Source organism: Catharus ustulatus, chromosome 17, assembly GCF_009819885.2.
Source record: "Catharus ustulatus isolate bCatUst1 chromosome 17, bCatUst1.pri.v2, whole genome shotgun sequence".
Classification (NCBI taxonomy): Eukaryota; Metazoa; Chordata; class Aves; order Passeriformes; family Turdidae; genus Catharus; species Catharus ustulatus.
In genome coordinates, this window is record NC_046237.1 from 6,909,339 (window position 1) to 7,047,728 (window position 138,390).

General features: G+C 51.4%; 5 protein-coding genes and 1 non-coding gene across 20 annotated transcripts; 3 read left to right on the forward strand and 3 right to left on the reverse strand.

Moving 5' to 3' along the window:
* The first annotated feature begins 2,500 nt into the window (after nt 1–2,500).
* ZNF512B (zinc finger protein 512B) lies at nt 2,501–29,534 on the forward strand. 5 transcript variants are annotated; one of them, XM_033074822.2, is made up of 17 exons: nt 2,501–2,581; nt 6,621–6,743; nt 7,754–7,833; nt 8,611–8,739; nt 9,085–9,257; nt 9,422–9,675; nt 10,460–10,531; nt 12,115–12,249; nt 13,552–13,676; nt 16,127–16,219; nt 17,042–17,140; nt 17,844–18,131; nt 18,695–18,886; nt 25,163–25,264; nt 26,258–26,320; nt 28,257–28,355; nt 28,721–29,534. In XM_033074822.2, the coding sequence occupies exons 2-17, from the start codon at nt 6,623–6,625 to the stop codon at nt 29,012–29,014; spliced, it is 2,319 nt and encodes a 772-aa protein (XP_032930713.1). In that variant the 5' UTR covers nt 2,501–2,581; nt 6,621–6,622; the 3' UTR covers nt 29,015–29,534. The 5 variants fall into 5 exon arrangements, with proteins under 5 accessions (XP_032930713.1, XP_032930716.1, XP_042635732.1 ...); XM_033074825.2 differs by having other exon boundaries at nt 17,844–18,014; XM_033074823.2 differs by lacking the exon at nt 2,501–2,581 and adding an exon at nt 2,716–2,826.
* Nucleotides 29,535–33,535: 4,001 nt separating this feature from the next.
* UCKL1 (uridine-cytidine kinase 1 like 1) lies at nt 33,536–55,728 on the forward strand. Of its 2 annotated transcripts, none has more exons than XM_033074831.1 (15): nt 33,536–33,632; nt 41,252–41,445; nt 41,950–42,056; nt 42,393–42,563; nt 42,795–42,866; nt 44,261–44,450; nt 45,291–45,352; nt 46,639–46,655; nt 52,719–52,817; nt 53,163–53,256; nt 53,548–53,610; nt 53,931–54,053; nt 54,385–54,492; nt 54,664–54,820; nt 55,358–55,728. In XM_033074831.1, the coding sequence occupies exons 1-15, from the start codon at nt 33,583–33,585 to the stop codon at nt 55,432–55,434; spliced, it is 1,584 nt and encodes a 527-aa protein (XP_032930722.1). In that variant the 5' UTR covers nt 33,536–33,582; the 3' UTR covers nt 55,435–55,728. The 2 variants fall into 2 exon arrangements, with proteins under 2 accessions (XP_032930722.1, XP_032930723.1); XM_033074832.1 differs by having other exon boundaries at nt 41,255–41,445.
* Nucleotides 55,729–64,695: 8,967 nt separating this feature from the next.
* LOC117004161 (corticoliberin-like) lies at nt 64,696–65,799 on the forward strand. Its single transcript, XM_033074704.1, has 2 exons — nt 64,696–64,759; nt 65,195–65,799. Exon 2 carries the CDS (start codon nt 65,219–65,221, stop codon nt 65,609–65,611), a length of 393 nt encoding a protein of 130 aa, XP_032930595.1. The 5' UTR covers nt 64,696–64,759; nt 65,195–65,218; the 3' UTR covers nt 65,612–65,799.
* Nucleotides 65,800–67,370: 1,571 nt separating this feature from the next.
* On the reverse strand, nt 67,371–97,266 carry DNAJC5 (DnaJ heat shock protein family (Hsp40) member C5). The gene is made up of 6 exons (XM_033074703.1): nt 97,249–97,266; nt 83,446–83,513; nt 78,486–78,619; nt 76,058–76,271; nt 74,843–75,014; nt 67,371–74,138 (listed from the first exon to the last, which is right to left on the reverse strand). Exons 3-6 carry the CDS (start codon nt 78,590–78,592, stop codon nt 74,035–74,037), a joined length of 597 nt encoding a protein of 198 aa, XP_032930594.1. The 5' UTR covers nt 78,593–78,619; nt 83,446–83,513; nt 97,249–97,266; the 3' UTR covers nt 67,371–74,034.
* Nucleotides 97,267–97,611: 345 nt separating this feature from the next.
* Nucleotides 97,612–97,683, reverse strand: TRNAE-CUC. The gene has a single exon. It is a non-coding gene; the product is annotated as a tRNA-Glu (tRNA).
* A 2,181-nt stretch (nt 97,684–99,864) lies between these two features.
* TPD52L2 (TPD52 like 2) lies at nt 99,865–115,537 on the reverse strand. 10 transcript variants are annotated; one of them, XM_033074750.2, is made up of 11 exons: nt 115,460–115,537; nt 114,934–115,073; nt 113,716–113,864; nt 112,872–112,931; nt 111,356–111,415; nt 107,329–107,430; nt 103,515–103,541; nt 103,099–103,140; nt 101,821–101,869; nt 101,691–101,739; nt 101,448–101,611 (listed from the first exon to the last, which is right to left on the reverse strand). In XM_033074750.2, the coding sequence occupies exons 1-10, from the start codon at nt 115,476–115,478 to the stop codon at nt 101,704–101,706; spliced, it is 684 nt and encodes a 227-aa protein (XP_032930641.1). In that variant the 5' UTR covers nt 115,479–115,537; the 3' UTR covers nt 101,448–101,611; nt 101,691–101,703. The 10 variants fall into 10 exon arrangements, with proteins under 10 accessions (XP_032930638.1, XP_032930639.1, XP_032930640.1 ...); XM_033074747.1 differs by lacking the exon at nt 101,691–101,739 and having other exon boundaries at nt 99,865–101,611; XM_033074748.1 differs by lacking the exon at nt 101,691–101,739 and having other exon boundaries at nt 99,865–101,611; nt 114,934–115,046; nt 115,460–115,529.
* Nucleotides 115,538–138,390: the final 22,853 nt, after the last annotated feature.

Sequence of the window (138,390 nt, forward strand, 5' to 3'; positions counted from 1 at the left end):
AGCACACATTTTTTTTCTAATAGACTTAAGGGTCAGAAGGGTGCTGCTGCAGCCCATGGATCGGACACTGGCACAGGTTGTTCAGAGAAGCTTTGGCTGCCTCATCCCTGGAAGTATTCAAGGTCAGGTTGGAGGGGGCTTGGAGCAGCCTGGTGTGGTGGAAGGTGTGTAATTTTGATTCTAAAATGTGCTTTTAAGTTACTTTTTAAAGTGTAAATGCCCCATCAGCCAGTCCCATTCTGGGCAAGGTGCATTGTCCTGCCTCCAGATCCCAACATCCCAAGAGGATCTGCATCCAGAAAACCACATTATCTCCTGCCTTTCCTTAAAGGGTGGTTTTTACATTTGTGGAGTTTTAAACTCTTGTCCAGGTGTCTTTACAAGGCAGAGCTGACCCTTGTCAGGGATACTCAAATTGCTGCTGGGTTGGGGTGGAGGTTGCTGTGTTGGCTGCATCTTGGCAGGCACAGGGCAGGTCCAGGGAGATCAGCTCAGCACCAGCACGAGAGACTGGAGAAGCAATGTCAGGACTGCATGTAGGGTGGCAGCACCTCACTGATGCAGGCTGTGTAATTGCTTTTTCCCTCATCTCCTCTTCCTGGGGTCTGTATCAATTTAATTTACATGCTCAATGGCCTGGATTGCTTCATCCCTGCAGCCAAGCACCTTCCCAGCATTTACAGTTGCAGTGTGTGCCTGGGTGTTGCTCCTTGGCCTCCTCCTGCATTGAGAGGTGGGAATGGTGGGGACAGTGGGAACAGTGACCAGGGGGCAGAGCACTGAGGAATCACCACATGGCTCTCTCCACAGCACTGTGCTGGTTTGCAAAGATGAGCTCTCATGCACAACACACCTCTGCAACAAAGCCATGGTGCAAGAGATGTGATGGTTTCCTGTGAACACATGGAAGAGGCAGCATCACTGCCCCTGTTGCTCTTCCTCCTCCTCCTGCCTTTCCCAACACAGCTCTGCCTGTCAAACAAAGCACTCCTCAGCATCTGCTTAACATTTGCTGCTCTTTTCAAGTCCATTCCTTGCTCCCTTCTGTTCAGTAGAACCTGAAAACAACAGTGGGTGCCTTTATATTGCATAATTTCTGAGGTTTGTACCTTACCCAGCCCGTAGCTGCTTGCTCTCCCTAACCCAGCATGGCCAAGCTCCCCTATGTCCCCTCTCCCCCATCCCATTCCTGGAGATGGAAAACTGTGCTCTGTGGAAGCAGAAAATGGACATGGTGGCACTTTTGCACACGTGGAGCAGCCGTCAGGAGAAGAGCTGGGCACCGTTTACAGCGAGGAGGGGACTTCGAAGGCGCTGCCTGGTCTCGGCGAGCACGTGGAGCTGCCCGATAGCCACCCCCAGGCAGCCGAGCTCTCCCGGGACGCTGGGAAGCGAGGTCGCCTCGGTTATGCCTCATTTTATACAAAGAAGGTGGGTTGTGCCTGTCCCTCCCACCCTGCTGAGCACCCTCCGCTCCACCGATAATCATACCTAGCAATTACACCGAGCTTTCCCCGCTCTCTGCAGACGTTAATTAAGCTCTTTTCCCCACGATGGAGACAAAGAGGGGAAAACCGCGGGGAAACTCCCAGCTTGGGTTGGGCTTTTGTGTTTTTGCACAACTGTGCCACAGGGCCTCCCAGTTCCCGGCCAGCTCCGCAGGAGCCACACACCGGTAATGGCACGCAGGGTGGACCTGATAGCAATGCTTGTTATGGGTTCTGCTCTCAGCTGGCAAAATTAATGTGATTTCTCCCCATTTCTGGGCTGCTGCTGGATCCTGGTGTGGCTGTGCATTCCCACAGCCGGTAACCAAGGCTGGCTCTGCCCTGCTGCACCTTCCCGAGTGCCTCCAGCTCTGCAGGTGTGACATGCCAAGCCTGGGAACTGGGAAAGTGGCCCAAGGACATTGCAACAGGCTCGCACCCAGCATCATTCTCAGGGGCTGGGGTGGCTTTACAAGAGGGCCTGGGGCACCCTGCATTTAGATGGATTGATGGTTGGGGAGGGCATCCTACCTGCAACTTTGTGGGCAGGATGATGAACACAACACCCTGGAGAGAACAGTGACATACAGGACATACAGGACATACCTTGGAAGGTAGCATGATGGGCAAGACACCCTGGAGGAAAGGATAACGGGCAGGGCACCTTGCCGGGCAGAATGACAAGCAGGTCATCCTGTCTGCATCTTGGAGGACAGGGCAAGGGGAAAGGTGACCTGCCAACAACCTGGAGGGCGGGACAACAGGGAGGACACCTTAGAGGGGAAGATGACAGGCAGGACACTCAGCGCCCACACCCTGGAGGGCAGGACGCCGGGCAGGACAGCACCCCGGAGGGTGTGACTGCGGCCAAACACCCCGGAGGAGCGGACGGCAGCTCGGCCCCCTGCCCGCATCCCGCGGGGGCAGCGCAGCCCTGCCCGCACCGGGGTCCGGCCGCACCTGCCCAGGACAGCCTGGTCTGGGGGCGCTGCCCCGTCCCGCCCTCCCGGGGCGGCGCCCCCGCCCGTCCTCCCGGTGCCGATCCCGGTGCCGGTCCCGGAGCCAGGCGAGGCCGGCGCGGCCCGGTGGCGGCGGTGAGGGGCGCGGGGCGGGCCGGGCCGGGCCGGGCGGGGCGGGGAGCGCGCATGAGCCGCGGCGGCGGCGGCGGCGGCAGCGGCGGCGAGGGGCGGGCGGGAGCGCGGCAGCGGAGCGCGGCGCCGCCGCGGGTGTGGGCGCGCCGGGAGCCCCGCACGGCGGCCCGGGGGTGGCGGGCGGCACCGCCTGGCCGGCCGGGGGGTGCCGGCCCTGCGCGCCCCGCACCGCGGCCCGGCCCGCCGAGGTAAGCACCGAGCGGCCCCCGGCCCGCCCGGCCCCGCGGCGGGGACCCCCGCGCCCCGCTCCGCTCCGCTCCGCTCCGCCCGCCGCCGCGTCGCCATTTTGCCGCTCGCTCTTCCCCTCCCGGAGCGCGGCCGGGCCGGGCCGGGCCCTCCGTCCCCTCCCTGCCGGGCCCGGCCCGCGGGGCAGCCCCGGCCGCCTGGCGGGGATGGCGCGCGGGCCCGGGGGGTGACAGGCCCGGGCGGCGCTGCCCGCGGGGTGACAGCGGGGAGGGGCGCTCAGGGGACTCGGGTGGCACGGCCGGGCCGGGAGGTGACAGGACAGAGGTGCCCGTGCCCGGGAGGTGACAGCGGGACCGGGCAGGGCAGAGCTCCCCGGTCCGGGCGGTGACAGCAGCACCGGGCAGAGCTCCCCGCACCCATTGACCCCCGGGAGAGGGGACACCCCGGTCCCCGCGGCTCGGTGTTTGTCATTGTCTGCCAGGCATGTGCGGGCGCTTTTCCCTTCCTGTCAGTGCCCGGGGACGGAGAGGGGAGGGACGGGATAACGCGCCTCGAACAGAAACTTTACACCCTCAAAAGCCTCGTCTGTGCCTGGTCAGAGCCATGTGCGGCAGGAGCGGTGGGTGCGTGCCTCGGGTGAGGTTCTCCCTCCTGGAGGGCGTCGATGGCTGTCACCGGGTTTGGGTGACAGCAGCGGGATGTGCCGTGTCCCTCCGGAGCTGCCCGGCCACCAGCCGTGCCCAGGGAGGCAGCGCTTGCAGGGCTTCACCTGCCACGTGCTTCCCTCCTGGGGAAACCTCCAGCGATTCTTCGAGAGGAAGCTTCTCCCTCCACTTCCTTGTCTTTATTCCCTGGAAGTTTTTCCCAGCATCTCCGGTTCTGGCAGGAGTTCATGGGAGGGAGCACAGCGGCAGGGATGGCAGTGCCCTTTGGCATCCATCATCTGTGCTGGTCTCATTGCATCTCTGCTGGGACAAAGCCTGTGCTGGGACAAGCAGCTCCCTTGGTTTTTGGCTTTCCATACCTCTGGAGCTGTTGGTAAATTATTGATGAGAGGTGGAACAGATTGACAGGTGACCAGGCAGTTGTCGTGCAGCAAAGTCCATCCATAGTGATGGGACTGGGATGGGAATCCTGGCAGGAGAACTTGGGGCCATGATCTGCTGGTGACTTTCCTCTGGTAACTGCAAGGAAACTGTCGCAGCCATCCCTGGCTATGTACATACTCCTTCAAACCTGATCCATATTAATGGACAGGCATTTCTACATGGAATTATCTCCCCTTTCCCATTCTATACCACAAAGGGCTGCCAGTGGCTTGGGAACAGTGCCTTTCGTTCCCAAATGTCACCTCCCCCTTCCCACAGCCATGGGTTTCCTTTTTACTCTTGTTCCCAGCAGTGCCAGCTTGGCCTTCACTCATCACGTTTTGGTGCCTGCATTCACAGGAGCTTCTTTTTTCCTGGAGCTGAACCAGGATGTTTCCAAAATGTTGCCACTAAGTTCTGAAAGAGCTGACGACCTCATAAGGTGCTACCAGGCCCAACCTTCCCACCACAGATCCCACCCAGCTCATGGCCAGAACTGGGGGATACCTTCTATTCCCATTGCCAGTTGCAGAAGAGTTTTCAGTAAAACCTTAAGGAAAGTGTAGAAGAGCAGAGGCTGTTGCCTGCTTTCAGTGTGTGTTACTCAGAAATGAGTGAGAAGTTTGAACATTACAAAAAAAACCCACAATGGGCTGATTTTTGCTCTGTGTCTTCAAGACAATTCCTCTGTGATCCCTGGGGTTATATCAGTGGGAGCAGATTTTGGCTCTTGCTGACTGGTTTATGAGATTTTTATTTTTCATTTGGTTAAAAAATTAGGGGGGAAATGCAAAGGAGTATTTGGTGTGGAAAAACAGAAGATTCAGACCCTCTTAAGCTGGGTAGAGAGGATTCCTTTGAGGGGACAGATGTGTTAAGGGGGTGAGAGGTGCTGCTGGAGCAGGGCTGAGCTGGGCACTTTGGATGTTTTGGAAAATGAGAGTTGGGGTGATGCTCAGTGGTAAGCAGAGTCATGAGGTGCAGAGGTGAGCACCAGAGATGTCAACAAGGTCTGCCCTGGCTGTCACCCTTTGAGTGTCACCTGGAGCTGGCCAGCAAGGCAGGCAAGAAGGTTCTGTGCTCCATCCACTGTTGTGTTTTTGTACTAGCCCTAGCTGGATAAAGGTGTCAGTTGTGTGGGTTTTCCCTCGGTTTTCACCCCATTGTAACACAGAAATCTTGTCTTCAGCTTTCACTTCACTGTTTTTCCGTGAGTGGTTTTTTTTCCCCTTTTTTCTTTGAGCAGCTTGAGTGAGGATTGCTCAGAGGTGCAGGAGGCAGCATGAGAAGGAAGGGGACTGGCACATTTGTCCTTGGAGGACTGGGGACAGTAGCAGTGCCCACACTGGTGGGAGGTGGATTTGGGAAGGGATCACAGGGATCCCTCTCTGTTCCTGCTCCAGGAAGGAGCTGCTGTCAGGCAGGCTACAAACTCCTACCCAGCTCTCCCACCAAAAGAGCCCAAATTAGTTGAATCAGCGATCCCTGTGTTCAGCACCAAATGCCACAGAACCAGTTTCCAAGGCTGGAATTTCTCACTTGATCCGATTAACCTTTGTGTCCATGCAAACAACCACATATGTGTCACCATGCTGGAAGCTTTTTCCAGTTCTCAGAGCATGTGGGCTGCATCCCACATGGAAAGTCCCTGATCCTACATGGAAAGTCCCTGGGGACACCTCAGAAAGAACTGCTGGACCCTCCTGTCCCACATGTTGGTGGCATGGCTGGCAGTCTGGCCATACAGGAGATGCTGCTCCATCCCTCTGGGCATGAGGACAGACAGGATGAGTGTGGATGCTTTGGGAATCAGCTCCTTTGAGTTAAATGATGCTAAACGTGGGAGGAATTGCATGTGACGAGTCAAATCCATGTTTTAAAAAAAACGTGAGCGAGCATCAGCATCCCACCCCAGGCAAGGTCTCAAGGTCATGGTGGTCCAAGGAATCTCTTCCCAAGGGCCTGATGCTCTCATTGTGGAGGCATGGAGGATTTCTTTTCCCCAAATCCATATATGGCATTTCCCAGAGCAACCCCCATCCTCAGATGTGCTTGTGCTGTCAGGAGGGGAAGAAGGAACTTGAGGCTGGAGGCAGAGCCAGTCATGCCGTGGGCTTCCTCTTGGCACTGCTGAATGGACGGGTGTCCTACTGCCCACTTCCATCAGGAGTGAGAGTGGGCCTTGTGCGATAATTCCTGACGTTCATTATTTATAGAGAAGCCAAATTGAATTATTAATACGAAAAATTCAGATAACATTAACAATTCTCAGTTTATAACAGTTTCCCATTAATAAGGAAAATTGGAAATTTATCATTACATCTGTTCATTAAAACTTACTTTTTTTTTTTTTTTTTGCTTTTGGTGTCTTAAATGAAAGCGGAGAAATAAACGAAGAGGAAAAGCCATTTATTCACTACTTCTCTGGGCAAAGTCAGCCCATAATTTTTAATAAAGTCTTTGCCATTGTATGTGAAGGGGAAGCCAGGCTGTAATGAAAGCAGCTTTCCAGCCATGTCTGTGGCGTTCCTCAACTGTAGAACAAATACTCGGAAGCACGTCCCGTTTCTTCTCTTTGTGGGAATCTTGAAGCTGCGTGATGGTTTTCTCATTTCCCTCCCTCCCTCCCCAGCAGCTCTCCTTGCTTTCACCATGTGTTGTTCCCAGCTCCGAGGAGTGAATTTTAACGCCTCCCCTGCTTCTTCCAGAGATGGCGGATTCCTATACCTGTAAAGGTGGAAGGAAAACTGCAGGCTCTAACAAACCCACTGCCAGCAAAGAAAGCAGGACGGAGACGAGGATAAACCCGCCAGCAGAGCTGCCCAAGCTGGGTAAGGAACTGATTTGTCCTTTCAGTGGAGGTGGATGGGGTGGAGGGGATGAGCCCAGTGGCAGGAGTTGGGGGATGGCTGCCAGAGCAAGCGGCCTGGCTCTTGATGTGTGTCTGCTCCTCACTTTGAGTCAGCAGTGAGGGTTGTGCTGGCCGAGAAGCCCCAGCCCTGGGAGCTGCAGAGAGCTGATCCCTGGGAGAGGAGGGGAGGGGTGAAGATGATCTCTCCCTTTGGAGAGGCATGTGGCTGGCTTAACGAGATGGGTGTCTTGCCGCCTATTTATCGTGTTGGTAGCTAAGTGTTACATCAAAGGATGGAAAGGCTTAAATGAGTTCAGGCCATCTGCTGCCTCCCGTGTCGAGGCCCCTGGGATGGAGGCTTGCGAGCGTACGAGCCCTGGGGGACCCTCACACTAAGGGCTGTCACGCTGATGGATGGCTGATTTCTCTATCCAGGAATCTCCAGGCCCAAGGAGATTTTTCCTGCTGTCTGTTTATGCTGGGCAGATCCCCTCTATGAGAGAGGCTCCCACTGCCTTTACCTTGCTAAGGGCAGCTCTGGATGCCGAGAGGTGCCTGCACCCGAGGAGAGGATTGGACCCCACTGATGTAGATCAGATAGGGCTTCCAAAATCAGTGGCTTTGTGGGGAAGTGCGTGTGCCCTAAATGTTTCCCAGATGCCCCTGTTACCTTGAGGGGATTGAAGCCATAATTGCTAACAGAGGAGGATAACTTATTGCTAAAGGGAATGAACTCCAGCTGTTCACAATATGAACACGCCTGTGTTCAGGAGAATGTTTTTCCCTGTGCCACATCTTATCAACACTTCATTTGCAGGGGAGCTGGCATTGTCTTCCAGAGGGACATCCCCATCCTTGCTAGGACAGAGGATGGCCAGCCTAGAGCTGAGGGCACCAGGCAGGCAGCAGGAAGCTGGGGCTGGGCAGCAGAATTACTGGGACAGTGGCTCCTCCAGCACGGCTGGTGATGTGTGCTGTGTCTATTTGCAGGAAATGCAACCAGTGACAAAACTGAAGGCAGGAAGAAAGGAAGACCCAAGGCTGAGAACCAGGCACTGAAAGACATCCCTGTAAGACCCCCCACACTCCAGTCCCTGAGCCTTCCCTGCTTTGCTCCATCTGACATGTCCTGCATTGTGCACTCCAGCCAGCCCCATTCCAGGATTAAACCTGCCTTCCTTATGGTTTAATTTTCAGAGCAGCCTTGTCTTGGACTGAGCAAGATCTTGGTCCCTCAACCTCTACATGCAGGCATCCAGCATCTTCCAAAACCCTGGTTAAGGAGCTGTACCCCTTTCCAGCCTCGCTTTCCCAGGGCCATGTCCAGATGACTGGATCCTGTCACAGCCGTGTCAGGCTTGGCTAATGAGCCAGCAGCAATGGCAAGGGGGTGATTTATTCCCTGCAGAGTTGTGCAGTTTAATTCCTGCCTGGTGGCATGGACAACACATGGAGCCATTTGTCATGAGAGCAGGGGCATAGGGTGATTTACGGACTAGATGAAATGTGGGGTGATTAAATCAGCCGGGTGACTTCGGGCCTGATTTATTCCCCAGCCTGGTAGGGAGTGTGTGTGTGTGTGCTCTGGGAGGCATGGCAAGGTAAAGCCTCAGCAGGAATCATTAGCCTATGGAGCCTGCAGCATCTGTCCCAGCAGCTCTCACTGGAGTGAGCACTGCTACACTGAAACACACCCCTGGGGTCTACTTCATGGCTGTGTGGTGGAAGGGATGGACAGGAACGATCAGAGGTCCCATGTGCCCTCCCAGCTCCCTTGGGATGCACCAGCACACACCCAGGCACAGGGTGCTCTTCACTCAGCTATCTCTTGTTTCTCCGGTTCCCAGCTCCCCCTGATGAACCAGTGGAAGGATGAATTTAAAGCCCACTCCAGGGTGAAATGTCCCAATTCAGGATGCTGGCTGGAGTTCCCCAGCATTTATGGCTTGAAGTACCACTATCAGCGCTGCCAAGGGGTAAGGAGACTGGAGAACTGTCCATCCTTTCCAGTTGCTGGCTCTTCCATTACCATCTACAGGGTAATGCTGCTCTCAGGCCTGAAACATGAGGAAGGACATGAGGTTGAAATGGGAAAATTTGGCAGAGATGGGCCAGGAGCAGTTTGTGAGGTTTGTGTGTGAGAGGGACTGAGCTCTCTGCGGCTCAGTGTGAGGTCTGGCCCAGGGGGATCATGGACTTATGGTAACTGTTTGGAAGGGCAGAAGGATATTACACATGATTTATATTCATGCCTGTGTCAGAAAAAGCCTCTCTTTTGTGATCTAACATCTGTGCTCACCTGCCTCTCCCTGCTCACGCAGGGTGCAATCTCAGAGAAGCTGACATACTCATGCTCATACTGCGAAGCTGCCTTCACCTCCAAAACCCAGCTGGAAAAGCATCGGCTCTGGAATCACTTGGACCGGCCAGTGCCAACCAGCAAAGCAGAAAACAAAGTCCCCAAGGCCATTGGGAAGAGCAGTGGAAAGAAAAGGTACCAGGCTGTGGCTGGGCTGCATGGCAGTGGCATAGGGATGGCTGGGAGAAGGGGAACATGCCTGCTTCCATTCCTACAACCTGGGCTGGTGAAGGGGGAGAGGTGTCAGGACACTTATCTAACAACCCCTCTTTAAACAAGCCCTCTGTGCTTTACCCTAGACCTGCTGAGAGTTCAGCTTGCCCCACCATCCATCCCAAACAGGCAAAGATGGAAAAAGCCGTGGCCCAGGAGCACGCGGAGAATGGCGAGTGCCTGGCGGAGAGCCGGGAGAGCAAGGAGTTCCAGATTGCAGCAGCTGAGGCCATGGCAGCTGCCACCCCCACGGCCAAGTCCTCCAGTGGCAAGGACACCGGGCAGCAGAGGGGCAGCCAGGCCTCGCTGCAGGAGGAGGATCCTGAGAGGATGAAGCACAGTAAGATTAGAGCCCAGGGCTACACTGGTTCAGGAGCCCAGAGAGAGCTGTCCCATGGGAAGGGAATCTTCTGCAGCTGACACTGCTACGAGTGTCTCTCTGAATCCAAGGATAGCCAAGCCTTGTTTCCAGTCTTTAATAAGTTGCCCTGCTCTCCAGTTTCTTGTAGCTTCACTGGGAGTCAAAAGTCAGTTGTCGCTGTGGTAGAAATATTTCTAAGGACCTGTGTGATGATTGGATTTGATGATCTTAAAGATCTTTTCCAACTTCAACAATCCTGTAGTACGATTGGAAATGGGTTGAATTCCTGACAGCACAGCAAGCTGCTGTGTCAGCCTCTCTGTCCTCACTGAGTGTGTCAGTTTAAGCCAGGATGGTTCTGGCAAACCCATTTTTCTGTAGGATTGGGACAGGGTGAGGAGCCTCTATCTGTCCGTGGCCACTGGTGTAGGGCAGTGGTTGTCTCCATCATGATTTGGGGTTCCACTGCTTGCAGCACCAAAGCAAACTACCACAGCCACATGCGAGAACTGCTTAGCTTTTGCACTAGACAGAGCCACACTTTCACTCATTGAATTAATCCTGAATAACAGATTTATACTGGTTTTGTGGATTGGGAAGCAGCAGTCTGTTGGTGTTTAGTGGGTGGGTGCTTCATTTGATAACCTTTGACCCACTCCTAACATGGAGTGTGTGCCCCCCCCATACCCCAGGACTGATGAATCCCCCTGGCAGTACAGTTATTTGACCAAATCTCTCTCTCTGTTTCTCTCTTTTGAGTCAGGAAGGAAACAGAAAACTCCTAAGAAGTTTACGGGGGAGCAGCCATCCATCTCGGGGACATTTGGACTGAAAGGTAATACAGGACCACTCTGGTCAGCTGTAGGGTTGTACCTTCCCCTGGGGCATTGCAGGGAGGCCCCTTCCCCAAGATCCCTCTCTGTGGTGGAGCCAGACAAAGCTTGAGGATCTCACACTGGAGGATCTGGCACCTCTTACCATGAGAGAGACATAAAAGGAGTGAAAAGCAGTAGCAGAGCTGGGACTGATAACAACCCTGTCTACTCTGTTCTGGAGCCTGGCACTGGGAAATGAGGGGAGAGAGGAAAGGATCCAGGTATGTTCATCTGTAACACAAGAGTAACAAGCTGCTGACACCAGCAAGATATGAGAAACATCATCTCATCACCGTGCCACCATCCCGGGGTGTCGCAGCGTTTCCAGCGGCGTCGGAAGGAATTGTGCTGCGTAGAAGGGCTGGTGGTGACGCACCCATCCCTCAGACTCCATCTCCAGGGCTGGTCGCCCACATTGAGGAGAATGAATCCAAGGCAGAGGAGATGTGTTGCTGGGATGTTTGCTGAGAGGAGGCCCAGGAATTGGCTGCTGCAGCCTGACAAAGCAAGAGCAAGTGGGACTTTGGTCATGCTCCATAAATACACCCAACTGGGCTGGGAAGGAGGGGGAAATCCTGGAGCATCCCTGGAATGAGAGCAACTGGATTCAGGCTGACTATGAGAGAGATAGAAAGAGGATTTCCAGGCACTGCAGGAGGCAGCACCTTCCAGTATGAGGCACTCGAGGGAGAGGCACTAATGGCTTTGAAGGAATTGAACACTGACAAGCAGGCTGGATGTGGTCTCTGTGATTTCCTTTGGTCTGGCTCCTGAGTAGTCTGGGCTTATCTTTCCCACAGAGGCACTGCCAGAGACTGAAGTGTCTGCTGTGGGTTCCTGGAGAACAAGGTGTCCCCGTGGCCCAGTGCCTCAGATGGAAAGTGAGGATGGGACAGACGTTTGCCTACACTCCCCAAGTTCCACATGGCAGTCACTTCCCAAAGATGGGGGTGCCCCAGCATGTCATGGGGTGCTGTCTCCATTCAGACCATGGATTTGCAAGAATCACAAGCCCCAGGTTTAGGGGGATGTGGACCCTTCATGGGACAGGTGTGGATCTGACCCTGGTACTCACCTCATTGCCTCCAGCACCTTCTGTGGAAGCACAGGCACGAGGCTGAACTGCACATAGATTTGGGGATTCAGGGGAGTTAAACAGAGTTTCCAGTGCAGGAACATAGCAGGAACATCCCTTTTACACACTGAATTTGCTGTTCCTGTTCCCCCTTTCAGTTTCTTGCAAAACACCCTATTCCTTTCTCAACCTGTCTGCCTGGCTGGAGGAAAGTGATCCTACCTCACTTTGCCATGGAGTTTCTGTAGTTCGTAAACTTGTGTTGGGGGAAATGATGCTGTTTGTAAAGCACCACAAGCTGTTAGAATATTGCTTGTCATAATTATGGACCTGAGCCTATATGTACAGCCTTGCCAGACATGCAGCCAGCTCAGTGTCCCTGGCTTAGAGAGATTTTTTACCTGTTAAATGTGAGTTGCTCTAAAGGCATTGAAACAAGTAGTGAATAAAAATTCTCTTTCTTTGCAGGTCTTGTCAAAGCAGAGGACAAAGCAAAAGCCCATCGAGCCAAGAAGCTGGAGGGAAATGCCAACATGGAGGAGCTGAAAAAGAAACCTCCAGGAGTTGGTGTGAAGAAGGAAACATCTGTGCATCCACCAGCAGGTGAGGCTGGTGGGGGCAAAGCACAGGCAGCAGCCCTGTGTGCAGTGTAGCTGCTTTTCTGTGCACTACCCCAGCCTGTATGGTCCTACCTTCATGCCTCCATTGCCACCTTCATCTGTAGTTCGTGCTTCCCACACCCCTCTTAGCCCAGCAGGTTTCTGGCAGGTTTGTCAGGAGAAGCAGCACAAAATCAGAGGTAGGAGCATACATCTCCTGCCCTTTTGAAATATAACACAGATGTGGGAACAGCCACTGCTGCTAAAATGTTGGTGGCTTCACAACTGACATCCTGAGGGGCGCCTTACTTTCAGTTCACTGCCAGGTCAATGTGATGAAAGTGCTGGGAGTTGAGAGCCAAGTTCCACCTGGCTTCACTCTGACTCAGCATGTGACCTATGTGATGATGGCATTTTTCTAACATCATTCCCATGAATGACACCAGTGCATAACTCTGGGCATAATTACACCTTCCCTCAGCCTCGAGGTGCAGCCTGCACCCAGCACAGGTTGCTTGCTTTCCCTGAGAGCTCTGACAGCAGGAGGAACGCAGGATGTGCAAGATAAACACAGCTGCAGTGCCTTGCACTGCTTTCAAATTCAAATAAACGGCTCTCTGATCTCACAGCCATGCAAGAGCATCCAAATAAACAGATTTGGCGGATTTTATTCAGCCCAGGCTTCCCTTGCTGGAAAGCCAGCGCTGCTCTGCTGAGAACACGGCGTGAACTCTAGGCCTGGGAGCTGCTTTTGGCCCCACATATCTCTTATTTTGGCTTTTTAAAAGGCCAGTCACAGACATTCAAATAAACAGATGCCTGGAAGCCAGCAGTCCCCCAGCTTCCTCTGTGTCTTCTGGGAAGAGGATTGCCAGAGAAGCTTTCCAGGCACACGTCCGGATGGAGCTGAGACTCTCACCTTTGTTTCACTCCCGCTAATTGTTTCTTTTGGCTGGGGGAAGTTATTCCAAGCAGGGCAAGATCAGATGGCTGGGGCCATCATCATCTTTTTATAACTCTCAGTGTGCAGGATGACAGAGTGGTTGGAAAGACCTGGGTGTTTCCCTAGGTCACCACATCTGGTAACTCCACATAAAATGACCCAGTGACCCAGTTTACCTGGGCAGCTGCAAGAGATGGAGCAGGGAGAGCTGCATGGGTCATGTCCAGTTTTGGCTTTGCCTGAGAGAGTGTATATTTTTTTTAACATCAGGAATTTTCCCACTTCACTGCTTTTCAGCTTATCAAATGAAGCAGCTGAGGCAGGTTGGATGTAACACCTCTCTCCTCTCCTCTCCCTCACCAGCAAACCCTGAGGACCAGTGGCAGCGGGAGATCAGTGAGAAGGGGGAAGTTTCCTGTCCAACCTGCAGTATTATAACCAGGAAAACTATTGTGGGACTCAAAAAGCACATGGATGTCTGCCAGAAAGTAAGGCCTTGCTTTATTCAGTCAAACACATGGATTTTGGAGGGGAATGGATATGTACATATGCCTCTCATAAATGTGCAGTGCTGCTCCTAAAACCTTTCTGGACAGTGCTTGATAGAACACTTGTTAGTCATCTTCAGCTTGCTGACTGACTTGCCAGTGCAAGACCCAGAGGGATTTGGACACTAATTTTCAGCAATTCTGAATCCCTTTGTGATCTGGGCCCCTTGCCCCAGTGTCTCAGCAGAGTCAGGTATTTCTGGTAGCTAAACAAATAGTTTTAAGGCTGGAGAGATTGTTGGGGTTGTCTCTAATCTGGCCTCCTCTGGAGCCCTGGCTGTGAGGTTTCACTGTGTGCTGTACCTGGTATCACACCAGATAAACTGGTTGCCTGAGAGCATGTCTCAGGGAGACTCTCATCCTGGATGTGCTCAGGCAGGCTGTCAGGATGCAGGAGTTCAGTAATGGTGCAGTGAAAAATTGTCTCTGTGCCACACCACCATCCATCAGAGCGCAGGATTACGTCTTCATCCGTCACCTGGCGGAGCTGTCGCCACAGAAAGCCAACGTGGGATCGATGCCTCCTGCTTTGAAAATATGTGGCTGGGCTTTGATTCCACATTCATTTTCTCTAAATGCTTCCCCAGCTATTGCCTTGCTGTTTATACAGCAGTGGGAGGCTGCTGTCCCTCCCTAACCCCTTACTACAGCAATGCTGGGCAGAATCCTGCCGCCTCCAATATCCTCCTGGCCTCAGTGGAGTGGGGATCTGGGCCATCATTGGTCATATTTCCTCCACTTTGGAGCATCTCCCAGGCCAGGCTGGCTCTGTGCAGGCTGCACAGCCAGATTACTTGCTGAGCAGGGCTCTGCTAGAGCAGTCTGTGGTGTCTTCCCTGCTGGAAATATGCCAGCCCTATATTCAGCCAAAGATTTGGGGCTCCAGCCCTTGGAGTGGGCTGTCACACTTCCTGAGAGGGAGAGTCCTTGCCAGAGCTGGCTGTGCTGCTCTGGGAGCTGGGGTGTTTCATGGAAACCCAGGCAGGACAATCCCTAAGCTCCAGGTGTGTGACCAGAGGTCCAGCTCTGAGCATTCCATCTCTAAGATGTACCTGTGGCACAACCTTAGTGAGATCCTGCTACTACAGCCACATGGGATCCCTGTCAGAAACCACCCTGAGGCACCTCCTCCTTTTTAATGACTGATACATTCCTTAGCTGGACAATGGGAAAAAGATGTGCAGGCTCCCAAAACTCTTGTAAAAAAATGGAAATTGCTTTCTCTGTTCCATGCTTGTCACTAAGTGGTCTGCACCTGTTTCCTTTGGTTTTGGAAGAGAAATAAGAGATGGAGAGGGTTGCAACATGCTTACACCTGGAGGAGGCAAGGGCAATTATATCCTCCTGGTATCCTAGGTGGGAGGGTTTGTTGGAATGTGGACATGGTGTGTTTTTAAGTGTTGACCAGAGGAGTAAATCCCAAATTAGCTGCTAGTAGCATCTAATGAGTCGAGGAGCTGTTAGCATCCACCTTGTTAGGCTCCAGTGCTTGAGTCTGGGATAGGATTAACTGATGGGAGCACAGGTATCATGAGTCACTCCCAACTGACTGCAGTGAGTCTATTCTTCCTTTTCCCAGAGTTCCATAATGAGGAGAGATTTGCAGATCCATCTTCATTGCCTCTCCAGCTTTTAGTTCAGTCTTGCTTGACCTTCACTACTCTCCCTTCAATCATCTAGCAGGAGAAGCAGGAATGACCATGGCTGGCCAGGCACTGGCTCCCTGTCAAGGCACTGGCTCCCTGTCAGGATACTCTGTCTCTTGGTGCCCAGAGCATGAACCTCCTGAGTCAATAAATTCTGGTCCCTGCCCCAGCAAAAGTCAAGATCTGTTCACCCACTGTGCAAGTGCCCCTTGTACCTTGAGGTGTGCAGTTAATGCATCTCCCTGTGCACTCAGGAGGCTGAGTTGGGTCAAACAGCAGGGCAATGAGAGGCAGAAAATATCCTCCTGTGATTGTGTCCTTAATTTCACAGAGCCCAGGCACCCAGAAATTGCCCTGTACACCAGAATCTGTCTTACTTAACAGGACAGCAGAGCACAGTCCACTGGTATTGGTAGATCAAAGCTTCTTCTCTCTCTAACCCTTTAACAGGAAGAGTAAGACACCAGATCCAGATGTTTTTAGCCAGTGAGGCTTTAAATCTAAATCCAAAATGGAATGTTTTCCAAAAATTGGGGCATGTGGGTTTGATAACAGCATCCAGGACAACAAAGAAAAAGCTCTGAGCTGCAGGCAGGGCCTGGGATGGGAAACAGGGATGCTGTGTGATCTGCTGGGTCCCACCACTGAGTACTGCTGCAGCAACAGCTAACCGTGGGGTTATGGAGCAGCAGCAGCCTTTGGAAGGATATGGCCTGTCTGGTGACTTGCCTTTAATTCCTTCAGCTGCAGGATGCCTTGAAGTGTCAGCACTGCAAAAAGCAGTTCAAGTCCAAAGCTGGGCTGAATTACCACACCATGGCTGAACACGTCAGCAAGGTAAGGGAGCTGGGCTGTGCTCGTCCTGTGCCTCCTTTCTCCATGCAGGTGATGAAGCCATCCATCAAAAGTCCTCTTTCCATGATCTTTGTGAAGGAGGGATCCACCTTTGGAGCATTTCACACACTGCTCAGCCTGGATGGTGGCCTTCCCCCTTCCTGCCAAGGAAAGCATTTCTTCTCAGGCAGTGAGTTAGGCTCATGTTGATCCTGATAAGTAGAGCAGAGGACTGAAAAAAATAAAACAGGGTTTCAGATCCCAGCATGGAGGAAGATCTGGTGAGTATGGTGAGGTGGATTTTGAGTGGCAAAGCTCTGCCTCCAAAATTGTGCCTGCAAATCCGGGACTGATGTGTTCAGCCTTGCACCAATCTCAAAATCTGGTCTTTAGCTCTCCACCGTGCATGGGAGAAGCAGCCACAAAATTTATCATGAATAAATTTTGCAGGCACTAGTTTAGATGCTGTTTTAAAATTCTGGTTTTGTACATCTCTGGGCAAGGCATAACTACATTTCTACATGTCCCGTGCTTACCAGTTGTGACTTGTCTTTTACCTGTACCTTAATCTCCTGCTCTTCAGTCTTTCTGGTGAATCCTCTGTGCAGGAACTGCTCCTGGGTTTCTCATCTGGCCCTTTAGGTGTAATCACAAGAAAGGCACGAGCAGATCCAGTGAAGCAGTGGGAGATCCAGCTCTCCTAGTGAGAGGTTCCCTCCAGCCCAGGGCAGCTCCCTGCAATGCAGGGCTTTACCATCCACTCCTGGCACAGAGGACATGAGTAAATGGTTGACTCTGTCGCTTCTGTTACTTCCTTATTTCCAGCCTGTTCCTGTGGAAACCGCTGGACTTGGTGAACAGGAAGAGCGGGAAAGGCTGAGGAAAGTGCTAAAGCAGATGGGAAAACTGAAATGCCCCAATGAGGTACGAGAACAATTCTTGTTTCTCGTTCTGTGAAAAGGTGGAAGGAGTGAGTCCCATGCAGAAGGGAGCAGGCAAGGAACAAGGCGTCCCTTGGCATGTTCTTGACGTTTCCACCTTAGCTCAGCCCATCCCAATCCGTGTCCCACTGGCTCTGTGCTCTCCAGCAACAGGACAGCCCAGCAGGAGGGTGGGCACAGGGCAGACTGAGGAGCACTGCAGGGCAGGTTCTGCTTCCTGAGCTCAGGAAGGGACACAGCCTGTCCTGGGCACAGCATAAAACCAAACCAAACCACACCAAAAGCTGAGCCGAGCGGGTTGCAGACAAGTCACGAACAGGTAAGGGAGGCATGTGGCAGAGGTTTGTCCCGCGGGTGCTTTGCTCTCCCTGCAGGCAGCGCCTCCCCGGTGCCTTCCCCTCCCGCTGCCTGCTGTGTGTGTGTCTGTCCGTGTGTTGGGGCAGGGAGTGCCAGGGGCAGGAACAGCTCCTCCCATCCCTCCACGGCTGTCTGTTGTGCTGTGCCTGTGCTTGGCTCTTTGGGAACTGTCAAATTCCCCAACACTTTGGAGAGGATGGATTGGCAGAGCTGCTCTTTGGAGTGGGCTCTAAATGTTGCTCCCTGGAGAAATGACACCCCAACCTTTTCAGTGTGGCCACCTGAAGCCCCAGCCCTCCTTAACCCTCCCCTTCTCCCCATCTCCACAGGGTTGTGTGGCCAACTTCTCCAGCCTGATGGGCTACCAGTACCACCAGAAGCGGTGTGGCAAGCAGCTTGCCGAGGCCGACAAGCCCGTGTTCAGCTGCCCACACTGTGGCAAGAAGTACAAATCCAAGGCTGGCCACGACTATCACGTGCGGTCAGAACACACGGCCTCGGTGAGCCCCCCGGACGCCTCCGCAGCCCGAGGAGCGGGGCCATCCCCCCCCGGGGGGGACTGCAGAGCTGCAGAGCCCGTGGGCAGGACAGAGCTGGGCAAGGCCGGGCCGGGCAAGGCAGGTGCAGACGTCGGGCCAGTGTTGTTTTCTCCCCCAAATCACCGTGCACGTGTGTTGTACCATGCAGTGTCGGGGCGGGGAACAGGGTTCACCCTCCTGCACCCCTCCAAAAATGCTGTTTGTGGGAGTGGTCAGCAGCATTCCCTTTCTCCAGTGCCCACAGGGCTGTGCTCCATCCCACCACACATCTCCATGCTCTGCAGGGGAAAAAACCCAGACCTCAGGCTGCTCCCTCACAAGCACCAGCTGCTTGCCAGTGCTGGGGTGGCAGGATCTGTCCCTGGGGAGCATCCCTTTCTGTTTTGTTGATCCCTGCTGACGGTGTGTCCAACACTAACCACTCCCTAACTCTAATAAGTGGATTTATACACGTGGGAGCATGGAGGGACACAGTCTATGGCTGCTGCTGGGCTGGGGTGCTCCCCTTGCTCCCATATTCCAGTGCAGAGGCACAAAGCAAGTCTGGAAACACACAGCCCAAATCCCAGCATCCCCATCCCAGAGCCAGAGAGCTCACTTGTTCTCTTGTCATGCCCTTCCTGACTCTGTCTCTCTTGCAGCCTCCAGAGGAGCCAGAGGTGAAGCCAGAGCCTGGTCCCGTAGAAGATTTTGAGAGGACCCCAAGCGGCCGCATCCGTCGGACGTCAGCCCAAGTCGCCGTCTTCCACCTCCAGGAGATTGCAGAGGATGAGCTGGCCAGGGACTGGACCAAGCGGAGGATGAAGGATGATCTGGTGCCTGAAACAAAGCGGGTGAGCAGCCTCCAGTTCTCCTTTTGGTTTTGAACACAGAGATCCCAGGATTCTAGCCTGGCTCCAGCTGTACACGGAGATTCCAGGATTCCAGCCTGGCTCCAGCTGGTTGAGGGCTCACATGTCTCACTTGCTGTGCCTTAAATTAATTAGCTGTGATGGCAGATTTATTGCTGAAGAGCCCACCCAGCACAGGCTGAGCCGCTGTGGTCTGGAGGCTCCCAGCAGCAGGCAGCTGTGCCCTTTGGAGGAAAAGGTGGTGCACTGGGAAGAGATCAAGGTCTGGCCCCAAGAGTGTTGGGGCAGGAGGTCATTTCTGGTCCATGCTGAGCAGGGAAGTAGAGGCTGGCAGGCAAGAGGAGCATGTGAAGAGAGCAGATCAGAGAGCAGGTTGGATTTGAAACCATCTCTCTTGTGCTGTCAGAGAGCAAAGATGCCCCAGGCAGAATTCCCTCCCTTCCATATCTCTTCCTTAACTTCTGGGAGATGCTTTCCTGGAGGTAGAAGGCCTGCAGCATCCCAGAGCAGCACTGCTGGGAGCAGAGGAAGGCAGAGAGTGGGGACAGGACTGAGCCCCACAAGCTCCAGCAGCAGTGCACTCATGGCCCAGTGCAGTGGGGCTTGCACAAGGCCCCAGTACACTTGAGCTTTTTGTAGGTTTTGGAGTGAGTACACATTAAACCAAATCTCCCTTCTGGCTGTGGGAGGAGGTGATTATTCCTGGGAGTGTACTAAAGCTGAAATTCCCTCCAGATATACTCCTTCTGGACTGTAAAAAGAAGTAAATCATAAATCTTTTCAGTGTGAAGGAGTAAAAAGAGAGGGAATAGGAGTTCATTTCTTTTGCCAGGATTCAATGCAGAGCTCTCCTGCAAGTCTCTGCATGAGGTGCAGCCTGTTTCCTGAGCAGGTGACTCTGCAGTTGGGTGCCAGGCCTGTTCCCTGCTCTGAAGAGTTGGGCATTGAACACTGGGCATTTCAGTGCTCTGAAATTCACCCTGGCAAGATATTGGGCACGTTGCAAAGATGGAAATGAGGATCAGAGGGCATCAGGAGAGTGAATAGTCCCAGCCCAGAGGACTTACCCCAAGCCATGAGAACAGCCCAAGTGTGAGAGCCAGCTTGGAGAAGTGATGGGGGTCACCACAAGAAAAGGAGTGGCAGGAAAACAGAGCTTGCACCAAAATGCCCTCCTGCTCCCTCAGACTGTCCCACGCTGTCCTGGCACCTGTGTGTGCTCAGCAGAAGTGCCACCATGTCCTGCAGAGACCCAGAGAAGCTCAGCCTGGCTCAGCTCTGGTCTGCATGTGGTGGGCAGCTGGAAACCCAGCACAGAGACAAACAGGCAGCTTCTTTACCCCACTTGGCATCCCTTGGAACTGGCACAGAAGGGGATCCAGCTGCAGCACTGCTGTCCACCTTGGGGCAGAGCTGGGCATTTCAGGGCCAGAACTGCTCGCAAATGTTTTATTTCCCCAGTGCTTGGTGTTGCCATTGTTGGTTTTCAGATGACTTCAGCTGGAAAGCATTAACAACTTTAAAAAACCAAGCCCAAAGTAGCTATCTCATTTCAGATACTGTGGGAGAAGAGGTGTTCTGCTCTCTTTTCCCCTCTCCTGTCTCAGCTCTTACATTCTTCCCTTTCCTCTTGGAATTGTACCCTTTAGTCACGACTTTGGGTATTTTCTTTTTGAATTGAGGGAGCAGCCAGGACCCCAGGCCTGGACAAGGGGCATATGCTCAGGCTGACAAAGGCATCGTAAAGGTCTCTGCACTGCTGTAATTGCTCCGTGAAGTGCTGGTGGGGTTTTTTAATGAGACATTTCTTGTGTTCACAGTCTGATTGTTTAAGTTGAACTGAGCCCCATCTCAGTGCTAAAAAGCAAAGAATTGCTGTGAGGCTGGCATAAGCAGTTTTGCATTAAAGATGGGAAAGGGGGGAATCGGATCAGCTCCCACACGGCAAAACAAGGCTCTTGAGTTGGAGGATCAAGAGACCTCAGGCCCTGCATGAAATCCCACATGGATTTTGGAGGAAGTTGGTGTAGTGGGTGAATCCATCCATAGCCGTGCTTGTGCCTGTGAGTCTTGCAGTGACTGTCACGTTCCCTTGACAACACTTTTTAATCTGTTCAGTCTATGACATTTTTTCTTGACGAGTGATGCTGGGAGGAGGTGGGAGGCAGGTTCTGCCCAGGCAGGCTGGTGGGAGCTTGCTGATTTCAGCACGCTCTGAGCTGCTCTGCTCAGCCACGGTTTACATTGCTCACGACTGCTCTGCCTTTACAAGTTGGTTCAGTTCAGGGTGGAGAAAGAAATCTTCTGGCAAGTGCTGAATTTGGCCTCATTTCAGCCCCAAAACATAAGTTCCTGTGGGACAGCCTTGTGGCACATGGGAGGCTCAGAGCAGCTGGCAGCATCCCCATGTCCCTGTGCCACCACCCCACTGAGCACGTGTGGTGGCTGTCCCCAAGGGAGCTGACAGCCCAGAGCCACTGGAGCAGCAGGAAGATAAACACCAGTTCACCTTGACCTGGACACTGGGACTGGTGGGAACTGATGGAATTCCCAGAAGAGCTACCACACCACCACTTCTTCTTCCCCCTGAATCATGCCCAGCCATTGGGAGCGTGCTGCTGGGCCTGCAGATCCTGTACTGGATGTGGAGAGAAGTGGGATCAGCAGATTGCAGCTGCTCTTTCACCTTTTTGGCAAGCCCTAGGGATTTCCAGGATTCCAGAGGGACAGGTGCTTCCCAGCTCTGGTCTGTAGCCAGTGGCAGATGGATATACCCAAACCTGCTGCAGCACAGGACAAACTCCATCCCTGAACTCTCCCGCTCCCCACCATGGTCCCAGCAGTCAGTATGGATTTCAAGGAAACTGATGAAGAAAGTCACCCCTCTCCATCCCTTTTCCAGGCAGCAAAACCTTTTCCCAGGGGAAAGCACAGCTCCTCATCAAGCTGATGGGATACAGGGGTTCTCATCCTGGCAACAGGAACAGCCCCTGCTCTGTGGCCACATGGCAGCTGGTTCCAGCTGGGGAGAGGGTTGCTGGCTTTGGATCCCGTTGGTGGCCTGTGGTGGGATGCATTTGCCTTTCCCCAGGAGGATGGATTCCTTCACACCAAAGCAATGGCATCAGAATAAACGATTGCTGCTCGATCCCAGGCCCTGCGCTGCCTTCAGTCTGCGCTAACCAAATCCAGCATTTCTAAATATACACTGGAGTCTTATTTTCTCGCTCCGATCTTTATTTGCCTCCAGATAAGCTGAAACAGATGGGGTGTTTCACAACAGCCGCTTGCTGGGGATGTCAGATGGGGAAGGGCACACCCCTGCTGCTTTTCTGGGAAAAATCCCCTCTCCAGAAGCTCCATGAAGATGATGCCGACCCTCCTGTGGCCTTTGCTGGGGCTGTCGCCTGCCCGTGAGCAGCCTTGAGGCTACAGGTTCCCAGCTCATGGCAGTGGGCTCTGGGATGTAGTGGGGGATGAGAAACAACCTCTTTGAGCAGAGGGAAGAGGCATCTAAGAGATAGAAGGGCAGAAAATGCTGTGGAAATTCCAGTTTCCAAGTATGACACATTCTTGGTAGAGCTTGAGATGGGGTTCCTTGCTTCAAGGTGTTGTAGGTTGTGATGGGCTCCTGCAGCTGTGCCACACAGCAGGGGATGCAGAGCTCCACTGTGGGATACATGGACACTCCATTTGCCTTCCTGTGACTCGGTCTCAGTGTCAGTAGGGGCAGCCATGGAGTCTGCACATCCCTGTGGAGTCTGGTGCTGTGGAGTGCCAGGGATCTGGAGCAAGGGGCAGCCGTGGGCCAGTCATAAAGCTAAAGGAGAGAAGTCATCTCCAGGCTTGAGGTTTTATACTGGAACCAGGATAAATTCCAGAGCAGAAGAGGCTGGCTTGGGTTTGTCCCCCAAAACAATGGCCCTGCGATGCAAGCAGGAGCCAGGCTGAGCCCTGCAGCCTCATGGCACCGTGGGCCAAACCGGATCCAGCTCCAGCTGCGGGGCCGAGTCCATCCTTCCTCCCCTTGCTCTGCAGAGCTGGCATGGTCTGGCCCTCCTGTGGGACCTGGCTGCTGGCCACCACCCCTGGGTGCATTTTGTCTTCACAGCATCGTCCACAACTTGCACAGGATGAAGGGAGAACTGTGCCTTGTGCTGGGGACCTGAGTGAGGCTTCAGGGGCGCTCTTCGGCTGAGACATCCTGCATGGTTCTCATTTGCTGTGATATATTTTGGGGAAGAGGAGAGCTGTCTAGGGAGCAGAGAGGATTGAAATATGAAAGTTAATTAAATAAAACCGTCAGTCAAAGGAAACAAACCTTCCCAGCCCAGCATCCTTCAACTGTTCAGAAGAGATGGGCTGTAGCCAAAACCAGTTGTACTCGTTTAATGATTTGGCCATGAAAATTTTCACTTACAGGCTGTTTGAGGGAAATAAATGGAAAAGAAAAAAAAAATATAAAATATTCCATGCCTGGGGCTCCCTCTTAATAGAGACATAAAGATGACTTTGACATTCCCAGAACCGCAGCGCCCTGGGAAGACATGGGATTTGCATGTTATTGTGCAGGACTGTTGGAGGAGAGCAGGGAGGGATTTTTCTCTGGAGTGGGAAAACAGAGCAGCAGAGTCCACATCTCTGAACATCCCCCCTCGCCTCCTCCCCGGGGACTCACGGAGGGAGAGGTTGTTGCTGGGGCTGTGTGCGGTTACCGTTAATGTTTGCTCATTCATGGGATTGATTGGGTTTTAATTATGGAGGCTGTTTGGCATCCTGGCTCTCAGTATCAATGGCAAAAAGGGACTCCTGTGTTCTCCCCTGGAGGTGGCATTGCCTTTCCTGGGCTGGGGACCAAGCTCTTGGTAGATGCACCATCCCAGAGCTTCAAAGAGCTCTGCTGGCATCTCCCCCAGCCGCAAAGCACGACAGAATTGCAGCACGCTGGGGCTCGGGGGAGTTTTTCACATCCACATCCGTCCGTACCAGTGCTCGTGGTGCCATTTCGCAAGGCCCTGTGCCCCTGCCCCTCACGTGGAGCCCAGTGCTCCCTGACCCAGCCATGCCCTGCCACGTGCCAAGGGAAACGCTGCAGGGCTACATGGTTCACTTCAATTTGAGTGGAAAGGAGGGGCTGGCATCTGAGCCTTCAACATCCTGAGCTTCCCTTTGCAGGGAGGTTTGGGAACAGCTGGGGGGAGCTGGACAAAGGAAGATTCACAGCTTTATCAGCATGTTCAGGAAAAGTCACAGCTGGAAAAGAAATCCCGCCAGCTTCCTGCTGCTTCCAAACCAGCAGCTCTGGGACCTCAGGGAATGCTTGGCCTGGGTTTGCACCTCTGCAAGCACCTTTTGGCCATGCATCCTCTCCATCCAGCATGGATGCAGGGGTGCAGTTGTGTCCCATGCTCAGAGCATGGCGAGTGGCACATGCTTGGGTACCCACACCTGCACCCTGCCATGTGTGGGCTCACCCAGCACTGCTACCACTTGGAAGGTTTGGGGCTCAGAACTGAAACAACATCCACTGGCTCTAGCAGAGATCAGCAGGCTGGGCTGGGAGTTGTGCTGGTGTGGTTGTGCAGCCCAGTGTCCTCTGCACACCTTGGCACAGTGGCTCGGGGTTAGTTTGGGACCAGCCCTGCAGGTAGGGCCAGGCACAGGGGCTGGGGGGCCGGAGATGCCTGGAGCTGCCCCAGCTGCCTTGGCTTGTGCTGAACGCGCAGAACTGGTTGGGAAGGCCGGCCCGCTATGCTAACCCTCAAAGTCGCTAATAAAGCACTAATTAAAAGCACTTGGAAGGAGCTGCCCTGCCAGAAGGAGAGGCAGAGACACAAGAGCCTTTCATTGTTTAACGGGTTGTGCCCATTCATCCATGGAAGGCAGCCATGGAGGCTCTGGCCCCTCTGCCCAGTGTGCAGGGTTGTTTATTCCCCTGGTTATAAATCACAGCAGAAGAGCTGTGCCAACACCATGCACCGAAAGGGCCAGGCCCAGTCCTGGCCCTGTGGGCATGGACCCAGGAGCAGGAGCCTGTCCTCTCCTGTTTGCCAGGGGCTCCTCACTGGTGGCAGGACAGTGGCCAGAGCCACCTCCCTGCTGTGTGGTTCCCGGGGGGAATGGCATCTCTGGGGGAAGCCTCCCAAGTAGTTTTCAGCTCCGATTCACTTGGGAACAGGGCAAGACTCATGTGAAGAGGCAGGACCATGGACCAGGCTGGGGTGTGCAGCTCTGCTAATCAACTGCTATTGTTCACAGCTCAATTACACCCGACCAGGGCTTCCAAAGCTCAATCCCAGGCTGCTGGAAAACTGGAAGAACGAAGTGAAGGAGAAGGGCCGCATCAACTGTCCTAACAACGTAAGGATTGTCTGTTCTTCCATGGGCTGGCTGATCTCCATCTGCAGGAGGAAGGGGGAGTTTCTGGGGTAGAAACCCACCAAGAATGGTTCTTATTGGGCCCCTGATCACAGTTATGCTCAGGCACTCGTTTCACCTCCTTCCCCTGAGCTTGCTGCTGTGCCTGGTTGAAGCATGTCTCACCTCTGTGGTCCTCCTTGTGTGCTCAAGCCACCAGGTGTGGGGACGGGGCCACCCTTAGACTGACAGTGCAGCATTGCCCAATTTGAGCTCTGGAGGTGCCTTTGGGAACCTTCCAAGATCCTGACAGGTGAAGGTGCACATCCTGCACAGCCTTTTGATGCAGAGAACCTGCTTCTCCCAGAGTTAAGCGAAGATAGATTTAAGCCAAGCTTTTTAAAACCCTGTGACAAACACAAACCTCAGGGCATGGTGCGTGTGCCTCATCTCGCTGTGAGACACAGCCTTGGCCCGAGCTGACAGAGAGGTGAACCCCACCCTGGTGCTGAGCCTGGATTTATCGTCCCAAACAAAGCCTTGCTAATGGGAGTTCTGAAGGAGGCAGTTCCCACAAGGCCAGGGGAGCCGGGCTGGCTAATTAATGTCATACACAGGCACTTGGAAAAGACGTTGCTCAGAAACTGGTCATGCTGCTGCCTGGGTGATTTCTCCTCTCCACTAAGCCTCTGCTGTGGCTCCAAGAACTCCTGTAGCCCAGCGGGACCTCCCAACAGCTCACAAATGTAGGTTTTTCCACGGAGACGTTTAGGGGAGACGATTTTCAGCCCTTACAGAGCGATGTGGCCACATGACTCCCATTAGCACTAATGGGAAACGTGTGACCAGAGCCCTTGGCGCCTCGCAGAGCATTAACCTCACACTGCTCAGCCTGGACCGGTGGCCGTGCTGGCTCAGCAGGCTCCTGGCCACGGCTCAGAGGAGGGCAGGGGATGAGGGGGATCGTGTCTAACCCTGCTTTGTTTTTTCCTGCAGTGCTGTGAAGCCATTTACTCCAGTGTCTCGGGGCTGAAAGCTCACCTGGCCAACTGCAACAAGGTAGGTCCTGCCTTTGCACCTTTTTCTCAGAGGTGGCTTTGGTGTTGGGCTTTCTCTTCCCCCCCGACCTGCTTCTTTGGAAGGAACAAGCCAAGGGACAGTGGCACAGGTTAAAGGATGGTGGCTGCTGGATGTCTGGCTGGCAGTGCTGCTCCAAGTGAGTTGTCACCAGGCAAATGGAGGCAGAGAGGCTCGAGCTGAGCAGATGGGACAGAGGGGATGTAGCTGCTATTCCAGCTGTAGAGAAAAGGTCCCACAACATGGACTTCTCACCCAAGCACAGAGCCCTGACACACAAAGTGTCACAGGGGCACAGCAGTGAGTCTTGATCCTCCTGCCTCATGTCCTCCTGTGCCCAGCTGGTCCCTGCAGACCCCAGATCATTCACAAGCCCTTGGCTAAGCACAGCCAGCATGTCACACAGCCACACATCAGCCACAGCAGCTCAGAGCCAAGGAGCTGGGTGCTGGAAACTGAATGTTTCCTGAGGCAGGTGTGAATCAGGAGTCTTCTTCCATCAGTTTGGGCAGCCCTACAGCCCGTCTGGAAGCCCAGCTGGAGGGATGCTGGTGTGGTGCCTCCTGGGATAAGCTGGGTCTGGAAGAGGCAGCTGGTCCATGCAGAGAACAGTGCCCTCCCACAGGATGGGATGGAGCAGCCCTGAGCTCCAGTGCCCTGCAGCTGCCCCAGGGGAGGGATCAGGAGCTCCGTGTAGGTCCCTCAAATTGGAACCAAGTAAGAGCTGCTAAAGCTTTATACCCTGAAACATTTCCAGCTGCAGCTTCCATTGAATAGAACTTCCAGGAGGCAGCTCCAATACATACCCTGTGGTTATTAAAAACACCAACTCCCGCACTCCTCCAGCGCTAGCTGGAACAGCAGCCCTTAATGAGATCATTTAGAAAATGGGCTGCAGAGATCCGGCAGGAGAAGCTGGATTTATGCAGGATAAAAGAGCAAACACAGAATACTAGGACAGCTCCTTCTCTAAAATAAAATGGAGCTGGTTTCTGTTTGGTTCTGTGCTCAGGAAGCAGCCAGGATCTGCATGAACATTTCCATGAACTACAGAGCTGCACCCTCTAAACCTGGCACAGCTGGGGCCAGGTACTGGGAGTCAGCAATGGGGAATTGCTCTGCAATCCACACTGCCATCAGCAGTTTTCTTCCCCTTAGGGGAGAGAATTTGCTTTGAATGCATGTGCCAACAAATTTGGCATAAATAAATCACAACCCCTCCAGAGCTGGTCTGTGATTCCCACTGTAAAATCCTGCAGAACTGGTTGCAATACATAGAGCCTTAGCAAGAGGAGAGGCTGCTCCCAGGCAGCACCCCATCCTCAGTGGGCATTGATGCACCCGGATGATTTTGCACAAGGATTTCTGAAGCCAGGCCTGTCCACTCCCAAAATGAGAGACCTGTCTAACTCAAGATTTAGAGCTATGGAGAAATTCCCAGGGAGGAAATATATGGCCCAGAGGGGCCCATCCATAACCCCCTCGTCAACAGAGAACACATTATCTCCCACGTGCCGTGACCTGCAGCAGAGCTGGGAGATCTGTCATCCCACCAGGGCGCTGCTGACAGGAATTCAGCAGTCACCCTTGCTCTTTGACAATGTAACAGGAAAATTAGGTGAGTGTTGGACATAAATGTGATGGTGGTTCAGTCCCAGGGGATGACAGATCTGCTGACAGCGAGGCCCCATCACCAGATGTTGGGGACACACAGGCTGCAGCATGAGTGGCGTGGACTGAAACTCAGAAAGAGGATGTGGCTGTGAGCTCCTGGCCCAGCACTGAGGCAGGCAGGGCTCTGGTGGTTCACACATGAGTGTTTATTTTGTGTCACTTTGAGCTCATGGGAGGATCACAGCCAGGGGAGGGTCACCCCTTGGGGCGCTTTGGGCTCTGCAGGAGCTGCTGTGTCTTGCAGGGGGACCACTCAGTGGGCAAGTACCGCTGCCTCCTGTGCCAGAAGGAGTTCAGCTCCGAGAGCGGTGTCAAGTACCACATCATCAAAGCTCACTCCGAGGTAAGGAAGCAGCTGGGCTGGGCTGGGCTGGTCCCTGCTCCAGCACACACATCCTTGGGCTGTCCCTTTCCATCCATCCATCCATCCATCCATCCATCCATCCATCCATCCATCCATCCATCCATCCATCCATCCATGTCTGTTAAGAGCAGAGCTGAGTAACAACTCCCAGTCAGCCTGGGGGATCCTTCCCTGTCCCCCTTGGTGTCCCTGACAGCCCCAGGCTCATTGCAGCAGCTCAGCACTGAGCAGTTTGACCTCAGGGAGGTGATGCCAGTGGGTGAGGGGTGGGCCAGGCTCGGGTTGTGTGTGCCAATGCCTGCCCCCAGGACTGTCACTAACCCCGTGTCACCCCACGGACACAGAACTGGTTCCGAACCTCCTCAGAGGCCAGCCGGAAAAAGAAAAACAGGGAACAGCTTTCTTCCAGCAAAGAGGAGAAAAAGAAAAGCACAAACGGGAAGAAAAGGGGGAGGAAACCCAAGGAGAGGCCTCCGGAAATGTCCCCGAAGGGCAAAGAGAGCGTGGCAGCAAAGACTAATCACAAGAAAACCCTCGAGCACTGGGAAGGCTCCCGGGGCAGCCCCGAGGGGGACGAGCTCGTCCTCAAGCCCCCGAGCCAGCGGAAGGGAGGAGCCAGCAAGATGCCCGAGAAATGAGCAGCTCAGAGACTCGTCTCCGAGGATTCGTTTACAGCCCAGGGTAACAGGGTGGGGGTCTCTCCCAGTTTTATGTCCCTTCCTCCCCATCCCACCTCCCCTTGCCCCACCCTCCTCTCACCCTCTTTTTACAAAAAAAAAAAAGAAAGGAAAAAAGTTTAAAAAAAAAAAAAGAGACAGAAAATACCAATTAACCACTTTAAACAAATCACGGACCTTGTTTCACACTGGAAAACAAACAGGATCAAGGAAGCTGGAACGTTCTCCACCCCCTGCCCGTGTACATACCCCTCGCTGGGGCCCCGCTGCCTCCCCCAGCCCGTGATTCCCCTCCCCTGGTGACGCTTGAGCGAAAGAGAAGTGCAATAGCAGCGGGGTCCCGTGGGCTGGGACCCTCCGGTGCCGGGGTTGGGACCCTCCCCGTGCCGGGGTTGGGACCCTCCCCGCCTGCCCGGCAGCCTCCCCGCTCCAGGGTGATGTTTCCAAAGATGTTTGACCCGGTGGGGCGGAGGGTCCGGAGGGATGTCAGGGGGGGTTGGCAGCGATTTCCCTGCAGCCAGGGGTTGAAGGGGGAAGGTGTTGGGCAGGGGGCGGCTCTGTGGGGCGTCAGCTTGGCAGGGTTTGTCTGCGTGGTGCGAGGCACAGGCAGAGCAGGGGTTGTGACACGCTGGGAGTGTGGGAGGTGTGAGCAGGAGAGGGGGAGCTCCGGGAGTGGTCAGGCTAGAGGGTTTAATGGGAAGTTGTGGGAATGCTGTGGGTAACGTAGAGAGCGACAGTGCAGCCTTGGAAGGGGTGCAGTGAGGGAGCTGTGCCCCGGTGCTTGGGTTGTGTTTGTGCTGTAATGGCAGTGCCAGGGTCAAGGGGAGAAGGCAGCCAAGGAGCTGTTCCCTGGCCTGGGGGCATCCAAGGGTGATTCAGGGTCCCACTGTGCTCCATCCCAAAGGTGCCAGTCACCCAGAAGGGAGGATTGGAGTCTTGGTTTCCCAGCTGTGGCCACAGGAGGTGTGTAACAGAGGCAGCATCAAGAGACAATCACGGGTCCTGCTGTAGGATGAGCCCAGTTGCTGCCCAGACACCTCATTCCCCTTGTCCTTTTGGGCTGGGACCCACCACAGGAGGAGTCTCTGCTTCCAAAGATGCATCTGAGCCCCTGACCACCCTCCTCAGAGTGGCAGGACCCTGTGGTGCCATCCCTGCTTGTGCTGTTCCGTGGAGTTCTTTGCTCCTGTGCTGACACTGTCATCACACCTCGCTCCAGCCCAGGGGGAGCCATCCCAGGACCGGGATGTGCCCATCTCCAGACAAAACCAGGCTACCTCGGTCCTTGGGAAAGGGGCACGTTTCCACTCAGTAACACAACACAAAACCTTAATTTGATTTTTCCCCTATGCAGAGCCAGGAAGAGGCATCCGAGGGAAAGCTTCTGCTTTTGCTTTAATCAATTCAAACCTCAGTCCCCGCTTTCCTTCACTGCTCCTTTTCTCCTGCCAGAGGCTCGGTATCATTCCCTGCTCTGAGCAGTGGCTCAGTCATAATTAACATCCTCCACTGGCAGGTCATTCCAGCCAGGGAGGGGAGGACAGTGGTGGCTGAAGCCAGGATGGCTTCTCAGGAAGCCAGGGCTCCTGCTCTGTCAGTGACTCCAGCACCTGGATTCACCATCTGCATTGCCCAGTGAGCTGGGCACGTGCCTGTGCCTGTGGGAACTGCCTGAGCATTGCTGGCTGTGCTGGGCCTCGAGGCAATTACTGAGAAAGCTTAATTAGTCACTGCAGCTCAGCCTGGTCGCTGCTTGCACTTCATTGGATCTGTGTTTGGATGGTGTCGCTGGGGTAGATCTGCCTCCCTGGGGAAGGGGAGAGCTTTGGGAGCTGTAGCACAGCTTGGAAAGGCTCACAGGCAGCAGCAGGAAGGGGAGCACAGGCAGAGCTGTGGGCCTGGCACTGAAATCTCCATGAGGGTGCAGAGGGAGCCTCTGGATCCCAAAATCATGTCCTGCCATGGTGGGAAGTCCCCAGGAAAGCTCCATGCCGTGGCCTAGGGAAGGAGCAGCCCAGGCTGCTGGCTTGGATGGTCACCGCACAATCCTCACTGCCTCCCCTTGGGCATGGCTTGGGACTCTGTTCTGTTAACATGCAATTAATTGGCTTCTCATTGATTAAATTAACAGGCAGCACTGTGCTCCACAGGGGGGAGCCCTGGGAGCTGCTCAGGCTGGGGTGGACAAAGGGCTGGCTCAGGGGTCATCGTGGGGTCCGATCAAAATCCGCCTCTGCTTCCGTGAGTGTCTGGCAGGAGCAGGGACAGATACAGTGGCCTCACAGAGTGACACCAGCCTGGAGGGAGCCCCAGGGACCATCTGGGGTCTCAGGGCAGGCAGTGGGAGCAGCACTCCAGTGCTGGGGCTGTCCCTGTCACCCTCAGAGCACTCACAGCCCCAGTGAGGGCAGCACCGTGGTCAGGCGGGAATTTGTGTGAAAGTGAAATCTTCAGGGTTTTCCCCCCAAAAAGGTGTTTTCCCCACTAGTCATCACTCAGAGAAGAACATGTTCTCCCTCCACCTTCTCCATGAGACATCCTTTACTCTCCTGCTTGTCCAGGGAAGGTTCCAGGGCAATGCTGGGATTGCCAGCACCTGCCAGTGCCACGACAGGTGAGCAGGCAGGGCCGAGTGACACCGTGGTGGCATTGCTGGCAGCCTGTAGGTTGTGTCCCTTCAGGTGCTCCCGGCAAGGCAGTGCCAGAGGAGAAGCCACCTTGATCCAGAGGAACAGGCAGAGGCTGCAGGACCAGATGAGGGACAAGGTGTCCTGTCCCCTTCCATCCCATCACCCTGGGATTTTGGGAGTTTTGGGGATTTTGTCACCCTGGGCACAGTGACACTGTGGTTCTGCACCTCCACTGTTGGGGAGACCCAACCTCCCATCACCCATGTCCCCAAGGAAAGGGCTAAACCTCCATGGGAGCAGGCATGGACTGCAAGCCTGTGGGAAGACCTCATGGAAAGCTTGGATCGTGGGGAACTGGGAAACCCTCGGCGCCAACACCTCACCCTGGCGAGGTTGGCTGTGTCACACCAGCTCCAGCCACGGTGGATGGAGCTGCCCAGGCCTGGAGCATCTCTCACCCCCAGGAACCCTGGGAGCATTTTGTTCTTTTCTTTCTCTCCTTGTGACACCCATCCCATGGCATATCCGAATGTTTCTCGTCGATGCCAGTTATTAGTGCATAAGTGTATTTTGGGGAAAAAATTAAAACAGAAAAAAATAAAAAGGAAAAAAAATTTTCAATTTATCACTTGTAACCATATATATAAATATATAAATATATATATTAAAAAGTGTTTATTTGCAAAAAATAAAATTGTTTTAACAGTAAACTATCTTATAATAAACTCCCGATTTGTGATGATCTGTTCTTTTGTTAATCATTGACAAATCCTCAGTTGGAGAGTACTGTCCGAGCAGCTCCGAGCAGCTGAGCAGCGCCCAGGCGCTCCCTGTACTGTATGTATGAAACAGCTGTATCGAATAAATGGTTATTGATTTTTTATTAGCACTGTCTCATCAGCGTTATTGGGCAGTTCCGTGGGAGGTTGAACATGGGATCTGGTGGGGATTTGTCCTTCCTTCATGGCAATGGCTGTGAGGACTCCTCCAGCTGCTGGGGACGGAGCATGTGGTCACCAACCCCAAAGCCGGGATGGGGAAGGTGAGGACTGGTGGTGCTTCCTGCACCAGCACTCGGCACTCCTGGTGCCCACAGCCCCAGCCCAGCAGAAATCCCCCTAAAGCTGCTCCAACCCACCCATCCCATCAGCAGATCCAGGTCTCCTGGCCGCAGGAGCCACATCCAGCCCGGGATCTCTCCTCGCTGGGGAGCTCTGCGGGACCGGGGGCCACCCCCGGTTCTCCCAGCGTGGGAATAAATCCTCTTCTGCTCCCTAATGGCTTTTTTGGCAGCGAACCCAAGTCAGGGACAGATTTAGGCTGATCCCGCTGCTGGCTGAGCACGCAGCCTTTCCCCAAACACGGGTGGGGACCCCGGGAGCGGTGCTTGCCTTCCCTTCCTCCCCTACATCCCCCAAACCTGTGGCACCACAAACCCCAGCCCTGGGGCAGCCTGGCCGTGATGGGAGCGCGGTGCCGAGCAAAACCAGACCCCGAACAACCGGGATCCCACGGGGCCGGGGTTCTCCCAGCCCTCCCCAGTGCCCAGAGACATTGTCAGAGCCCGGGCTCCCCCAAATCCCCCCGCTGTAGGGTGCTGGGGGATGCTGTGTCTTGCTCCTTGGGCAGGGATGCCACTGCTCAGCCACCCCATAGAGGTACCCACAGCATCACTCTGAGCCCCGCAGCCCCCACCCGTGCCCACACCGACCCACCTCCCGCACAGCTCTTACCCATCCCCACAGCACCCTCTGTACCCCATGTCCCCCCACCCCGAGCACCCAAACCCCCCAGACCCCACCCTCGCTCCCACCCTCGCTCCGTCCCCTCCCCGCACTACAAGTCCCGGGGATCCCCGCGGCAGCGCCGCCCCCGCCGCTCCCGCCTCTCCCCAGCACCATGGCCGCGGCCCCGGTGCCCGAGGGGGCTCCGGTAGAACCGCACGACAGGTAAGACCCCGCTTTCTTTTCCCCGGGATGGTCCCTCCGGGGCCGGACCGACACGTTGGCGCCCCGGGCCCGCCGGTTCCGGTTCGCCGCCGGCTCCCGGGGGCTGCGGTGCCGGTCCCGTCCCCCACGCTGCCACTTCCGCGAGTGGGGCCTCCCCGAGCCCATCGCTCCGTGAAATCCCTTCGCTTTTCCCACCAGCCGTCTCTTCCCTCCCTTGTTTATCTTCATCCTTTTTTTTCCCTTTCATGTTGTTACCTTTTCCCTTATTTACCTTATTTTATGGTTTTTGCCCTTAATTTCCCAGCAGATAAACCACAACCTCCCATTTTCCAAGCTTGTTTACACATACATCCATCCCATCAAGCTGCAGACAGCCTAAACTTTTCCACTCAACAGAGTGATTGCCCCCAGTCCCCCCCCACAAACACACACTCATGTTTCCCCTCTATTTTCCACCCCCTTTTCCAGCACAATCCTCAGGGGCTGCTCCCAAATTTCTGGGAATTGCATTTGGAGCATCACTGGTGCTCTGAGGATGTGGCAAAGTTTATAGGGATGGAGCATCCCTGCATCCCTGGTTGTAGGGTACCAACCAACCCCAGAGTCAGTGCCAGAGTGTCCCCCTGTTCCCATCCCTCATGTTCCCATCCTGCATGTTCCAGCAGCTAAGCCCATTGCTGGCAGCTGCCTGTGCCCTCCCTGTGGGTCAGCAGTGCATAGCAGGGAGGATGAAGATGAGGATGAGAGGAAGGAGTCTCCCCGAGTTGTGCTGGTCAAATGAGGGATGAGTAACTGGGTTGGGTAACAGAGGCTCTTCCACCGTGGCTCCCACTCAGTATAAATAGCAACAGATAATTGGGTTTGCAGAGGGAAATGTTTGTCCTGTTGTGGTGAGGGAGCAGACACCATTATCGAGCTGGAAGGGAGCGCCTGTGCATGGAGATGCTGGATGAGCTGTCCAGCTCCAGGTGACTCCAGGCAGGACACAGCTTGGTACAAGGCTGGGTGAACTGGGAGTGGCATTCCGTGGGTTCCAGGATGGGCATGGGCATGACATGTGACAGTGGGATGGCAGCCAGGTCCCTCCATTCCTTGTGTGGGTCCCTCCATCCCTTGTTAGACTCATTCATCCCATGTCTGGGTTCCTCCATCCCTCAGGCAGGTTCCTTCATTCCTCAAGCAGGTTCATCCATCCCATGGGCAGGTTCTTTGATCCCTTGGATATGTTCCTCCATTCTTTGGCTGTGTTCCTCCATCCCTTGGGATGGTTTCTTGGACGGGGATGGCCCAGCCAAGAGCTGGCACGCATGGATCCAGCCCAAGAAAGCCCAGCTCTGTGATGGAGGAAGCAGGTTTGACCTCCACATCCTGTGGGTGCTGCTCACAGGATGGAATCTGGGAACAGGACCCTTTCCTGGGAACAGGCACTGGGGGCTTGGTGTGTCTGCAGCTCTTACACCAATCCAGTGACAATTCTTGTGATCAAACAAGGAAAATCCACGTGCAGTCCAGCTTCCATCCTTAAATCCCAGGGGAAACCCACCCAGCAGCTGCCAGCACCAGAAAGAAAAGGGGATCCTGGCCTTCAAGCCTACTTATCTCTTTCTCCATATTTTAGGTCTGCCATTAGAGGAGAGATTTGCTTAAAAATCACCTGGTAAAAAAAGTCCAAAACCCAGGAATTTCAACTTGTGCAAGAGCTCAGAAACTGGGAAGGGGCTTGGGAAGCAGAGGAGATTTGTGCCAGCAGGAAGGCCCAGTGGCAGCTGGGCTTTGGAGCCGGTGTGTCCCACCTGGGAGCAGTGGGAATGCGGGTGGGATGCTGGGAGGCTGGGATTGCTCCTGTCGCCTGGACATTTAACAAAGGCAGGAAAAGTGGCAGCAGGAGCGTGCGATAAGGAACAATATCCCCGGGCGAGGGCTCCTTGCGCCGTGTCCCGCATCCCTTTGCTTTTTGCTTCTTTAACGAGAAGGAACAGAAGTGGCTCCGGAAGAGAATTTTATTTTTAAACTTCTGAGAGAGCTTTTACAGCGAGAGGGGAGTCCAGGCAGAGATCAGGGATGGAAAAGTTCCTTTGATCATCACTCGCTTCCCTGAGTGGGGGCAGCAGCTGCAGCTCGTGCTGGGGACAGGTTACCCCAAAACCCTGCTGTCCCTGTCCCCTGCCTCAGGACCAGCCCCTCACCTCTGGTTCCCATCTTTCAAGATGAGGCTCTGCAGGTCCCATTGGTGAGCAGGAGCAGGAGAAGTTTCCCAACAGCTCTGGGAGGCCGTGTGTTTCCCCTACCTCTGGAATAACCATGATGGCTCAAGGAGGAGGAAGAGCAATGGTCTTTTTCCATTTCTGGCCCCATCTCCCAGAGTGTTGGTGCTAAGCAGGAGGGAGCACCCTCCCTGGAGCCCCTCAGGGTGTGCAGAGGCCAAGCTCCTGTCTCACCATGCTGGGGTGGGCTGGTGTCTGACTTGGTGGCCATGGGACTTTGTCAGGATACTCCGTGTCCCTGGCAGAGCCTGGCTGCCCTCCAGTGTGTCCTGCGCCCCCTCCTCCCTTCTTTGGCAGCCAGAGGCTGTGGGCTGAGGGCTGCTCTGCGCCAGCTTCTGCTCCAGAGCTGGCCTGGACCCCCCTGCCATGGTGCCCAGCATCTCCACCCTGCTGTGCCCTGCCCTTCAGCAGCTGCCTGGCTCCCTGGGCTGCCCGCAGGATGCCCAGGCTCCCTGCCCTCCCTGCAGAGGCTGATGCTGGAGGAGGAGCCGGGGGGGCAGGGGCAGCTGGCAGGGGGTGCTGAGGGAGCGGATGGCCAGGCACAGCAGCCAGCAGGATGTTATTCTTAGCCACTCACAGCCCCGGGGTGTTGGGTTTCACCCACTTGTTTACTCCAGGGCTGAGGGGACGGTGAGGGGCAGCTCTTGGGGAAGCTGAGTGACCAGGGGGGACCCTCTACCAGACCCCCCACTGATGAGAGCCAAGGGAAAGGGGTGTGAGTCCTGGACCAAGAAGCCCCACATGGCCGGCAGGCCCTGGCCCCAAGCCCCAGCTGCTCCACCAGCTGCACGAGGGGTGCTGGCTGGGTACCCCCTGCCCTGGGCTCATCCCCTCCTGCCCCCTGCACCCCCTCCCCAGTGGTGTCGAGAGGTCTGTGGGAACTCACCAGTGCCAGTGGATGTGGATGTGGGGGTCACTTCCCAGGTGTCCTCCCTGCTGAGCCCACACGTCCAGGACAGCCGAGCACCCCCAGTTCTGGGAGCAGAGGAGCTGGGGCTGGTGTTTATTGCCCATGCTGGGGGCGGTGAGGGGAGGTGTCACCTCAACCCCAACCCCCCTCTTTTTCTTTAATCAAGCCAGTGCTATTAATATCAGGTAATGAACGTAATCTGGAGGTTAAGCTATCCTCTTATGCTGCTGACCGCCTCGCAGCTCCCGGGCACAGACACTCCCCCTGCTCTGCTCCCTTTCCTGCCTCCATCTTCCAGCCCCCCGGATCTGCTGGGGCTCTGCCTCACCCCAGCCTTTGGGACCCCTCAGTGCCATTCCAGGGGACACTCTGTGCATGGCTCCGTGCCCCAAGAATCGCCCTGGGAGCCCTGCTGGCGTAGCCCCTCCCTCACCCTGGTAGTGCCAGAGGTTGTGGGACAGGAGCCCAAGTGTGGACAGGGACAGGGGGTGACACCCTCAGTCCAGGATCACCCCTGGATCGGTGGCAGGGGGAGATGAGCAGCCCCCCAGCCTTCTCCAGCGTCCGCATCTCCGGCTGCTGGGCCCTTGGGCCAGATGGCGGGTGAGTCTTGCTTCGGTTTCGGGTGGGATTTGCTGGTTTTCATCTGCTTGTTTGCTGGAGTGAGCTCTCGGTGGCTCCTGTCCCTGTCCCTCAGCCCCAATTCCTGTCTGAAGAGATCAGCTTCCCAAGGGACAGGGCTGCAGCCAGCCGGGCACCTCAGCAGGCTGTGGGGGCTGCTGGGGGGTCCATAGGGCTGGGAGCTCAGTCACTGGGTTGTTTACAGGGCTCAGAGCCCAGGACTTGCTCTCCTGCCTGCTGCCAAGTTCAGGTTTGGGGCTGTGCCATCTTTCCTTGCTGCTGTGGGCGCTTTTGGGACCTGCTGCCTTTGCCCTCCCAGCCCAGCACGGATCCAGGGTGGCTGGGGGTCTCTGAAGGCAGCAGGAGGCAGAGAGCCCGAGCACAGGGCACAGGGATGGCGATGGGAGCACTGTGGGGAAGGACAGGGATGTCCTTTGAGCCTCAGTAAATCCATGCTTGGACTAAACAGGAGCAAAATGCTCCCTTCATTTGTGCTGGCACAACAGCAGAGCTGGAGAGCAGGAGCAGGACTCCCCAGGCTTCCTCTGGGATGCTCCAGCAAGGCACGGGAAAGGCAAAGCATCCCCAAAAACAGGGGACAGCCTGGGGAGAGCAGGGGGCTCCCAAGCCCTCCAGGAAGGCTTGGCAGGAGAGGGGTTGCCAAGCCCAGGTGGTTTCCTTTCCTGTTTGTGTGGCTTTGGCACCCCAGGGGTTTGCTCTGCTGGGGAGGGTCCTTGTGGAAGAAGGGCAGAGCAATGGCATTGACTCCAGCTCTAAACAGAGTCCCATTAATTCTCTGGGGGCTTCACCTGTGGGTACAGGGCATTGCAGGGGCTTCAGCACTGCTGCAGGGAATTTCTGAAAAGGAACAGGGAGGAATGGCAATGGAGATGGCTGAGAACAGCCAATCCTTCAGAGCAAAAAAAAAATCCTTCCTGGCAAAGGCAGCCATGGAAAACATTACAAATCTTGAACTGTAACATTAGGAGAAAAGGCATGACCTTTGAAGAACTCCAGGACAGCCCTGCAGCCCCATTGCCCTGCTTCTCCCAAATAAATCATGGGGAATACAGGTTTGAGAGGTGTGGAATATCATCTGCCTGTAGAGGATACAGGAGTAGGTGAGGCACAGATGAGGTGTAGAGGTACAGGTTTAAATGATACTGGTAGAAATGTGTAGAATTTTGGTGAAAGTCCAGAATTATTTGGATAAGGCAGAACACCAGCTCTTGGGATGGGATTCAGGTGCTGCATCCCAGAGCAGCCCCAGGTGTGCAGGGGGAGGATGGCTCCACTCCTCTCCCAGGGGCGTGTCTGTGCCAACACCCTGGGTGTGCTGCAGAGATAGCAGAGTGAAGTTGGGAGGGCAGGGTGGGGTGGTGGCTGTAATTCTGGGCACTGGTGGAGCTGTTAGAGTCCAAGCCTCTTCCTCCCTGCCAGGAGCTGGGTGATGTTGATGCTGGTTGGAGGCAGTGGGAGCAGAGCTCAGCCTTACTCCCGCTCCAAAAATCGAGTTTTGTCCAGCTTGGAGTCACTTTGGGAACAGTGGCCTGGGTCAGGATCTGCAGGCTGGCACAGCAGATGGGTGCTGTGACACCAAGGAGCAGAACATCCCCACAGGCTCGCCTGTCTCGTGGAGGCTGACGTGCAGTCCCAGAGGAGAAGCAGCTGAGCAGCCCAGGGAGGCTCTGCAGTCACTGTGGTCCCGGGAGAGGGGCTGGGATGCGGATGAAAGGAACCGCTTTCTCCTGTGGTAAACAACGGTGTTTTTGTCACCTCTGCTTTTATCAAGGAGTAGCACTGGGAGTAGCACTGGTGGGTTACAGCTGCTGCAACATCACCACTGGGAGAGGAGACCCAAACATCCCACCTGGGTCTGCTTCTCCTCATAGAAGGAGCTGATTTTTTCACAGGAAGACAACCCAGAAGGTTTCCTGATGGATGCCATCTCCTGAGGTTGCTTTTAAAGAGTCAGTTTGTAGGAGAACAAATTATGAGACATAGGGAATGGGGCTGCAGCCAAGCCTCATCCCTAATGGGATGCAGTTATATAAGACACGTGAGCAGCATTGAAGGAGAATGCTGGTGTGTATTGACCAACCACAAAACAGTAAAAGGGCACACAAGTGTTTTGCATGTGAGAGAAAAGGTATAAAGAGCTAGGAGGAGAGAGGTGGTGCTGGTGGAACTAGCAGGTTGTGCTGTGAGAGGAAGGGGTCTGTGGGTGCTGCCTGTGGGATTGCAACAGAGAAAAGGCAAGAAGGCTTTAATGACCTGCTGGTGTTTGCTACCATCTTTGACTTCATCCTTTTGAGCCCATGGTCAGTCAGGGGAAAGGTAGGAAAGTGTTTAGATAAGGGGGTAACTTTTGTGTCAGTTGAGAGTCCACTGTCTATTCAATTAATGTCCTGTGTAAGAAGCGGGCAACAGCAATAGTTGGGGAGTTTTGGGCTCCTGGTTGAGCCCGAGCCTGGTAGTTCTTGGGACTGTCTGTGTGTGCTGATAAGGTGTTGGTGTTGTGGGGACCTCCATGAGTGCACAGCTTAGGGTGGACATCCGTGGGAGAGTCCTGTCACAGGGGCAGGAGCTGCAGCCTGCCCGTTGTTAGCAGGAGCTCAGCAAAGCCAGGCAAATCCCTGTGTCCTTGCCTGCTCCACAGGGATGTGCCAGAGGTAGGGATGGTGTGCTGTGGGCATCCTGTGTGCCCAGGGGGTTTGTTTGCTGTGTGGGGGTGGAGGTTGCCTTGTCATTTCACACACAGATGGCCCTTCTGAAATTTTGATCTTTATCTAAAATTGTTCTAAAAAGGGCTGGGGGAGGGAAGGGAATTAATCTTCATACCAAAACAGCTTAAAATCAACCCAAAATCTGTAAAGCCCTGCAGTTTAAGCCCTTTCAAGAGCAAGCCATAACAGAGCAGCAGCAAAGCCCTGCTTGCTCAGCTGGGCTGTACCAAACAGTGACGGCTTGGAGCCGGTGGTGCCCAGATCTCTTGGTTTCCCTTCCAGCCTAGTCATGGCTAGGGAGAAGAGCAGCGTGAGCCAGGAGAGCCCTTTGCACTTTTCTCCCAGGGGGCAGACATCACACTTGGGTAGTGGAACAGGAGCAGGCACTACATAAATAATCCTCCCTGTCCTTTGGCTAGCCAGGCAGTGGCTGCAGCTTATCTCCTGGCCAGAGGCCACTTATGGTGCCTTGTTCCTCTCCAGGAGGGAAGATAAGGGAGAGTGTTCAGCAGCTCCAAGGCTTTGGGTGAGCTCAGAGCTCTCTCAGCTCCCAGGACAAAGCTGATGGCTCTGCCCGGCACTGCCTGGCTCTGCTCAATTTGCAGCTTTGCTCCTGGAGGCTTCAGGACAAAAGGGCAGGAGAACTAGAGCTTGGGTGGGAGTGGAGCCCTCAAAGTGGGGAGAGGAAAGGGATTGGGGATCAGGATGGTTGTGCTGTATTCCATGTGTTTGACTTCTGTCCCTTGACATATCAGGGTGGGTTGTTGCCCTCTGTTGCACAGCCCTCGATGCTTTGAGAGCTCACTGGGGGATTTATTTCAGGCAGACACTCCTGAAACAGCAGAACTTTAAGGAAGGATGTTTGCATGATGCCTCTTCCAGGTTCAAATTGGTTCTGTGTGAGAATTCCTCAGTGTTGTGGCCATGGGTCACAGAGATGTGGGTGCTGGTAGTGCTGTGACAGGGCTGTGCTTGGCTGTCCCACTCTGCCATTGCATCCCTCACCTGTACAGCACAGGATCCCCCAAGACCTCGCTCCCGCACACCAGGCACCTGTGTCCACCACTGGTAATTGTGCCCCTTGCTCTCCCCACCCAGCAGCAGCAGTGCTGAATCCCTGGACAGGCTGTATCCCACCGTGGGCTCCACCAAGCCCCCCCGCAAGCGGACCACCAGCCAGTGCAAGTCTGAGCCCCCGCTGCTGCGCACCAGCAAAAGGACAATCTACACGGCAGGCCGGCCCCCCTGGTACAACGAGCACGGGACACAGTCCAAGGAGGCCTTTGTCATAGGTGGGTCACCTCTGTCATGCGTGGGTCACCTCTGCACTGCCCACACAGCATCGGTGCCCCTGCCCCTTGGCTGTCCCAGAGATCTTGGTGGGATTCGTGCCCCAGCAGCTTCTGGGCATGGCTCCAGCCTGGACAGGAGCTGGGGGAGTCCCTGTGGTTAGTCCTGCATTGGCTGGGTGGGCTGAACCCGAGAGTGTGCAGGGAGACCACACTCTGCTTCTTGTTGGCCTGGGCTGTCACGAGTTCCTGGGGATTCAGTCTGGACTGGTTCCCATGCCAGCATTCCCTGTGTTATGTAACCATGTAACTCTGGGTTTCCCGGTGTTTGCTGGGCATGTTGCTGGCAGTTCCAGTACATGCCATTTGACATTTTGCAGGATAATCTCTTGGAGTGCCTGTGACTTCCCTCTTTGGAGGCTCCTCCAGCTTAGTGCAACAGCACAGCACCTGTGCTGGGAAGGGCTGTGCCTGGGGCTGGTGGCTTCATCACCTTTTCTCTGGCAGGCCTGGGAGGAGGCAGTGCCTCTGGGAAGACCACGGTGGCCACCATGATCATTGAAGCTCTTGATGTCCCATGGGTGGTTCTGCTGTCCATGGACTCCTTCTACAAGGTGAGGCTGCACCCTTGTTGTCCTGGCCAGGCTCCTCAATTTGGCATTGTCCCATTCCTGGAAGTGGAATGTTGGACAGGTCCTAGAGCAACCTGTTCTAGTGAAAGGTGTCACTGCCTAGGGCAGGGGGTTGGAATGAGATGAGTTTTAAGGTCCATTCCAACCCAGATCAATCTGGGACTGTGTGGTAACCCCTGCTAAGGAAACATGTAGATTTAGGGACAGCCACGTGGTTTTCCTTTCCAGTGGCTCTTACAGGGCAGGGAAGAGGTGACTGGGCACAGCAGTGGGGAGGGAACTGCCCAGCCACGTGCCCTAAGCTCTGCTCTGTGGCAGGTGCTGACCAAGCAGCAGCAGGAGCAGGCAGCCAGCAATGACTTCAACTTTGACCACCCTGACGCCTTTGACTTTGACCTCATCATCGCCACCCTGAAGAAGCTGAAGCAAGGCAAGAGCGTCAAGATCCCCATCTACGACTTCACCACCCACAGCCGGAAGAAGGAATGGGTATGGGACACTGAGGGGGTGGGACAAGGTGGGGGGATGGTCAAGGCAGGACAGAGGGGGACTGGACCCCTCCAGCCCCTGAGCTTTTCAGTCCCATTGGTGCCAGCACTCTCTGCTCTTTGCCTGGCTCAGGGTGCATTTTTTAGGTGAGCTGTCATAGAGAGATTCCCTGGGACAGGGCAGCTCTGAACAGATGTTCTGTGCCTAACCACATCCATTTTGACTCCACAGAAAACCCTGTATGGTGCCAATGTGATTATCTTCGAAGGCATCATGGCATTTGCAGACAAGGAGCTCCTGAAGGTGAGGAAGGGTTTTGAAGCAGTTCCAGGGTGAGATGGTGGCAGGATGCTCTCTCCTGCAGCAGGGAGGTGACCTTCTCTTCCAGGTTACACCATTTGCTGCAGCACTTCCCTGGGTAGGAGAAATAGGCTTTGCTCTTAGCAGCCAGGGTGGAAGAGGTCAAGTGTTTCAGCAAACACCTCAATCTCAGCCGTTCGTGCCCAGGAAACAGGAGCTGAGTGGTGACCTGGTTCCTGGCAGTGCTGGTGCATAAACACAACTAGAAATAGCCCACCTCCACACTGCATGCTGCAGTTTGCACAGCCAGGGGCAAAGTCTGCTGAACTTCTACTGCACAGAGCCTGGTGTTCCTAGCATGGAATTATCCAGTGCTTCAGGCTCTCTTGGGGATTATTTGGATATGTCATAGAATCACAGAATGGTTTGGGTTGGAAGGGACCTTAATCTCATCATGTTCCATCCTCTGCCAGTTTGCTCCAAGCCCTGTCCAACCTAGCCATGCAGCTTCTCTGGACACCCTGTGCCAGGGCCTCACCGCCCTCACAGGGACAAATTTCCTCTCAATATCCCATCTAACCCTTCCCTCTGGCATTGTGAAGCCACTCCCCCTTGCTCTGCCACTCCAGGCCCTTGTCCAAAGTCCCTGTCCAGTTCTCTTTGAGCTTCTTTGCATACTGGAGGGGCTCTGAGGTCTCCCCAGAACCTTCTGTCTCAGCCTGTCTCCATCCCTCGGAGCATCTTTACAGCCCTGACAAATGCTGCAGCAGGCAGTGAGCCATACACAGACATAGCCAAGCTCAGTCTAAAGAATTTCCTCCCCTGCCAAGCGAGTGCTTGGGTTGCACTTTCCTGGAGCAAGGATGACCTCCAGTGGACAGCTGGGTGAATCCCCCAGGATTCAGCATCCCCACTCCTGCCCCTTGCAATTAAGGACAGAGTCATGAGCTGCCCTGCTGTGCTGGGCTCCTTTCCAGCATGAATTCCTTGCCTGTGGGAGAGGCTTGAAATGAGATGATCTTTAAAGTCTCTTCCAATTCAAACCATCCAAGGATTCTTTGATTAAGAAACCAGTGCTTAGTGTGTGTCACGGACAGTAACTCCTCTTGTCTCCTCCTCGCTCTTGAATAACATCCAGCCAAAGTGTTGGAGCTGGTTAGTGGCAGGGACAGAGTTTGGAGCATGTCTCAGGGGACACAAGAATAAGGTGGCAGCAAGGGCTCAAAGCAGCACCAGCCAGGCAGGTTCCAGGGAGAAGCTCCAGGCAGGCCGGAGCAGAGTCAGGCCCTGTTAAACGGATGCTGGGCTGAGCTCAGCCCTGCTTGGGGCAGCAGAGGAAGCTGGGTTGAGTCCCACACCTGACCAGGTGGGATTTGTCTCCTCCCCTCTCCTTTCAGCTCTTGGATCTGAAGATATTCGTGGACACAGACTCGGACATCCGCTTGGTGCGCCGCCTGCGCCGGGACATCAGCGAGCGTGGCCGCGACATCGAGGGGGTCATCAAGCAGTACAACAAGTTTGTCAAGCCTGCCTTTGACCAGTACATCCAGCCCACCATGAGGCTGGCAGACATCGTTGTTCCCCGAGGTACCTGCCCAGGGCTGTCCTCAGTGGCACCCTGAGACCCCTCAGAGTCCCTGGAGCTCTGGCTTTGTGGTTTTCTGAACTCTCACCCTAGGCAGAGCAGTAGAAGCAGCATGGTGGTTAAACTGGAGCCAAGCATTGAGGTGTGGAGGGAGCTGTGTTGTGGCAGTCCTGAGTTCCCCTTGGCATGCCTTCTGTAGCCTCAGAGTCCCTGGAGCTCTCCCTGGCTGGTGAGGACACAGAGTGGCTGTCCCATGCCAAAACAAAGGTCCTTGCAGCTGAGGGTCTCTGAGCACTGTCCAATTGCATGGGAAAAATCTGTGCTTTTTTCTCAGCCTTACTAGCTCCTGCAGCAGATTTATGAGCTGGAAGTTACTTAGAGATACCCAGTAACAGATTATTGAATAAGGGTTTAAAAGCAGGAATGTCTCCTGCTTTACAAGGAAAGGGCTGTTTGATGGAGCAGTGTGGTTTTGAGCATAGTGGGGAATTTAGGGAAGAAACATGGAAAAAGCCTGTGATGCTGACCAGGATGACTCTTCTTTCCCTGGTATAAAGTAACAGGACAAGAGGAAACCACCTCAAGTTGCACCAGGAGAGGTTCAGATTGAATGTCAGGGGAATTTTCTTCACCAAAAGGGCTGTCAAGCCCTGGCACAGGCTGCCCAGGGCAGGGGTGGAGTCACCATCCCTGGAGAGATTTAAAAGGTGTGTGGATGTGACACTTGGGGACATGGGTTAGTGGTGGGCTTGGCAGTGCTGGGTTAATGGTTGGACTCGATGATCTTAAAGGGGTTTTCCAACCTTTACAATTCTGATTCTTTTGCTTTTGGGTCACTCCAGGGAGTGGAAACACTGTGGCCATCGACCTGATTGTTCAGCATGTCCACAGCCAGCTGGAAGAGGTAAGAGCTGTGTGGTCCTTGGGTGGTGAGGGGGTTCACAGCCTGGCCTGGCAGAGAGCTGTGCTCTGGGTGCCCAGGTGGGAATGCCCTGGCTTCTCCTGTGCTCCAAGTGTGGGAGTTCCAGTGAACTCCCAGCCTCTGCATCAGTCCAGTGAAGGAAACTGCCTTCTGTGCTCTGGTTGGTCCTGGCTCCTCTCTCAGCTGTGGTCCAGCAGCAGCTTCCTTCCCTCCCTGGGACAGCAAGTCATGAGGGGACAAACCAGGCACCCTCCTGTGGTCTGAGGGATGTGTCCCCCTGCCTGCAGCCCTCCCAGGGCCAGCATTGCCCCAAACCCTCCACTGCTCTTGGGCTTCTCCTCTTCCCTCCCATGCAGACACTGCTGCACAGTCTTTCCAGTCAGGAGCCCACTTTTCTACTTCTGTGCTGTGTGCAGCTGCTGGGTTTCAAAACTCAAAGTCTTGCCACGTTCAAGCCCTGATCCAGGCACATGCTCCATCACTTTGCCACCACTGGCTTAGGTCTTCTCTTGTTTGTCCTGGGCCAGTCCTGACCAGTGGTTTGGGACCCTGCAATGAGCTGATGGCATTTTGTGTTGCTGTCTCTGAGCAGCCCAGTCTCCTTCCATCCCACAGTTGTAGTTTTGGTGATGTTTCAGTCGTGGAAATGCTCATAGTGATGTCCTGGGAAGTGCAGAGAGTGTGATGTGGAGACAGAAGCACTGCAAAGTAAAGTGCTTGATTCTTTCAAGTCTCTTTTGGAACTCCCAGGTAGCAGGAGTTGCTCAACCCTGAGATGGGAGCTGGCATGCCTTGGCATCCAGTGTCCCATGCCTGCACAGGAGGAACTGCTCTTGGCAGAGGTGTCTTGGCAGGTTCCTCCTCCTGGAGTACCTGGCTGCCTGAATTCTGAGCACTAAACTCTGGTTGGGAAGGTGGTTTCTAAACCCTTGGTCACAGGAGGAAGGATCTCTGCTAGTGCCAGGCTGAGAAGGGCACTCAGCTCTGAGACAGAGTCCAGGAAAGGGGAATGGCTGTTTCCCCCAGCTCCTGGGATCCAACCAGGGAATATCACAGCAAACCCAGCACCTGCAGTTGCCACTATGAGCCAGGCAAAGGGTTGGCTTGGGGAGGGCTTTCATTGACCTGGGGAGGGGAAGAAGGGCAAAAGGCTGCATGTGAATTCAGGAAAATACTCCTATTTTTCCTTTTTTTTTTTATCTTGAAACGACCCTGGTGTTGACAATGCTTAATACCGGTTGCGTTGTGTCTTTGTGTTGCTGCCGCAGCGTGAACTCAGTGTCAGGTAAGAGCCCTCACTCTGTCCTGTCTGTGCAGCTGAGGCATTTCCAATGCCAACCACTGCTTGGCCTCACCCTGACCCATGGCAGGACTGGCAGCTCGTGTAGCACATGGCCTTGTCACCCTCCCTAGTGACAAAAGGCCACCTTGCCCTTGGCTTTGGATGGCAGGACAGGGTTGCTCCCCAGGGAGGTATTGCCAGCTTGAGCACAGACCCCTGAAGCTGGGACAGGTTTGTACCTGGGGATCCCCAGTCTCTGCAGGAGGGGAGGCTTTGCATCCTGAGATTCTCTTTTATTTATCTTCATCCTCTAAAATGAACGATTTTCAGACCTGCTTTCCGTCCCTGATGATTAAAGATCTTTAATTATTACGTTAGTCAAAACATCTTGAAAAGAGAGAGTGACTTTTTGAATGGGCAGATAGTGATAGGATGAGGGGGAACAGTTTTAGACTAAAGGAGGAGAAATTTAGATTGGGTAAGAGGAAGAAATTCTTCCCTGTGATGAGGCCCTGGGACAGAGAAGCTGTGGCTGTCCCATCCCTGGAAGTGTTCATGGCCAGGTTGGATGGGGCTTGGAGCAAGCTGGGATAGTGGAAGATGTCCCTGCCCACAGCAGGGGGTTGGAATAAGATGTCTTTAAGGTCCCTCCCAGCCCAAACCAGTCTGTGATCTTGAGGGTGGTGAGAACCCCGGACCCCTCGCTGCACGCAGGGATCTGCCTGATGGCACCCAAAGGAGCAAAGCAGCTTCACATGGCCAGAGGTACCAACCTTCCCACAGCTTCTGGAGGATGCAAAACCATTTCTGGAGGACTGGGGAAATCCTACTGCCTAAGTCTAGCAGGATTTCTAATTTCTTGATATATGCCAGTGGATGCTATAACATATGTGTTGATTCACTTAAACTCTTCAGCGTGGGGCCCCAGATGGGACCTCAGCTCTCTTGCTTCCATTAAGAAGCCACCTAGGCTTTCAGGTATTCTTGTGGGGAGCAGAGGGAATGCAGTACTGAAGATGGGTTTCCATTTAGATTTCCATCATTGCATGGAGATACTCAACTCAAGTAACCTTAAGGTTTACGCTTGGCATACAATGAGCTTTTAAAATAACTGAGATGAGCAGGGAAAAGGCTCTGCCTTACTTATTTCTGCCTCAGCCAGTCACTTCCTAGACTAGACAAGTGGATGTTTTATTTTATTTCCCTTTGCTTGTTTAACACCCTGGGGCCTGACATTTCCATACAGACACGTAGGCTTCCCTCTGTGTCTGCAGGTCCAGGTGGGAAAGTGCTCTTTAGTATGAAGAGAAATCTGTTACTTTAAAAATGGCAGGAATAACATTAGAGAAGAGATTAATATGTGTGCAAATATATATGTGCATAAATAGATACTTGTACACACATAAAATTTCCTTTCTCCTTCTTATCAAAGGATTGCTCAGTACAAGTGGTCTTCTGCACTTAGAAATTGGGTCTTTAATATATCCATACAGTATTAGAAGTTTTATGATAATAAGTTTGGAAAAGTAACTCTGACCTCTGGAAACACCTCCGTGATCACCACACCCACAGGTGGTTTTATGTTCTGTTTAAGGCTTCTATTTATGCCTTTGATAAAAAATGTGAAAAAAAATTCCTGCAAAAACCCAAATCTGTTGTCACTGCTGGAGCTCCAGTGCTTTACTGCTGCTGTGGTTTCCCCCAGCCCTGCAGTCTCTGCCAGAGGAGTGGGGTGGATGGGGAGTCACATCGAGTGAGATGTGCCTGGCAAATACGGGCTTTTCATCGTGAACAATTCCCCGTCCTCGTGTCTGGAATGGCTTCATCTAAATGTCACGGTTGTTCTGAAGTCCCTGCTGTTTGGTGGTGGTGGGGGCACAGGGAGGGCTTTGTGCTGGTAGGATAAAACCTGAATGCTCAGATCTGGCCCCAGTCTGAGGTGTCTCTGTGGTCCTTGTACTCAGGGATGCCTCTCCTGGCCAAGTGACTGGCTGGGACAGGCAGGGAGTGCCTTTCCTCACTCAGATGGGGGAATTCTGGGGGTTTAAAGCAAGTGGTGCCTTCCTTGGACATGCAAGGTTTGTTTTCATTCTGGATACATGGGCTCCTGAGGGGAGTGCTTGCCTTCCTAGTTATTCCCTCAGAGCACAGGTTGGACCCAGCATTCTTAGGATATTTCTTGTCCAGCTTCCCCCATGTCTGACTGTGCTCGTGCTGGAGATGTGGCTCCACAGCAGCACTCCCAGGTGGGTATTCCTCCTGGAACCTGGCAGCAGGAGCTGGAGCAGCCAGCTCATGCTGAGGCACAGTGCTCCCAGCCCAGCCTGTTCTCCATCCCTCCTGCCACACTCTCAGCAATCCAGCCCTGCTCCTGGAGCCAGCTCTCTTTGCAGCCAATTCCCCTCGCCAATCAATATTCCCCACCCCCAAAGTCCCGATCAGCTTGGCGTGCCCTTTGCCAATTGTGTCTTTAAATATCAACCCGTGGCGCAGTTTAATAGCCCTTGTTTGAAATGTCAGCCCTGAAAGGCAGCCGTGTACGTGTTTGAAATGCCTTGACTGCATCATCTCCTTTGTAGCTGGATGTCTCTTGTCTGCTTCCTGCTCGATAGCATGTTCCACAAAGAGCCAAGGATGCTCCCTGAAACCTTCCTGGGAGATGGTCACCCCTTTCTCTCTCTCCCTCTCTTTCTTCTTCTTTCCTTTTTTTTCCCCCTTTAAAACCTTTGTTCTCAGGGGGAAAAAATAAGTTTCCAAAATAAGACGTTTTCTTGACGTGCTCATGGCTGCCTGTCTGGATGTTCTGTCACAGTTCTGTCTTGGCAGGGAGGGACAGGAGGCATCACACTCCCTCCTTCCCTCCCAGGATGGGCAGGGGGTGACAGGATGGATGGCTGCTGGAAGGGCTGAGCTCTTCCCTCAGCCTGAAGGCCCTCTCCAGTCATGGTGAGCCCAGGGGAAGGAAAGTCTTCCCTGCAGGTGATGCTCTGCTCAGAGCCAGGTTTCTCTCCATGTTTCCAGTGCCCTTGGCTTTCCATGTTCTCCAAGGCTTGGGCAGATCATCATCATGCAGGAGGGGACACCCATGTGAGCCCTGTGAGTTTGCCTGGGAGCAGGGCAGGTTGGATGGAGGATTTTTAGGTTGGACAGAGGTTTTGGTCTTGAGTGCCTGCACATTCTCTGAGATTGCATTGGAGCCCTAGGTGAGGGCTTGGCATGAGCCCTGGAAGTGTTGAATACCAGGCTGGATGGGGCTTGGACCAACCTAGTCTAGTGGAAGGTGTCCCTGCCCATGGCAGGCAGGGTGGAATGAGCTGATTTTTAAGGTTCCTTCTCATCCAAACCATTCTAGCATTCTATGGTTCTACATCCCTCCAAACTCCAAGAGCCACTGTTGCAGTGTGGCACTGCCTCAGATGGAGGTCCCTGCTGTGGCTCCAGGACCATGAGAGCACACAGTTCTTTTTCCTCATGGAGCCAGTGCTGTGGAGAGCAGTGGTGACATGACTTGGTCACCAAGGGAGGAGTGTTGTGTCTGCACGGTGATGGCCCAGGCACCAGGCAGGTCCAAGAGCCATTGGTAAATTCGGGGATTTTTTCCCCCCTCTGACTAATGACAGTGCTTTCTCCTCTGTTTCATGTCACGTTTGTCCCTCTCCTCTTAAACTCTCGTGTCTCCTGTCTTGTCTCCCCTGAACATCCCTCCCACCGGGTGACCAGAGGAAGCTGCGCTGGGATATGTGAGGAGACAAATGCTTATGGCAGTGTGTTGGTTGTGACACTAACGGCGGGGAGTGGGCGAGGGCTGTGCAGGGTGAGCTGCCTCACTAACCTGGGAGGGGATCTTGGGGCAGACAGCTCATGGGGTCCCGCTTTGCTGGGGCTGTGGGGGCCAGACAGAGGTGGAGGCACTTGAAAGAGAAGCTTTATCCCAAAAATGGGACTTGTTTCCCCAGAAAGCACCATGGAGAGACCCCCAGAACACTGAGTGGCTTCCAAGCAGGGTGCTATCCAGACCTCCCACACTGGAAGGTGTGGAAAACTTGGGGACAGAATGCTGACAGCATTTCTTGGAGGTCTGTTGACTGCTCAGGATGCTGGGGAAGTGTTCCCACTGCTCATGGAGGTTGGAAAACCCTTGGCATCTGTGGCAGGGAGCAGGAGTCAGGTCATACTGTGACAGGAGAGGGGCTGTTAATTCCACTGGCGTAGTGGGATACTGTGACATGTACCTGGCAGTGATGGAGGGGAAAAGTGCCAGTGGCACGCTCAGTCCTGTACTCCTTGGTGAGCTGTGGTGATGGGAGATGATCCAAACAGTTCCTCTGGTTTAGGCAACAGCAGTTTGTCACCTGGGCAAACCCAGCCAAGGCCACATGCAGGTGTGTTGAGGGCCTGTCTCTGCCCCATAAAGCAGGTGAGCTGGCAGCCCTCACGCCAGCACAGCGTCTGCCCAAGGCAGGGCTCATGCCCTCACCACCACATGTGTGGCATCCTGGGGGCTGAGAGGGGTTTAGGCAGGGCTGTGCCCCCAGGATCTGTCCCCAGGCCAGCTTTGGAAGGAGGAGGGAAGAGATGGCTGTGGGGACAGAGCTGTGGGTGCTGCCAGCAGCACAGCCCTGGCACGGGAGCATCTCCTGGGGCTTCTAACCTGCAGGACAGCGACTAACAGAGTGAGCTTGCTTCACTGACAGCAGGGCTGGGGCCTTGAGGGCTGCTCGTGCCAAACCAGCCGTGGGGTCTGCACACAGTGGGCAGGCCCACAAGGGAACCACAGCCCATCTGTGCTCTCTGCATGGCTGCCAGCTGTTCTGGAGCATTCCCTGCGTGGGGTCTCTTGGCTGCTATGCAGGACTGGAGCTGGTAAAGCAAGAAGGAGCCCTTAAGTACCCACAAGTCTTGGGAATGTTTCATTTGGTGTTGGCTCACCAGTCACCGGGAGATGGCTGTGTGGATGGAGGCCTCAAGCTCTGCCCTCCTCCATGCCTATCCATCTTCTTTGTCTTCCTCTCTGCTTGCGTGCCTCTGTGTGCCATTAATCCAGGTTTCTGCTTGATTTGAAATCTTAATCATGCAGTGCTTTCATTTGCTCTCTTTTCTGCCTCCCCAATTTCTGTGTTTTTTGCCGGATGCAGCCGCTGGCACGTGTGTGTTCTGACGTGTGGCTTTCCATTCCCAGCCCTCCTCCCAGACAGAGCTGCTTGTCCATCCTGCCAGCCTTATGGAAGCCAAATGTGACCTTCTTCTCATTTACTGCCACTCTCACAGGGAGAAGTGACTAATGGGGCTCCATTGTGCGCTTCCCCCTGAATGGTGTTCCCTTGATCCCAGAATAGCTCCCAGCCCTATTTGTTATATGGAATGAGTCACACAGAGCCAGTCCTGTTCAGCCATAAAGTCTTGAAGCTGTTCCCAATTTGGAATGGGCCAAGTGGTCTCTAAAATAGTCACATTCCAGATAGGTGCCAGTGCTGCCTGCCTGGCTGTGCAATTCCTGGTGACACCTGGCACTTGCAGGTCACAGACAACCACAACAGCCCCTCCTGACCCCATGAGTCCAACAGATAAGATTCTGGAATAGGGGAAGGTTTTGATTTTATTTTCTACTTTCTTCCCAAACAGTGGAAACCAAGATGGGCCAGCTACCTTCAGAGAAGCTGTGGCTGCCCCATCTCTGGGGGTGTTGAAGACCAGGTTGGATGAGGCTTGGATTAACCTGGTCTAGTGGAAGATGTGCCTGCCCATGGCACAGGGCTGGAACAAGATGATCTTTAAAGTCCTTTCCAACCCAAGCTGTTCTATGAACCTGGGTCAGCTGCCCAGCAGGAAGGGCAGGTCCTTTGGGCTGCAAGTTCTCCCTAACTCCAGTGACCCTGGTCTGTGGGTGCAGGTCCCTTTGCCATGGCAGGGACCAGGCAGGGCTGGCTGCTCACTCAGTTCAGCTGGGTGGTCTCTGTGTGTTTGCAGTGTGAGATGACATCTGGGAGGATGGCTCTGGCCGTGTGCTGTGCTCCAGCCTTTGGGCAGCCTTCCCCCAGACCTTCTGACCCTGTGTTTGGTTTTCAGGGCTGCTCTTGCCTCTGCCCACCAGTGCCACCCCCTTCCTCAGACCCTCAGTGTGCTGAAGAGCACCCCTCAGGTGAGGGGCATGCACACCATCATCAGGTAAAGCCCCTGCTGTGGCTCCTGGGCTGGGGTGGGGCTCAGCTGCTGCTGGGATGGGCTGGCCTGTATTTGGGCTTCCCAGTCTCACTTTTACCTGTCTATATGGCTTGGAAAACACAAGATAGGGCAGATGGGGGCGGCCTCTGCATAGGGGGAGCTGTGCAGTTACTGCTCAGTGATTTTGCCAACAATTTTTCTGCTTTTTACCTTGAAACAGACACCACAGTTTCAGGCTCAGATGGTGCAAACAAGAACCAGGAAGGGGCAGGGACTGCCAGACCTCTGCCAGCATCTCCTGGGACACATTTTGGTCCAGAGCTGACGTTGCCTTTCCCTCCCCTCTAGAAACAAGGAGACCAGCAGAGACGAGTTCATTTTCTACTCCAAAAGGTTGATGCGGTTGCTGATTGAGCACGCACTCTCCCTGCTCCCGTTCCAGGTGGGTTCAAGGCTGTAGATGCTGGGTTTACTTTCCAGTTCCTAACCCTCAACTTCTGGGGAGCCACGACAGTCCTGGTGCTACTCCTCCAGCCTTCCCCATGGCCCAGTCCTTTCAACCCTTGGATTAAAAAGCACCAGGACTCCCCAAGACTATGGAGCAATGCTGTGGCTCTGGGTGACAGCACTTTGTCCAACCTTGGTGTCCAAGGGTCCAGCCCCCTGTGGCTGGCGGATTCCTGTGAGAGCCACTTCAGAGCCCCTGATAACTCTTGTCATGTGTTTTTTGTAGAGTTGCACAGTGCAGACCCCTCAGGGACACGACTACGAAGGGAGGACATACAGTGGGAAGCAAGTAAGTGGAAACCAAAGCACTATGGTGACCTGCCCCGTGGGGGTGCACTGGAGCCCTGCTACCACCAGGCTGGGTTTGGTGCCTGCTGTCATGAGTGTGACACCCTGTACCACCAGGAAAGGCAGGTCGGTGACCAAGGGTGCTATCAGCAATGTCACTGTGCCGCTCATGCCCTCTCGCTGAGGGTGGACTGGGAGTGGTGCAGCCCTCTTGGAAAGAATGTGCTTTTGGGGTGCCTGTTAGAGTCCCCCACTGCTGAGACCCCACGTGGGGTGGTGGCAGCTCCTACACTGTGCAACCCCTCTGGCTGTGTGCTGCAGATCACCGGGGTGTCCATCCTGCGAGCGGGAGAGACCATGGAGCCGGCGCTGCGCGCGGTGTGCAAGGACGTGCGCATCGGCACCATCCTCATCCAGACCAACTGCAACACCGGCGAGCCAGAGGTGAAGCCTGGGGCTGCTGAGGACATCTCTTGGTGTTAACCTGTGTGCAGGGTGGGGGCATGGCTCAGGTGTTTCCTGCCGGCCTTTCAGCAACCCAGGAGTTATTCTGGGCAGGAGTTGAGTGCTTTGAAAGCTGCTCAAGTGGGTTTTGCCAGCAGGCTTGTGCACACAGGAGCTGGTTTGCTGCCGAGTGTTAGTGCTGGCTCTGAGCTGACAGCCGGGGTCCCAGGGACAGAGGAGGCAGGAGAGATCCTCCACTCCTCAAAGAGAAGGGCTTAGATTGCTCTGTTTGCCTGCAGCCTCTAAGCTGCTCTCTCTTCCCTCCACCCAGCTCCACTACCTGCGGCTGCCGAAGGACATCAGTGAGGACCACGTCATCCTGATGGACTGCACGGTCTCCACGGGTGCTGCGGCCATGATGGCAGTGAGGGTGCTGCTGGTACGGATGGATCAGCAGAGGGCTGGCTCTGGAGCAGCCTGCAAAGCACCAGCCACAGCCGTGCTGAGAGGATGTTCCTGGAACTGGCTCCTCTGTGGGCAGGAGGGTGTCAGGGTGCATGGCACAGGCTGGGCTAACTCACCCTGAGCTATCCCTGTGCATTTCCTGTAGGATCATGATGTCCCAGAGGACAAGATCTTCCTGCTCTCCCTGCTCATGGCAGAGATGGGTGTCCACTCGGTCGCCTATGCGTTCCCCCGGGTGAAGATCATCACCACGGCGGTGGACAAGAAGGTGAATGACCTCTTTCGGATAATCCCCGGCATTGGTGAGTGTCTTGGTAGGAATGACTTGTGGTGAGGGGATTTTCAGTGCTTCTGGTGGGGAGAGGACATAAAGCCCTGGTTTTCAGCAGCAGTTTAGGTCTGGCCTTACATTACCCAGAGCCCCAGTGCCCCTCCTGGGTCCTGCTGCCAGGTGGGTGTCAGGATCACTCTGAGGGCTGTGGGGCAGCCATCACCTTGTCAGCAGAGGATCCATCCCACATGCCATGAGCCTCCAGGCAGAGAAGTCAGGCTGGGACACCCCTCTGCCCACCTCCTTCCCTAAACTGCCAGCTTCCATAAGTTCACCCAAAATGAGCTCACTGTGTTCCTCTCCTCACCTCTACTGTGCCAGGAAACACCTTCCACTGAGTGCTAAACCAGCCTACAGGCTGCTCCAGTTTTGCTGCTACTCAAGTTTTCCTGCTGTTCAGGCTGTCAGATAAACCTGCTTTGCTCCTTGCCTGCTGTGATGAGGACAGGCAGGAGGATGAGTCCCAAACTCCCACAGTGCTGCACTCTGACTCTCTCTCTCCCCACAGGGAATTTTGGTGATCGGTACTTTGGGACGGACGCTCCTCCTGACTGGAGTGATGATGAGGATGCTCTTAGCACTTAGCTGGATGTGGAGGTGCCACTGGCACCAGGCAGCTTCAGCACCGCACCTTAACCCCTCTGTCCAGTGCAGATTCCTCCTTCCTCTCACCAAGCATAGATATTTTTTTCAAATCTTCATCGGAGATCTAGGGCATATTTTTTCAGAGAAACATAAATCCTAGTTTGACTTTATGGACAGTTGCGTGTCCCAGCATAGAGCGGAGTTAATTTATTTTAATTTAAATATTTGCCTATATAACTTATTTGAAATATTTTATAAAGGACAATAATAAATTTTTTCTCTGGTTTTCTTGAATGGAGCCATTCTTTGTCACTTCCCATGGGTACCTAGAAGGATTTGTGACCCTTCAAGAGTACAGTGCTGGGAAGGGAGATGCCATGAGCAGTGGTGGAAGGTCAAGAATACCACACCCTCAGTCCAAATGAAGACACAGTGTCAGAGGCAGTTCCTCCTGCCTTTAGGAAAACCAAAGCCATTATAAAGCATCCAAAGGAGCTACACAAGGATGGTGAAGGATCTGGAGGGAAAACCATATGAGGAGCAGCTGAGGTCACTTGATTTGTTCAGCCTGGAGGAAACTGAGGGGAGAAACTGTTGAGGTCTGCAGCTTCCTCCTGAGGGAGGTGGGGTGGGGGCAGGCACTGATCTCTGTGTATGACCAGGGACAGGACCTGAGGGAACAGCTGTGTCATGGGGTGTTTTAGGTTGGATATTAGGAAAAGGTTCTTCCCCCGAGAGGGTGGTTGGGCACTAAAACAAACTCCCCAGAGCCATAATCACAGTCCCAAGGCTGCCAGAGCTCAAGGAGCGTTTGGACAACACTCTCAGGCACATGATGGGATTGTTGGGGTGTCCTGGAGCTGCACTTGATCATTTTGTGTCTCTTCTAACTCACGATTCTATGAGGTTCAGTTTGGATCATATCAGTACCTGTTGTGAGTTCAGCAGCCAAAGTGAAACAGAGCTCACCCCAACCTCAGCTCTTGCTGAATCAGAGCTGCTCGAGCTGTGGTGAGGAGCAGGTCCTATATCTGACCCCCAGGACACAGTGACCAGGGTGACCTGTCACAGAGCAGGGTGACCTCAGTGGAAGGGGAGCTGGCCCCAAGTGAAGGGGTTCAGCCAGAGGAGGCTGTGACCTCCAGGGCTGAACATGGAGCATTTTCCTTTCCTGCAGGATTCAAAGTAGCAACCCAACACCTTTGTGCAGGAGCTAAACATCCCAAGAGGAGCAAACCTACCTCTTGTGTGGGTATACCTGGCCTGGAGCCGGCTCCTGAGGGGTCAGGCAAGGCAAGCAGGTGCTGCTGGCAGGGCAGGATTGGGAGGGGGATGCTCTGCCAAGCCCTCACCAAAATGGAGAGTCACCTGGTGATCACTCAGTGTGGGCTTGGGTGTGACAAAAAAAACCGCCACTGCTCTGCGGCGCATTGTGCAAATTCTCAAATAGATTTAAAAGAAAACACACACCCGAGTTCCTGCCAGCACTTGGTGAAAGAAGGAGCCCTCCACTGAAAGCCAGGCTCAGAGCCAATGCTGACAGTTGATTAGTGTCTGCTAAAAATAGTTCCCTGTGTGGGTGGAAGGAGAGCTGATGAGCACAAATATGGGAGGACAGGCAGGCATGGGGGGTTTAGGCTGGAGCAGAGGTCAGCAGCGGTGGGTCACCGGGTCCATGGCATGGACAGGGACTTCTTCACTAGACCAGGCTGCTCCAAGCCCATCCAACCTGGTCTTGAATGCTCCAGGATGGGATATCCACCTGTCACTTACTCTGGGGGGCAAAACACCTCCTCTCCCCCAGCACTGTTGGTGTCTGACTGCAGGTAACAAGCGACAGGACAAGAGGAAACAATTGTGCCAGGGGAGGTTTAGAATGGATATTAGCGAAAAATTCTTCACTGAAAGGATGCTCGGACATTGCAACAGGCAGCCCAGGGCAGCAGTGGAGTCACCAATTTTCCTCAGCAGATCCCTCTCTTGCCTCAGATCTACACTTTTCCCAATAGAGCCACATTTTCACTTACATCTGCACTGCCCAGTCTGTCTGAATTCGAGGAGGGTTTGGATAAGGCTCTTGTGCACATGGTGTGACTTTGTGTCCTGTGCATGGTCAGGAGTTGGACTCAATGATCCTGATCAGTCCCTTCAGCATGGTCTGTGGGTCAATTCAGCATATTCTATGTTTCTGTGATTAGTTTGCTTCAGCAAACCAGCCCTGTGCCCATGCCAGCAGCTGGCACGGGGCAGCTGCCGCTGTCACTGGCAAACATGGAGCCATCACCTCCCTTCCCACCCTGTGGGCTGCTCCTGCCACTGGAATACATGGAGCCATCCTCTCTCCTCCCCTGCTGTGCCTGCTTGAGGCAGCCATGGCTGGTTCATCCCCAAACGCTGTTTCTGGCGACTTCCGCCCCCTCTGCCGCCATCGCCCTCACGCCACGGCGCCATCTTGGATCGCCCACCCTCCCTGTCGGCCCGCCGCGTTCCTCTCCCTCACACCGCCATCGCCAGCGCTATCAGACCAAATTTAGTTTCAGGGCTACGAGACAGAATTTGTTTTGTTTGTGACAAACTGCTGGTAGCAAACAGCACGTCGGAAACTGCGTGGGCGGCAGGCGGCTCCTGCCCTCCCTCCCTCCCTCCCTCCCTCCGCCTGTGCCTCGCTGCCCCCCCAGCCCGAGGCTCTGAGGCCTTGCTGGCCCATGGGCTGGGTTGGTGGAACACAACAAAAACCACTCTATTCTTGCCAAGATACTGATCTAAAGCTTTCTGAGCAGCCCCGGCCATGAGGCTTCATCACAGCAGAGTGGGGGATGCAGCCGGTCTCTTCACGCCCGCCAGGGTCACGCCATGTTTTCAAGTTGAAAAAAGAGGGGAAAAGTGGTGGGTTTTGAGCATGGCTGAGCCCAGCACTGCACAGATCCTGCCTGGGACAGGCACTGCTCCTGCTCCCACCTGCTGCTGACCAGCCCAGCCGGGCACATCATGACACTCACTAATGCCTCCTTCATAACATGGAGACACCAGAGAAAAGGAGTGGAAAAAAAAAAAAAACCACTTTTTTTTTTCCCTCATTACAAATTGCACTTCCAGGTGTCTCGTTAAATCAGACAAAAAAACCCCAAAGTATTTTATTTATTGCTGTCACAAGGTGCCCGTGGGCTCAGCTGTACCCCCCACTATCCCCAGGGTTCCACCTCTTCTGGCAGTGCCTTCATCCTCCTGCCATCATCACAATCCCAGCCCCCTGTGTGAGACCCCTGCTCTCAGCAGTGCCTGCAGCCCCTCACCATCTTTGGGGTCCCATGGCAGGACCACCAGGGCAGGCTGTGCTTCACCTCCTGGCATCCAGAGTGACCCAAACCCCCACTGATCTGACCCATGGCAGAGCCTCTCGAGCACCATCCCCTCATCACTAAAAATAGATCCGAGCGGTTAAAAAAAAAAAAACCAACAGAAAAAAAAAGCCAACAGAAAAAAGAAGGCGAACAATGTCTGCTTGACCATCAAAGAGCAACCACAGTCATTTCGAGGCAGGAACACCTGAGACAAGGATTTTCGGGTTATGTTTTCTCTTTCTGCAGCAGATGGGTTCGGTTTTCTCTGAAATAGATGAAATGTCTCCTTGCCTGAGGTAATGGCAGTACTGGGGGCTGCCCCTTGTGGGCTTCTTGGGGCTGGAAAGGAGCCAAGGGAACAATGGGTCAGAAGAGAAATTCAATTTCCTTTTGAACTCGTTACCCGCTTGATTGCTATCTGTACAGAAAGACACAGACCTTGTGGGCTGAAACCCATGTGCTGGCCCCAGTACTCATCTGAGAACTTGGCAATTCATTGCAGGAGTGGGCTGTGCTGTCAAGGTCACCTCCCAGACCTGGGTCTGGGTGAGCAGCGTGTCATGGCTCTCCAGACCTTCAAGACCTGGCATGTCCAGCCCATGGGCTCTGCAGGCCACAGTCTTGACCAATTGTTTAAAAGCTGCTGAATTTCCATGTATTATAAACAAGGTGATTTGCCAGGGCTGGCATCAAACACTCTGCTTTGTTACCAGAGGCGTGTTTTCAGAAGTCAGTATCGAAACAGTGGTGAAAAATGGGGCATTTTGAAGCTATTGAACGAGAAGTTCAAGTTGTGCACAGCGATCAGCCGATATATCTGACAGGCCACGCATAAAGGTGTTTAACTGGTGCCACGGAAACTTTTTCAGCAGCACCTTAAATCAAACTCACCTAAGCCATCTGCTGCTTAGAGTGATCCTTGGCCAAGCTCACTCACCACAGAGGCATTTAGAAACATCAAAGATATTTAAAGACTTTATTTGACCTTAGCACCTTTGAACAAGGGCAGGACAAGTGAGAATGGCCCCGAACTGACAGAGGGTAGGGTTAGATTGCACACTGGGAAGAAATTCTTCCTTGTCAGATGGCAAGGCCCTGGCACAGGCTGCCCGGAGAAGCTGTGGCTACCCCATCCCTGGAAGTGTTCGTGGTCAGGGTGGGCAGGGATTAGAGCAACCAGGGATAGTGGAAGGTGTCCCTGCTCATTGCAATGAGTTTTCATTTTACTTTTGTTGAATCACAGAATCCCACAAGGGGCTGGAAGGGACTTTAGAGCTCATCTCGTTCCAGCCGTGGGGTCTTTCCCCTCCAGACCAACAGATGCTGATCCAGATGGGCGTGGACCCTTGGACAGGTTCCACATTTTCATGGCAGGCAGTTTTCCTCCTTTCCCTTTGCCATCCTCTACTTTAAAGCCAAAACAGCACTTCTGCACACACTGAGGATAAATGGAAGATTGAAATAAATTGCTCTCCTCCAGATCTTTCCTCTCTGGGTTATGCATCGCTGGAGGATCTGCTGGCTGAGACAGAGTGAAGGGAGATGCAGACAACCCCACAGGCTCTGGTCAGAGCAGGACAGAGCTTTGTCTTGTGGCTCCATTCAGTTAGGCAGCATTTGGGAAACATTTTTTTGGGTGAGGGGTGGAAAGGAGGATTTTCTTGTTGAGTTGAGGAGCAGGACCTCTCTATCCCCTTAGGGACAGAGATGGGGAACCCAGAGCAGCTGGACCGAGGCTGTAGAAGGGTTTGCAGTTCCCACAGGCAGGGCACCCCTTCTCATCTAACAGCACTTTCTCATTTTCAAAAGAGTTGAGAGAACCACTAAAACACAGAGTCGTGTTGGGGTTTCATTTTTTTGCCTCACTTCTCTCTGCCTCCCTGCCTGTCCAGCGTGTAATGGAAATTTTACCGCAGCCGCTCGGTGAGCAAACAGGAAGCCAGCAGAGAGCGTGGCAGCTCGCTGTGGCCCTGCTCAGCTCTGCTGGGTTACAAGAAAGGCCATAAAAGACGGGGGTGGCAGGGGGAGGAGAGCAGGCCAGAGGGGCCAGGGCTGCCAGCAGTGCAGGAGAGCTGTTCCTGGGTTCACAGGTAAGGCAGGCACTGCCCTGCACCTTCTTTTTCTTCCTTCTGTAAATGATTCCTGACTATTTTTAGAAGTATTTTCCATCGTTCTTCTTGGGGCCAATTGAGAGGATTCTGCCATACTTTATTCTCTGTACCAAACTTACTAAAACCTCACCTCGCTTGGAAAAACTAATTCTAATTGGCTTGTTCCTCTTCTTTTTCATTTTTGCAAACTATTGTACAAACCTTAAAATCCCCCAAAGCTGCTCAAATTTCCAGTGGAGGTACTGGAGAAGGTAAAGCTGAGCAGTGGTTCCACAATTCCCTTGCTCCTGTCGGAAAGATTTTTCTTCCTTTTCTCTGAAGGAAATCGAGAATCCCTCCACTGAATAGTCTTGGCTGTGTGTGGAGTACTCAGAGCTTCATCTGGCTCAGTCCCCACCACACAAGTGTGAGGATGTTTGGATCCAAGCAAAGTAAGAAATCCAGAAAGGGGCTGAAAACATCGCAGATTCCTTTCACTGTGATTTTTGTGACAGCTTTCCAGGCTCGCTCACTTCTTGCATAGAGCTTGGGAAAACCCTTCCCGTCAGTTTCCTACTAAGTTCATTCATTGTGATTAATAAGCTTTTAACATTCATTTTTCCTTCAATTCCCTGAAGGGAGGGTGTAGCCAGGTGGGGTGGTCTCTTCTCCCAGGTAACAAGTGACAGGATGAGAGGAAACAACCCCTGCACCTGGGAAGGGTTTACATTGGATATTAGGGAAAACTTCTTCACCACAAGAGTTGTCCAGCACTGGAACAGGCTGCACAGGGCAGTAGTGGGGTCACCATCCCTGAGGGGATTTAAAAGAAGTGTGGATGTGGCACTTGGGGACACGGTTTAGTGATGGGTTTGGCCACGCTGAGGGAACAATTGGGCTTGGTGATCTCAGGGGGCTTTTCCAACCCAGATGGTTCTGTGATTCCTTGATTCCCTGGAAGCAGGCAGGGAAATGTGAGGAGGTTTGGGTGGGTCCCACAGACAGCCACACCTTAAAAACAGAGCCAAGGGGTTGCTTCTTTGTTATCTCCTCCAAATTCTTCAGAGGTTGGGAGATCTGGGCAAGTACACGGTGTGAGGCACAAGGCACAAGGCAGGGGGTTCGGCAGCTGCCCCAGTGAGGGGCACCTCGAGGACTGTCTAACCTGAGAATGGTGAAACATCAGGGTCAATCTCAGGTTCGTCAGCCCATGAGATGCCTTCTCCAGAGCGGGACAGGCAGCACCAGCCCCCACCAGCCCCCACCAGCCCCATGGCCACCGCCTCCACCAGCACATGGAGAAGCACAGCAGGGAGCAGGGGGGCACCAGAGCTTCGTCTGCACCCTGGCACGGCTCCGTGAGGATGGGGAAGGGCCAAGGTGGGTGTCAGCCCCCAAGGAGCAATGGAAGGAAAGTGCCTGGCAAATCCCACCTGTTCCTCAGGAGAAGCTGCTGGAAGCTCGGCCACATGTTAGTGCTGAAGTTGCCACGGTCGGGATGCAGCAGCTGCCGCGTGTGAGCTGCTGCTCATGTGACAGGAGGCTCCGAGTATCAAAAGCACCTAATTAGGAACCTCTCCGACTCCCATCCGGATCTGCGCCTCTGTGTGCAGTGAGCGCAGCCCAGGGGTGAGTTTGGCATCCCTGAAAGCATCATTAACACATCGCTCCTCGCATTCCTGACTAGAGGAGGAGAGAGTGACAGCCCTAAAAGTGGCGATAATGAATCCCCAGGCAGTACACGGGGCCTGTCAGCACTGGATGTGTCAGTAATTTATAAAGGGAGCAGGAAAAAAAAGGTGTTTTTAATTTTTCAAGTTGAGCTTCCTAAATAAAACACAAGTCCAAGATATACTTGTCGGAATCACTGTCTTTCCTACAATTAAATGACTAATCCTAATGATAAATGGTGCCAAACATTACCCACCACAGTGCAGGCCATGGGGGCAAGGAATGAACCGAGCTGCCCCTCTGTGCCTGCTCCCGGCCATTCCAGTGGCAGCGCAGGAGCAGAAATCTCTGCCCAGAGCGACTGGCTCACTCTTCTGAGACAAGGTGGCCCCTAAAGACCCCTGAGTGATGCTCTGGGCACCAGCCCCTCCTGCTGCATCTCCGCTGCGGCCCCTCCAAGTGCTGATTCTGCAAAGCAGCCTCAGGAGATGGGGTAGAAAGGGGTTTTCAGAGAGCCCAGCCTCACGTGCAGGGGAGCGGCCAAAATTGTTGAGCTGGACCCCTTGGACCCACCAAGGCCTAGCATAACTTCAAGAAGATTTAAAAGTGTGCAGGAGCAGCCAGGCAGCACAGGAGAGGCAGCTCCATTCCCGTGCTAGGCTCCAGTCACTGGTGGAGCTGGTTTCATCTCCTCATGGGATTTTGGGGTGTCATTTGCCCTCAGCCCCCAGCAGGTGTGGGGATGCCCTGGGAGCTACAGACAACTCTCCTGGCAGTGCAGCAGTGCCAGGCTCAGCACAGGTATCAGGGTAGGGGACTGCATGGGGTCAGGCACGGGGGCAGGGAGAAATGCAGGCTCTGGTGGAGCACTGGAAATGACCCAGAATCTCGATTATTCAGTGAAGAAAAGGACTTTTAAAACTCACAAAGCCAGCAGGAGGCAGCTGCTCCCCCTTCCTGCCCACCCAGCACTTGCTCTGCTGCTGCTGGGAGTTATTCTGCACCTAGGGGGGGCTTAGAGACCCCCGGGCTTGCCATCCCCATAGACCTCTTGAGTTCTTTCCAGTGACCCTCAGAACTCTGCAGAGCCCTTATTTTTCATGTGGTTCTTGCCATGGAGGAGGATGAGAGGGGTTCTTGCCATTCATCCCCTAGTTCTACCTAACGTGGGCTGGTTTGCTTTTTCCCCTTCTCTTAAGTTTGTTCTTCAGGAGGGAATTTTAATTTTAGAGACAGCAGTGCTTCTGCAAGGTGAAGGAAGTAATTGCTGAGCTCTGAGGGCCAGGCAATGGAGACTCCAGCAGGGAGGCAGGGAAAGGAAAATGAATCCCTTGCATGCTCCCTTGGATCCCGGGATGCACCCCCAGGTGTGTGTCTGTGCCAGAATCAGGCCGGGAGAAGAACATCTGCCTTTGTGATGTGTCAAATCATGCTCCAGAAGCGCATTTTGCTTCTGCAGGGAAGTCTTCATCTCTGTGATAGCAGGAGAGGGATCGCTGGGAGGAGCCGGCAGGCAGCCGGGGCTGCCTTCACCAAACAACTGCCGAAGGAGCCATCGGGAAAACTTTCCCTGCGACGTGAAACGCTGCAGAGCCCAGGGCCGAGCCCGCACCCGTGTGTGCCCCGCTGTGCCCCCTGCCCTGGGCACACCTGGCCCCGAGACAATCAGGGGGCTCCATGGGGGTGTCTGTCCAGGGCCCAGGTGCCAGGAAACACCACCCGGAACAATGTGGGAGTGTGGGGCTTGGCTGGCGGGTCCTGCTGCACCCCCAGGCGCCCCGTCACACACAGAGGGTCTGTCGGGAGCGCTCACGAACTCACACACACCTCACACCCCGCCCACCTCCCCCTCACCTCTCGAACCCCCAAAACCCAAAACACATACAGAAACACCCCTCAAAACACTTGTGCCCGTTTGTATACACATCCCACACACCCCCCACGACCCCTAAAAACTCCCTCCCGGTCTCACATGCCCATGAACCGCTGTGTCTGCCTCCCGGACTCTCTCCCCTCCACACAGCCCCGTGTTCCCCGGACTGTCACCCCCAGAGTCCCCTCGTCCCCCCGGCTCTCCCCCCGTTCAGCACCGCGGACAGATCCCGGCCCCGCTCCCATCACGTGGCTCCCACCGCCCCTATAAACGCGGGGCGCGGGGCGCGGAGCGGCGCGTCCTGCGGGAGGAGCGGAGCGGAGAGGAGCGGAGAGCAGCGCCGGAGAGCGGTGAGACCCGCACGGGCACCGGGACGGGCACCGGGAACTGCACCGGGAACCCCGGCACAAGGAGGGGATCCCGAGCCCAGGGGCTGGGAGAGGAGGGTCCTATCCTGGGGTGGATGGGGTGTCCCCTCGCAGGGTTCTCGAGGGTCCCGTCCCGGCTGCCGAGGGTGTCTCATGTCCGAGAGGGAGTCCCCCGGGTGCCCCCACCATCCCCAGGATCCCAGCCTGCGGGAGGTCCCGTCCCCAGAAGGGTCCTGTCCCATGGACGGGGGGTGAGATTCCCATCGGCGGGGGTGGAGATCCCGTCCCGTGGGGCTTCATCCCAAGGGAATTTCATCCCTGGGGAGGGGGTCCCCAGGGGGTGAAGCCCCTCGAGTGACCCCTGACCGCAGCGGGGGGGATGTGGGGGTCCGGGGCGGGGGGACACTGCTCTTGCAGGCTTCTGGCCCCGGAGTGGCTGCGATGCGGGTCAGGATGATTTCAGCTGCCTCCGTCCTCGTCCTGCTCTTCCTGCCTTCGGAGACCTGCTCGCCCCTGCAGTGGCCCCGGGGTCCGTCTCGCAGGCTGACCCTGCCCCCCCAGCTCACCTGGGAGCCCTGGATGGGAGCCCCGAGACCTCCGGTCCCCGGCACCGATCCCCTGCCCCAAAGACTGTGCCAGTTCCATGGGGCAGAGCCCACCCCGGCCCCCCGAGCCCGGCGGGCGCTGCAAACCGGCAAGAGGCGAGACGGAAAACCCAACTCGCTGGATCTCACCTTCCACCTCCTGCGCGAGTTCCTGGAAATGTCCCGGGAGGAGAGACTGGCCCAGAAGGCGCTCAGCAATAAGCTCTTGCTGCAGAGTATAGGGAAATGAAGGAGGGCCCTTGGAGGTGGGGGAATGAACGAGACCGACCCCGTAACAAGACACCACGGCAGAGCGGAGAACGGGGGGGATGCCGTGGGCTGCAGCCGTGCCCAGGGAGTCCCCACCTTGCCTGGCAGTGTTCCTGGCGCTGCGTCCCGCGTGTCACTGTTGTGCATTAAAGTCACAGTCGTACCTGCCCTGCTGCTGTGCTCTTATGCTTCCTTGCTGTCATAAACCTGTGGATCCAAACCAGGTCGCCCCAAAAACACCAGAGCAATCCCACATGCTTCCTTGGGTGAAAAACATCTGCGTAAAGAGCTCTGAATGATGCAGGTAGTGCCACCCCGGCTGGAAGCTGCACCCTGAGACCCAACCAGGGCTTCTCCAATATCCCTGTGAATGGCTCCAAAAGCTTCTGCTTCCCAACTTTGCAGCAAGCCTGCACATTTTTGTGTTACTGCTAGGGAATTGGGACAAGGTTTAGTGACATCTGAGCTTGGCAGTTCTTGGAGGAAGTTGAGCATCTGTGTAAAACACTGGCAGCAAAGAGCATTGCAGCCCCCCCAGGGGTCCCCTCCCCAGGCTGTGTCCTCTCTGGGCCATGGAGCCCTCCTCTCCTCAATCCCCCTTCTGCAATAACAGCCCCGAGCTTGGAGCAGCCATTCCCACCCCAACTCTGCACAATCCACTGCCAGGCTTGATGGGACTGAACTGGGTTTGGGAAGGCTCCCAGGTCATAGTGGAAGCAGGAAAATTGTCCCAGGGCCCCGCACTCTGCAGACCAGAGCAGGGGTCAACATCCTTCCCCCAGGCCAGCCTGGCCATCCCAGCCTTGGGTGAGTGACTGGGGTGGGCACAGGGCAGGACAGGACCTCTGGCACCCTGGGGACATCAAAGAGGGGACAGCGAGGGAGCAGAGATTTGTGGGGTTGGGACAGAAATCACAATAAAGATCAGACCATGCCAAGACAGGGGTGTGGGGAAGTGGTGAGGAGCTGAGTTGAGCAGCTTGGTCTCAGCTTTGAACCAATCTGGCCTGAGCCAGCACCTCACTCCTGCTTCTCTGGAGGGGCTGCTCAGCTCCGGCGGCTTTCGGTGCTGCCAGGGCAACATGGGCCATGGGCAGGGACATCTCCCTCTAGATCAGGTCGCTCAAAGCCCTGTTCAACCTGACAACCCCAAGTTAAAACACAATTTTGTGCTCACCTCCATCAAATTCAGAACTCACCTTTGCAAAATGAACAAACCCAGAGTCAGAACAGCCGCTGCTGGCACCTGCAGCAGGGACAGAACCCTGGTCAACACGGGCCTGGGGGCACGACAGATTTGTGCTGCCTTGGATCAGTCTTGTAGCACCTTCAGCATATCTTCCACTCATCTTTGTTCCCTCCACCAGCCACACCAGGAGCAAACCCAGTGTCAATAACCCAAGTTTCTCCAGAAAAGGGTATTCTTACTGTAGAGACAGCTCCTGTTGCCTCCCTCAGCCCAGCATAAAATTCCCACCCCACCAACTCTAACCTGCATTTATACCTCAAACACCTGCCAGAGTCCAGCATCACATCAAGATCTTTGGACTTCAAGGTTCAGAAGCAGCCCAGACCCCACGCTGGGTGCAGGAGAGCAGTTCCTACCCCAGGGACCCTGCACCCAGTGCCCATCCCATGGGTGACCTCCCTCCCCCGCCACTTCCAGCCCCACCTTGTCTCACAGCCCCTCCCTCTCGTGCTGAGTTCCACCATGCAAATAAAGACAGAAAAATCCAATGTGCATTTCTGCATTGAAAACATTTATTTTACAACAGTGGTTTCTGATAACTTAGCAATCTTTATTTTAGTTTATATTCGGACATACAAGACACAAATTACCATGCTAAAACAGAAAATAATTCCTTCTGCCGTCGCCGCGGGTATGTACAGGAGCTCAGTAGTATCGAGTGTTACAATCCACGAGGTTCAGACAGCCACGTCTACTTACAGACAACTCAAAGTATGGTCCTTTAGTAACATAACAAAATAGATATATGTCTATATTATAATTGCTTCTCAGATGCATTTATACTTCGATTGTGGTGGGTTTGGTTTGGGGTTATTTCACTATTTTTTCTTTTTTAAAGATGGGCTCCCCTTATCCCCCACCCCAGCCCGAGTTGAAGTGCAGTGCAAATGCAGGCGCGTCTCTCCCGGCATCCTCAGCTCCCTCTGGCTCTACAGAGGAGCCAGGAAACCAAACCCCACGAGGAATTACACGGTTCAGGGCCTTGCTCACATGCAAAATGAACATAAACGCCTGGGATGGCAGCAGCGACACCAACCAACCCATCCACACCCTGCCCCAGCAAGGCAGGGCACGGTGGGATGAGAGGGAAGGAATGACAGTGATCAGCTCAGCATCCAGCAAGGAAACAGCACGGCTGGAATTGGCAAAGTTGGAGTTCATCAACCGTGATGGTCACAAACAGAACCTCAGCGGTGTCAGCAGCAAAAATCTCCTCGGTATTCCCCCATTTCTGCCGTGGAGCAGGAACCCCTGGTGTGCTGCGTGGCAGGAACAGCCCCTGGCAGGAACGGCCTGAGGAGGAGGAGGGTGGTGACTCTGTCCAGCATGGCTAGAAGGGACACGGTGGGACTCACATGTGCATCAGTCACAACTGTTGTGCCTTCACATGGCTCACTGCCAGCTTCAGGTGTAGGAATTCCAGTAACTCCAAGTCCTTGTGGAACCAGCCTGCAAGAGGAGGGATGGCGCCCGGCCGTGCAAACACCACGCTGCCCGTGTGGGAACTGCCCGAGCAAGGTGTGGGGAGCAGGAGCTGCTGCTCCCACTCCGAGGACCATTTATTTATACAACAGGCTCCTTCACCATGTCCTCACCAGTCCCTCAGCCCCACAGGTCGGGTTTGGGTTTTCCTGCAGCTGAGAGCAAAGAAGCACAATCGTGGCCACACAAAACTCACACCTTCCCCCTGTCTGGCTGAGTTCAGAGCACTACTTGGAGCCAAATCTCGCATTTTTACCACCAAAGAAAAACCCAAGGTGCACACCTGTTGTATAAATATATACATATGTGCATATATACATACATACACACACGTGATGCTGCAGCCCACGCCCTCAGCACGGGGTGGACCTTGCTCTGTGAGCTCACCCAGCCCTGCTCCAGGGAGTCCAATGTGGTGAAAACTAGGGAAAAACCCAAATCCATGTGTTCTATCACAGCTTCAGTGATGAGCACATTAACCACATCTAAACACCCCACGTGGCAGCTGCACAAGTTCCAGTCACTCCAGAGCTGCCCCTCTGCCAGGTCTCCCTTCTCTCCTCCTAAGGAAAGCTGGAGCAGGCAGAGCCCTGTTTCAGCCAAAGGAGCTGGGGCAAGGGACAGCACATGGAATTCAAGTAGATTGTTGAATTTTTGGAAAGGTTTGACAAGCAATCGCTCACAGACTGCAAGAGAACACCCACAGGGCTGGGAGAGGGAGCAGAGAAGACAACGGCACTCGGGAATGAACAGCCAGTTTATATAAGAGCTTCCTCTATACATATACATACATATATATATATATAACCACCAGAAATTCCCAGCATCTATTCTTTGAACATCAAAACAAACTGTGCACATAACATTGGCATAATGAAAGTTCGTCTTCCAGATTTCTGGCATTTGGCTTGTGCAAACATCAGACAGCCAGCTTCCCTCTCGTGGCTTCTCCTCATAAAGGAAGTGTCTCCTTGGAAGAGCACGGGAATTGCAGTCTTGCTGAGTCCCAGGCAGTCCCAGTAAGCCTCCAAAGGCAGCTCGTGGAGGGGACCACGGATCTTGCGGGAGCTGAACACTGACAAATTTCCTGCTACCTGGTGAGCTACTGGCTATGGTTCTTTAGAGAGATTTTAAGCAGCTGTTGGTGCAATGAGACACTACAAACTAGATGATCTCCACTAGAATACAGAGAAGCAGCACCAGATGCTGAAGCATGTGAAGTTTATATCGACCTGACACTGTAAACTGTAACTGGGAAGTTACGGTTCAGCGCTCCAAGATTAACGCATTTAAACACCATTTGGAATTTCTGACACGAGGTGGGGGCTGCAAACTGCCCTGACCACCCTGCCAGAGTGACCTGTTAAACACGATGCCAAGACACAGGTGCACTGGGTACAAAAAACCTGCAGCATAAATTTCCTAAATTATCCAGAACTGGCAAAAAGATCAAAGGGCACCAGAAGAAGGGCACAAAGTAGCTGAGAGTAGGTGCCATTCTCAAGGAGTGTGTGTGGTACAAATGCTCTGGAATTGCCCCTCAGAGTGAACTGGTGTCCCCCCACACCAGTAAACTGCCTCACAGATGGGACAGGAATAGTTTTTCTGTCAGGCTCCTGCCCTGGTTACACCTGTGAGGTGTTTACAGGCTGACAGGAAGGGTTTGGAGAGCTGCACTCCCCCAGCAGGACTGGGTGCTTCTGTGCCATGCCCAAGCCTTCCTTCTCAGTTCTACCCCTCCAAACCTCCAAGAGGATCCCACTTCAAAAACACCAGGAGTGCTAATATCTAAAGCAGTTTTAAAAGATTACAAATCTAAAAAGAAGACTAGAAAGGGAACAGGCTGCAAAATGTCACTGCATGGGACCAGCAAAAACTGACACCCTACGGGATGCCACCGAGGTCTCACATCAATTTATATACAGATAAATATTTAAGAATTTCCTACAAAAATCACTAACAAAATGAGACTGGCATTGAAGGGGTGCAATGCCCCTTCAGTACAGTGCGTTTAGGATGTTCCCATCCCTAGGGAGGATGGGCAGGGCAGATCCAGCAGCTCCTTTTCCAGCAGCTCCATGTGCCAGGAGGGACAGCCAGCACCTGAGCGCTCTCAGCAGCAGCTTTTCCTCCTCTCCTAAGGTAGGAATGGCTCTCCATGCAACAGAGGGATAAATCATATCCTGAACACCAGACACTCCAGATGGGATTCACCCCAAAGGAGCTACAAGTGCAAAGGAAATCAGTGCTGGAGAGTTGGAGGAGCTGGATGGAGGCGGCCGAACAACTGGAATGGAGGCAACTTGTACAAATGATACGACTTTAAAGAAACAAATAAATAAATAAAATCCAAGTATTAATTCTGGAAACACGCTGGACAGAGATGGACAGTGCTCAGGTTTGATTTTGGAGGGAAACATTCTGCACTAAGCCAGGTCAGGCTGCAGCACTGGGATGCTGCAGCTCCCCTCGCCCAAGCTCAGAATTCCCATCTGAGCTTCTCCACCAGATTTTGAACCATTATTCCCAACAGAACTTTGCATTTACTAGGATTCTACTTGGCCATTATGAAGTGCAACTCGTGTTAGAGCCTGGGGTACTCTTGTACCCTTCCAAGAGAGGAAAAGTGGGCATTAATGTACTTATGTGCCATGACACAGTTTTGGCTTTAAAGAAGGAATGTTTAAATCACTTCCTTGCACAGTTGAATGAGAACTTCACTAATACACAATAATCCTAAACTCAGAGATTAGGCAGTAACATGGGCAAACTTGAAACAGCTTTAAAAAACATGAATATTCCTCTAGAATTATGTTTTCCCATCATTCTCTGTAACTGAGATCTCAGAACAGTTTCCCTTGGAGCACCTAACATCACTCTGGCACATAACAGAGTAATTTCCTGCTCACACACCACCCACAGACAGAACCAACAGGAAAGCAGTCTCTCTCCAAACTCATCCCTTGCTAAGCAAAGAACTAAAACTGCAAACTTATCCTGGATGTCATCTTTCCCCACAGATAACTGTTCTGCCTCTGGTCCTCACGTGCTGCCCACATTTCAGTTCCCTTGTCAGGAGCCTGTGGAGCGGCTCCAGGTGTGTCACACACATCCCTGGAGCCACAACTTCCCACCAGCCTCTCTACATCTGTGGAAACAGCCCAGAGAGGTTAAGAAATTAGAGCATTATTCCAAATTAACAGTGACATCCAGCACTGGGGGGCAAAGCTGCTCTGCAACAACCATCTCTGTGTTATCCACCGAGATGAACACAGGGACAGGAAATGGAACAGCTCCCAGGGAACAGCCCCTTCCTCATTCACTGACTTGTTCCAATCAGCCACATTCATTTACAAAGCCAAAAAACATCAGTACTTTTTTTTTTTTTTAAATCAAGAACACAATTTGCAGATACAGGCAATTTTAACCAGTGAATGTGGAGAGGTCAAAGCCTGCACATGCCCCACCATATTCCAGAGTGAAATTCTACACCAAGAACAGGCTTCAGGCAAACAGGGACAGACAAAATGATATTTGGTTTAAGCCTTAAAATGGCTTTTTGTTCCAAGGGGTCAAAGAAATACATTAATTAAATAAGGACCTCAAGCTAAATCATAGACAAATGTCCTCAAGGCCATCCAAGTCTGGAACAGTTAAAAGTATCTTGCACTAAACTGCCACATTTCAGGTCTGTAAGGACTATGGGCAAAGAAGAAATTACTCAAGGACTGTGCTGCTGAAATTGAGTCATTAATTAAAAGTAATACATTTTTTGGGGAATTTTGGGGGTGGATGTGGTACTAAAATCATGCTGATTGCAGCAAGCTCCCATGCAGGCAAACATGTGCTTGTACCAACAGCCACAGCAAGGTCTGGGTGTGCAAACACTCCTCACTGAGCACTGAGACCATGGGGAGAACATGTTCTCCCACCCAGCACATTTAACATGGTTTCATGGCAGATTTCATGTGCTCCAACCTTGTTGCTCATGCAAAGACAGCAGGAAAATATATTCAGAGTAGTTCTTTGGGTCCCTGTCCTTTCCTGGTGGTCCTTGTGCAGACCAGTGGATCTTTACCCTGCTCCAAAGCACCACCTGGAGCTGGTGAGGGAGCAGCAGACACGGGGGGAAGGTGCCAACAGCCCCTCCACAGGAAGAGGGGAAAAACAGATCAGGGGGATGGGGGGACAAGGGACAGTAGAGGCATTGTGATATGAAACAGTAATGATCAAAATGAACGAGGCTGTAATTACCCACTGAAAGTGCCAACTATGTGTTCTCTGGAACTCTTCTAGATCTGACTCTGGATCACCTAAAGCAGGACTATTGACAACACAATACACCAGCAATTCAGCAGCTGCCTAAAATGCCTTTTAAACAGTTTAACCTCAGTAAACCACAGTTTCTAGAACAGAATTGGGGCTTGATTTGGTTTCAAAATAGTACAGGAAACCTTTCAGGGTTTCCACATAGTTGTTCCGAGGAAAAGAGAAACACTGGTGTAAACAAATCTAAATGCAAGACAATGTGCAAATTATACAATATAAACACAAAGAAAGGTGGTTTGTTCTTAGAAATCCATTTAAGTATGCCACAAAGATGTTCATGAAAAAATTAAAGAATTAGTGTATTATAAAACTTTAAAAAAAGACATGTAATACCCCACTTGCCTATTAAAGTTTCAAATTATTAGAACAAATTTTTAAACACCAATTGTTTTTAAACATTTCTGCTGTTGCCTACTGTCTGCATTTTACTCATTTGCTCAGTGACAGCCAGTTAACCAGTTTCACTTTAAGATTCTCATGCATTCAGAAACAAAGCTGCACTATTTGGTCTTTAGCATTACAAGAAAACAACTGAACTCAAATCAATAGAATTGTGCTTGGAGTTGAAATCCCACTGCCACCACCACAGGAGCCCATTCCCAGTTGGTTTTGGTTCCATTGTCACTGGAGATCGCCTCATACACAACGAGCTGTTCAATTTACTGTTCAAAGATTGGCAACTCTCCCTTTTTATTTTTCAAGGTAGATTTATTTAAGCTGAAAACCAGCATTAGAGAGGACTCCAGCTCTGCAGGACTGGCATTATTTTGGTTCTTGGCTTTGTAAACTTGCTTAGATAATAACGCAGGAATAGGAGGAATGAAAGAATTGGTTTGTTGCACCCAAATGAAAATCCTCAACTTCTAAAGGTCTTCGACAGCTCAGCTGTACAGAAGAACAGCGGCTTCTGTGACACTTTCTAAATCTCATTTTTAAGCCAGTACTGCTGCTTAAAATGCAGAATGTCTCCATCGCACTGATATTGTGACAACTCAATACATTACACCACAGACATTTAACATAACTCCATACATGCTATTAAAAAAAAAAATAAAACCAAAACAAAACAGGAGAAAAAAACCAGAAGAAACAAATAAGACCGTAGCTAAACTGCTTTAAATACTGCATGCTACAGCACTTCACGTATCGTCCAGATACGACACTGAAAGGTGACAAAAGGCTGAAGGGATTACAAAATATTTCCGGCAGGTTGGAAAGCTGCCTTCTTACTGTGGCAGAATTATTCCCCCTCCCCGTTCTCTACTTCTAATGTTCATGATTCTAGTGTTGAGTTGGCCATGTATTTTTTTTTTAATCCATTCTAATGACAGTGTTTCCTTAACTTAATTAAATCCATCAGTGTGGTAGCTGGGGTGAGAGTCAGCTGTGAGCTGGGTTGTCTCTGTGGCTGATGCTGGCTGTATCACAATAGGTGCGTCTGAGGCCTCTGAAAAGCGAAGACAAAAGGCTTAGCACACCAAGGAACAAACACAGCACTGTATGTTTTGGTAAGCACAAGTCACATCTCCCTACAACCCTCTGGTAACACCATTTTACACTCCTTTAATTTCCTGATTTTCAGTATGCACACAACAGCACTCCTCTCAACTCTACATGTGGAATGTTTATTACATTTCCTTCTTCCTGCAAAAGCAGCTGATCCACACCCACCATTCAGCAGTGCCCATTAAAAATGTCATCAGAGCATACACAAGGCTCTACAATATTTTAAATGATTGATTTAATCCTACAGAAATAGCTCCACAAACAGTATTAGAGCTACAAGGGTGCAGTGCCAGTTCCTCTACACCTGACACACAATTAATGCTGCCTTGACACCCCCAACCTTTGGGTACAAGAGCCCCTTTCTGCAATCCCACATGGCTGGTCCATATGTTATCCCAGGATGTGGAGGGAACATAATGATGGTCACTGACTGCTCTGAAGCTGATCCCACCAGGTTCAGTGCAGACCCTCGGGGTGTTTTTAGCAACTTTATCTCTGCTGTCGGCACCACCCGTGTAACTTGTGCCACAAACATTCCCTGCTCATCATCCACAACCCAGGACTTGATTTCTCCCCAACCAGCTCAATGAGCATGCCAGCAGGGACTGATGTTCATCCTAGACAGCTCACAGCATTTTCACCTACCCCTTTCATCTGACTGCAACTGTGCCTCCAAGTCCTCTGGAGAGACGTAGAATTCCTGCTCCTCGCCTTCGGGAGGTTTCGGTTTACACTTCCCACAGCAACAATTACAGCAGCAGCACAGACAGCAGCAGCAATAGCAGCCTGTGATGAGCCCACAGAACACAAACAAGGCCTGCAGAGGACAAAAAACACAGAAATAGTCATAACCTGTGTCTTCTGTGCCATGACCACAGAGTTTGTGAGACTTGGATACAAGAATCAGAGAGCAAAACCACAGCAGTGGTTTTGCAGACAGAACTTAGTAGCTACAGCTTTGTACTTTATCACTGAGAAATACTTCAAATTGCATGCAAAAGTGGCTATGGTTCTCCACATTTTACACTGAGATGAATACTGCCAGCCTGGTTTGCTTGAGTAATTTCTACCATTTAAGTTAAGTGGACTATTTTGCTGCATCTGGAAGAAGGTACAGGTCTAATAAGCACATCTGTACTAAAATCCAGGGGTACAACAGGTCAGGACAGGCTGTAACTTGCATAAATAAGCCTGGAAAAGACTGAGCTGTACCAGCTGATGCAAAGGGCATGATGTACCTAGGGCAGGGACTTGGAGCAGCCCAAGGTTGTGGGCATGGCTGAGGATTGATGCTCCCAATATGTGAGCTCCAAGCAAGCCAGGTCTGCCATGTGCTTATCACAGTGATAACAGGCTAAGTTAAAGTCTTCCTATAAGTCACTGTGCAATTGTTTGAAAAAAATAATTTTGCAGATAGCAAACAGCATGGTGATATAATTACTGTCTTCCTTAGGGGAATCAAGAGATGGAGGCAATGCTGGCAAAAGGTAGAAAAATGAACTCATACAATGAAGTGTAAAGAGATTTTCTGTGAGCCCAAGTTCACAGTCAAGACTCATTCTGCAAGATTATTGACCAAATATTACCAGAAATACCCCTCAAATTCTCATCTCTTCTAAATTCACCAGAAGAGTCCCAGCTTCAGTTAGTAACCCAGGTCTTGCTTATTAGACCTGTATCACTGAAGTTCCTAGAAAAACACCTCTGAACTCAAGATGACAACACAGTAAGAGAAGGTTAATTAACCACGTGTCAGAAATTCAGCAATTTCCAAAGGTAAAACCAAGAACACTTATCAAACTGAGCTCTCTAAGACTTTCCAATACCAATCCAAAATAACTCCTGTGCCCTTTTATTTACCTTTGCCCACCAGCTGGACAGCACGAAGTATGTGTTCACATTTTCTTCACCAAACTGCTCTGCTACATAGAGCCCCAGAGACCCATACTTATCGTAAATGTTCCGCTTTGTGGCATCGGTCAATATTGCGTGGGCATTATTGATCTCTTTAAATTTTTCTGCTGCCTCTGGATTATCAGGGTTTTTATCAGGATGATATTTCAATGCCAGTTTCCTGCAGAAAGAAAAAAAGAGAATAAAACCTGGGGTTTGTGTTCCTGTTTTTTGATTTATTTTTTTTCTAATTCCGTAGCCTGCCACTCAAGGGAGACTTTCAAGTTCCAACTGTTTTTCTTCATCTGTGATTCAACTTCCCTGATGATTCTTCCTTAGATGATAATAAAAGGCTACAGCAGTGTCTAGCTTAGTCCACAGGGCTGACTTCAGACTGTTGGATTTGACCCTCGGAAATCCAATGGAAAAAAATAAGAGACATTGAATAAAAATAGGTTTTGCGTTTTTTTATCCTCAGCTCCAGCAATTTCCACCAGTAAGTTTTGCTCCTGCTACAGCAAAGACACACCACAAGTCTAAGGTATAGCACCAAAGAATAAATAAAAGCAAGTTGCCACAGCTGCTTGAAGAGTGTCTGAACTGCTGCTTGTGCAGTGTCTGAACACAAAAATAGAACAGACGATCACTTGTGGTTAATTCACCAATTCCTGTGCAGGAACAAAGTACTTTTCAGTTCAAGCTTTGCTAGAATAGAAAACACTTCTGAGTTTCGAGATATCAGGAAATCACAACGTACCTCCTCTAATCAGGCCAGATCTCTTACAACTAACAAAAAAGATCAGATAAAGCATTGATAAATGTGCTAGTTCTCACATGGCCCAGGCTATTTACAGACCTCAGTAGAAATAACTGGCTAAACATCTCCTTATGAAGAGAAAATACGTGCTCCCAAGTAGAAAAATGACACGGAGCCACATGCTGGCAGTTCTCCTCCACCACAAAAGGTACTTGTCCTCCTACAGAAAATGACCACAAAGTCACGTATATGAGAAAGACAGGAGGAGTCTGCAGACAATTACATGCCAGCTTTGCAGTGGGGAAATGTTTAGACAAACATAAAACAAAGATGTGTGCAAGGACTTGGATGTGCCTGCAAGTATCTCACAGCATTTAAAAACCAGCCTGAGTGTCCCCTTGGGACACTTCACTGTGCATGATGCTGCTCCAGTAAATCATGTCCACAGCTGCCACTTGTGCCCCAGCCTCAGTGAGGGCTGAAATAACCACAGGGAAGTTTTATAAACCTGGAAAGGGTTTAGTCAGGCTGCAAGAATTAAATATTTTTATTTGCCATTTCCTACATAAACCCCACAAGTTCCCAGGCCAGCCAAGGATGTTCAGACTGAACATGATAAAGGAGCAGCAGAGGAAATAAATGAGCTGAAGGTTCAGGTAAGTGTGAAGCAGCTACATTTCACCCCACTACCTCATGGGATTGCTCCTCCAAAGGAAAAACTCACAGTATTTCCCCCAGGAAAGTAAAATTATTTTCCAGTTGCTTGAAGATAAACTATTCAAACTCCCACTCACAGCTTTTAGGAAGATAAAGTTAATTGCTAATTTTTGAGAATCCTGGTTTATTCATAGACTTCACCATGTACTTGCCATCAGTATGTAACTTTGGAAGGGAAAAAGCTTTGGTAAAAGTTAAAGAGTAAAGGAAAACAATTTTGACAATGAGAAAGATGATGCTGACCCCTAGTGTAATCGAAACACATTGCCACTGGTCACAGCAGCAGTTGCCTTTAAGCAGATTTATGGGGAATGTGGAAACATTACAAGACTCTTTTTTTGTAATTCTTATTTGGTCATTCATGTGTCCAAGCCATTTCATGTGTCCAACTATTAAGGAAAGAGATACATTTAAAAAAAATCACCTTTTAAACTAATAACTCCACAAAGAACAAGAAATTTTTAACAGAACTCCAGGAAAAAGTAATCACTGGTGCTCTGTTTTCATCCTTATTTGCATCTTTAATCTCCATCTCCCTCTGCCAGAAGTGGAAATGATGGACAGCAGGGCAGTTCTGCACATCTGGTACCCCTAAGACACAAGGCTACATAACAGGAAGAGTTTAACTCTGAGCACAGCCTTAAAATTCTGCTCAATTTTAAGCAAGGACCTTTTAGAATGACACTGTGCATTTGAGAATTTAACTTGCTAGATATAAGATGGAAAAATTTAAAGCCTAGGCATGTTTTCACACCCCATTTTGCAAGAAGCAACCACGTTTTCACCTGTTTTTCCCACATATTTTTCCTGCAAAAGGTCTAAATAAACCAACTGAGGCTCCCACATAAAATAGAGCATTTGCTGAACACTGAATTAAAGCCATTTTTGCTACTGGGACAGGTGTAAAACTCGAAGCTTTACCTGTAAGACTTTTTGATATCATCTGAAGTGGCATTTTTGTCCAGCCCCAGCACGTGGTACAATGACTCCCCAGAGGTAGAGAGCGAGCGTTGCCTCTGGTCTGCCATCTTGAGCTAACCTGAGAGAACTGGCCCCTGCAAAAAAATAAAGATTAAGAAATGCTTAAGCAAAGGAAATAACAGACCTCTAGAAGCAAATCATCCTCAAAAGAGTCTATACATGAAGATTCAGCTTTTATAAAATCTGCTTTGAAAAGGTTCTTTACGTGCCTGGAAGGTAAAAGTTATAAAATTCAGTGAATTATCAGTGAAAACAACTATTACATTGTTGGCACAATGCCAGCCACCCTAAATCTCCACTGCATGTACTCAACTCCTTTCCAAAAATCCCAATTCAAGAGCTGAGGTGCAGCTATAGCTATGTACTGCATAACACATCTCTCAAGTCCCTTCATCTCCTTTCTTAGTCTTAATATAAAGATAATTTACTTGTGATAATACCTATAAAAACAACACAGCAACAGAGAAATTGATGTTGAGGTTGCCTTTTAGCACCACAGTGGCATAGGAATAACTGACTATTTGTGTTTTTTATTTCAGAAATTACATTAAAAAAAAAGAAACAAAAACCAACCTTCCCCACAAATCCCAAATCCCAGTCCCCCATCTTATCACCAACACCAGGTCAAACAGAATCCTTAGACAAATCCAGTGTGACTAAGCCTGTGGATTCCACAAGGAAAGAGGGAATGTCTGTCCAGAGAGGAGACCTCCTCTCTCATAATTTAAAGTTGTGGATCCAACATTTAACATGCATTCTAGCTAAAATCATGCTGCTTGGAGATGGATTAACCTCCTGCTCCACATCCAAATGTGACAGACCCCAGAAGTGTCCCCTGTGCCATGCCAGGACCAGATCTGGTTCTGCTCTCTCCCACCCTGAGCAGATCAGCTTTGCTGCTCTTTAGCTGCAGAACTGCAGCCAGGATGAGCATCCAAGAAAAGACTATTGGCTATTTTTGGATTATGTCATTACAATTAGCCCACAACAGATTATGCAGCCTTTGAAAAAGATATTTAAAGCACCAGACTTTTCTAATTTAACCCTATGTCTTATATAACAAATTAATAACCTCAGCTTTCACAAGGCTGGTTGACAGCAAGGCCCTCAGCCCTCACCCCCTGCACTGCCTGGGTGGAGCTGTGACCACACCTCTGCTCCTCCCAGCACATGGGAATTGTCACACTCACACAACGGGGACCAAGTGACAAGGATGTGGACAGACACACCACCACTGTCTTGTTCAGCTCAGACCCTGCTGTTGATTCTCTGCCTCACTTGGCCTCTCTGATTTTACATCCATTTAACAATGGGTACCAGGTCCAGTTGTTTTAACTGGAATACACCAGCTCAACCAAACTTTCACCTAACCTCCTACAAGAAGCCTGTGGTAATTCAGTTTAATTTAAAGCTTTCTATAGGAGGTTATAAATTATTAATATTAATAATAAATAGTCTAAATTCTATTCCTCTGGCTAAAAATTCAAACTACACCCCATACCTGGAAGGCGAATGTTTGGGTAGGGAGAGAAAATATTTTATTTTCAAGGACACTGTTCAGCACCAAAAGCTTTCTGCATGGGAGGAAAATTACTGAGTGCTGCAAGACATAACACAAACAACTCACTTATTTGGGCATAATGTGATTTAGGGAAAGGAAAGCCATATTTCAGGAAAGAAACCCTCCACCCAGGCACACAGCAGACACAAGCCTCTGGGCAGCCTTTCCCAAAGGCAGCCTCCCACCCCCTCTGCCCCGAGCTGAGGTCAAAGACTGATGATCCTGACGTGTCTCTGATAATCTACCTAATCACACCAGCCTGCTCCTGCTGCTTCCCAGGCTCCCTGCTCAGCTCCTCCTGCTCTGTGCCCATCATCACCTCCTCCCACCCTCCCAGGAACCTCCCTGCAGCTCCAGCACACCAGTCCCTGCCAGCAGCTCCCTGCCAAGGAGTGTCTGTCACTACTGCTCTTGGACAGGGACCTGAGAAGTCAGGAGGAGGGGGAAAAAAGCATCCTGATTGGAATTTTACATGTTGGTTTAGCCCTTCTGAAGAAGATACTGCTGCAAACAGGAGCTTCCAGGGCATTATGGACATTTTTGCTAAAAGCTGCAGCTCTATTTAAGCATAACAAGCCTCCTGTAACATCAATCCAACGTGGCCTTGGTGACAGATGCTGCACATCACAGCCATACACCATGTTCTGCTTAACAAAATCTGCACTGTTCAATTAGGGCCAATTTGTTTCATAAAGATGAATTCAGTTTGACCCAGGCAGTATCTATCAGTCTGCAGGCACAGGGATACAATTCCACACTGCTGCATCCTTAATTGCTTCCATCTGAACAGTGCTGGGGATCCACAGCTTGTGGTAATGGGATGTTAGCATTTATTTCTCCAAACTGGTATGAAATGGACACATTGGCCTTGGCAGAAGGGTGGAGGACAAGGCAGTGATGGGAATTCATCTGGGAAGCTTTTTACTTAAGGGAACAGAGGAGTATTATTATTAGGAATGCAACCTTTGGCTTTTTCAATATGAAACAGACAGTAAAGGTGCAAGTTATTTCAGTTCAGAGTTTCCTAAACTCAGATGTAATTTCTCCCGCTGTTTTCACACGTGGCTCTAATTCACAATCCTGAAAGCTGCCCTGTATTTTTAAAAACTGTTGTGTTCAGCAGCAACAAGCCATCTGCTCCCTCTTCTAACCAAGCAGGATGCCCTGAAGAGGTTTCTCTGGAGAAAGGTAATCTCCTGGATTAACCAGCAGAGTGTTTAACCATCTGAGTGCCACAATACCCTCACTCAGCTCTACCACCACAGGCAACTGCTTTCAGCACCACCTCACTGAAAAGACTCAGATTAAACCTGGCAGGTAATCTATGGAAGTCAGCCTTAATGTTCTAAATACATCCACGGAAAATTCAACCTTAGAAACACTAATTTGCTTTTCAGCTTCCCAAAAGAATCCCATCGAGTTTCATGAAACTGGTGACACCTTAGCTTCTGCCAGGTCTGCTGACCCTTTTGGAAGTTGTACTTAACTCATTAAAATTGCAAAGTGTTATTACAGCCAAGGGGGAAAAAAAAATCAATAGTTCTCTGCCAGTTTAGGGAATTAAATACTCACAGAACATCCCAAAGAATGTCTGCACTGAAAAGGGTGACAGCAGATCTGGTAGCCAGAAGCAGGGAAGGAGGAATTAAACTCCATTTGATCCGCTGCAAGATGCTGCAAAGAATTTCAGTGGAAGTTGGCAGTGAGGGGGATAAATTTTTCCAAGAAAACATGCTGAGCTGTGTGGCAGAAGGGAGGGTGGAGGTACTGACACTGCTCACACAGACAGCAGGTGCTTGGGACAACACTGAACCACCACTGCTGGATCTAGGAAGGGCCTCCTTGAAATGAAGGGATGGAAGGCTAATTCCATGGACAATACCCACAATGTGTCAGTGTCATTACCCTCTGGATGCAGGTTAACAGCAGTACTTCTCATTTCCCTCCAGGGCTGAAGCACTGAGTATTTATTCAAGAACAAACCTCTGGAAACTGTAACCCTCAACTATCACTTTTCCCATCACCCCCCGTGTAAGTCACACAGGCACTGCTGTCCCTTGAATTTCCTTGCTGGAGGAAAGACTGCTCTGGGAAGGAGTTGTGGCTGTTCAGCTCCACTGATCAAAACCAAAACAGGCACAGGACACCCAACAATGTTAGCTTTAAAGATATTACAACAGCAGGATGCTGGGCCCCAATCTCCAAAATTCTAATTTTCTCAATGCCTGTATACTCAACAGCTTAAGTTCCTAAAAATAAAATAAAATAATAAAATCACTCCCTGAATGCACAGGTGCTGTCCACAGCATTACAGTGAACTGTCCACACAGTGTGGGGAATCTGGTTGGAAACAGCTGCTCCAGGAAGTGAAATCCCACTGTAAAGGAGAAAATCCACCTCCTCCTGACACAGTGAATGATACCCACTAGACACAGGATAATGGGAGGTTATTAACCTTAATGGATATTGTTTGCAAAGGAGTTTGGTTAAAACCAGTGCACAGCATCCTCCCAGTGTTCCAAAATATCAGCAGTAACACAGAGAACGGAGGAACCCCTAAAAGGGAAAATAAGAACCAGAAGGAACGAGCCAGACAGACTCAGAGAAGTGCTGGGAGTGCTGGACAGGAGGAGGTTGCTGCTGTCCCAGCTCAGCCCAACCCTGCACATGTCAGTAACACAAATTATCAGGAATGCTGTCAAGCCCTCTACAATTACAGTTTTAAGAGCATATTAAAAGATGATTAAAGAGTCCAGCTTGGGAATTATATTTTGCCAGTTCTTACAACAATAATATCTAGTTGATACTTCATTATGCAACTTTAGGAAACACTCGAGTATTTTAGGAAAGATTTGGATTCCACAAGGCATTTCTGCTAAGTGATAAAATCTAATGTTGATTAAAGCTACAATTCTAGCTTTGCAAAGACTTCCAGTGCAGAAAATTAACTACAGGTGTTAATCTAAAACTGAATTATTCTATCCCAACCAGTATTTACCAGTAAGAGTCTAAACAAAAACACCAAGCCTGAAAGCACTTCAGGAAATACTGATTTGTCACAGAAAGTAACAAGCACCACTGGCCTCCACATCCTGTCCATCTGTCTCAGAGTCACTTAGAGTTGTCCTCACAATCTGGTATTTTTCAAGGGAGAAAAGAACCAAAACATTTTAAAGGGGAGACAAGAGAAGCATACACAAGATTGTGTTACCACAAAAAATAAGAGGTATTTTACCCTTGGCTTCCTGAGGTAGTAAGAGATTTTTATAGAAAACTTTGTTTCCTAATATTTTACATTTAAATGAGAAGGTACAAGAAATTAAAAAATCCAAAACTCACCTGGTGTCTATTTCGAATATTCCAAGGTAAGTGGTAACAACCTTCACACACTTCTAAAACAGATTCTCCTAAAGACAAAACAAAAGCAAATTAGTTGTTCACCAACTCTGAAGTTGAGGATTCATTGATAAATTGTCATCACAAACACAGAAGTGTTTTATAAATAAATGTAGCACAAGTATGTATTAAGTCCCCACAATGTAAATATTTGTCTTTAGAACTGATAAACTGTCAAAATAAATGACAAATACTTAAAAACACAGAATCAAGGCCTCTGTGGTTTGAACCAGAGCTTCAGTCTCTTTTCCCCAGATTTTATCATGGGAAAGACAAACACCCACCCAGCTGCACAGAAACTCTAATAACCATTATCTGTTTAAGACTTTGGACTTTTTCAACTCAGGCTTTTGTGAATATATGTATTGAGAACACGAGAAGCATGTTTTTCAAGTCTTGGTAATCTGTTGTGCTGTTAGAGACTGTAAAGCAGCTTAGCTAACACAGCAGACCCCAAGCTCTGGCACTGGAGCAGCAGGCACAGCCTGCTCTGGGGAGCACCACCAGCTTCTCTTGCCAGGACAGATTTCCATCAAGGAAACCACAGTGTCATCCAATTCACATTCCCTCATCCTGAAGCAGATCAGGCAAAGGGAAAAACCAGTCTCATTTTGGTGTACAAGGAGGGACAGAACCTGAGGTGACCCAGCAGCACACACTTGGTCTTTCAGCAGTCAAGGCTCCATCACATGGAAATCACAGAGCAAAGGGGCAAGAGCAGCCTAGGAAATGCAACATGGTGCTACGGAAAAAATCACTGCAACAGATTAAAATACCTTTTGATGAAGCAGATACAGGACACATCTAACCACATTACCAATCCAGTCACCTATGCATTAGATGACTGAACAATAAACCTCGTGAGCAGAACTTCAGAGCAGCTTTTACCTGGCAAGTCATTGCTTAATTGTCATACAAACCCTTCTAACAGCTTTCAGAGAACAAGCCCTGAATGCACTTGAGAAATAAACTCCCCATTGAATTTATAATTAGGCCTTTCATGGGCTGGAAGGTTCCAGCATGGCAAACAGAGATGTTGGGAATACACCCAGGGAGCTGCTGGCACTGCTGCCCCACAGCAGTTGCTTGGTGCCATCTGTAAGAAGCTGCTTGATCCAGCAGCACATCCCTAAGTGGGTATGAATGAACCAACCAACAACTGAATAATCAGCTTATTGTTAATGGATCTGTTTAGTTTCTTTGATAGGAACCAACAAAGGACTTTTCCTGAATAATGAAAGGCAGGAAGTTAAACTTTCCCACTCAGAGTCTGTGCAATACTTGAGGGTGGACTAAGTCCCCAAGGAAAAATGTCCAATTTTGTGAAGCTATAGAAGCTCCCAGGTTCTCTGCCCACAGCTTTCTTCATTAAAAAGTAGCCCACAAAAACATTCTTGGAGCATTCATAGAAAGTTGCAGATTGTTAATGGTGCTGGCAACCAGAATTTTGGCTTCCTACCCAAAGACCACCTCTAATTGTGCCACTGATTCAGTTTCAGACAGCAATCCCAGATCCAAATACATTGACAGTCAAACTATGTTCAATTTATGGAAATAGTATGAGTAGAATAGGAGAAAAAAGCAAAGTCCAAATGTAATTTGGGAACAAATGTGTTTTGAAAAAAATGAGCTATCCTGCTAAGGTCAGAATTGGGCATATAATAATGTAAATATCATACAATGATGTGTGGATAGAAGGCTCAAATACAAAATCCTGGCCCAGGCCTCATCCAAACTCCATCAGCAGAAAAGTTAGTATTTTTTACAGCACTTATATATATAATAACCAGCCATGTAGAGACTCAAAATGTACAGTGAAGTGTTGTCTTAATCTGGATGAAAGCAGCAATATTTCCTTCAGTCTCACAGCTATGCCAATACCAAGTTTCATTAAGAGCAGGCAGCCTGATTTACAGCCGAAAATAACCAAACAAGACAAAAATAAATTCCCAAGGAAACTGCTTCTTGTAAAAATCAAAGTACAGGAGAAACCCATTCCAGCTACTTCACATCCTCCTTTCCCCAGTGCACCCTCCCTGCCAGCATTAAGGCAGCCCAGCACCACCCAGGGGTTTGCTCCCTCAGTTTCTGTTGCAACTGGCAATTCCAATTTAGTGACTCAGGAATGTTTTGATCTCCCCATCCAATCTCATTATTCAGCAGGCCAGATCCACTGACCCAGAGCTCTACATAATACCCTGCTTGTAATTACTTGTAAATATTCCCCCTCCTTATTACATGATATTCACAATCCAAACAAAAGCAGATAAGATGAAAGGACAGACGCTGGAAAAGGAACGGGAGCACTCAAAATCCACATCAGTGCATGACAGCCTGTTCAACAACACACATGAGAAAAAAGGAAGTCTGAGGAGAGGAATATATAACTGTTTAAGAAATTCGTATGAAAATTAGAAGAAAAAAAAAATTTAAAAATTATGAAGATAAAAACAAGCAAAGCTACACAAATGCAAACTGAATTCAGCAATGCTTTAAAACTGTGGTAAATTTTATAACACAAAGGAAGAAATTTGCTTGGGGAGGTTGCATGCATTGCAACCATTTTGCTCATAGCAAAACCAGCTCTCCCAGCCTTATGTCCCGTTGTATCTTCCCCTTATACAGGAACCATAAATATGCTCAGCACCCTTTCCTCCTCTAACCAAGAGACAGATACTCCCTTCTCCTTGCAGAAATCAGACATGTTCTCAGCTCTACTGGACAAAAAGAATATGTGTTTCTTGAGAACTCAAACCTCCTCTGAGAGATGCAGAAAAAGCCTTTTTACTGAACAATTCTACTGACAGAATTGTCCTCATCCTGCTCCATATGTTGTTACCAGAAAGGAGCAATTATCTTCAGCATACATTGCTTCACAATCCATCTCCATCATGTACAGGAGCTGTATCGTGGTTAGCAAGTATTTAAAGAAATAAGGCTGCAATTAAGGCAAATAAAATAAAGCAAATCAATATACAAAATAGAAACTCCCAAGTCTTTATTTTCACAACCCTTCTTGTTTACATGACTTGCAAAATGAATCATTACTGGAAAAACAATGTAAAAAAGCTGAAGAGAAAGCAATCTGGCAAACAACTGCCTGCAGAAGACCACCACTATTTTAAAGCAATCTTCTTCACCCTGTAGCTGTCTTGAAATGAAGATTTTTAACCTATTAATTGGAGCACTAACATTTCCTATCTCATTAAAGCATCCAAGAGTGTTTTGGCAGTACTTATACTTTTATATCACAGCACAGAAGCCTTTCAGCTGAATTTTGCTATTCAGTTTGTGACCTTTTGATAAAGATCATGTGAGAGATCTCATATCCATAAAAACATTCTGTTTTAACATATAAGCCCCAATGGAAAGCTGAGTATCCAGGGAATTAAACTAAATGCATACATCTCCCAGAAAAAAAAAGAACTTTACTGTGCCCAAATCCATCTGCCTTGGGAACAGAGGATGTGTCTCCGACACTGAAAGACTGTGACACCAAAAACTTCATTAAATTCTCTTGAGTTCTTTTTAAAAAATAGAAACACACAGCTTTTAAATAATTGAAATGTGGAAATGTGGAACAATACTATTTTTCTGCTAAATTCAAATCTGAATTGACATAACAGCCACCACTGCTGACTGCAAGAGAGGTTACACCTGAAACTTGGGATAAACTTAACTACAGTGACACAGTGTTGTTTCTCTAATGAGCTTAGCAGATTAAAATGTAACCATTTAAGTCTGATTGACCAACCTGTTATAAAGACTTGTGACCTTGTACTCTACAGTAAGATTCAAACATACTAAAGGTTTTCCATATTAGGGGAGAAAATACGAAGTATTGGATTTGAATTTTTTATCCTCTCTCCTCAATTAAAATAATTACTCTAAAAACCTGATGGGGGGAGGTTAGTAGATTCCCTACTTAGGATTTCATTGCTCCTATTTAATCTGTCAGCAATATTGAATTATTGTTTATCATCACAGTATTTTATGTGCAGAGTGCACAAACTGCACATGGCTGTAAAAAAACCCACATCTGCTTACTCAGTTAGTTAAAAATCCCTGAAAAATCAGCAGCTCTCTTTGCTTTGTTCATTATTACTCTTAATTTCTCCTCCCTATAAATAGTTTTTGAATCACTGTGACTACTCACTGCAAGTTCACTAGAACAAATTAGCCAACCCACAACATTCCCTGCGGTGGGTGGAGTGATGCTGATGCCACTTCTTCTGGAGAAGAAATACCTTAAACTTCTTCAAAGACATTAAAGCCCCATTTCTGCTAAGTGGGTTGTATAAACTGCATCAATAAAAAAAAGCTCATATTGTTAATGACTATATCAATACAGCCTAACCTTTAAAATATAAAAGAACTCTTGGAATAGATGGGTCTACTCACATAAAAATGAGATTTACATTATTATGTCACACCTAATGTAGGTAAGACAACTAAAGGCTTTTAAATAGGAATAGAAGAAAAAAAGAAGTCTACTTTCTTGTGTAAGAGAAGGTTGAGAAAATCACATCAGTTGTCAAAACATGAATCCCTTGACAGGGATTACAAAAAGAGAATTTAAGGCATCAGTTGATCCAAGCAGCCCCTTTTTACAGCACAGGAGGTTTTTGCCTGGTCAAAAAGGAGGAACAAAGTGAGGTTACAATGTGAGGTTACAAAGTACAGCAAAAAAAGCCAAATAAGCAGTTTGAGACACAAAAGAAACAGAAAGGAACACATCTTTCAAATTACAATTTGGTTGGCAAATGGTGAGAAAAAGATTTATCTGAAATTAGCTTGGAAGGGCAGGGGAAGGTGGTTCCTCTCTGTGCTCACTGACAGCACTGGGAGATGGAAGAGAAAAAAGTTCATTCCTATCTTCCTATCAATTGTGAGGCAGATGAAAAGGTAATGAAGGTCTCCCCATACACACAATTTAAATAATGTAAAAGCATGGCCTTACAAACTGCAAAACATACCAAAATGGTTTTACACCTAATTTGGTGTTAGAATTGCTTTGCTATCAAAGAAACATTATAAACATTCTTGGCAGTTTCAGTCATGAGCAGTTTTTGTTAAAGACTTTGAAATTAAGACTTTATTTTAAGGAGTAAAAAAGCAAAAGGGAAGACCATTTTATAGCAACAACAAGAGGCAATACTTGTATCTTCACTTTCATCTAAAATGATCCAGCCTAGTGCTTCCCTCTTGAGAAACTTCTCCTATTTTCAGATTATTAATTTCTCCTCTTTGATGGGTCTTCCACCAAACACACAACTCTTCCCCTTAAAAAGTTACGAATAAAAAGGCAAAATAAGCAGAATTGAACAGCAGAAGTTACAAAGAATTTATATTTTCCAGAAACAACCACCCAGAGAGCTCAGGAACAGAAAAGCCAAAATGCCTTTATATAATTACCAAGAACCCAACATCATTGCCTCTCTCAGAGTCTTTCTATTTCACAGGATATTAGGTTTTATTCTAAAAATTAAGCTGATTTATTTAATAATACAGGCAGAAAGTAAACTTCCTCCTCTCCCATTTACATTTACCTCTTGTATCCACTCAGGTCCTCCAGCCTAAGGTGATGAATAATTATTCAAGCAGCACATGTATCCACTCAGTTAAGTTTCAAAGGCTTTAGTTCCAGAGATTATTTCTTCTGCAAAGCTAAAAAATTAAGTGTACCTAAAGATCCTCTCTCCTCCTCATTGCTCAACTGGATTTCCCCAGTTTTTGTGGAGGGTGGGGAGGAGACTATTTTATAATTTCACTTCCTCACAGAAACTGAGCAATTGGTGGTGTAAAATACATTTTAGGCTTTAAAAACAACCAAAAAACCCAAATAAAAACAAAACCCATAAAACATCACCAGGAGCAAGGGGTGCTCTGATTAGAAATGGGGCACAGGCTGTAAGTGAAACCCCTGTGACCACAAATACCCCCACAGACTATCTCAGGACACAGATATATATATATAGATATAAATATATATGTCATGGAAGACATGCTTCACTTCATGCCACAGATTTCTCCCCTCTGGATGGTGTCAGGTGTTACACAAAATGGTCTAAAAGCCACTATGAGATGAGTTTCATACCTGCCCCATTCAAATCCCCAGCATGTGGATATTCAGAAGCATGAAAGGAGTTGAAATAACAGAATTCCATGATAAAATCTGAACTGACCAGCAAAAACTTTTACTTGTTTAGGCAGGAAAATACAACCAAGCTCCTTTTGAAGGCTGGGTGATGCCTTCACTGCAAATATTTCTGTTTCTTTTCAGGTGAATTAAATCAGAGTCCATGTCCAGGGGCAACCACACAGCAAATCACAGGAGAAAGCACCTTGGGGTAGAGAACACATTTATTCCCTAATGATCCCAAATTCATCCCTATGAATACAATGCTAATGTCACAATCTTCTTATACCATCCCTAGAATGACACCCAGTACACCCCCTACATGTTGGACTCAGCATTTTCAGCTACAAATACCCAAACAAATCACAGGGCTGGATTAAAAACAGCTTTAATTTAAACTGGCATTCTCTTACAGGAGACAGACTCTTTGGTATTTTCTAACCATACAGTGTGGTTTCACCAACAAAAAGATTTATTTTATACTACTCCCCCACAAACCATAATGATATTTATTTTCCCTGTTCTCTCATTCTGCATACATTTAATCTGCAGACTGCCTGATGAAGGATGTCCTCAGTTCCACCACTCAGTCTAGCAACAGTATTTCATGGCTGCTTAAAAAGAAAAAAAAAAAAAGCCAGTCCATAATTTAGAAATAATAAGGCAACAAAGAATGTATTTGTCCTACTGATTTTCCCACTAATTCACTGGTGATTTAATAAGAAAAGACACAGCTTGAATTTCAGACCACAGACTTAGCTAGAAAACCTGACACTTCAGGAGAAACCATGTTCAGCCTTTATTTATAACTGAGTTTTCTAACACTGGAATTGGGTAAGAATTAGAACACATATAGATTTTATACACTAGGTTTTCAGACAGGACTCACATTTTCAGAGGGTTCAGAACCAAAAGGCCACTATAATACTGGGGCATAATTTAATCACTGCCATTTCCAAGGCCTTTCAGTTTCAGCACAAAGTATGGGATTATCACATTTAGTCTTCTTCCTCTTAAATAACTGATAATGAAGTCAGAAAACCCTATGCATGGTTTTTGACTGATGTTTTTATTCCTCCCTCTGATTTTCACTAACACTGGAACATGGCAGATGTCTCTTCACTCTGCCTGCACCCCTGATGTGATGCCATCAGTACAATGTTAAACCAGGGTCATTCCTACATGTATTCCCCAAACCAAGGCTATGTCCTCCTGGAGATCCTTAACAGGAACAAAATTAGTTGTAAAACAGCACCTTTCCTCATGCTGGGTTATTTAAAAATAATATTTTATATATCAACACATTTAAACAGTCTCAAAACAGCAAGAAGAGTGAAAGTCATCACAGATCTTTTTTAACAGCAAGAGGGATTTTTTGGCCTTTATATGGAAAACATAAAAAACAACAAGTCACAGGAAGAAATGTGGTTTTAAGATAAACTGCAGGAAACCAGGGTAAAGAGTTGTGCATTACAGGACAACCATAGGAAATTCTGGGTTTTCATCATCCAGGATGTTGCATCCAAGGTATATTCCATGCCAGGCCCAATAACAAAGTCATGCTGGCTGCTGGCCCTGTTATCCAAAGCACTCAGGAAAATAGTAAGGTAGGCTTGGGAAATTATCCTGTGCACCTTCCAAACACCTTCTGATTAATTCTGACTGCCTGGTATACCCAAGTCAATTGTGAAGAGCCAATGCTGTGCTAATTTAAAAGTGTAGCAAGAATGAAGTGAGCAAGTGTGGAAATCAGGAACTTTGTAGGAAAAGAAAAAGTGAGACATTTATCAGAGTAAATAAATATCCTCACTAATTACTGTCCAGACAAAAATATTTCTATTGAACATACATTTATTCTGCCCTGTGATAAAAATGGTCTACTCCAAGCAAGAATGTTATTTCCCAACATTATCATTAGAGCCTTCAGAAGAAGGACTGACTGACCAGTGATATGTCAAACCAAATCCCAAAATGATAAAATAAGTTTTCTAAAGAGAAGACATGCTTCACACCCTACCTTTCCTTCACCACTGAGACCAGAAGAACTCCAAGATACACCTCAGAATTGTACACATGGAGAAAGCAGGGTCCCTGTGTAACAGAGCTCATTAGGCATCACATGGAAAATATTCCTCAGGTTCTCGAAGAACAGCAACTCAGAATGGACCTGGAACTTAAATCTATTAACTGCTCTGAACAGTAACTGAATCTGGCTTTTAAATTCAATTTAGAACAGGAATCTTTCTGGTTATAGCTTCCCAGAAACAGTTCACCTCAGATTTCAGTGGATTTCATGGTCCCTTCCCTCCTTGAGAACAGCAGTGAGGAGATGCCAGGGAGTGCTGGGATGAGTGCAGGATCCAGGACCTCCAACCAAGGTCCCATCAAGCACTCCAAACCTCTACCCCAGCTCACTCTACCCACCAAGGGCCCCTGCCCAAAATGCCATAGATTAAGTCAGGTAAGGTGTATCAGATGGGTCCAGTGTATCAGATCAAGGTTAACATCAGTCTGACCTGGAACTGCACCGGGGTAACTCCAATCCCTGGTTGATGTGCACTAGAGCACATCTTAAAAAAAACCAAACCCAGCACTGCTTCAATTCCCTGTCCAGATGATTTCACAGGGATCCCATATGGCCTTTGTGAAAGCACTTGAACATTTATTAATTTTATTCTCCTTGCACTTGCTTTTATCACAATGTCACATGTCTCCCAAAGGCAGACTGCAGTCCAGACTCTGAACAGGATATTACACATCCCATTTTGTCTGCTCATACCCCTTCCTGTACTTCTATCAGAAGCAAGAGATCAGCTTCCATGAGGACCTTTGAACTACAGAGAAGAAAAATTAAGACATTACTTAAAATATTTTTAACAACAATCTCTTAATTGCTTACCCTCAGGAAACTCCAGAAGCAACGTGAAATTACAAATATCTCATTTGATGGAGCCTAGCCTTGGTAGAAGGAATTTCCTGCACCTGGCATATTGAAGATTACAGCAGACATTACCTCTAGAAACTGCCCACAACATCTGGAGTTCGGATCCCAAGTCCCCCTCCTCTCTACAAGCAGCTTCAAGCCTAATTATGTGTTTCCAGTAAATGTTCCTAAATCCTCAAGACATGAGAAGTAGATTCATAAAGAAAATTCTCTGACAACTGACCCAGGTAAAGGCCTACATAAATAAAACTGCACAGCAACACAAAAACCTGCTAAGATATAAAATAAGTAATGGTAGATGGAATGGAAAAGAATATTTTCACTTGAAGTACAACCAGAAAATTAAAGACATAAAAGGGGAAATGCGAAGAGAAGACCTCTGTGAGTTTCTGCTTTTTGGAACTGCATAACAGGCCACTGTAATGACATCACAGAACTCTGGGCTTCTCCTTTCCCCACTGCAAAACATGAGCAATCCAGAGGTTCCCTACACTCACTTTTTCCACAGATTGTCCCTTAAAAATCGCAAAGATTCCAGAATCCCTGACACCAAACACAACTTTAGTAAAACCCAGATGAAACCAAGGAAGGACTGTGAAATTCCCTGTGACCAAAGCAGAAGTGGGATGGTGTAAGTGCTCCTAGAGCAAGCTGTCAAAACCAGCTCCTGACAGATACATAAATAAATATTCTCAGAGGGAAGAGGAAGGCCCGAAGGAAGGAGGGGAAAATGTGGGGTGCAGGTGGATCCCTGGTTTGTGCTTTTCTGTCACTGGTCTTAGATACTGCCTGTGATTGCAACCAAATCCACTGAACTATTTACTTGCATCATTCACTGGTCAGAAGCCACCACCACAGAAATACCAGTTAATGAACACAGACTTATGTCACAAAAAAAGAAAAAAATGTTCCTTAGTGATGCTTTGGTAACAGATAACCAAATGCCACCGGATTTTCTGTTTGCTCAACCATTCACTCAACAAAGTTTAGATGATGGCACTGAAGTATATTAAAAAGAAAAACAAATAAAGAGCCCCAATCTTTCATTGAGAAACTCTATTCTCATTTACAAAACCCTTGAGCAGCTTATGAAAGAGGAGACAGCAGCTGCTAATTTAACTTGGGCCTAGAGGACTCGTTCTGTTTGCACCCCTGTGCACCACAAACCTTCAATTTTCTCCTTTCAATACTTGCACAAGAAGATGAGAAACTTGCACCCAGAGGAAAAAGGTACTTGCAATTTTACAGAAGTTGGCACTACAACACACTGGTGCTGAAAACACTTCATCATTAATGAAAGAGGCAGAAAAAGGCTTTAAAAAGGCACATTCCAGTGCAATGCAGATACAAGATAAGTGAATTAGGAGGAGTTACCAGGACATTTTAACATACGATAAAATAATCTTATTCATGTTGTCCCAATAAAAAAACCAATGTATAACCCATGCATTAAAACCCCACAATTAATGCCACTAATTAGAATTAACTATTGTATGCAGAAAAAAATGGTAACCCTTTTTACTGGCTACCATCACTTTATTAAAAACTTTTAAGCAATCTTTTGAGGCACTTTCTGGAATACAGGTCTTTCTATCAGTTTGCATGGCCTGAAATAGGAAGCAAAGTGCCTCTGACAGTAAAACATGTACTTTCCAACAACTATGCTTTGTATGTTTTTATTGATTAAGACAATATTTCAACTGAGTTTCTAAGGAAATCCTAAGATATCACAACATTCAATTGGCAACTGAATTCATAGATTCAAAAAATAGAGTCAGAACAGAAACTTTTATATTTAACCTAAAACATGATCTCTTAAGTAATCTAGTTAAGCTTCCATTCAAATTCCCTATCACACTGTTTAATACAAACAAAAATCCTTCTTGAAGCTCACCATGAGAGGAACTACAATGAATAACAGCATCAGTGCTGAAACCACCAAACACAGAATCTGTGAGGGCCATGGGGCACACGCTGTCAGGCTCTTGGAATCCCAGACTGCTTTGGGTTGGACGGGACCTTGCAGATCATTTAGTTCCACTCCCCTGCCATGGGCAGGGACACCTTCCACAAAACCAAGCTGCTCCAATCCAGTCTGGACTTGAACATTTCAAGGATGGAGCAGCCACAGCTTCTCTGGGCAATCTGTGCAGGGCCTAACCACCCTCACAGGGATGAACTCTTCCCTAGTATCCAATCTAACCCTGACCTCTGTCAGTGAAGCCATTCCCTCTTGTCCTGTCACTCCAGGGGCTGGAGTCACTTAGGTACTGGCAGGGGCTCTAAGGTCTCCCTGGAGCCTTCTCTTCTCCAGGCTGTACAACCCCCACTCCCCCAGCCTGTCTGCACAGCAGAGCTGCTCAGGGAGCATCTTCACGCCCTCCTCTGGACTCCCTCCAGCATGAAAGTTCTTCAGTCATGCTCTGTTACTGCCCCATGTTTTCCAAAGTATGAGGATCCAAACTCCCTTGCTGACTCCATGGATTCCTACATGCAGCACGGTGAGTGATGTGAGCAGCTTGTCCATACCATAGCTGCATTCCAACCCCTGCTGGGCTGCAGAACAAGGTCCTGGCAGGCTCCAATCATCCTGAGCAACTTCCTGGTGCACCCAGGTCAGTGCCACCTGAGCCACAAACCAATCAACTGCCTACAACCCACTGCAAACTGGGACAGGCTACCAAGAGAGCAGAGATGGATCCCTGGGCACTGGGAAAGACTGAAACACTGTTTGTACTTCCTGGGAATAATCAACATGGATTATGGTCTACACTAGGAATCAAAACGTGCCACAAAATATCACTTTTTTCAGGCACTCACTGATAAAAGATGGTTAAATATAGCACACAGCCACCCTGGGAAGGAGGGGAATCTTCCACTTGAGCCTCCAGTCTGCAATTTATCAATGCAACACATCCAAAATTTAGGAGGAACGCGACCATGTTGTAGCATCTCCTCTTTCATTTAAACACTGCGGACAATCTCAAAGATGAAATAAATGAGGGAGAGAGAGAAGTATTTATCTATGCTTACAGAAAGCTGTTTGGCTGAAAATCCCATCTCCAAAGCCCAAGTTCTCCACAAAGCAAATTCTGCACTGCCAGCAACATGACAAATTTCTCCAAAGCCCTTAGAGCATGGCAAGAAAACCACAGAAAGCTGCTCAATAAAAATAAACTTCTTTTCATGTTACACTCTATATATTAATGTCAACTTCTCTTCCACTCCAGCTTCTGTTTCCCTTCTTTCTCCCTCCCAGGGCATAGTATACTTGATTTATTAGACCTAATTCATTAAAGCAAATGAATTTGGCACCTATTTCTCAGGATCCCTTAGTCAGATTAGGATTCTATCATATTCCATCAAAAAAAAACCCAAAAATGCAAACACTGATCCTAAGCAACCTAGAATCAATAGATCCCTGAGAAGCTGAAAACGCCTCGAATGAAACTGCAGTCAAAAGAAAAAATTCCCCTTCAAGGAGGCTGCTACAATTCAAGAATTTAAATAGGTCCAATCCTGACGCATTTCCAAAGGAAATCCCTGCAGCTCTGCATACTTTGGAGAGCTTAATTTACCCAGAGAAATGGGTGAACCACCACTGCTCAGCCACTGGGTGACTGCGGCCTGCAAGTTTTTCCTTCAAAAGCAGCAAACTAACACAGCATTTAAGCACACACACCGCATTTCCCTTTCCTGATGATAAGCTGAACATGAGCAGAGAGAATCAGATTATTTCACACTGGTCTGACATGAAGTAGCAAATTTATATCCTTTTTTTTTTTTCAAGCCTTACCGCAGCACAGACAGCTCAACAGCAGTGTCTCACAGTGCACAAAAATTAACACCCCAATAAAAACAAACCTAGAAAAGACAAAACACTCTGGTTTTTCCCTCTTATGTCAGACAGGATGGCTGTCACCTTGCTCCCCGTGGAGCACCGGCTCCATCAGCGCCCACTAATAAACTCAAGGCTTTGTGTCACTGGTGTGGAACAGGCAGGTATTGATACAGCACAAAAGCAGGAGCGAGGCGCTATCAGGGAATCCGCTGTCTCCGTTCGGTCCAGTTGCATTCCGTATATCCAGAATTACCTGACCGGAATTCTTAATTTGAGAGCCAGAAGACACTGCACGAATAAACAGAAATATGCTGCCTTCGCAAGTTTCACGTTATAAAGGCTGGATTTGCTTCCCGCTGCTGGTACGTCATTCATTAAGCACCTCATCAGCCGAACGGCTACTAATTATTTCGATAAAAATTAAGCAGAATAATGTAACGAAAGGGAAAGGAAAATCACCGCGGCTCCTGGAGCGAGCCAGTGATTCACGGCTCCCACTCACAGATGACTTTCATTTGGAATTCACCTTTCCAGGCCTTTTGTTCGGGGTTTTTCCCCCCTGCTCCGAGGAGTGAGGAGGGGCGCGGGCCCCGCACCGCCACCGGGGACCAGGGCGGGGGGCTCCCGGGGCGGGGGGGTCCCTGGGGCGGGGATGCTCGGCGGGCGATGCCCCCGGGCAGGGAGATGCCGGCGGGCAGGCAGACACCGGCGGGCACATCCCACCCTCCCCCGGTCCTCCCGCCTCGCCGCGCCGCGCCCCCCCCGCCACCGCCACCAGCTCCATCTTGGCCTCCGCCCGCGGCCCGGCCCCGCCGCGCTCACCTGCGGCCCGCGGGAGGGCGGGCGGGGGCCGCACAGCCCCGGGCGGGCGGGGGCGGCCCCGCGGGGCGGGGGCGGCTCCTCGGGGCCTCGCGCGGGGCCCGGTCGCGGCGGCGCGCGCGCTCCGCCCTCAGCGCCGGTGCCGCCGCCGCCGCCAGACACCGACCGGGACCCGGCCACGGGAGGGGGCGGCGCCGGCGCACTGCGCATGCGCCTCCCCGACACGCAGCGCCCCCGCGGCACGCGCGCGGGCACGCGGCCGCAGCGCCGGGAGCGCGCGCGGGGGGATCCCGGTGGGAGCGGAGGGGGCGGGGGAAGGAAGGAAGGAAGGGGGAAAAGCGGGACAGAGAGCGGCAAAAACGGAACTTCCCTGACCGGGAATCGAACCCGGGCCGCGGCGGTGAGAGCGCCGAATCCTAACCACTAGACCACCAGGGAGCGATGCGAGGACGATTTGCTCGCTGCAGTTGAGGCTGTGCCTCGGCGGCCAGGCAAGGACAGCGACATCGGGGCTGGGGCTGCGGTGGGACCGGGGACTGCGGCACCGGGGGCGGGAGCTGCCATTCATCACAGCAGCCAGAGACTGTGCACAGGGACCCGGAGCTGCAGTGGGATTGGCGGCTGCGGCACAAGGATCGGTGTGGCCTGGGGCCGCAGCTCCCCGCAGGAGTTGGTGACCGTGGCACAGGGAGCGCTGGGTCCGGGGCTGTGACACGGGACCTGCGGGGCTGGGGCAGAGCTGAGGGGCTGCGGTCAGGCGGGACAGTGGAGGAGCCGAGGCTGGGCTGCAGCAGCTCATGGAGCACCCCAGGACAGGACCCGTGTGCTGCAGGCCGGAGGGTTCACTGTTATTGGGGCGCTGTCCCGCACTCAGCCCGCACACCGACCCCAGTTCTGTGTGCTTTGGGCAGCACCTGCTCCCCTCCCGTACCGAGAATCCCACCCTGCCACCCCAGCCCCACACCGGCCCCTGGGGTCCTCAGGGGTTCAGTGCAGAGCCGGTTCCCTTTAATGAAAACGAGTGCTTACAATTAGGGCAAACGAGGTTCTTAAGCTCATGAGTCTGTTTTTCCCAGTCGCTCAAGTTTCCTGGCACTCCTGGCTGTTCCCTGGGAAACATGGCTATTTCCCAGTGTGGGGTAAAAGCACAGCTTCCACCCATCCAGTGCATCCTGGAGCAGGTGATCCTGGAATGGTGGTCTCAGGAGCACTGGCTCCAGTTATCCCTCCCATCACTCCAGCATGGCCCTGCTGCTGTGTGCCTTCTCCGCGAGGCTCTAATGGCCTTTCCCGTCTGCTGCCTCTGACTCACATTTTAAAGAGATGAATGATGATGGATCCTATTTGCCAACAGAGTCATCACCATGAATCACACACCCACACCCTCTCCTTGCTCCAGCTCCATCCTCAGCCCAGCTCTTGCACCTTTCCCCATCTAAAACACCAGCTACTTGTGGGGCTCCCCAGCACTGACCTTGCATCTTGCACAGAGACTTCACCCAAGAAAAGATGCTGAGCCCACCCCAGCACCCCCAGGGGTGTAGCAAGTGGGCCCAGGCTGGCAGCCTGCGGCCAGTGCTGGCTCTGGACACTGCCCACTTGGCCAGGATGAGCACAGGCTCCCACTGCTGGAGTGGTTGTGCAACCCCTCTCCGACCATAAATGTCAAATTCCGTAAGAAACGCCTGCCGTGGTTTTGGCTGAAGGTTGGGACATGGTGCCAAAAGGGAAAAGTGGCTCCTTCCTGGTTTTGCAGTTAGTCACTTTTTGATTCTGCTGTTTGTCTTCTTTCTGGGATGGAGCCATCTGCCCTCCCCTCACCTCAGCCTGGGTGCTCCCAGCATCTCTCCAGGATCAGGTCTCATACTAAACCCTCTGTCCTTAGAGATGTGGTTTTACCTAATGAAGTGATATAGGAAAAACACTCCCGACCTTCAAAACAAACACCCAAACCCCACAAACCAAAACCAAGCCCTCATCACCAGATACCTCAAGCCTAACTGGGCATCCTTCCTCTGAAAACAGCACACTGAGGATCTCTGCTGGTCTCTCCACAGCCTATTTGCCTGCTCTGCACTGCCCTTTTAAACTTGGAGACAGCAGCTCCCAGCTCCAGCCATCCATCCACAACTCCCCCCATGCTGTGCTCTGTGCCTGCCAGAGGCCACTGATTCCCTGAGGTATCACACTGTCAAGCCACACCAGCACCACAGCTGCAGCTTTTTCACATTAGAAATTTCTCCAGCCTCAGCTCCCACTGCCAAGGTTACTGCTGGGACTGCAGTCCCACGCTCCCAGCTCAGGAAAATGGTGTGAGGGTTTGGAATTCACCTACAGCACCAGTGATGGAGTTTGCAGCTCCCCAGCCAGAGCACAGCTTGGGAACAGCATCCAGTATCTTGGAAAGGAAACATCAGACTGTACATATTATTTAGAAAATATCTTCATGAGAGAGCATCCACAGAGCCAGCAGACAAGCCAGAGGGATAGGATGGAATATTTCACTTGCTTCTTGCCTCAGGCTGCTGCAGGCAGCAGTTGGTATTTACCTGACGAGTTCATAACGTGCACTCAAGAGAGGATTTCAGTGCTGACAGAACAAAACAGACATTCACCCCATTTTCTCCCAAAGGAATTCTTTATTGACAAGTTTCCTCAATCTTTATTTTAAAGAGAAACAGTTCCATACCCAAGCTCCTGCAGTCCCCATTTCACTGGCTCTGCTCCTCACAGGGAGGCCAGTTCCAGCCAAACGAGGAGTGCCCATGAACCACACTCTACACTCCACCTATGGCCTAGTACATCTGCCCACTAACATCTCATCCCATGTCCCCAGGTCTGCAGAGGGAGGGGAGCAGGGGTGGGGGAAATGGAGATTAATCAAATCAGTGTCAAAACTTGCTTCTCTAAAGGGTCAGAGGCAGTTCAGTCCCTCTGGGGTGATAAACCACTAAAACTACCCAGATATGTACATAAGTTTAAAGACCTGAGTAAGTCCCACTTCGCCTCTAAGGCACAGAATTGCTCACTCTAGGTATTTCTACGTGGAGGCACCTTGCCTAGAATAAGATCAGGCCTCTAGGAGAAAAACTTGGAATTTGTCAGCTCCTGAGCAATGAAGCTGGACATCAAAAGAACAAAACATCCAGCCCCTGGAGGGACTGGGTGAGCTCTATGACTCTCTGCCAGTTTTGTAAACCAAAATTAGAGCTGGGGCTTTCAACTGAGAAACCCATCCAGTCACAGCCAGATGTACCAGCTGGAGGAGCCCTCGGAGAGCAGAGCAGAGTCCCTCCAATGGTATCCATATTCCAGCCTTCAGAAATTCCTCCTCCAACAACGAAGGGATAAGCTGAGAAGGGAGAAGCAAGTTTCATACACTCGGGAAACAGAGTGCACCACTGAATTTAACACAAGAACTGGCTTTATAAACATGCTGCTATGACTGCTTGATGCATAACTCCAGTGCTCAACAACCAGCTTTAGAACCATTGCAGTCTCCTCTACAGAAAATAAATCATAAACAAGTAAAGCATAAGTGATGTAAGGCTTGCAACTCAGCTTCAGAGTCCAAGGGAGCATTGCCCTAATATGCCAAAGCTTTTTTTTTGTTTGTTTTTTTAAGCTTTATTTCTTTAAAGTTCATTGCATTTAAAAATAAAGATTCTTAGTTTTGTTAAAGCTAGAGCATTAGTGTAACAACGAGGCAGCTGCTAAGTGAAGTTTACCTTTAAGAAGCCCAGAAAAAACCTCAACTGTTTACCCCATTTACCTGACAGCTCCAGTGGGAGCCAGAGAAAACAGTAACAGGAGAAGCCTGGGAGCTCCCAGTAGCCCACACAGAGAACAGAGCCAGAAGCTGAAGCTAAGGTGCCCATGCACTTGGCTTCTCCAGTTACTGCCCTCTTCATGCTGCTCAGGGCCATGTATCTGCTCCAAGCTATGTCAGACAAGGAAAAACTGTTTTCATCCACAGCCTTGGCATTTCTGAGCTACTTTAAGGAAACTCCAGCTTACACGCTCTCCCAAAAGGACAGCAGTGATACATTTAATCTACAAACTTTAGTGTAAAATATTATTTGTGTACAAAACTTTGCATTCTCTGTATTTGACTTGGATCCAGCAGCAGTGTCTATGAATGATGGATGGATGGATGTCTCCAGACTGGCTCTCAGCCCCTTCTTGGGTTTGCATGTTGTTGCTGTGGTGAAGGTTTGGGAGGGAGGGGGCTCTTCCAGTTGTGCACAGCTGTGCAAAGCCACGTCCAGGTCTAGAAGGGAGCGTTGTCTTGTGGAGGCTTGTCCCCAGCTCCAGAGGGGGAGTGGAGGCCGTCAGTGCTGTTTTCCCTGCTGCCCACCACTCGGGACTGGAAAGAGAGAAGGGAGTGAGGACAACAAGAAAGCAGCACTGGGAATACCAAGTCAATTCTTGTCGAGGTCACCTACTGTAGCCAAGACTTCACATATCTGAGAGGCCATTTGCCCGAATACTAGTCTACAAGAAAAACATTGCAGAAATTAAAGTTTCTGCACAAGGCTTCACATTCTGTGTTTACAAGACAAAGCAGACTGTTACCTTTATGGTCCCAACTCTATCTTCAAAGGACTTGAAGGTTGCAGAATTCCTTGAAGAAAGAAGAGGGGAGAAAAAAAAAACAACAAATCAAGACAAGTCAGTTCTTAACCATATCAAATGGCACAGTGTGACTGGGCTCTGTGGCCATTCCCCTGCAATGACACCATCACCCAGAACACTTCCAGCTCCTCACAGCCTTTAGCACAAATCTCTCAGGCACACCAGGCAGACAACACATCCAAACTCTGCAGGAAAACATTTATACTATGTGCAGTCCACTCAGTTGCTCAAGCTAAATTGTTGAGGAAAACAAGTCCTAGCTCACTGGGGAATCAAGGCATGGTAAGTAGCGAAGAAATCAACTCTTAGCTTTAAAAAACTTCCAGCTAAAAACATTTTGTTTTAAATAGTCAAAAGGGAAAGCTGAGAAAGGTTTAAAACAAAGGCTTCAGTTTCCTCTATCACATCCCATGGGGAGGAAGGGGAAGGGCCATGTACCTGCACCTACCAGCAGTTTCATTTCTACAGGGGTGATCATTTGCATCAGGAAATGCTCACGAAAATCACAATGTAATAAATTAATTAGAGCATTACATATTTCTAGCAAAGAAAACCAGGTCAGTTGTTTGACAGCCCAACAAGCTGCTTCACTGGCAAAGGATTGCAGAGAGTGCTCTGTACTGAGCTTCCAGACCAGGCAATTACTCATAGAGCTGCTCCCCCGGGCCAGGCTGCAGGAGCACCGCGAGATGACTCGCCTCATCTCAGTTATTTTTGTTCCAAGGAATTGCTTTAGATTTGCAGCCATAAAACCACCTCTGTTGAGCTGGAAAGAGGATGAACAGAGAGGGTTCTGTGGGCCTTGTCCAGTCTGGCAGTCATTTCTCCTGCAAGGAGATCACCACCTAAGGCACTGTGAGGGAAGGCGAGGAGAGGGCTCCTGTTAGGATTCACCTCGGTGTCAGCAATGGCTGTGCCATACATTGTGACAGAACTGTACTCCTGCCCTTCAGGGACCTGTGAAAGCTGCAAGCTTCAGCCAAATTTTAGTACAGGTGCAACACTGCACTTAGTCCAAAATAAGGTGCTAATAACCTGAAGAGAGATTTAAAAACCCTTTAAATAGTCAAACTGTAGGCTGTGGTTAATCCATGCTTGGAGAGGGGCCAGCTTGAGAAAGGAGCTGATTATCCAAGTCAGAACAAACCCCCCAGCAGTGATGGAGGCAGGTGTCCTCCCCCAGCCCCACTCAGGAGACACAGGCATGGGCTACATTACCTCATGGCTGGCATACTTATTGAGTGGCGGATGGAGTAGCCGCTGCTCGGAAGCATTTGGGACAAGGAGGAAAAAGTTAATGACAATTTAACACCATGAAAAAGCAGCCTAACCCCAGGTCTGAAGCACTCATTGTCCACACACAGGCTGCTGTGGACAACCCAAGTGGTAGGAGCCAGCCCTCTCTCCCCTTACTAAACAGCTGCAGCCCCAAATTTAGTTTTCCGGACCCAGGATAGCCAGTATTTAACTGCAACTGTGATACAAAAGTCAATCCCAGGGCACTGGCTTGTGGTAGATTTCTCAATCTGGGTCAAGAGTTTAGGCAAGGCTTAAATAACCAGCTTCCCCTTTAAGGTCTGCAAGGGCCTGGAACAGAAACAAATGCTCTTTTAGAGCCTTGAAGAGTATCTTACCTAAGGGAATGTGAGATGGAGTGAGCCCTGGGAGAGGCAGCAGAGAGAAAAAGGAAGGAATGGTCAGAAACTTGTGCAGAGCTAAACACCAAACACAGGGACACGGTCACAGAATCATGGGACAGCAAAGTCAACTACCCAGGAGGAAGCTTCTCAAGATAAATCACAGGAGCAAGCAAAAAAAAAATGCTTTTCATTGACTCCAGACAAGCCAAGATGTTTCTCAAAGAGCAATAACAGCACCTACATCAACTTAGAACCCAGTGGGGAGGGGAAGCAGTACATGTGCAATAGCAAACCAAAACATTTTACCTACCCCCATCCATTGCTTTCACGTGGGTTTTTTTAAGCATTTTTTTTTGTAAACTGAAGGTTCTACCAAGCTATACTGGCAGAGATACCTCCTTCCCCCATTTCCCCCTGTGGTCTCTCATACAAAGACAGCATTGCTCAGACTTCTGGTGAGGACTTGAGTAAGGGCAACCTGCAATGGATACCTGCACCTTATCTTGCCAAGCCTGCAAATCTCAAAGTTACAGTTCAGAGAACAAATGCACTGCAGGTTAAAAAATATAAGATTAAAGGTATCATGTTTACCCTGTAACTTGGTTGCCCATTTTTAGGATGGGATTTTGCAATGCAGTGGCATCTCAGCAGTCTGAAACAACAGACTGAGGTTTCCTATTTCTATTAGGAAGATTACCAGGATGCTCTGAAGGAGCTTCTCCTGCCAGTGTTTTATTCCACTTAAAAATAATTTTTGTCTCTGCAGTAGGAAGCAGTCATGGTAAGCTGGATGTGAAGTACTTGGCAACAAGTACAAGGGCTTTTCCTGACAGCCAGAGCAAAGATGTTGGGCTCTGTGGTTTCATTTCCCCATATATCCAAGTCAGCTCTTTGGCAGGGTGGATGTCTTAAAATGCTGCCTTTGCACGAGAAATAAATTAACTTCCTACTTACTCTTGCTTAAAGGAGAACAACACAGGTAACACATCCATGCACCATGCTGCTCCATACAGAATACCACAGGAACTGATTCTTTGTTCAGTATCTTGGCCTGGACCTAGCAGAAACCCTTTTCCTCCTTCCATAGGGACTGAAAGTTTACATAAATTCCAGAATCTGCAGGTACTTTGGGTTCAGCCTAACATTCATGATGAATTTGTTCGTAGCATTATGTACAGCAGCAAACTTCATCAGACACCATGAAGTGCACAGGTGGACACAAACACACAAAGCAACAAAAAGAAAACACTTCCAATTTTGCAGTTTACTGGAATCAGTAAAATGCAGAAACACAATTTACTTTTTAACTGTAGGTGGAGATAACAGAGACATCTGAACAGGCCAAGATTTGAAAAAATCCCACCCACTAAGGAACATTTCCTCCCTTCAGAGCAATCCAGTAGAGCATTAATGCAGAGAGCACACAGTTACAGCATTAATTTCCCAAGGTTACAATTCACACAACAAAATTTTTGACCAGAATATAGCAAGTCTAAAGATTTAACATGTTACTTGCATTTAAAAACAATTTGATCCAAGCATTTTTAATTGAATTAGGCCCACACCCTTGGTATATTGGAGGCTCTGTCCCATTCATCAGGCCTTCCTTGCATTTATCAACCGGTGAAGGTTGACTAAACAAGGAAATCCCCTCTGTTATCTCAACACTTCCAGTGCTGGAAAATAAACTTGCTTTACAAGTGAATTTGTAGTGTAAGAAGGAAAAAATCAGAGTACAATAATGGAGGTCAGTGTAGGCTACAAAGCCTGTAAGAGAGATTCTCTGGGAACAGAGATCATCCCCTTTGCTCAGAGCAGTGATCACAGCAATACAACAGACTTCACTCCTCGTCAGCTCTGATCACATATCAGAACACCAGAGTTCATCTGGCAAGGGTGAAAAGTGGGACAGCTCCTGCAAAACCTTATGCTCAGAGTTAAATCTTCTTCAGTATCAGAAATAGGAAGACTTGGATGCAGCACAGGAGATAGAAGTCTGTTTATATATGCAAAGAAAAACTGAAAGTCATAAAAAAAAATCATTACTGTGTTCCCCCACAGGGCCACATATACTAATCCTGCTGAAATAACTTTGGCAGGGATTCCCATGTGATAAGGCAGAAGCTGCCTATATTTCATAACACCTCACCCAAGGTATTAGCTATAAAAAGAAATGCAGATGTTGAAGCTGGGATAAACCATTGCTGCAAAGGCCTGGCTCGTGCCTGGGCTAGTTGATTACATGGCCAGCTTTCACATCCAGCTCTGCCACCAGGAAAGCACCCCAGTACCCCTCCCTCCAGCACCTGCTCCTGGGATGGCACAAACATTTCAGCAGCTGCATGACCTGCATTCTCCCAACTCAAAAACAACAGGCAGGACCAAGCCTGTCAAAACAGCTTCTGCCTGTGGCAACCCTGGTTCAGGAGTTCCCCAGCCCAAAAAAAGCACAGTTCCCATTCCTATGCTGCAATAGTCTGGCCAGACTGCAGAAACCAGGCCCCAGATTCACTTATCAGTTTGATAAAATGTGTTCCCACCACATCTTGTGCCAGTATCTGTAATCTGCTGTGATTACATGAAAGTCTCTTTTTCCAGCAGACTAGGGAGTTTCCAGGGAAGAAAAGTTACAACTTGAATGCTGGAAAGGTAGGAAGCCAGCTAGTCCTCTGCCAAATTCAGAGATGTGAGCTACTGAAAACACCAAAAAACACCCTCCAGGAACACAGTAACTAACTCACTGAGGAGAGAACCAGAATAAATCAGTATTATGTGATCAGAGGCCAACAAGTTCTTACCACTCAGATACTCCCAGCCACAGTGGAATAGGAAATTCCCTACAAAGAATGACAGCTACCCATTCAATCCAAGGTTAGAGACAGCATGTTAAATACAAGCTCTAAAAGCCCTTCCTTAGTAACCTAGACAGGCTGTACATCTAGAATTAGCTCTCAATTCCAAGAAAAACATGGTCAAGGGATTCTGCATGAAAAATGTGGATGTTACCATTAGTGGGGAAGAAATCTTTAGCTGAAGTTCTGAGGAGCAGGTAAATCATCAATTCTAACCCTGGGCTTTGTACAGCTGAGAAATTCACAGAGCAAGAACCTCAGCCAGGAGAACCTGTCCCTCTTGCTAATCTGGAGAGGTTTAAATTTGCAATTATTTCAGTGGTCATCTACTTAAGGAATGGAGATAACCCCAACCACAGAACACATTTTTAATGTTGTCATAATCTTCTGAATCAATTGCTCTTTTCCAACCAACATGATATAACTGTGCCTGGAAGACATGCTGCCCTTCTCCAAGGAATGTCAACACCCGGGGCTTGAAACCACACGGAATGCAGCAAACAGACTTTTCCTTTTTTGTTTTTAATCATAACAGAGCACAGGAGGGATGACCCCTCTCTAACCCAAAGCAGTTACACTGAGAAAGCACACCCTCCATAATTCAGTAAGAAATTGAAATGGGAAATTTTAATTCTAATTTCTTACATATGATATAAAAGTTGCAGCGAATCCACACGATGCTAAAAGGGGGAAGGCTGCTAAAAATGTTTGTTCAGTTCTCCTAAACCAAACCAAACTTAAATGCCTTAGAACAGGCTTATCCCTCAGTAAGTCTTCAATAAGTGTTCAATCTGTCCTAAACTACAATGCACAGGGTCACACAGAAGGTGGCAGTCCATCAACAGCAACATGCTGCCAACTAAGCAAAAAAATGGAAAAAATCTAGTTATTGTCTAAAGTCCAATTCCTGTTTGAAACCAAGATCAAAGCACCGGAGTGCAAAGCAGAAATCTTACCTCATGTCACCAAGCTTCCTGCTGATAACAGAACCTACATTGGAAAGGGCTGCTGAAGTCTTCTGTCCTGCCTGGGAAAGGGTTTCCTGGGTCTTCTTATAACTACATGGGGAAAAAAAAGTAATAAATTGAACTAACAGATTGGATCCAAAAGTGTCCCCCCATTTTGAAAAAGGACCCCAGATTAAAGGAAAGAAGCTGGGTTAGTGAGCTGCACTGACTTCACTGAAAGAGCCACTTCCAGATTTGCATATATTCAAATACTTGAAGTTTTACAAAAGCAGCAAGTGTAGGATTAACCTTTTCATATGCTCACCTTATACTTCAGACCACATGTTCTTAAATCTAATAAACTTCTGCTAAAAACCAAAGCAAAACCAATTTTCCACATGGAAGCTCTAAGACCACAGTACTGTAGTCTAATTGCTCTGCAACCACCTTTCCATGTCCTGGAGAAAATAAATCTAGGAACCTATTCCATACTAACCTTTCAGCCTTGAGGGAGCTATAGCATTTCTTGGGGGGTTATGTTTTGGAGCAAAGAGGCAAGAAGCAAGACCATCATCACCATACAGAAAAGAAATGCAGGAATCAGCATTAGTTCTACAGCAGCAGTTTAGAAATAAATTGGTAGAGAAGTTTCCTATCAGTTACCATTAACCACAATAGGTAAGGAGTCTGACAGCTTTTATTTGTCAGCTGATTATTTGAGTTTATACCTGAGCTGGAGACACTTGAGAACCTTTGTTTCCTTCAGATGAGACAAATCTCAGGAACAAAGATTCTTTGTGGCACTTTCATGAATTCATTCTCTCTAAACTATTCTACAGCTGATGATTAACATCTAGATTTATGTCATTCTTCAGACTACAAAGAAAAGACTCAGGCTGGAAAACAAGTTCAACATTTTAAACTTTTCTTATTCCAAATATTTCAGCTTGAGATTATTTTTTTGCCTGGTGAGGACATTTAGAAGGACATTATAAACAGCCTAATGTTCTCTCATGCCTGAGCTCCCCTGACTACAAACACCACAGTGACAGATGACTTACTCACATCTCCTTCTCTCTAGGCAGAAGTGCATGGACAGCACCACAGCACCAGAACTGGATTTGAGCAATTCCAATTACAACACATTGGTTTGCTGGGTTATTTTTTTTTTAATACTACAGCCAAGTATTTCTGAATCACGAATATACACAAGACTTAGGCAGAACAGGGCAAAACTGCATCAGCTTTTCCTTCCTTCTTCCTGCTTCTCAGAGAGAATTCCTATAACCTACACATTTTTCAGATCAATTCTTCTTGAAGTCAACAGCTCCAGAAGAACCTGAGTGTGCCCCAACAGCAAGGCCTCAACATTTCCTCTGCACAGCACAATTTCTGCACCTCAGCACAATTTAGGAGTGAACTGATCAGCACCAAGGCTGCTTGATCTCATACAGGGATTGCCTTCCTATTGAAACCACAGTGTTTGAGGAGGATCTCAATCCCTGCCTTCAGCAGCCAGGCTCCTCCCTGGCTGAGCCCTGTCATGGGATTTGATTTACAGCTGCCTAACAAATATTAAAGCCCTCATGCTCACCAAAGTATGCAGTGCTGACTCTATGTCTGCTTGGCACCCAGAGCTCAGCACTGAGGAATGGTTTACAGCCTCAAAGGGTACCATCATGCCATTCACACTGCAAAATTCTAGATATTATGCCCAGCTTCAGCAGATAAGAGGCCAGAGATTTTCCAGTTGTGTTTTCCACACCTGACAGCAGAATTTTTAATATAACCAAAGAACAAGCACTTGGATGCTGCTGCTTCTGTCTGAGTGTGCTCCTTCCTCCAGCACAACTGCTTGTGCTGGCACAGCAAACTAGATCAAGGCAAAGATCTGGATTAAATATAAACTTGGAAGCACAAGAAAGCAGCAGCTGGATCAGATGGCCAGCCTAGTCCTGCATCCACAGCTCCCACACACACGTACACACCTCACTGCTGCCAGGAGGCAGAGCAAGCACGGGGAGATGAGCAGCTCTGTAACCCAGAACTGCCACCACACACACATGTGCAGCTGCAGCTGTGACAGCCAGGGATCAGCTTATACAAGGCTTTAATGCAACTTAACTACACCCAGCCTTGACCTAGAAGCTGCAAGTGCCACAGCCTGGTTTTCCACGGGTGTAAATTCACAAACACTCACTTTCTTCCCTTAGCCCCAGCACAAAGCACAATGGAATAATCCAAATCTGGTAGTAATAAATATAAGCTCTGGCTAATACCCTGCTTTACTCACAGGCAATTGGCTGCAGCAGAAGCCACAGAGATGATCTCTGCCCTGTGCTGTTCATCCCATGGCATTCCAACATTTCACTGCACCCCTCTCCTATAAACCCTGACAGGAAGGAATGAAATCTGCACCCTCAAATCCTCCTTTATCCATTAACACTATCTTCCTCTCCTTGCTTTTATCCAGCAATCACTGTGTGAGCTGTCTGGCTAAAGACACAAGCCATGTAATTCACTTCACATTCTGGTTACAGTGAAACTGGATCTAGGCACAGACTGGGGTGGGTTTTGCCTGTTTATGTGCTGCTTGCAGAGGGAAAGTCAGTGGCCAGGAATGGCAAACACCAGGAAATTCCACAGCACACAAAAGCACCATAGGGTCAGGAGTCAGGTCCATTCCCAGCTCCCTCAAGAGCCTTGTTAGTTACAGAGCAGAGCAGCACTGAAACAGGAAACACAATCCACTTGCATAAAAAAACCCTAAAACAAATTAATAAAACCTCACCCTTGGACTTTTTGAACTTGCCTTTCTGAACTCACTGAACTTCAGAGAAGTAAAAATTCTGATTGATTTCTGAAATGTTGCTGGAATCTTTCAGCCTCCTCACATCTCTGTTTCTTGCCAGCACCAGTTGTCACTCTGTCCAGTGCCAAAGCAAGCAGGAAAGCTAAAGTGCCACAGCTCTTCAGGCCCCAAGTGCTCCACAAAAGCACATTTCCGCCACACTTCTGGTGCTTATGAAGTACAAGGAAACAGATACAACCAGAAGTTTTCCACTCTAGCAGGCACACCCAGGGAGGGACTCTGAACACCGCTGGAGTCAGCCGCTGTCAGCAAGCACAAAAACCAAGGTCATTCTACTTGGCAAGCGAAATGTGACAGTTTACAGCTTCTTAATCTTGAAAACACAGTTGAAAGTGGACCTGCATACTTTAAAGTTTTTTTTCTGTTACTCCTACATTTTATCTCTGCTCCTCTTTCACCCTGTTAAGAAGAAAACCGTGCATTCACACATGCTGCTGATAACCAGCCAGCTCCAAGGACTGCATTTTATACCCACTCAGAGAACAGGAAAATCTGTCTCACATCTAAGACCTACCTTCCCAGTTTAAGTCAGCTCAGAAAATAATGACAAACCTACCTGCACCCACTGCAGCACTGGAAGGGGTTGCCCTACATTCTGTGGGAAAGGCACAGTGAGAAGGACAAAGGCCAACTTCCATAGTATCCTTCCATAATTTAGTCCAGATGAGAATTCAATTTCAGGCATTCAGTAAAAGCACATCTAAGAGAGATTTGCATTCAACAACTGGAGTAGAACAGCTGTGAGGCTTAAGCTGAGTCTATTTGCGGCCCCAACATGACAGGAAGCTTCTCAGGCCACTAGAGCTCTATTCTCATCAGGTACCAAAGCAGAAAAGGAAAACTCCTGCTCCCTGCAGAGCATGTTGGGATAACAAGAAAGTCAGCCTGGCTATTGCCCAGCTTCTCAGCTGAAGGTGTAAGGTGTGGCACACAGGTCTCAGCTACCCAGGAGTTTCAGCCAGGCATTTATAGAGAATCACTGGATACTGACCTGGGGAAAAGCTCCCTCTCCCAGCAGAGGCATTTATTGGGTTATAAAAGTAAAAGCTAGGAAATATAAATGTCCAGGTAGCTCTAGTGAAAGCAGAGAGGGGCACAGCACAGTTAGTGGCAGCAGACTGGCAGAGGAAAGCATTTGTTAAGGCTGAAGGTTAAGACACTCACGCTTCTGATTGAGTTAATTTTTCATTCCAGTCCTCCAGTGTGCTGCTGGCTGAAAGATATCTACAAACACAACTGAGGTTAGAGACAGCTCCAAGATTCACTGCAGGTGCTTCTTCTGACACTTTCCACATTATTAGTGACTCTTTACACTTACAGTATCAGAGGCTTTATTTCTCTGACAACAGCTTCAGCCTCTCTGGTACAGCCTGAAGGAAAAGAACTGTTTGAGAGGCAGGGAGACACCTAAGCCCCAGTTTCTTTTGTTTAAGCTGTTCAAACACTGAGCACAAAGAAACAAAGCCTCCAGTTTAAAAGGTGTCAGGAAATTAAAAATTTTGCATCTTCTGCTCCCTTCCTACGTGTTCTGTTATTGGGCTGCATTAAAAGCACAGAGCAGTGAACTGATCTTAAGGCCAAAAAAATCAAACTGCCACACCCAAAGCTGTTCTTTACCAATACAGCAGGAACCAGACAAACAATTAAACTTTTGTTTTTCCGATCTTTAGAAATCATGTTTCTCTATACAAAAACAGTACCTTAAGGGCTGCAACAACTAACACTGGAGGTACAGAACACTCACACTACAGAAGATGGCTGCTCCCACCTCAGACAGAACACAGAAATGCTCAAAGGAGGGGACTTAGCACCCAGATTTCACTTGCCCCAATTAGATCAGTGCCTAATGATGTGATGCTCCCAATCCACATTCTCCTCTTAGCTAAATAATCTCCTTCAACACAAGACAAAGGGAGATAAACTTCAGCACAGAAAGCACTCAAGGGCTCCTTGGGTTCAGCTATGCAGCAGGAATCAATGGTTTGTGTCTAATATCAATGGAGCTCTAATATCATTAAAGAATATATTCCAGAAGCAAAAGCCAGATGCTCTTTGTCTGCATTTGTCACCTGCTTGGATACACAGCAAAGATTAAAATTCAAGCATTTCTAGTGCTGACACAGGGAAAAGGGTCACACAGCAATGCAGCAGATTCAGAAGCTCATGAACACACTGGCAATTGCACAGCCCCTATTTCCAGCTATGAGGAAGCACCTCCAGCCACTTCTCTCCCAGGTGGCCATACAGAAAAGCAACAGTCAAACTGATTCTACCACACTCATGATGAGAAGAGAAATAGTTTCACAGTAGAGGTTCGCTAATAAGACACCTGAAACAACAGACTAATCTACCAATTACCAGCTGAAGGGAAATTGTGGTTAAATTTTTGTCCCCTCATTTTTGTGTTTTTTCATACAAGATGTGGTCTGGTAACTGATTGGAATTTTTCTTCTGCAATAGCAAGACCATGACAGAGATGATGGCAGTAACATTTACTCATCTCCTCTGCAGTTGAGGGATGTTTCTAGCTGGAAGCCAGGCATGCTGGAAGTAACAATCCTGCTTCACCCTGCCTCCAGCTCCCAAGCAAGCCCTGAGGCCTGGGAGAACAAGGAGCAGCACAAATCAGGGAAGGCAGCAAGGAACAAGGAGGTGATGCTGAGGAGCTCGAGGCACTCACAAGTCAGACTGTGTCACTTTGTCATTCCACTCTCCAAGTTTCTCAGATGTTTTCACATAACTAGAAACAGAAAGTGTTAATGAATATAACTTTAATATTCATTTTTTTAGAAGACAATGACACAGATTCCAGTGACAAAGGAATAACAGAAATGGGGCAGGGACAGAGGAGGAGAGATGAGGAAAGGAATAAACAGCAAGATGAACAGCTCAGTGATCTGCTCTGCAGTGTCACTGTCAATAACTCCAAACCCCAGTTAAGTTACAGGAGACTTTTTAGGCTGAATGAAGCCTCATGGGCACCCAGAGTCCCTGACACCCAGTGCAGGGACAAACTTACCTTATGGACCCTCCTTTTGACACTGTGAAGCACAGCAGTGACCATACCCTTAATGCCTGCTCACTTCATATATTTAGGACAAGATGACTCTGCTGAAGTACACTAATATCACAGATTTTTTTCCTAGAAACTGCAGGTTTTTAATTCAGGGTCTACAACCCAGGCAATGCTTCTGAACTGGTGCAAGCTGCAAACCTACTTGCACTTCTCTTTGAGCCTGAGCTCAGAACAAAGTAGCAGCTGCCTCAAAGAAAGGGCAGAAATAGGCAAACTGAACCAGTAAGTGTGATCCAGATCTCTAACACCATGGACAAGAGCAGCCAGCAACAATTTATCCTGATCACGGATATGAAAGTCCAGTTTACGCAGACACAAAAAGGATTTTTTAGGTGACTTTTACTCCAAAAAACCCATCAGAAGAGAAACCTCCAGCCACTCAAAAGAGCTCTGGGAAGTGTCACACAGAGTCCCAGTTAAACACAGGAGTGGCACAAGCAACACTTACGCGTTGGAGACTTGGACATCGTGCCAGCTTTTGGACAGGTTTTGCTTTAGCCCATCCAGGGGAGTCAGACCCAGCTTCCTCTTCAGCTCTCCACAGTGCCTCTCTTTGGCAGCCAGAACTTGTCTGAGAGTACCAATTTCTTCTTCAACCTTAGAGAAAGGCAGAGGTTTGTCTCAAATCACGGTTCAGTTAAAAACTGTATATTAAAACAAATTTTTACCTCCCTCGAAACTAAAAATATTTCATTAATTTTAAAAATTGGGAAGAATATCAGCTGAATTATTCAACTCAATATGAATTGTGTTGGAATGAGAGGCCACTCAGACTTCACACAAGTCACTGGTGATTTAGTGACACTGAGATGAACAGAGCCCACTCCTTGTATTGTAATTTCAACAGCAGACACAATTCAGTCGCCAAACCTTATTAACTAAGATTTTATCTTGTGTATTTTTCCTCTGATGTCTTAAAGCAAAGAGTTTTTCTCAGAGCTCTTTCTTTCAAGACTTTCAAAGCACTCTGGAGCTATTACCAGGCAGAGTGGGTTCATTTCTACCTCAGCAAGCCCTGCATGACCACCCAGAGCAGCAAAGTCCTCCCCTGCCACAACCTGCAAGTCAAAAAAACCACCACAAGATTCTGACATGAAAAGACAATGGAGAAACAGCTGCAATCATCTCCGGCCACGTTTCAGGCAGAAATGGTAACCTGACCTTCAAAGCCCAAAAGGTGCTCAAACTTTAGGATACTACATTACAAACCATCAGCTCATTGAAAACATATAGGCACCAAAAACAGTTGCCTGTAAAGCGCAAAAAATATTTAAGAGAAAAAGGTAGGAAGAAAAACTCATTAAGTGCTCCAATGTTTCAGTTTCCTTAGGAAAAACAGCTTTCTTTTGCTTAGCATTTGCCTGAAGTGTTTTCTCTCTTCGCATAGAGCTGAAATCCTTCACTGAGCTCATGGCATCAAAAGCCATTCATTTCCTTAGAGCCCTAAATCAGGCTGTTCTGGGAAAGAGCAAACAACACACCGCAGCGTTTGAAGTATCTGCCAGCTTTGTGCATTTGAACAATTAGCTGAGAGACCCAAAGGTAACACTGCAAAATTAAAAACAAAAAAAACCCCAACCTCCCAACAACAAAACACCCAGAAAACAGGAGCTCCCGTGGCTCGTGTTTGCTCCTTCCCAGCAGAACACAGCCAAGCCCCCCTCACCTTGGCGAGCTCGGCTCTCAGCTCCTCCTCCTCGGCCAGAGTCAATCCCTCGGGGGCAGCGCCCCGGGCCGCGTTATCCACGGGAACATCTGTCATGGCATCCGCCAGCAGACCTTTGTTGGGAGAGTTAAGGTTGATATCTGTCGCAGACAAGGAGCAGAGGGCACTGAATAAGCAAGCGGCAGGCGAGGCGCGTTATGCAAAGCAGGGCGAGGGGGAGGCAGAGCTGCGGGAAGGGGCTGCGCCGGGGCGGGGAACAGAAACCTCCGCTGCACTTTCCTCCACCAGCATCGGTCGGAACCGGCAGCAGCACCGGGCATTCCGCGGCCTTACAGCTCCCGTGCCCGGCACCGTGGGTGGGGACGGGCCCGGCCAGGGAAGCGGCGCCAAGGAGCGACCCCCGGGGCCGCTCCCGCATCGCCGGGGCCGCGTTCCCCCTCACGGCAGCGGCATCTCCCGCACCGCCGTGCCCGGCACCCCCCGTCCCCAGGCAGCCCAGGCCCGGTGCGCAGCCCCCGGCCCGTACCCTGGTTCGCGCTCTCCATGGCGCTGCCCCGGGCCCGTCCAGCCGCCGCCGCCGCCGCCGCCGCCCCCGGTGACGCGCTCAGCGCGCGCCGCCCGCCCGTTCCGGGGAGGGTCGCGGGCACAGCGCGTCACGGCCGCGTCGCCACGGTGACGGTGACACGTGTGTCACTGCCCCGGCACCGGACACGGCGGTGACGTCATGGAGCGGTCAGCGGAGCCAGGCGGGGCCGGGCAGTGCCGTGAGCGCGGCCGGAGGGCAGGGGGCAGCACCGGCACGGGGCACCGAGACAGGGGGCACAGCACGGGGCACCGGGACACCGAGCACAGCTCGGGGCACCGGGCGGCACCGGGCATGGGGCACCGGGGACTTCCCTGCCTGCCACTGCCCGGTCTCTTCGTACGACCCCCGAGCTCCGTTCCCTGCCCCAGCCTCCCACCGGGCCCGTTAATTAGCGCTCATCATTCAGCACGGTAACGAGCCTCGCTGCCAGTCCCTCGTCCCTCCTTCGGGGTTTGGGGCTCCAGTTGGGTCCGGCGGTGGCTGCGGTGCCCGGAGCCTTCCCGGCTTCCACAGCCTGCCCTGGGTGCCCGGTCACAGGGACTCCCAGCCCACTCCCGGTGTGCAGCTGCAGGGATCAGGGCACTGCCCGTTCAAAATGTGCCTCAAAAACCGGATTCTGTCGCGGTGCCACCTGCAGTGACACCAGAGGAGAGAGAGGTCTGGCCCGTGCCTGCTGCTCTGGTGACAATCTGCTGCTCCCTTTGGAGGGAGCGGAGTGGGAGCCCAAACCCGCCGGCAGCACAGCCTGAAATTCCACCTGGGTTTGAGACCTGCTTCAGGGCACGGGGAAACCCTGGGCTGCTCTGCTTCCAGCTATTTTGCAATCCCTCCCTGGAAAATCTCACTGGGTTGGGGCCTCGTTTCGTTTTCAGAGCCTTTCCCCCGTCTCTTCGGGTTCCCCAGGATGAGGCACGAAAAGGGAAGTGAATATAGATGGGGAAATGGAATTTGTCAGAGCCCTTTCCATCAGCACCTTGGCCACCCGAGGGGAGGCCACAAGAGCTCCTGGAAATGCCCTTCCTGGAGCACAGCACATGACCCCCATCCGCCTGCTTGGCCTTGGAAGGACAGGGAGCACTTAAATAGCTTAACTTTTTATTGGAGGATTTGTTGAGGGGTTATTGTGAAATTTGGAGCCTTGGTGAACACCTAATTTCAAAGCTGAGCTCAGTGGAAACCCAGGGAGTGGCCGACTGCTAAGCCCATGAGAAAAATCTGGATTTTTCCAAGCTCACCAGAGCTTGAGCTCCTGAAAATCTGGCCCCGAGGGGTGGCTGCAGCAGGAGGGCTGTGGCTCACAGGGATTGCCGTGGCCTCTGCCAGCTCTGCCAGGCACAAAGCCCACTGCCAAGTCCAGCCTCTCTGAACAGCCAGGGATCAGGCTGTGCCTCCCGGGATTGCCCTCCAAAAATCCCCTGCTCTAGCAGCTGATTTCCCTCTACCTTCAGGCACTGGTTTTTAATTAAATGCATCATGGTGCCAACTTAATCATTCCCCAAGACCTTGAAGGGTGTTGGGAAGTGCAGAGCAATCCTGAATTTGGGGAGAGGGAAAAAATAAAATCCCTTTTGTGTTTTCTGATCTGCTGGGGTTCTGCCGGGGCTGAGCAATTATTTGGGGGGCAAATGTCTGTGGAGGCGTTTGTTTGCCACAGCCACAGCTCTGCACCCTCCACATCTCCCTGGTTCCCTTTTTGCTGCCACCGGGATTTTTGCTCGGTTGGGTTTTTTTTTTTTTTGGCCGTTTGCTGGCGAATGCAGAAATGTCAAACCTGGGGTGAATTCCCTTTCGCTGACGCCCTTCCAGCCGTGTGGAGGCGGAGGGGAAGGAGGGGGGGTTTGATGGTCTCATCTGGGAGGTGAGTGCCATCTCCCTGTGCCCGTGTCTCTGGAAAGCGCATGTCCCCAGGCACCACGTTGTTTTCCAGCCCTGAAATACAAACCACAAAGCGAGGAATTGCGTGAACGGCCACGCACACGAGAAGCAGCACCGTGAGCGTCCTCGGCCAGCGCAGCTCCCGGCATGGGGATGGGGATGGGGATGCTCCGGGTGAGCACCTTCATCCCTCGGCTGCCAGTTCGCGGTGTCTGCGCCGGGCTCGGGCAGGCGCCGCTGCTCCGTGGTTTCGCTGGAAGCCGCCGCGTTCTGGGCTCTGTGCCCCCTTTTAAACCAAGCCCTGACCTAGATTCCCTCCCTGCCCGTGCACAGCCGCTGGTCTCTCCTCTCCGCCGCTCCTCCCGCGGCTGGAAGGGGCCCAGCGGAGCGGGCCGGGCTCCTGCTCCTTATGCCGATGGCATCCGCCCCGGAGCGCCGGCTGATAGAGCCCCTATCGCCCTTTCCCGGCCCCGCACGATTCCAAGGCGCGAGGTGTTAATGGAGAACCCCCGAGCAGGAGGCGCGGCCGGCGGGGCCACCTCTGCTCGGCAGAGATATCACCGCCCAGAGGCAGCGGTGATGGCCCGGGGCCAGCCTCTGGCTCTGCTTGTCCTCCCCAACGGCAGTGTCCCCGTTCCCGCTGGGCCCCAGGCACATCCCATCCCTCGGGCCAGCACTGGAGACATCAGCCGGGGGATGCAGCAGGGAGGGAACACACCTGGATGGCCTCCTACAGAGTGTGGGTGCAACAGGACCCTGTTTGTCCATCCTTGTGTCCATCTGTCCATCCATCCATCACTTTATCCTTCCTTCCTTCCTTCCTTCCTTCCTTCCTTCCTTCCTTCCTTCCTTCCTTCCTTCCTTCCTTCCTTCCTTCCTTCCTTCCTTCCTTCCTTCCTTCCTTCCTTCCTTCCTTCCTTCCTTCCTTCCTTCCTTCCTTCCTTCCTTCCTTCCTTCCTTCCTTCCTTCCTTCCTTCCTTCCTTCCTTCCTTCCTTCCTTCCTTCCTCTCTTCCATCCATCCATCCATCCATCCATCCATCCTTCCCTCCCCATCAGAGTCAACCCCCACTCATGGTTATATCCCTGACCTTTCCTTGGGCATGCAGCCACATGAGCTAGCATTTACCTGGGCACTGGTGGCAAAACACATTTAAGAGCAAAAACCAGCATTTAGATACAGCATGTGCACCAGCACCTTGCCCCTGGGTCACAAAGGCAGGAATTGAGAACTGGACACATTGGAGGATCCCCTGCAATCACCCTGGGAACTGTCCAAGCCCCCCTTGCATGCCCCCCAAAAACCTTTTATGCTTCAGGTGAGACAGATCCTCTTTCCTCATCCCACAGGTGCTAGTTAAAGCGCCCTATTTCCCCTTTCCCCATCCACCACTGGCCCCTGCGTGCTGCAGGGCATCGCCTGCCCGGTGCTGCCTTCCGCTTTTCTCCAGACCCAAAATAGCCCCCGGACAAGGGTGGGGGGATGCCGGGGGTGACACTTCCTCTTTCTGAGACACCACTGTGGCTGCTGGGGAAGGTGCAGAGACTCTCAAGTGGGGATGAGCCGAGGGGACGTGGGTGCAGCTGCTGGGGCTGACATCAGGCATGGATCTGGAGCATCCTCTGAATTCCCAGCTCCTTGCCTGGACCATCCGAAGATCCCCCACTTTGTCACCTCCCTGCCAGTGTGGGAGGTTGGTGTGAGCATGCAGACTATGTGGCTGCATCCCATGGAGCAGTCTGGGCTGGGCTGGGGTCCTGGCATCCCCAGGGGTTCCCCGTGCCCACCTCTCCACCCCAGGCAGAAGCTGCACCCACGGACTGCCCGAGGAGTTCCCGTTTGTGTCCTGCTCTTTCCCAGAAAATGTCAGCAACTCTCTGACTGGTGGCTGGGCTTTCCCACTCTCAGCTGGAGTCCCCCTGCTCCCACCACAAATGCCGTCAGGAGCCATGGGAGCAATCTCAGCTGGAGCAAGTCAGACTCTTCTCCTCTGAGGCCACTTTGGAAGATCACACCCCTTTGCCTGGAAAATGAATCCCTTAGTTTCTGCTTTGTTATCCTGGCTCATTTGGCTGCTCTCAGCTCCGAAACAGCTCCTGGGGGCACCCACGTACTCTGTGTCAACCACCAGTGCTGCCCTGACTGTGGGGTTTCTCTCTGGGCCCCACCTCGTCATCTCTTATTTCCACCCTCATCACTGGGAATTCCCCCACCAGCATTTGGGGTGAAGTTGCTCATCTCTGCAGTCACAGCAGTGTCCAGGGAGCCACCAGCACAATGGGGCAGGAAGGGCTGTCCCACTCCAGCCCCATGGCAGCACCCTGCTCCCCACAAACCCAGCCCCATGCCCAAGAACACCTCAGGGGCATGCAGGGGACATGGAGGGATGTGGGGTGAAGCCTCTGGTCTAGGGGCTTCCCATGCACCCCCAGAATGATGTGCACACCCGGGAGTTGATGGCTTAGGATTTTAGCTTTTATACTTCTCATTTATTTGTAATCCTTTGATTCTTTAGTGTATAGCTCTGGACTCCATATAGAGTATTAGCTACTGTTTTCCCGTTTTGGTCAGACAAAACAATTCCTCTCCAGGCCTGGGAATCAAGGACACCTCACTGTCTCAGGCCCCGAGAAATGTAAACAAAAGTGAGTTGGAGGGGCAAACTTGGGGTAAATGACTTCATTACCTGAAGCTGTAATTGAAGATTAACCCTCAATATGCAAAAGGACCAAGTATGAAACCCCATATATGACCCATCATCCATTTTGGGTGTAGCCCCTGGGGGGGCTTTGTTTGCCCAAATTGTCCCTGAAGGCCCTTGAATAAATATAACCACTTTTTATTCCCTTAACTTTGTCTGGCCTCTGTTTTAAGGTAGCCCAAAGAGGCATCCCCGTGGCCAAGAACACCTCAGGGGGATGCAGGGGACACGGAGGGACGTGGGATGGAGCCTCTGCTCTCGGGGCTTCCCATGCACCCCCAGAATGATGAGCACAGACGGGAGCGTGCACTCCTGTGGGGACACGTGCACACATGGGGACAAGGGATATGTGCAGCTGAAGGACCCGCTGGGTGACAGAGGGAGCCACGTCCCGTACCCGGGGCCTCGAACCCCGCAGCCTGGCTGGGCTACAAGGGAAACTTGCCGGGGACACGGCGTGCAAAAGCCACGCTGCTGTCACTGGAGCTGTGACCGGCCCTGGGCGTCAGCTGCCATTCCTGGGAGCCGGGGCAAGGATCCATCCCTGCCGCCCTCCCTCGCGCTCCGGAAACGGGCTGGGCAAAAACCCTCCTCCTCCCCGCTTCTGCCTGATTTCGCCTGCCCTGCCCAGGGCTGCTCTGGGACCTGTTTCCCACCCCGCTAACCCTGCTCTGGGATCCATCCAGCACCATCTGCCGCTTGGAAGAGCCCTGTTCCCTAAGCTGCTCTAATCCCTGAATCCTATCTGCGCCCCGCAGTCGGTGTGAGCTGCCGGCAAGGAGCATCTCCCCGGCTTCCGCAGCCCACGCTCCCGCAGCCCACGGCCGCGCTCCCTGCGGCTCTCCCGGCTCTCCCCTGCCCATGATGCTGGGGCTGGTCGGGCTCTGAGCAGTCCTTGCGCTGCGGGAAAATAGGAAATGCTGGGAGAGGCGAGAGAAGAAAAGCAATAAGTGATGCTGGACGCTGCTGCCTCCTGGCCTTCCTTTGCCCTGGGAGCGAGGCGAGCTCTGAGCCAGGAGCTCAGCCCCGGCGTGGGGAGGCGAGAGAGGGGAGAGATCCCCCGGGATCAGGAGCTGTGGGGCAGCTGGCAGGAGAAGAAAAGAAGCGAGGGGGCGCGGAGAGGTGGGAGGAGGGTGGGGGCGGTGAGCCCGAGGGGGAAAGAGCCGAACGCTGGAGCGCACAGACCCGGCGGCTCAGGAAGCCGGGGCCGGAGGAGCGGGGGGCTGGGGAGGTCTCCCCCGCTCTCCGCGCCGAGGAAGCGCAGGGAAGAGCTTCCCGGAGGATGCGGGGCATGGAGAGAGAGGAAGCGTCGGAGACAGCTGCACAACATCTGGCAGCGGCGCGGTCCCCCGGGACCCCGAGGCAGCCGAGCAGGGGGGGTCGGGCCAGTGCGACGCTTCCTGCCACCCCTCCGCTGCCAGATGTGCACCCCGCTCCCCCCGGCCCCGCACCCCCACCCTTCCTCCCGCCGGGACGTGCCCAACACCTGCTTCCAGCTCAGCCCCAGCTCCCGGCGCTCCCAGGACCCCGCGGTCCCCGCAGCGCCCAGGGGACACGCGGCCCCGTCACCTTTGGCATCCCCATCCTCTGATGGCTTTCCTGGCTCCCGCGGGGAGCTGGGGGGAACGCTCAGTGCGTGTCCGCACATGGGGCACGCTCCCCTCCGTGGCACTGTGGTGCCTTCGCCCAGACCAAGCCCAGCAGCTCCGGCCCCAGCAGAGCAGGGCAGGGGGTGCAGGACCACCCCACCCCTGCCGGCGCTTCCCACCCGATCCCTCCTGCCCCGAATCCCTCTGCATGCAGACTGTCCGGGGCAGGGAGCTGCCCATTGCGCGGCCCCGGCAAATAGCTGGGTAAGGTTGAACTGCAAGACAGGATTAGCCGCGGGCAGGGAAAATAGCCTCTCCCTTCAAAAATAGCTTCCTGGGATTAAAAATAGCCAGAGGTCCCGGAGCTGTGGCTGCGGGGGGACACAGGCACCAGCTGGGTCGGGCCACCCGCTCCCGCGCCGGGGGACAATTAGGGGCATTATGGAGAGCTTAGGGCTGCGCGAAGCCATCTGGTCACAGGCAGAGCCCCTCGGCAACATCCCTGTAGCCGGGTCAGGCCCCTCCAGGTGATCCTGTGAGCCCCATGGTGGGGATTGTCCCCAAATCCTGGTTATTCTCCTTTCCAGGCAAGCCATGTGGTGCAGTTGACGTGCTGGAGGGAAGGGATGGTATCCAGAGGCTGGAGAATTGAGCTTAGGCTGTCCAGAGGAATCTATAGAGATGTTCCAAAAGCTGGAGCACCTCTGCTCTGCAGACTGGTTGAGAGGGCTGTAGGCATTAAGCCTGAAAAAGAGAAGGCTCTGGGGAGATCTTAGAGTCCCTTCCAGTACCTAAAGGAGCCCCAGTAGTGCTGGGGCCTTTGGACAGGTGCCTGGAGTGACAGGACAAGGGACAATGACTTCAACCTGACAGAGGGCAGGGATAGATGGCATATTGGGAAGAAATTTTTCCCTGTGAGGGTGATGAGGCACTGACCCTGGCTGCCCAGAGAAGCTGTGGCTGCCCCATGCCTGGAAGTGCCCAAGGCCAGGCTGAATGGGGCTCGGAGCAACCTGGGATAGTGGAAGGTGTCCCTGTTTGTGGCAGCGTTTGGAACCAGATGAGCTTTAATGTCCCTTCCAATCCAGCCCGTTCTGTGAAGTCCCCAGGGAGGTTTTAGACTGTCCCAGGGCACAGATCAGGGGTTTCCCCGTGGGCAGGGGCAGGTAAAGCCCAGCTTAGAGTTCTGTGGGTGTCCCACGATATGGGGACTGCCCCACACCCCTGGCACTGGAAACCCCCAGCCTGGGGTGATGCTGGGATACAGACAGGCACCCCAAATCCCTGCCAGCCAGGGGGTTTCCCCTGTGTCACAGGAAAGTGGCATCAAAGGTGGCCAGCAGTTCCTGGGAATGTGGAGCTCAGATTTTCCCTGAAAACTCCAGCACAGGCTGAGTCCTGCGTGCCACAGCACAGCAGGGAGGTGGCTGCAGTATCACCACCCCACTGGGGACAAGAGGCAAAGGTGGTCTCAGCGATTCCTTGAGGGACAAGGACCAGCGAGCACTCTGTCCCCGCACAGCCAGTCCTGGGAGGTTTGACATTTTCACCTCCACCTCCTGTTTTCTGCTCTCCTCCTACCCAGCGCTTGGAAACGGCTCCTCTTTCTCTCCCTGCTTTTCTTCCCGCATTTCCGCTGGCTGTGGGCTTTGCACAACGTCTCCTGGTTGGAGAAGGAGAGCGGAGACCTCCTCCCACTCCGATGGGAGCGCTGGGTGTGCTGGGGCTGGTGGGAGTCTCTCAGGTGGAGAGATTTTAGCAGGAGCCTTGTAAGGAATAAATCCTCAGTCCCTGGGGTCCCAGGAAAGGGCGAGTCCTTGGATCGTGTCGCGGCAGCCAGAAAGATGCGTGAGGAGCGACAGCGGGGACAGCTGGCAGGGAACGGCAGTGTCCCAGTGTGGAGCGGGGACAGCCACCCTCGGGGAGCAGCGGGGTGGGGTGGCCTGTCCGTGCCCCCCCCGTTATCATCAGCACCATCCGTTCCGCAGCCCCCCTCTGCCCCCGCCAGCATTATCCAGCTGATCCCGCTCGCAGCCTCCCTAAGGCACTTAGAGGGGTTAAAAACAGCAACTGGCCCAGCCCTGACCCCAGGGGACCCTCCGAGTCCCCACTGCCTTGGGGTGCTGGCACTGACCCGAAGCAGGGTGGGCACCGTGTGTGTGTGTCCCCCATTCCAGGACACGTCCAGGTCACCCCATCCCAGCTGCTGGGGTGGGAGCACACGCGGGGTGACCCCCCCATCGCTCCCTCCCTGCCTGCGCAGGCAGAGACACCATGGGTGACATTAATGGGTGCGGGGGGGGCTGTGGCTGGGGCTGTTTGCTGCAAGGGGGGGCAAGGGAGTGTCACAGCACCCAGCTGGTGCCCCTTTCCCGGTGCTCTCCTCCCTGCCTTCCCCAAAATCCCGCCCGAAGGCAGGGAGATGAAAGCGGGGTCACGCTGCCCTGCCTACCCACATCCTTCCCGCACATTCCTCTCCCTCCTTCATCTCTCCGGGGGTGCCCGTCCGCGCTCGGCTCCGCAGAGCCCAGGCTGGAGGAGACCTTGGCGTTTTCCCCTCTGTTAAAAATAGCCTGAGATTTATTTTCTGGCAGCATGGAAAGCCCCCGGGGCGGCCGAGAGGAAGCAGCCGGGCTGGGGCAGGCAGGGGCGGCGGGGGGAGAGCGCGGAGGGCAGGAAATAACCCCCGGCAGCGGCTGCCCCGGACGGGGAGAAGGCTCAGATGCGAACAGTGTGTGGTTCATGTGGAAACTCCCAGGACAGCGGCCACAGCTCCGGCCCTGAGCATCCTGCGCTCCGGCCAAATGCCTCCGCCTGCTCCCCACGGCCAAGGTCGGGCAGGGCTGGGAACAGCCTGGCCTGGTGGAGGTGTCCCTGCCCATGGCAGGGGGTTAGAACGAGATGAGCTTCAGGTCCCTTCCAACCCAAACCATTCCGTGATTATACAGCAGGGCTACAGCCCCTCCGGATGGTCCCCAGCACCTCAGTGCCCCTGCACAAATCCCTGGGTTTGTCCTAACCCCAACCCCTTTGCTGACACCATCCTTCCCACCTGTGACATACAGAGGGGAGGTGGGATGCTGTGGAAGTCTCCAGGATGCTGCAGAAGCACTGGGATGCTGGCAGCCAGCAGGCAGGGAGGGCAGGGAAGTGCCATGCTGAGGGAGCACTTTACTTGCCACCATCCCCTGCCCCGTTCCCCTTGGGTCCATCCCAACCCACTCCCAGAGTGCTGGGCACTTGGTATGGTCTCTGTCCCCCTCCATGACCTGCATGGCCATGCCTGGGATGGAGGTGGCAGCTGTCTGCACACAAACCACACAGAGCTCTGTGCTGCTCTCCTCCTCCATTTCACTGCAGGGGTTCCCAGCCACCCTCCGAGGATGCTCGGAGTGCCTCTGCCTGCAGGATGGGGGACAGGGCTGCCCTCACTCCTGGCTGGCACATTCCATGTTGCTGAGGCGTTCTGTCCATCCCTTGCCTGCACACCCACCCTCCCGGGAGCGCAGGATCCCCTCCTGTGCCGTGACCTCCCTCTGCTTCCCAGAGGGACCAGTTCCCGTTTCCTGGGGACCTTTTGGTTCTTGTCCCCCTTCCCCAGCCCGTTCCTTATCAGCCTCACTATCATTTCCTCCCTGTCCACCCACCTGCTTATTTTAGCTGCTTCTTCCTTCCTCTCAGCTGCTTTTGGAGCAGAGTCCGTCCCCGCTCCCCTCTGGCAGCCCCCAGCCCGTCCACAGCACCCCCTGAACCCCCAGCATCCCCTCCAGAGCCCGAGCGGGGCCGGCTGCGGGCAGCGCGGGGTGCCAGGACGTGCTGCCCATGGGCACAGTTCCCTGCCCGCCGCCCGGGGATGGAGGCTCTAATTGAGGCAGGATCCTGCCGTCGCCCCTCGGCTAATTGCAGCCTGCGCTGCCCTGCCAGGCTCCCTGGCTCGCCCCGGTCCCTCCCCGCGCTGCCTGGCCTCTGCCTGAACCCTGCCTGCGGGCTCTGCCCGCGCCCGGCCTGCCTCCCCCGGCCGGCAGAGCCTTCTGGAATGCTCCACCCTGCAAACCGGCTTGCAAGGAAGCATCTTCCATCAGGGAAAAACCGATGGGTCATATCCCCGCTGCCCCTCCTGCGCCCTGCCCGCATTCCCGCATCCCTCCCTCATCCCCACACCCTGCCCGCATTCCTGCATCCTTCCTGCATCGCCGCATCCCCGCATCCATCACAGCGACCCAGCAAGCACCAAGCGCTTCTCCCCCAGCCGACCCTCAGTGGTTAAACCCCATTCCCAAAGCAAGGCTGTGATGCTCCATCACAGGGAGCTTTAAGGAGAGGCTTGGCAGAGCCATCAGCCAGTGCTGACCCCGCCAGGGACATCCCAGGGCCCCGCCAGCTCTTTTCCCTCGATCATTCCCACCCCCCGGGCCGAGCTCCCAGCAGCACTGTCCCCATTCCCGGAGTGTTCCGGAGTGCGGGGGCTGCCAGGGAGGGCTCCCAGCGTGGCGCTGCCAGCGGAGCCGGGAGATGTCGGCAGCTCGTTATTTATTTAAAGCTCCATCTTTGCGGGGAGTGCCTGTCCTGCAGGAGGGATCCGGCTGCCAGGGACGGATTCGGCTGCCAGGGAGGGATCCGGCTGCCGGGGAGGCATCCAGCTGCCAGAAGGAACGCCGGCCAACAGCCACCCTTCAGGGGCTTTTCTCCCTGCCCAAGGCTGGCCAATGCCCCCCTGCCTGGGGGAGGACACAGCCCCCTTTGCAGCCCCCTGTCCCCCTGCCTGGCACCGGCCATCGAGCAGCATTGGGGGACACGCTTCCCAACACCCCTGCTGTCACCCTGAGCCGGCGAGTGGGGCTTGGCCTCGCCACCGCAGCGGCTCAGTCCCTCCGTGGTGACAGGGATGTGTGGCTCGGGCGCCGTTTCCAAGGTAACCCTGGATGAGCTCGGCCTCCGCATCCCTCCATGTCCCCGCATCCCTCTGTGCCCCTGCCTCCCGCAATCCCTCGCACCGAGGAGCCTCCCACTCAGTGCGGTAGGGGCTTGGTCCCTCCAGGGATGGGGATGGGGAGGCACCGACCACAGCGAGGAGGGCCAGGGAAGTGGAGAGGTCCAGGACATCCCTCCCTTCCCCGTTCCCAGCACAGCCATCCCCTGGGCATGGGTGTGTATGACCTGTTCCAAAGACAGGACCTCAAGGACCTCGGGGACCAGGTCAGGGTGTTCCCGTCCTCCCTTCTGGAGCACCTCCCAGGGAGAAAACCAGAAATAGAATCTGTGGTTCCCCACCCTGCCCTGGGCAAGAGGCCATGGCCACGGGTGGGAGCGCTCCCCGAGTCCCGCGGGATGCCCTGGACAAAGTCTCTCCCCAGGCATCTCCTGTCCTGGTGGGATGGGCTCAGGGGGCAGTGCAGTGGGTGCAGGGGTCCCTGGGGGTCCCAACCCAGGGAGTGGGGGATGGTGTGAGAGAAGTCAGTGCTGTCCCAGTTGGGACATGCTGGGAGGAGGCCTGGCCAGGCTGGGAGCACCAATAAAAGCCAGTTTGGGTATATTCCAGGGGGTCCCCTGTCCCTCCAACTCCCACTGTCCCCCAGGCCAGTACAGCAGCACTGAGACATTCACCACAGATGGGCACTGCAGCCCCCCACTCACCTCCTCACCTTCCCCCTGGCAACCCCATCTATGCAGTCCAACCAGGAAATACATCTCCAATTTTCCATTAATCCTGGCTTGTGTTAAACAAGTCTTTCAGGGTCGGCAGCTGGGGCTGGAGAAGACTGGGATGCTCCACTGGGAAGGGCACAAAGGGGCTCGGCAGAGGGGGGACACTCCCAAAGGGAAGCAGAGCTGCAGAGGTGATGCTGGACTCATTTCCCCTTGCACTGGGAAGCCCAAGGGGGCTGTGGGGAGCACAGGAGCCCAGCTCCCAGACCCTGGCCATGAGGAGGGGAAGCAGCTCCTCTGCCAGGATGCTGCCAGCCCGCCCTGGGCACTGTTTCCATCGCAGCCCTCCCTTCTCCATCTGCTCCTGTCGGCTCCTCAGGGCCCTGCTGCACGGGGCCACCGACAGCAGCGATTTCTTATTACAAATATGTTCCGGTCCATCGCCCCCCAGATCTGCATCCCTGGGTCCTGTGTGATGAGGAATTCGATTCCTTGCCGTTAATGAGTTTATGCCAGCAAAGGACTTTGAAGACGTAATGCTCTGTACAGGAGCTGAGCATCATTTTTATTATTGATTTCACTGCCAGCCCCTGAGATGCTGCTGGAGGACATGGACCTCTGGGTAAAGCCTCTCAAATCCTTGGGGAGGCAGTGGGGAAGAATATGGAGAGAAGGAGAAATCCCTCCCTTGTGGACAGACATCTCTGCAATGTTTGCAGGTCTGTGCCCTTCCAAGAGCAAACCCCACATGCTGCAGGACAACAAGCCTCTCCTTGGGATGGAGAAGGGGTTGTATGGCAAAACCCCACATTGGGGCTGGGGCAAGGGAGTCAGCCACTAACAAAATGTCATCCTGCCACCCTGCCCCAGCCTCAGCCGAGCCCGGGGGTCCTGGCACCACGAGGGTCCCTGAGCCGTGAAGGACCTGGAGCAGCAGAGGTCAGGGCCAGGGTGGGGCCGTGGGTTTGGAAGCAGCAGGAAGAGCGTCCGGAGCCTTTTATCAGCCTTGGATGGTGGCAGCCACACAAAGGTCCTTGACGGGCTCTACACAGCCCTGTCCCCACACGCCCTCCCCAGGGACTGGCTGTGCTGGCAGCTGCCCTTCTTTCAGAGCAAACGCGGGGTGGGTGTGCAGCCTCCCCCGGCTGCTGATCCCACTGGAGCAGGATGTGGCATAGGATTCCCTGCCTGCACCCACCGCTGCTGCCTGGGCTGAGCCCGGAGCTGCTGAGATGCTCCACGGACCCCTTGGGCTTTAAACACTGGGGAGGATTTCCTGCCGGCAAAGGGCACCGCTGTCCCTTGGCCTGGACTGTTCCTGGCCATGGGATTTTCGGGAAACGCCTCCCTAGTTCCCCACTCCCGGGGCCACCCATGGTCATTTCCCGTGGTGGGAACTGGAGTGGGTGTGGGGCTCACGTCTCCCTCCCAGCACCCAAATGGGGAAATGCCACGCTGGGAGAATTCACCGGGAACCGCAAAGCTGAGGGCTAATTATCGGCAAGGGAAGGAAGTGGGGAGGGAGATGCTGTGCTGGGGCCGAGGGTGGTGAGAGGAACCGGGCTGCTCCCAGCTCTGCCACTGACTCACCGGCAGCCCTGGGAAAGCCACCTCGCTCCATGGTTACCAAACACGGACATTGATAACGCCCCTCGGCAATCACACCCGAGCGATCTGATCCCGGGATCAGCATCCCTCCCTCCTGGGTACCACTTCAGGGATGCTCCGGCGGCCTCGGGGCTGCCAAATGGGGCTGGTAGAGATGGTGGTGAGTGCGGTGAGGGCACAACTGTGATCTGGCATCAGGAAATAGCTAAAAAACTCAGGTTAAGAAAAAATACAGAAAGCAAGCAGAGCCCCACTTTTGCTTCCTGTTTTGGGGTCTTCATCTCTGCTACCAGGCACTGCCCCAGGGCTCCAGTTTGGTGCAAGAGGCTGATGTCACCTCGGCTCAGGGCATGCACTGTTCTCAGAAGGGGGGTGCCCGGAGCTCACTTGGTGTTTGGGGGATTTTCGGTGGAGTTCCCGTGGGTCCTTTCTCACGGGTTGCTCTTACTGCGGGCAGAGCCAGCACTGCACGCAGCACAGGCAGCACAGGTATCTTACCCATGGCAGGAGCGCCCTTGGACATATCAAGGCTGAGTTTTGGGGTCTGAGGACCACCTCAGACCACCTCAAACACCTCCCCACGCAGCAAACACCCCCACGGGCACGCAGGGGGGCCGGGCACTGACCCATTTATCAAGGTCACAGCTGTGGGCAGCGCAAAGCAGAGGCAATGTGACTATTTCGGTGAGCTGAGGGAACTTCACTGGCCTGATTCCCATAAATAAAACATGCAGGGAACAGCCCCTGCTCTGTCCTATTAATTCTGGACCCCAGGGGCCTGGCTCTGTGTGCATTCAGCAGCTCAGCATCGCCTGCTCCACTCCCCTCTCCAGAGCCTGGCTGCGCTTAGGAAGGCTTGAAACCCTGGTTTCCACAAAATGCCAAATGCGAGTGCTCTTTATGAGGGCACTTTATGGAAAATCCATTTGTTTTCTCAGACATAGATGCAGCTAGGAATGATGCTGGTGTGTGGGCGGGTCGGGGAGCAGAGGACAGCTCCAGCTTGCTGAAGCCCCCAGCCCAACTCCCCAGTTTTACGGAGCTGGAGCTGTTTCCACTCTCTCTGCTTCCCCATCTCCCAGCACTCCCCCAGCACACCTTTGCCTCTCAGCTCTCCAGCAGCAGCATGGCTCTCCCATGGCTGGTTCCTCCAGCCCCTCACAGAAGGCATTAACAGAACAAGGGAGTTTAATTATCTGGGTTTTCTTCCAGGAGGGCATGAACCTGTCTCTCCCTAGAATTTATCAATTGCTGCCAGATTTTATCTCTTGCTTTCAATTTGCTTGTGATGGTGTTTTCTGCACCGGGGGCACCATGTCAGCAGCTCCCTCCTGTCTCACCACAGACACAGTAAATGAGCTCCCTCTTCTCTCTGTGGCATCGAGTCCTGGGTGCTTTCTCTGGCACCCACAGGTGCTCACACTGGGTTTACATCCATGACTGACCATGGCATTGCCCACACAGCAGAGCCACAGAGCAAACCTGGAGCGACGCCAGCGCTGGGAGCGCGTCTTGCCCTGGGGCTCTGCTGAGATCCACGGCCCCACCAGTCATACCCAGAGATGAAGGGCCCCCATTTTCAAGTGACTCAGACTCACCCTTCCTTCCTCAGGAAAACCTGTGATCAGATAAAGCCATCAAACTATCTGGTGAGAATAAACACGTTGCATCTGCACGGATGCAGGCTGTACCCCCGCTAACCCCGCAGAGCCCAGGCAGCCTCTGCTGCCATAACCCCGTCCCTTGGAGGGACACCTCAGCCCCAGGCAGCACAGCAGGGATTGCACACGCGTGTTAAAGGCTGGGACCTGCTCTTGCTGTGACCTGCACTCACTGCAGGTCGGGAGTCAATTCCCAGCTGGCACAGCATCTCCCCATCCTCCCGCATCCCACTGAGCTGTATCCATGCTGCAGCAGCAAGAAATGCATGGAGAAAGCAAAGGGTGAGAAGAGGAGGAGCAGAGGGTGGAGGAGGGAGAGGGAGGGAGGGAAAACATTTTAAAAAACCCGCAATTGCCAGCAGATGGGCACTGCCCCCGCCAAGGTGCTGCACTGGCAGGCGGAGGGGTTGGCGAGAAAAAGAGCAAAGGAAGGTGTGAAGATCTCCCTGCAGATTAAACCAAACCCACACTGCTCTAGAGCTCACTGAGCCAAGCCTGGGCTAGGAAAAGAGTGGGGTTGGGGTTTGGGGTTCCAGTCTGACACAGACAGGACCCCTCCAGATCCCCACAGCCCTCAGCCCTGTCTGTGAGATGTCAGGGGTTTTCAGGATCACACTGGCCCCACACTACCTGGGGGTTTGCGTGACACTGACAGGATCAAGAACCCGTCTCTGGGTGCAGCTCTGCTCTCCTCACCCCAGAGTACCCCTGGAGGGCTGGAAATGAAGGAGCATGGTGCTAGGATGTGGATACAGGTGCTAGGTGAGGTTACACCAGCAGCTCCAGCACTGCCTTCTCCGGGAAAAGCAAGGATGCAGTGGGATGTGAGCAAGGCAGAGGGGCTGCTCAAACCGATGGTGAGTCCAGCAGGATGTGGAGCTCAGGGCTGGTGTGCCAATGAGGGAGCAGATAATGTATTACAGGGAACAAACTCCTGGAGGGATAATAAAAATGAGTGGGTTGGGTTTAGAAAAGAGCTGAGAAGAGAGCACAGACATTTTTGGAGGGGGCTGGAAGCACTAAACCCAGTGGGAAAGAAAATAAAGAAAGCTTGGTCTTCTTTGCCCACATTCCTGTGCTAGAGATCAGGGGCTCTCCTGGGCTTTGGGGCCAGCGGAGGTTCTTGGGAACACCCTGAGCTGGGTATGGGTGCTGCCCTGCCAGCACAGCTCCAGGTGGGACGGGCTCCAGGGCTCCCCAGACCCTGGATGACACTGCCTGCCTGCCCTGGACCCCCATCCCTCCGGGCCGATCCCCGGCTCCGGGCGATGCCGAGCTCCGCCCTGCCTGACCGAGCAGAGGAAACATCTTCCCGACACCGGCTGGCTCCAGGAGGGATTTTCCGCTGCCTGTTGGCCACGTGCTGCTGGAGCCAGCTCAGGTGCTGGATCTCCCTGGCTGTAATTCCATCCCTGGGCTCCTGTAACAGCTCTGGCTGGGCGGCACGAGGGAAGTGACCGGGGCGCAGGTCCGAGCCCCGGCCCGGAGCTGCATCCGCCCGGCGTTTCCAGCCCAGCCTTATCTGGCGGCTCCCCCTGTGACTCCCCATTTTCCTCCTCTCCCCTCCTTTCCCCCACTCCACCCCGTGCTCCCGGCACAGCTTCCTGCAGCAGGGCAGGGCTGGGGGCTGCGGGGTGCTTGGCCAGACCCCTCCCTGCTGACCCCGGCTCTGCCCAGATAGGAAATCCTGCGGGAACTGAAGCCTGGGAACAGCGGCAGAGTTCTCCCCAGGGCTTGGCAGCGCTGGGATTTCGCCTACGGGTCACATCGGCCAGCCAGGCTTCTCTGGGAATGAACCAGGAGAAACCCAGGGAAGGGCATGGAGACAATCATGAAGTGCCCATGGTGGACGCCCATCACCTAAATGTGCCACTAAAAACAAGAGGGTTTTGGCACTTAAATGAGCCACTTTTCCATTGGGAATGGTGGGAGGAGAGGCCATTACAGCAGAAGATGCTGACCAGTGTGATGCATGGCCACTGGCATGACCCAGGTGTGCAGGAACCAGGTGGGTGTCCACAGAAGGATGCAAAATGCCATTAACAGCCTTTGAACAGCTCCAAATATAAACTAATTATTGACAGCCTCATCACTCCTCCTGACAAGCAATTTAATATAAATTCAAATACCTTGCAAAACCCTTCTTACTTACTGAAGAGCATTTTGTGAATGTTTTGCCAGAGTCCTTCTGATTTTTCTTGTTATTGTTTTAGAATGGGAGGCAACCAGAGATGTGCTGCTCCCCACACCCTGCAGCTCAGCTCCAGCACAGCCCTGCGGGGAACCCTGAAATTGGAGCTGTCTGAGCAAATTCAGGACACTGGAGGTAAAACCAAAAGGAAGCATCAGGGCAGGAGCAAAAGGAAAACAAGCTATCCACACCCTCTGAGCTGAGGAGGTTGGGAATGGAGGTGGGTTAATGCTCCCAGAGTGGAGTGTCATCCCCAGCTCCACATCAACTAGAGCAAAACTTGACTCACTACTTAACCCAGCTAAACCCTGGCTGTGGCCTGAGTTGTTAGGAGAACCAGCAATTGCCTCCTGAAACCCCAAACCACACTTCCCAAACTCCAGGATTATATATATTTTTATATAAGCATTTTTTTTTTAACTGTTGCCTCTGCCTGTTGCCAGCACAGCTCCATGACACGCACGGATTTCATGGATCACACCGAGCCAAGGACTCACATGCAGCCCTGCAATTTTCCTTGGGTTCTGAAGAAAACCAAATCTTTGCAAACAGAGGGATCTATGTGAAATCTCTCTTAGACCCTGGGTTTGTAGGTGTTGTAGTAAAGAGGGTTGGGCTTGACTCAGAGACAAATCAGACTTGGAAGAATGCAGGACCATGGGGATGTCCCTGCTTCTGTCTCCTGAAAATGGGCTTTTCTGTTTCTAAAGGAATGCTGTGAGCCCCTGATAATGACCAGGAAAGGTTGCAGGAGTAAGGGAGGGTGATAGTGGAGGAGGAAGAATCAGAATTTATTCTGAATGTGCTGACATTTTGCTGTTGACCTCAGGACAAAGCCTGGCCCAAGCACTGACGTTTCCCAGATGTACAGAGGTGACAGTCAGCAAAAAGCTGCAGAAGGAGAAGATCTGGGTAAAGAGCACAGTCTGAAGTGCACAGCAGTGAGCTGATCCGTACCTGGGATAGGAGCAAATCTGAGGAGGGATGAAGTACCAGAGCACTGTGATGCCAAATACAGCAGGAAACCACTCTGAGAGGAGCCCAAGCTGAGAGATCCTTTATTGCAGGAGGAGGGTGGTGTCAGCAGGGCACAGGGGTCTCTAGAGCTCCAACCAACACACAAATGGCCTGTGGCTTCTGGGTGGGACTTTGAGGGGTCCAGGTTGGCTCCAGGCTCCCAGTGTGGTCCACAGGAATCAGTGTTTGGGTGCTGCTGGGCCACTCCAGGGAGGGGGACAGAGAAGGATGAGACAGAGGCAAAGCAGAAAGTCAAGGACAGAGGAGATGGAGCAGGCAGGAGAAGGTGAGGACAGAGCTTGTTGCACCCTCCTGCACGCCCAGTGCCATGGTCCCAGTGTTCTTTGTCCTTTATCATCACCTATAGCCTTGGGGGAACCTAAATGGACACCTGAGAGCTGAGCTCACCCAGACCACAAGAAGTTGGGAGTGGGGGACTGAATTTGACAGCCTGGATGCTTCTCCACTTGAGAAGCTTTGAAAGGGAATGTATTTTTGGAGCATTAAAGATCAACTGTTTGACTCTAGCCAATCCTTTTCAAGAGCAGCACCAAAGGAGGTCAGTGGGATGTGTCTGGTCAAATATTTTATACATGACCATCATCTCTCACCCCCTCAAGTATTTACAGACCTGAGAGCATTTCCTGCTGTTCCCCCCTGTTGAGTATCTGGTGTCTCTGCTCCAGCAGGACAGCCCTGTGTGTGTGAGTGTGTGGTGGAGCCATGAAGGACCACCCCAGCACTGCCCTTGGATGCAGAAAACAAACCTAAATCGGCACAATGTGCTTAGTACCACAAATGGCAGCAGGTTTACCCAGCCAGCAGTGAGACACAGCACAGGATAATGAGAACAAATCTGCGGGGGTGGTGGTGGTGGGGAGATGGGGTGGAAAGAGGGAGGTTTATTCTCCAGGGTTTTTTTGTAATCTTCACTCACCATATTTAGTAGGCTTGTGACTTGCCCTTGCTAGCTCATGGAGAATTCCCCCAAGTGTTTACTCCCACAACCTAGCAAATGCCTCAATACACATCATGGAAAAAATACAATCGACATCTTCACTCCCACTAGAGAAGGAATTCCGACTTGCCCGGCACAGACCGGGAGTATGAGCCTGTGAGAGAGACAAATGCTGCTTCATTAGCTCCCCTCAGATGTGGTTTACTCCTCAAATGACCTGGTCAGGGCTGCACCACCTCCCTCCTTTCCTTCACCTAAGGAACCCCTGACCTTTGGTCAGGGCAGTGGGGACAGGAATGTGGGTCCTTTAACCCTTTCCTCTGACATCTGCCAGCTGCTCTCCATGCAGTGCACAAAGCTGATGGTCAGGATTTCCAGGGATCCAGAGATGCTGTGAAGGGCAGAAGCAGAGCTCTGCAAAATGGCTTTGTTCCTGCTGTACCTAGGGAAGAGCAGGGTTTGGTGATGGAGAGCCAAGTCTACCTTGTACAAAACATGGAAACAAAATGGGGATCACTGAGAGCAGAGATCACAGATTGCCCAGGATTGCTTTGGAACCTCTATTTCTACAGTACTTTAGTAGAGAAAAAAAAACAGTACTTAGGGCATTTAGATATTGTCAGTGTGTTCCCAAACTGCCCACATGACAAGGACACACAGGAAATAATTTTAATTTATCAAACATAGGATCTCCTACAACTGCAATGAACATAAAGTAGAGGAGAGTCGGAAAGAGGAGCTGAAATGAGAATGCTCAGCGCTTCTGGTGATTTGGCATTTCTGGCCAGGAATTTTTTCGCCCATATTGTAAATTTGGGAAATTTCTGCAGAGGGAAGTGGTGGAATCACCATTCCTGGAAGTGTTTAAAAAAAGTGCAGATGTGGCACTTGGGGATAGAGTTTAGTGGTGGGTTTGGTAGTGCTGGGTTAACACTTGGACTTGATGATCTTGGAGATCTTTTCCAACCTCATCAGTCCCACATTTTTGCAAATGGGACATGGTATGAATGCAGCACCCAGCCAGCTCTCCTCTGCTCCCCAGGTCTGCTCCCACCATCCAGCACAGGAGACAGTGGGAGGATGGTGCTGACTCGTTTGCACTGCAGAGGTGCTGGAGATTCTGCAGGAGCAATCACAGAGGTGCAGGGACACCAAAAAGGCAGCGAAATCAACAGCCCATGGTGCTTCATTTGCCCACTCAGTGAGGATGGGGCACTGGCACGTGGTGTCAGCACGGCTGTGCTGGGGGTCCAAGTGCTCACATGCTCTTGGTAGAGCAAAAGGAACATATCAGAGCAACTCCAAGCACTCTTGTGCTACAGGAATATGATCTTTACTTGTTGTCCCAGTGGCTAAAACTGATCAGTAGTGTGATACCACCAGTCTCTGCCAGGGTAGAATCTGTAGTATGGTGGGTAGCGAGGGATGTGGACTCAGGCTAGAAACACATGGTCTGTAACCCCTGACATGATATTACACTCCTAATCTCTCCTTTGCATGCCAAAAAAAATCACAGGAACTACCCCAATTACCCTGATTTTCCCTCCAAGCTCTTATTCTTCCATGCACATCCTTTCCTCCTTCACGAGGAGAAAGCACCTCTCAGGGCATGCTGAGCTATTGCAGTATTTACCTAAAATACAACACAAACTTCTAATTAAAGGCGAGGGGGCTTGGCAAAAGAATATTAAAGCTTTTCCAGTCTCCTGAAATCCTTTGTGTGGAAGAGCTTTGGGAAACGGGGCCTGCTGCCACCCTCCCCCTCTTGGGAGCATTCCCCAGGGCAGTGCCCGGGCAGCAGCTGCTGCTGCTCTGAGGGAGTCAGCCCAGCCTGACACACAAACAAATACCACAGGAAGAAATGCTTCCTTCCAACAAAGACCTGGGGAAGAAACCCTGGGCAGGAGGAGAGGACGGGAGTGTACATCCTGCACCTGAGGAGCTTTGGGGTAACAGGGGAAGCTTGGCCTCAAACAGAGGAATGAGGAAAGGCAGGAATGGTTACAGCTGCAACCAGGTACGAGGCAGATGCCATGCAAAACAAGACATAATGGTGTAAAGATAAAGCTCCACTTTCAACAGCCACTTTAACCTTCGTATTTCAGCCTAAAAAAAAGGACAGACTCAAAGCAGCACAGAAGGATTTGATACCTGGAGGTGGTGGGGGGGCAAATTCACGTGAAAATCAGCAAGAGCATTTAGGGTGGACAAAGGATTTTGTTTGTTCAGTTCTGGTGCTCCTCACCCACAGGTGAGAGAGGCTGGAAAATGTGTTTTACACAGGATTCCGTGTGCAGAAAAAGCAGGTGGCAGCAGGAACCCCTGCCCAGCCCCGACTCTGTGCTACTCAAGTCTAAGAAATTGTGTCCTTGGTTGCATTAACAACTTCTGCAAAGTCTTCATTTGCATTTTAATGGAACTCTTTCTAGGAAGGTGGTGCTTGGACTCTGTTGCAATATAAAATGAAGAGGTAATTAAAAACATGCTGGAGTGAAAAGGCATTTTGTTTTCATTAATCAGGTTTATTCAGAGTCTTTTCAAAATTAAAGGTATTTAGGGTATGTGGGAGGAAACGAGGGGAGGAAAACACATGATGGAACATCCGTTTATTTAAATTACAGATTAAAAAGTGGAAAATACGCTTTTTGTGAGGGGACATCCTAGGGATTAAAAGCACCTTCAGAAATGGATTTCAATGAAGAGTAGGCATCAAAGTCAAGATTTCAAGACAGCAGGTCTGCCTACTTGAAAGCCAGAGATGAAGGAAATATATAGGATGAGGGAAAGGAAACCACGGAGGAAATTTTTAAAGCTTTGGCATGCGATTACCCAGGCAATCACTGCGATTACACACCTAAGTCAGTTAACTATGCAAACGGCCAGCCCCGCTGGTCAGACACGCATTTCCCCAATTTCGGGCGCAATCACAGCACGCAGATGTTGATAAAACAGTTTGCAAACGTTTAATCTGCTGGACCAGCTCCTGGTTTCGCAAGGCAGCGACCGCACAGCATCGAGAGCGATTTCCCCGCTCACCGCAGCCATCGTGCGATCGCGCCGGCTTCCCCCACGCTCCAGACCTATCCTGCCCTGTTAAGCTCTGTCCTTTGAAATATAGGGCAGTTTCTGTCAGATCCTTCAGCGCGACAGTCAAGAGGGCAAAGCCCTGCCCTTTGTTGCAGCGGGAGGTTTTCCATTGCGGAGCTGCCTGTGATCTCCATCCGCTGTGATCTCCATCCTTCCCCGACCACCGGCCTCGCTCTCTGGCCATTACGGGTCAGGGGGCTCCGAACTGCACTCATTTTACATTATTTCATTTCGGGGGATTGTGTGAAATACATCACGGTGCGTACAAGAGGGGGAAAGTGATTTTTGTTTCTCCCTGCGAGGTCCGGGGGAGGCTGCGGCACTGCCCCGCTCCAACACCGCCGTCCTCCATCCCGCGGTGGGGCTCAGGGGACGCGCCCCGCTGAGGGCGCACAGCCGCCCCTCCCGGGGCCAGGCGCACCTGCCGGGGGCGGGAGACACCCGGAGATGCCCAGAGAGGTCCGGAGCGGGGTTAGGACGGAATCAGGACCGGGAGCATGACCGGGACCAGGACGAGGACGAGGAGCGGTGCTGGGCTC

Excerpts from the sequence above, each read along its gene's own strand:
- ZNF512B (XM_033074822.2), top strand. The coding sequence starts at position 6,623 with ATGGCGGATTCCTATACCTGTAAAGGTGGAAGGAAAACTGCAGGCTCT. Across the intron at positions 7,834-8,610 it reads AGGCACTGAAAGACATCCCT|CTCCCCCTGATGAACCAGTG; the intron begins GTAAGACCCCCC and ends TCCGGTTCCCAG. Across the intron at positions 18,887-25,162 it reads TGGTGCCTGAAACAAAGCGG|CTCAATTACACCCGACCAGG; the intron begins GTGAGCAGCCTC and ends TATTGTTCACAG.
- DNAJC5 (XM_033074703.1), bottom strand. The coding sequence starts at position 78,592 with ATGGCAGACCAGAGGCAACGCTCGCTCTCTACCTCTGGGGAGTCATTG. Across the intron at positions 75,015-76,057 it reads TGTCCAGCTGGTGGGCAAAG|GCCTTGTTTGTGTTCTGTGG; the intron begins GTAAATAAAAGG and ends TGTCCTCTGCAG. Across the intron at positions 74,139-74,842 it reads GTTGCAGTCAGATGAAAGGG|AGGCCTCAGACGCACCTATT; the intron begins GTAGGTGAAAAT and ends TTCGCTTTTCAG.
- LOC117004161 (XM_033074704.1), top strand. The coding sequence starts at position 65,219 with ATGCGGGTCAGGATGATTTCAGCTGCCTCCGTCCTCGTCCTGCTCTTC.
- TPD52L2 (XM_033074747.1), bottom strand. Across the intron at positions 111,416-112,871 it reads AAAGTGACACAGTCTGACTT|ATATCTTTCAGCCAGCAGCA; the intron begins GTGAGTGCCTCG and ends TTGTGTTTGTAG. Across the intron at positions 107,431-111,355 it reads AAATTAACTCAATCAGAAGC|TTATAAGAAGACCCAGGAAA; the intron begins GTGAGTGTCTTA and ends TTCCCCATGTAG.
- UCKL1 (XM_033074831.1), top strand. The coding sequence starts at position 33,583 with ATGGCCGCGGCCCCGGTGCCCGAGGGGGCTCCGGTAGAACCGCACGAC. Across the intron at positions 42,057-42,392 it reads CCATGGACTCCTTCTACAAG|GTGCTGACCAAGCAGCAGCA; the intron begins GTGAGGCTGCAC and ends GCTCTGTGGCAG. Across the intron at positions 54,821-55,357 it reads TCGGATAATCCCCGGCATTG|GGAATTTTGGTGATCGGTAC; the intron begins GTGAGTGTCTTG and ends CTCTCCCCACAG.